General features: G+C 39.2%; 18 protein-coding genes across 30 annotated transcripts; 12 read left to right on the top strand and 6 right to left on the bottom strand.

Moving 5' to 3' along the window:
• The first annotated feature begins 8,887 nt into the window (after positions 1-8,887).
• Positions 8,888-26,331, top strand: LOC135587069 (mediator of RNA polymerase II transcription subunit 14-like). The gene is made up of 8 exons (XM_065186071.1): positions 8,888-9,356; positions 11,861-12,937; positions 15,531-15,628; positions 19,069-19,243; positions 20,797-21,763; positions 21,867-22,876; positions 23,505-24,571; positions 24,880-26,331. Exons 1-8 carry the CDS (start codon positions 9,138-9,140, stop codon positions 25,679-25,681), a joined length of 5,415 nt encoding a protein of 1,804 aa, XP_065042143.1. The 5' UTR covers positions 8,888-9,137; the 3' UTR covers positions 25,682-26,331.
• Positions 26,332-26,844: 513 nt separating this feature from the next.
• Positions 26,845-29,750, bottom strand: LOC135677630 (probable sulfate transporter 3.3). Its single transcript, XM_065189994.1, has 11 exons — positions 29,641-29,750; positions 29,395-29,566; positions 29,256-29,321; positions 28,952-29,065; positions 28,760-28,876; positions 28,566-28,692; positions 28,200-28,486; positions 27,933-28,123; positions 27,758-27,846; positions 27,287-27,363; positions 26,845-27,201 (listed from the first exon to the last, which is right to left on the bottom strand). Exons 1-11 carry the CDS (start codon positions 29,748-29,750, stop codon positions 27,055-27,057), a joined length of 1,497 nt encoding a protein of 498 aa, XP_065046066.1. The 3' UTR covers positions 26,845-27,054.
• An 8,584-nt stretch (positions 29,751-38,334) lies between these two features.
• Positions 38,335-42,078, top strand: LOC135675681 (transmembrane emp24 domain-containing protein p24delta4-like). Its single transcript, XM_065186070.1, has 4 exons — positions 38,335-38,599; positions 41,341-41,550; positions 41,653-41,729; positions 41,818-42,078. Exons 1-4 carry the CDS (start codon positions 38,381-38,383, stop codon positions 41,960-41,962), a joined length of 651 nt encoding a protein of 216 aa, XP_065042142.1. The 5' UTR covers positions 38,335-38,380; the 3' UTR covers positions 41,963-42,078.
• A 994-nt stretch (positions 42,079-43,072) lies between these two features.
• On the top strand, positions 43,073-44,120 carry LOC135675680 (ethylene-responsive transcription factor ERF109-like). The gene has a single exon (XM_065186069.1). The coding sequence runs from the start codon at positions 43,170-43,172 to the stop codon at positions 43,836-43,838; it is 669 nt and encodes a 222-aa protein (XP_065042141.1). The 5' UTR covers positions 43,073-43,169; the 3' UTR covers positions 43,839-44,120.
• A 1,608-nt stretch (positions 44,121-45,728) lies between these two features.
• Positions 45,729-50,518, bottom strand: LOC103986726 (uncharacterized). 2 transcript variants are annotated; one of them, XM_009404819.3, is made up of 5 exons: positions 50,359-50,518; positions 50,140-50,237; positions 49,073-49,172; positions 46,535-46,717; positions 45,729-46,042 (listed from the first exon to the last, which is right to left on the bottom strand). In XM_009404819.3, exons 1-5 carry the CDS (start codon positions 50,413-50,415, stop codon positions 45,920-45,922), a joined length of 561 nt encoding a protein of 186 aa, XP_009403094.1. In that variant the 5' UTR covers positions 50,416-50,518; the 3' UTR covers positions 45,729-45,919. The 2 variants fall into 2 exon arrangements, with proteins under 2 accessions (XP_009403094.1, XP_009403095.1); XM_009404820.3 differs by having other exon boundaries at positions 50,354-50,485.
• A 472-nt stretch (positions 50,519-50,990) lies between these two features.
• LOC135677629 (cell number regulator 1-like) lies at positions 50,991-52,313 on the bottom strand. The gene is made up of 4 exons (XM_065189993.1): positions 51,786-52,313; positions 51,623-51,694; positions 51,305-51,514; positions 50,991-51,217 (listed from the first exon to the last, which is right to left on the bottom strand). The coding sequence occupies exons 1-4, from the start codon at positions 51,961-51,963 to the stop codon at positions 51,129-51,131; spliced, it is 549 nt and encodes a 182-aa protein (XP_065046065.1). The 5' UTR covers positions 51,964-52,313; the 3' UTR covers positions 50,991-51,128.
• A 1,291-nt stretch (positions 52,314-53,604) lies between these two features.
• Positions 53,605-61,041, top strand: LOC108953012 (uncharacterized). Of its 3 annotated transcripts, XR_010513960.1 has the most exons (9): positions 53,605-54,085; positions 54,186-54,259; positions 54,349-54,487; positions 56,240-56,332; positions 56,404-56,526; positions 56,740-56,999; positions 59,410-59,677; positions 59,991-60,092; positions 60,273-61,039. XR_010513960.1 is itself a non-coding variant. In XM_065186066.1 (7 exons), exons 1-7 carry the CDS (start codon positions 53,908-53,910, stop codon positions 59,518-59,520), a joined length of 978 nt encoding a protein of 325 aa, XP_065042138.1. In that variant the 5' UTR covers positions 53,605-53,907; the 3' UTR covers positions 59,521-59,908. The 3 variants fall into 3 exon arrangements, 1 of the variants encoding a protein (XP_065042138.1); XR_010513959.1 differs by having other exon boundaries at positions 59,991-61,041; XM_065186066.1 differs by lacking the exons at positions 59,991-60,092; positions 60,273-61,039 and having other exon boundaries at positions 59,410-59,908.
• A 1,290-nt stretch (positions 61,042-62,331) lies between these two features.
• Positions 62,332-63,360, top strand: LOC135675678 (uncharacterized). Its single transcript, XM_065186067.1, has one exon. The coding sequence runs from the start codon at positions 62,332-62,334 to the stop codon at positions 63,232-63,234; it is 903 nt and encodes a 300-aa protein (XP_065042139.1). The 3' UTR covers positions 63,235-63,360.
• Positions 63,356-73,522, bottom strand: LOC135586219 (pentatricopeptide repeat-containing protein At1g52620-like). 7 transcript variants are annotated; one of them, XM_065186062.1, is made up of 8 exons: positions 70,643-73,522; positions 70,410-70,542; positions 68,148-68,300; positions 67,448-67,541; positions 67,050-67,270; positions 64,037-64,289; positions 63,576-63,643; positions 63,356-63,493 (listed from the first exon to the last, which is right to left on the bottom strand). In XM_065186062.1, the coding sequence occupies exon 1, from the start codon at positions 73,395-73,397 to the stop codon at positions 70,932-70,934; it is 2,466 nt and encodes an 821-aa protein (XP_065042134.1). In that variant the 5' UTR covers positions 73,398-73,522; the 3' UTR covers positions 63,356-63,493; positions 63,576-63,643; positions 64,037-64,289; positions 67,050-67,270; positions 67,448-67,541; positions 68,148-68,300; positions 70,410-70,542; positions 70,643-70,931. The 7 variants fall into 7 exon arrangements, with proteins under 7 accessions (XP_065042134.1, XP_065042132.1, XP_065042135.1 ...); XM_065186060.1 differs by lacking the exon at positions 64,037-64,289; XM_065186063.1 differs by lacking the exons at positions 63,356-63,493; positions 63,576-63,643 and having other exon boundaries at positions 63,704-64,289.
• LOC135675679 (peamaclein-like) lies at positions 66,444-67,110 on the top strand. Its single transcript, XM_065186068.1, has 2 exons — positions 66,444-66,599; positions 66,673-67,110. Exons 1-2 carry the CDS (start codon positions 66,518-66,520, stop codon positions 66,864-66,866), a joined length of 276 nt encoding a protein of 91 aa, XP_065042140.1. The 5' UTR covers positions 66,444-66,517; the 3' UTR covers positions 66,867-67,110.
• Positions 73,523-75,273: 1,751 nt separating the features above from the next.
• Positions 75,274-77,221, bottom strand: LOC103986719 (patatin-like protein 2). The gene is made up of 6 exons (XM_009404810.2): positions 76,906-77,221; positions 76,650-76,828; positions 76,371-76,560; positions 76,127-76,288; positions 75,730-76,032; positions 75,274-75,648 (listed from the first exon to the last, which is right to left on the bottom strand). Exons 1-6 carry the CDS (start codon positions 77,074-77,076, stop codon positions 75,412-75,414), a joined length of 1,242 nt encoding a protein of 413 aa, XP_009403085.2. The 5' UTR covers positions 77,077-77,221; the 3' UTR covers positions 75,274-75,411.
• Positions 77,222-81,869: 4,648 nt separating this feature from the next.
• LOC135675677 (universal stress protein PHOS34-like) lies at positions 81,870-85,667 on the top strand. Its single transcript, XM_065186058.1, has 4 exons — positions 81,870-82,203; positions 82,304-82,407; positions 82,517-82,635; positions 85,325-85,667. Exons 1-4 carry the CDS (start codon positions 81,981-81,983, stop codon positions 85,401-85,403), a joined length of 525 nt encoding a protein of 174 aa, XP_065042130.1. The 5' UTR covers positions 81,870-81,980; the 3' UTR covers positions 85,404-85,667.
• A 4,347-nt stretch (positions 85,668-90,014) lies between these two features.
• On the top strand, positions 90,015-93,000 carry LOC135675676 (cyclin-D4-1-like). Its single transcript, XM_065186057.1, has 6 exons — positions 90,015-90,564; positions 90,739-90,825; positions 90,954-91,052; positions 91,139-91,340; positions 91,424-91,545; positions 91,735-93,000. The coding sequence occupies exons 1-6, from the start codon at positions 90,274-90,276 to the stop codon at positions 91,933-91,935; spliced, it is 1,002 nt and encodes a 333-aa protein (XP_065042129.1). The 5' UTR covers positions 90,015-90,273; the 3' UTR covers positions 91,936-93,000.
• Positions 93,001-93,672: 672 nt separating this feature from the next.
• Positions 93,673-96,265, top strand: LOC135675675 (SNW/SKI-interacting protein A-like). The gene is made up of 2 exons (XM_065186056.1): positions 93,673-93,814; positions 94,242-96,265. The coding sequence occupies exon 2, from the start codon at positions 94,259-94,261 to the stop codon at positions 96,041-96,043; it is 1,785 nt and encodes a 594-aa protein (XP_065042128.1). The 5' UTR covers positions 93,673-93,814; positions 94,242-94,258; the 3' UTR covers positions 96,044-96,265.
• A 5,324-nt stretch (positions 96,266-101,589) lies between these two features.
• On the top strand, positions 101,590-106,139 carry LOC103986715 (GEM-like protein 1). The gene is made up of 4 exons (XM_009404805.3): positions 101,590-101,987; positions 102,060-102,161; positions 103,732-104,003; positions 105,617-106,139. Exons 1-4 carry the CDS (start codon positions 101,708-101,710, stop codon positions 105,803-105,805), a joined length of 843 nt encoding a protein of 280 aa, XP_009403080.2. The 5' UTR covers positions 101,590-101,707; the 3' UTR covers positions 105,806-106,139.
• Positions 106,140-107,273: 1,134 nt separating this feature from the next.
• On the bottom strand, positions 107,274-108,766 carry LOC135675674 (zinc-finger homeodomain protein 2-like). The gene has a single exon (XM_065186054.1). It carries the CDS (start codon positions 108,370-108,372, stop codon positions 107,542-107,544), a length of 831 nt encoding a protein of 276 aa, XP_065042126.1. The 5' UTR covers positions 108,373-108,766; the 3' UTR covers positions 107,274-107,541.
• A 3,734-nt stretch (positions 108,767-112,500) lies between these two features.
• On the top strand, positions 112,501-127,264 carry LOC103986714 (chaperone protein dnaJ 1, mitochondrial). 4 transcript variants are annotated; one of them, XM_065186053.1, is made up of 19 exons: positions 112,501-112,881; positions 112,964-113,075; positions 116,763-116,852; positions 116,958-117,049; positions 118,837-118,920; positions 119,011-119,049; positions 120,371-120,514; positions 120,589-120,630; positions 120,719-120,806; positions 121,841-121,905; positions 121,991-122,053; positions 122,135-122,207; positions 122,582-122,673; positions 123,585-123,656; positions 123,879-123,935; positions 124,293-124,341; positions 124,416-124,455; positions 125,779-125,868; positions 126,705-127,264. In XM_065186053.1, the coding sequence occupies exons 1-19, from the start codon at positions 112,819-112,821 to the stop codon at positions 126,730-126,732; spliced, it is 1,383 nt and encodes a 460-aa protein (XP_065042125.1). In that variant the 5' UTR covers positions 112,501-112,818; the 3' UTR covers positions 126,733-127,264. The 4 variants fall into 4 exon arrangements, with proteins under 4 accessions (XP_065042125.1, XP_065042123.1, XP_065042124.1 ...); XM_065186051.1 differs by having other exon boundaries at positions 112,502-112,881; positions 126,741-127,264; XM_065186052.1 differs by having other exon boundaries at positions 112,502-112,881; positions 124,416-124,485.
• A 6,187-nt stretch (positions 127,265-133,451) lies between these two features.
• On the top strand, positions 133,452-135,009 carry LOC103986713 (transcription factor bHLH94-like). The gene is made up of 3 exons (XM_009404803.3): positions 133,452-133,999; positions 134,272-134,661; positions 134,753-135,009. Exons 1-3 carry the CDS (start codon positions 133,580-133,582, stop codon positions 134,855-134,857), a joined length of 915 nt encoding a protein of 304 aa, XP_009403078.2. The 5' UTR covers positions 133,452-133,579; the 3' UTR covers positions 134,858-135,009.
• Positions 135,010-136,982: the final 1,973 nt, after the last annotated feature.

Raw genomic sequence — 136,982 nt, 5'->3', positions numbered from 1 at the left:
ATTTGTCAACGAATGCCATGATAGATGAAGTTTATTTAATTATCAACTAAAAAGCTTATGAAATTATTAGACATCAATAAGCATTTCAACATTTTCATGTTCTTAGGTTGTATCAATTACAACTTTCTATCATCTCATAACGACAATAAGACCTTCACATAGTAATGCTTGGAGATAGTGAAGTTGTAATGATACTATTTCCGGTGGGATGAACTTACACCAAATTGACACATGATTTCAATTGTTTTGGATGTCAACAATGGATCATTACAGTTGATAATTTGGTTTCCTAATTTGTTGATGTAGATATAAACCTAAGACAATTGTTGCTTCCCCTATTTTGTGTTGCACTGGATTGTTGGTTTATACATTATTTCTCTTATGAGGAATTGAAAGATAAGCTTCGATTAATACTTGAGGTTATTATGTATAATATTTTTTACGTTTAGGCTCGAGAGAATATCAATTTTTTTCTTGAGGTCGAGGGCTGCTGTGAAGTAAGAAAGTTGATCGAACCTAGACAAGGAACACGTGTCGTGGTTATCCTTTTTATGTTTTAAAATTCTATTTTAACGGAATCTTTAATGTTTTGATTTTGATTAATATTTTTTAATTTTTATTTTGATTACTATTTTTTATTTTGATTTTGATTAATATTTTTTATTTTAATTTTTATTAATATTTTTTATTTTAATTTTGACTAATATTTTTTTATTTTAATTTTGACTAATATTTTTTTTATTTTGATTTTGACTAATATTGTTTTTATTTTAATTTTAACTAATATTATTTTAATTTTTATTTTAACTAATATTATTTTCGTATGAAATATTAGAAAGAAGTAATTTGATTGGTATTTTAATCATCTTTTTATTCAAGGAGTCATCCCATCTTAATTGAAAAAAAAATATTTTTTCACGAACAAATCTAGTTTTATTTTCTTATTTTTCTTGGATTATTATTTTTTACTTTTTTTAATGTTTGATATGATGTAATCATCTTCAAGATATCCCTTTTAGTTTTGTTTTTGTAGATCTGACATAAGATTTGATTAACCCTTTTTTTATTGAAATTTTAAAATTCTATTTTAGCATAATCTTTGATGTTTTGATTTTGATTAATATTTCTTTATTTTGATTTTGACTAATATTTATATTTTGATTTTGACTAATATTTTTTTTTTAATTTTGACTAATATTAGTTTAATATTAAATATTAGAAAGCATTAATTTGATTGGTTTGATCCATGATTTAATCATTTTTTTCATTTAAGGGGTCATCCCATCTTAATTGAAAAAGAAAATATTTTTTAAGGAATAAATCTAGTTTTCTTTCCTTATTTTTCTTGGATTAATTTTTTTTGCTTTTTTTTAATGTTTGATCCGATGTAATCATCTTCAAGATATCCCTTTTAGTTTTGTTTTTGTATATCTAACACAAGATTTGATTAACCACTTTTTCTTGGTTGGAATTTTAAAATTCTATTTTAAAGAAATCTTTGATTTTTTATTTTTACTAATATTTTTTTTATTTTGATTTGAATAATATTTTTTTATTTTTATTTTGACTAATATTATTTTTATTTTTATTTTTACTAATTATTTTCATATTAAATATTAGAAAAAAAAAGTAATTTTATTAGTGTGATCCACTGTTTAATCTTATATGTATCAAAATGTAATACAAATTTTAGGAAGAATGAATGTTATAGATTTGATATGATAGTATAATTTTGATTCATTCCCATACAATCAAAAAAAAAATTTTGATAAGTCTTAGTGTTTTTATTCATTTTGATATTGGTATATATATTAGTCCAGTCCTTAATATCACTATTGTTTCTAAGGTAAAAATGAAGAATTCTATAATTCAAATATTTTCTATCTAGATTTTTATGGGTATCAATAAAATATTATTTGTTTGGTAATCATCAATATTCATATTTAGCAATACATAAAACGATTCAAGTTTTAATATTATGAGTCCTGACTATCCTCATAATTTATAAATTTATATGATAAAAGATTATATATAGTGTTTTTAAAATTTATCTATAGTTTTACTAGATTACTAGTTTATACGCTATTTCTTTTCTAAGGAATTCAAAGATAAACTTTGATTGATACTTGCGATTATTAGGAATAATACATTTTGTGTTGAGGCTTGAGTGAATATCAGTTTTTTTCTTAAAGTCAAGAGCTGTTGTAAAGGAAGTTGATCGAACCTAGATAAGGAACACATGTCGTGCTTATCTAATTCATGTTGCCAGAACGAGTGGCCATTATTGCTGAGACAACGAAAACTGTGCCAATATTGAATTATCTCGCCATTCATATGCAATCCAATACCAAGATAAAAAATATGATAAATGACTCACACTCTTATATCGCAAAGTAGCTTTACGATAGAGTAGTCTGTGTTAGAGCCGAACACATATTGATAAGTAGATGAGATTTCCCTAACTGTTGAGGAAATCTCTCTACTCTGTTGAGGGAAATCCTCTAACCCGTTGAGGAAACTTCTCCTTCTAACCTGTATATAAAGACGGAGGATATGTCAATAACATTCAACTTCTTCTTCTACAACTCATTTATCTCTTTATTTTAACATGGTATCAGAGCAGCTCCTCTTGGCGACAGCAGCATCGCCATGTGTTAGCCAAGCGGCCACAGTAGCACGCTGCCTCAAGCGGAGTCATTGAAGAAGCACCAAGACACGGATTCAGAGCCAGTGCTAACCGGTCTTGCTTTTCTTCGCCGGCCTTGCTCCCTCTCCTATTTGCTGCCTACAGCAGACACTCTCCGTCGCCGTCACGCAAGGAGGAAAACATTCTCTCCTCAATAGCAGTGAACGGCGAACAACGGTGTCTTCCTCGCTTCCCGGCCAGTAGCAGTCGCAACTGCTGCACCTTCCTCTTCCTTCTTCTTCGCCGGAAGGACAACGTGGTCCTTCAGCCCCACGTTGGGCAGCACCAGAGAAGACATCAGCCGCCTCCTGCACTTCTCCGGCCAGTAGCAGTCGCAACTGCTGCATCTTCCTCTATCGCAGCAGCCGCCTCCTGCACTTCTCCGGCCAGTAGCTGTCGCAACTGCTGCATCTTCCTCTACCGCAGCAGCTTTCGCTGCCGTTTCCCTCTACACAATGGCGCCTCCTCAACGGCGGTGTCTTCCTCCTCAATAGCGACGAACGGCGAACGACGGTGTCTTTCTCGCGTCTTCCTCCTTCGCTGTCGCAGCCACTTCCCGGCCAGCAACAGCCGCAACCGCTGCATCTTCCTTCCTCTATCGCAGCAGCTTTCATTGCCGATTTTCTCTATACACCTAATTGCTACAGATTTCTCTCACTGCAGTTTCCTTGAGTACTGCTGCAGATTTTTGCGGTCATTTTCCGACGAACCACAGTCTTGAGTACCGCTGCAGTTTTTGCAGCCATCTCCCGGCGAACTGCAGTCCCTACAATCTGCAGCAGCAAGCAGCAATCCACAGCAGCTGCCGGCAGCTTTTGGCACTGTTGTAGATTGCTCAATCTGCTACAGCAAGCAATCTATAGCAGCAGCCCCCTCCCTCATTCTCCACCTTGTGTGACCTGAGTATCACACAAGGTTCGCTGCCTTCTTCCAAAAAAAAAGAAAAAAAAAAAAGAAGGAAAGTGTCTTCGTCTACTTCCTCCCCTCCTGATCCGCACTATATCACTCCAGTTCAACACTTGCCTGTTTCCTCTGTTCCTACTCCACTCCACTCTTCTCCAATTGATGGGGCAATATGTTCCGAAACACAACCATCCTCTTTACCTCCTCGCCCAAGTGCCCCTGACGTGTCTCCACTTGACCCGGCTTGTGCCACTGATCCTCACCCAACATTACCTCCTAATCCTGTCATCTCCAATCATCCTATGACCACTCGCTCTAAGCATGGTATTTTTAAACCTCGTCATGTACTTAACCTACAAGTTGTCATGAATTCCTCATCCCCCAACATTGAACCCACCACCTTCACTCAAGCCCAAAAATCTCCGCATTGGCGTATTGCCATGAGCGAGGAATATAATGCCCTCCTCCATAATTCAACATGGGATCTAATTCCTTTTCATCCTTCACAAAACATCATCGGGTGTAAGTGGGTCTTTAGAATTAAGCGGAACCCAGATGGCTCAGTTGCTCGATATAAGGCATGCCTGGTCGCCAAAGGGTTCCATCAACGACCTGGAGTTGATTTCACTGAGACGTTTAGTCCTGTTGTTAAACCCACTACAATCCGGCTTATCTTGAGTCTGGCTACCACTAAAGGCTGGTAATTACGACAATTGGATGTTAATAATGCCTTTCTACAGGGATCTCTATCTGAAGATGTTTTTATGCAACAACCCCCCGGTTTTACTCATCCTCAGTATCCACAGCATGTTTGCAAACTTCGGAAAGCCATTTATGGACTTCGTCAGGCTCCGAGAGCTTGGTACACTCAACTTAGCTCATTTTTGACTTCTGTCGGCTTTCTTAACTCCAAATCTGACGCTTCGTTGTTTCTGCGACATCATCATGGAAACACAATGTATATTCTGGTATATGTGGATGATATTATTGTCACAGGCAACAATCCCGCCAGCATCCAAGCGTTCGTCAAACAGCTGGCAGCTCGATTCTCGCTTAAGGATCTCGGACCCTTGAGCTACTTTTTGGGCGTCGAAGCTACCTTCACATCTTCCGGTCTCCTTTTATCACAACGCAAGTACATTCAAGATTTGTTATTAAAGACAAACATGCAGGATGCAAATGCAGTTACAACCCCCATCTCTACTAGCGGTTCTCTCAAATTATCAGATGGAAGTCCTGCTACGGAACCCACTCAATACCGCCAAGTTGTTGGCTCTTTACAATACTTAGCTCTCACGCGTCCAGACATCTCATTTGCTGTGAACAAATTATCACAGTTTATGCAGCAACCATCTACTCTACACTGGTCTGCGGTCAAGAGACTTCTACGATATCTTAAAGGGACTCTAAATCATGGACTCTTTTTTCGTAAACACTCTCCACTTCGTCTTCATGCATTTGCCGATGCTGATTGGGCGGGCAACCTTGATGATAGAACATCCACATTGGAGTATATTATCTTCCTTGGTGCTCATCCAATCAGTTGGAGTTCTAAGAAGCAAAAGACAGTCGCCCGGTCTACAACTGAAGCTGAATACCGTGCCATTGCCGCTACCACTGCAGAACTCAATTGGATCACGAATCTTCTCCAGGAACTCAACATCGATTCCACTCCTACAATATATTGTGATAATATTGGAGCTACCTATCTGTGCGCTAATCCGGTATTCCACTCTCGCATGAAACATATTGCTATTGACTTCCACTTTGTACGTGATCAAGTTGTCCGCCGTCAACTCCGTGTTTCTCATGTTCATACAGCTGATCAATTGGCCGACTCACTTACGAAGCCTATAGCTCGTAAGCTGTTTGCATTACATCAGTCCAAGATTGGCCTCCTTGATAGGAGTACCATCTTGCGGGGGCATGATAAGTAGATGAGATTTCCCTAACTGTTGAGGAAATCTCTCTACTTTGTTGAGGGAAATCCTCTAACCCGTTGAGGAAACTTCTCCTTCTAACCTGTATATAAAGACGGAGGATATGTCAATAACATTCAACTTCTTCTTCTACAACTCATTTATCTCTTTATTTTAACACAATAACATTCAACTTCTTCTTCTACAACTCATTTATCTCTTTATTTTAACACATATGACTTCGGTTGTAGTTAGAAGCTGACGACATATTCTTGTCACAAGATGGAAACGTTCCATTGCTGAAAGCGGGCCAAAGGCCATGGATGGTAAAAAAATTTTCCGAATACCCTGTACTCATAAGATAGCAACGGTTGACGTTGTAATATGATCCCGACCACTAGATGTTTTAAATCAGAGCGATCAATATAAAGAAGAATAAGATAGAAAAAAATTAGACTTACATAAAGAACCAAGTGGAAATAATCATAATTGAACACAATAGTGGTGGAGGAAAATCAACAAGAAAGGAAGGACAAAAGGTGTCATACTTTGGTGAGTTAGGCTTTTGGGCACGTCGGAGAGCTTCTCCTTTTCTATATATAATCATCACAAGATCGCGTAAACATTACTGATAAGCATGCTTGAGGTAGGTTTAATTAATTATTTATAAAATAGATGCATAATTATTTATTTAGCTATGATTCATCAAAGATGAAACTCCTGCGGAAGCTACTCCATGAGAAGAGTAGCTTTGATAGTCATTGACAAACTCAATGGTTACTGGATATATACTTGACATGATATAATCGAATCAGCACACTTTCCATGCCTCTTGTTCTCCATCTGGGTGTGGCTGGTGCAGTGAAAGGTCTCCACATTGATATTATTACTCGAGACATGTGGGGAGTTTCCTACTTGTATGTAACATCAACGACTAATGCATTTATCAATGATGCCATGATAGATGAAGTTTAATTAATTATCAACTAAAAAGATAATGAAATTATTAGACATCAATAAGCATTTCAACATTTTCATGTTCTTAGGTTGTATCAATTACAACTTTCTATCATCTCATAACGACAATAAGACCTTCATATAGTAATGCTTGGAGATAGTGAAGTTGTAATGATATTATTTCTGGTGGGATGAACTTACACCAAATTGACACATGATTTCAATTGTTTTGGATGTCAACAATGGATCATTACAGTTGATAATTTGGTTTCCTAATTTGTTGATGTAGATATAAACCTAAGACAAATATTGCTTCCCCTATTTTGTGTTACACTGGATTGTTGTTTTATACATTATTTCTCTTATGAGGAATTGAAAGATAAACTTCGATTGATACTTGAGGTTATTATGAATAATATTTTTTACGTTTAGGCTCGAGAGAATATCAACTTTTTTCTTGAGGTCGAGGGCTGTTGTGAAGTAAGAAAGTTGATCGAACCTGGATAAGGAACATGTGTCGTGGTTATCCTATTTATGTTTTAAAATTCTATTTTAATGGAATCTTTAATGTTTTGATTTTGATTAATATTTTTTTAATTTGATTTTGACTAATATTTTTTATTTTAATTTTGATTAATATTATTTTAATATTAAATATTAGAAAAAAGTAATTTGATTGGTATGATATACCGTTTAATTATTTTTTTCATTCACGAATCATCCCATCTTAATTGAAAAAGAAGATGGGATGTATATATATATATATATATATATATATATATATATATATTATATCAATAAATATATGTATATATATACAAATATATATATATATATATACAAATATATATATATATATATATTTGTATATATATATATTTGTATATATATATATATATTCTTAAAAAAATATGGAACCAAGATATAGCTCTTTGTTCCTACTACTATTAGAGTTAGATGAACTCAATAATATTTTATTTATTTATTTAACTTTTGTTTTATTTAATGTATTGATAAAAGTAATATCATTCAACATGAAATGTTAAAAATTTTATTGACAAAACAACATAATTATACTTAAATTAAAGGATTTGATAACATGTGGCTAATATGATACACAACAATACAATCACGTTGGACGGTTTGGACAACCCGTCGTATTAGAGTAATTAATGTCTAATAATATATGAAACTACTCACATCAATTAAGGGTCACTGTAGAACTCTTTTAAGTACATTAGCTCATTGAGGGTTTCATGAAGCTACTGAACTCTACATTGCTATTCTCTAAACTTACTAGCTTAAAACATTCATGCACCCCTTAGTTTTGTACAAACTCATGCTAAATCCGCTTTTATCTCTTTCATCATACGTACAATAGACTTAAAATCAAACTATGATTTGCTTCACGACCCATGTATCAAATAACTAAAATATGCTCCAACAAATGCTTTTACTTACATATCAATGGAAAACAAATAATATAGCCTTTACAAATCTTTATTTTATGTATGAAACTATGTAAAATCTCAAATTAACTATGTAGTTGTTAAAATAAGTGAAAACCTATCACTTGATTAACCTTCCTATTTTTTCTTAAATCAAATATTATTATATTAGTATTGATATGAGTAATAATAGTCATATAATTATCATATCAATAGTTTATGTCAAGCTGTCGGATATTGTTATTCGAATCATCAACCATGTCAATATAGAATCTCTAACAACTTTCTCTTGATCACATACATGTTATGTTGAGCCAACTTTCTATATATTTTTATTAAATATATATATTTTTCATCTTAGACGATTGATCATGGGGCCTTAATGATAAATTTTAAATTAAGTAAAATCAAATTTTATAAATTTATTTTTACCATGCGACACATTCTTTTCTTTTATTTTAGAGATTTTATATTGAAAATAGATATTTTTGTATTCATTTCCAAATCGATAAATTACGCTGTTTCAGGGTGAAACGTACTCTACAAAATATCACCTCATGCCTGATCAGTCTTGTCAATCAGACAGAGTCAAAATATTTCACGCACCCAGCCTTTTCGGAGCCACGCTTGGCCGAACGTAAGAGACGTGGAGCCCATGAGAGAGATGGGGTGCGATGAGTCACTTCGTGCGACGTGTACTAAACAAGAAATATTTATCTGGAGACAAAATAAAAGAAATGATTTCCCCACCGGTTAATTTGAGACACGATGTCTGCCCTCGTTATCGTTGGAGGTTATACTGAGCTTCTTCCGGACCCACCGTTTTCCTCCAATTGCATAGCAGGTATTATTTTCGAGTAGATGATTCCATGTAAGAAAAATATTTTTATGATGAAGTTGCGGCCACATAGATCCCATGTGGACCAACCAACCCTTTCTCCATTCCTGTTTGTCGTAAGCCCAAACCCGCACGCTCCAAATAGCCTGCCTTTCTCTCTGTGCGGGTCGCGGATCCTCTCTCTCTCTCTCTCTCTCTCCGGTCTTTGCACACTGTATTTGGTCTCTTCCTCCGCCCTCGAACGCCAGAAAACATCAATTGGAGCTGCGAATTCGATCTCGCCTTCCTTCGCTTTGCACCCGCGGCGCCCGGATTCGAGCCGGGCCGTCGAAACCCTAGCGCGCCCCCCCTCCGCCCCCACACTTTGGGCGCCGGAGCGGAGGGCGATGGCGGCGGAACTGGGGCAGCAGACGGTGGAGTTCTCCGCCCTCGTGCGACGAGCCGCGGAGGATTCCTACCTCGCCCTCAAAGAGCTGGTGGAGCGGTCCCGGGCGCCGGAGGACCAGCGATCCGACTCCGAGAAGAAGATAGACCTCCTCAAGTTCATCGCCAAGACTCGGCAGCGGATGCTCCGCCTCCACGTGCTCGCCAAGTGGTGCCAACAGGTGATTCTCGTCGTCGTCTTTTTTTTTTTTTTGGCTTCTTTATTGCTAGCTGTGAACTGGTTTTTTGCCTAGGGTTTCTGAATGTGTTCCTTCTTGAGTGCCTCTAGGCTCCGGTAGATGGAAAGCCGCTTCATTTCTTAATCCATGGTACAGATTTATTCTAGTGTCTGGATTAGTAGTTTATCTGGGGATGATCCTGGAAACCTAGTTCCAAACTGGTAGTCAGTCTTGGTGAATTTGGCGTTTTGGATATGCTTTAGGTTACAATAAGTGCAGCTTATTTCAGTTTTCTGGAGTGTTTTTCCCCCCTCCCTTTTAATGCATTTTAGCAACAATATGAAATTTATTAGTTTGTGATGCAGTACAACACGCTCTGTGCTCTAACAAATTTTTTCTACTAACCCCAAATGCTAAAACACCATTAAATCCTTAGTCTATTTGTATGTATTAATAGTCAAAAAATAGCAGATTATGTTTTGATGCAATTTAAGATGTAGCTAAATCCTTGAAGGTGAATTGTAAAATTAGAGAAATTTATTGGAACCATTATTTTGAGAATTTTCTCTTTGGTGTTCTATATACTATTCTCAATCTTTGACATTTTTTATTTGAGACTGATTGTATCCTAAATTAGTAAGATGCTCTATAACTTTAGGAACCAAGTGAGTTGTTTTTATATGGTGCAGAAAATATTTATCATGATTCACAACATATTAAATCTTTGTTGTCTAGACATGTTAGGAGAAATATTCTATAAAGCACAGATTAAGGCTGTAAGTTGGGCAGTTTGGGTTTATTAGAGGTAAAACTTTATTGACCAAAGGTGAACACCCTCACCGCATGATGAACCCAATGTAATTTCTGAACTAGCATGATAAACATGTACCTAATTCGAGGTGGAATCAAATTGATTCTCAAGGTATTTATGTCAGAAAAAGAAGTAAGCCACTGCATTCAATTTGTAAATGTTGATTGACAAAGCATGTTGTGCTTTTAATTGTCATTATCTAAATGTACAACTTTCCAGAAAGGTTGCACACTTTTTATGTTTGAATGATTTTTTTTGGAGTCTTCACTAGTAACCTTATTATAAAATCCTTTGTGAAATTATGCTTCTTGATTTTTTGGAGTCTTTTTTATTCACTTTGTCACTTGTTTTACATCCAGCATTTTCTTTAAATTAAGCTCAGAATCTGACTTGAAGATGGTGGTCTGTGCATTTATTCATTTGTTTGATGATCAATGTCAAAGTAGTCTTGTAAACTTTTGAGATGCCTTATTATATAATTAAATTGTTGGCTCACGTTGTGTATCACATTAGATGACTGATTTGATCTTGAACTGACATAGTTTAGGCGAAGTTCACGTATGGCATTTATAACACCTTGCCAGAGAACTATAATCTTAAGCCTGGACAAACATTCAAGTGAAAGCATAAAGAGTCTTGAATTAGCAAAATGATTGTTCTGTAACAGTCATTACAACTCATGAGCTTTATGAATGCCATTTGTTTTGTCTGATACAAGATAGTGTTCCTAATTATAGTTTTGTCTGTGTCCTAGTTTCCATTCTCATATTACTGAAATGGCAACTTATGCACATGATTGTCGATATACTCAAATTGGGCTCCTTCATGGAGAGAACTTCAAAATTTTAATAACATGGAGATGGAGGGCTGGGAAAGAATTTACATAAAAGATTCTAATGTATTTGTCGATCTCATCTTTTTGCAATCTCCCAATTTGACTGTGTGACATAGCCTAATTTAGATATATCTTAACCTTGAAGATGATCTTCCAGGAAATCTTTAAGAATTTAGGTGAAGGGTAAAAGTATAATGGCTCTTCTCTTGGTAGAAGTTTTGGAGGACAATTAAGATATAGTTATCTAGTCTAGGACTCTAGTGCTGAAAACTTTATCATGCACATGTTTACAACTTTTAGTGGTCGATTCCGAGGTTGTCTTTTACATTGTCCGATTTGCTCAAATGGAGCCTACGATTGATGCACTAGTTGGCATGTGTTGACGTGTTGCTTTCCATAAAGGTTCCCATGCATGCTAGGCTGAGTCACACTCAAGCAACTCTTCACATGTGGAGGTTGGCTTAGGTTCTTTTTCATTGCAAAGGCTTCATGTGCTACAAAGGTTGTGACATGCTCTGCTGCTACAGACAACATCCTTCCATTGCACACACAAATGAACTTTTATTGGAGGCTTTTTTGCTACATGTTCTTTAGAAATACTTTTTGTCAAATTTAGTTGCCTGACTATGAGTACATACTAAACACTAAACACAACTTGCTCTGTTATTTACTTTGGTTTGGAGGGAAATATGATGAATAAGTTTTGTTGTTTAAATAGATTATTTGCATTGATATTCGAGTTTCAAAGTTTTACAAAAATTAGACTATTTTTGTCTCTTTGGAATTCTGGAATTTAAGCTCTTAAGCAGCCTATTGGTGGCCCATTCTTGTGATACATAACTTACATTTTGACTTGTGCAGGTACCATTGATTCAGTATTGCCAACAACTTGCAGCAACACTTTCCAGCCATGATACTTGTTTTACCCAAACAGCAGATTCATTATTTTACATACATGAAGGACTGCAGCATGCACGTGCTCCTATATTTGATGTTCCATCTGCTATTGAAATACTCCTCTCAGGAGGATATAAACGGCTGCCAAAATGTATAGAAGATTTGGTTATTCAGAGTACACTATCTGAGGATGAACAAAAGCCCACTTTAAAGAAGTTGGATACAATCCTCCGATCCAAACTTTTGGAGGTTGTACTTCCTAAAGAAATTAGTGAGGTAACTATTTCTGATGGTATTGCTGTTCTTCGTGTGGATGGGGAGTTTAAGGTTTTCCTTACCTTGGGTTACCGTGGTCATCTGTCATTGTGGAGGATACTTCACATAGAGTTGCTTGTTGGGGAGAAGAGTGGAACTATTAAACTTGAAGAGACACGAAGATATGCTCTTGGGGATGATCTCGAGCGCCGAATGGCTGCAACTGAAAATCCTTTTTTAATTTTATACACAGTTCTCCATGAACTGTGTGTTGCCCTTGTTATGGACACTGTACTAAGGCAAGTTCAGGTACTACGTCAATGTAGGTGGAAGGATGCAATACGCTTTGAGCTTATCTCTGATGGCACTGCAGCACAAGGAGCAAATACTAGTGCTTTGCAACTGGCCCAAGACGGTGAACTCGATTCAACTGGCCTAAAAACTCCTGGTTTGAAAATCATTTATTGGTTAGACGCTGACAAAAATGCCGGGGGATCTGATTTTAGTTCACGTCCATTTCTCAAACTTGAACCAGGGCAAGATACACAGATTAAGTGTCTACATAATTCCTTTGTATTAGACCCACTTACTGGCAAGGAAGCTATTTTTTCACTCGATCAAAGTTGCATTGATGTTGAGAAACTCCTGCTAAAAGCTATTGCATGCAATATACACACCCGTCTGCTTGAAATCCAGAGGGAGTTGAGTAAAAGTGTTAACATTTGTCGAGGTACAGGTGATGTTGTACTGAAGAATGATGGAAGTATGGTAGCAGATCTAAGAAAGGTTAGTAATGAATAAATTTATTCTTCATTTGTCATATGAGTTATCTGTTTCTAAGATACATGTGTAGATTTCATGATTGGGGTCTTTAGGATCAATAAATGTTTAAATGGTTCTAGTAAAAAGATTTTTAAGGTGCTGGCCTATATCACTGTTGATTACATGGTTTCATTCATATTGGCTAGATTTTCTTGGTTATACTTCTTCCATTTTGTTCATCTGTATTCAAATTCAATTACAAAGTCCCCACATGATTGACCCAAAACAATTAGCTGATCTATTTGTATTTCATTAATATTCATACAAACTCTAATTCCATAAAGAAATGCAATTAATATTTCTAAATACTCCCATAGCGTCACAAATCATGATGCAAGGAAATGTTCTTTGGCTTACAGAATATTGTAGAATGGATCCATAGGAGAAAATGGATTCTGAGGGTAAGGAAGTTAAGTTGAAGCGGGGAATGTTCATGCGGGTAGACTTTTGAGCTGCAGGCTGTGGCTAGATCTGGTCATCATGTATTTGCTTGGGAAAAATATTAGAAAAGCCTCCTTGGTGGTGTTCCAGGGGTTTTCAACATTAGATCAGTGCTAATGTAGACTTGAGTTGATCATGCTTATCTAAGGCATTTTGGTGGCGCGAGGTGGAAAGATGTTAATTCAAACTGTCCTGTTCTGTGAAGAGGTCTAACTATGTCTAGCGCCATTGAATTAATTTAATACAGTCATCTCATGCTCTTTGTTGTCCCATGCAAGGTTTGCAATACCGAACGATACCACCTGGTACGGGCGGTACATATCAGTCCATCAGCAGATCAGTACACAGACCGTCCGCTACCGAGCGGTATCGTTGATTGAGGTCGTTATTGTTGACGGTGACCGAGGGAGAAGAAAGAAGAGGGAGAAGAGGAAGAAAGAAATGAGAAAGAAAAAAGAACCTGCAGATCGGCGCCGCTCTCCTCCTCGTTTGTCGGTGACTTCTCATCCGCGCACGGGGGGAAGAGTATATATATATATATATATATATATATATATATATAAAGGCGACATCGCCGCATGGGGAGAAGGCAGATTTTTTTTTTCTTCGGGCGACGTCGCAATTTTTTTTTTTTCTGTGATGTCGCTCAAGAGGCGATGTGGCCCCGTGTGGGGAGAAGAGAGATATACTGAGCGGTTTACCTTATATATATATATATATATATATATATATATATATATATACCGAACGATATACCGAAATATGCCGCTCGGTACACAGTATCATATCGAGCAAATCTCGAAATTTGGTACGGTATGAAATTTCAATCCTTGGTCCCATGAACATAAAGGTTGGCTTTTTACTCATATTGTCAATTTTGAACTGGATGCCTGTGAGTTCTTTGATGTATCTAGCATGAATGACATCTTTTTTTTATCTTAATATGTGCATCCTGAATGATCCAGATTAGATGGTCTCTTTTGGTCATTAATTTTGATTTTCAGTGCTATAATGATCGTCTATCATAAATATCATTCTTTATTTGCTTGTGTATAAGCCTAGCTACTTTATCATGGATGTAACTTTTTGTTCAGAGTAGCATACTGTTAGCAACTAGCTTCATCAACTTGGACTCCTTTCAAGTCCTTCAATTCCCATGAGGAGGGTGTTGAAAATATTCATTGGTTTTGGTGGAAAAAAATAATTAGTTGATTGACTCAATGCCTTGACCATAAAATCACTTGTCAGTTTATATCTGCTCCTTTAAACTAGTTGATTAAGAATAAAACAAAGAAAGAGAAAAACTATTCTATATTGGATTCAGTGATAATCTTCTTTTTGTGTTGAAAGGCAAAATTAATTTAGTGATCTGAAGTAATTTTTAGTTTTTGTTCAAACCGATAAATGAAAAGTTATATGCCACTTATTGAAGCTTCTCTAATGGGATATTATGATTATCTTGCCTTCTGGCTAAGGTTTCTGATTAGATACAGGTTATTATGAAGAAGTCTGGTAGGTGTCCTTTTTGCCTTAAAGATCTCAGTGGTTTACATAGGATCCTGGTCAACTACCTCTGTTTGCATGTTTGTGATATTATAATTTATATAGTTTTGCTTCGTGTTTTCTGTCCAAATTTGTGAGAGATGGCTTAGTTTTATTTGTGACTTTTGAAGGCAGACTAGTCTCTAAACTTATGCATCTTCCAGGGGTTTTTCCATACAATAATTTTAATTGCTGACTTGACAGTTCCACTGGTGATCATATTTGCTTGTAAATGATGATTCAAGTTTTACCAAGCTATCTTTTTTATAAGCACAAAAGGCTAATTAAGCTGAAATCTCTGAGAAATTAGTCAGTGAATTGGAAGTATTATGTCATAAATTTCTTGGTAGTTGTCTTTTAACTAATATATAATATGCTAGATTGAGATTCCATAATAAGTATCTAGGTGATGTTTGTTTGATTTGATGAACCCTAGCATTTTTAAAAGTTGAGTCAAATGACGTTGAACATTCTTTCTTAGTTTCTTGTTTTTGACTTGATAGTTCTATACTTGTTCTTTCATGACAACATGAATATTCTAAGTAGCTTTTTAACTTTTCTAAGTATTTTGCAGAAGGATGAAAACTCTAGTATTGAGGATTATTTTGGGGATGAAGTACTAAAAGTGCGAGCTTGTGGGATGTCATTTATTACACTTGGAATAAATATCCGGTTAGTTAATCTTTTTAACTTGTGACATCAGTAAATGTTGCTTTATTTTTTGTGGTGTTTAGTTTTAGAGCATAGCTTCTTAGTGTCAACCACAACAAGAATCATGTGATGTTATAGGAAATTCGGTTTTCATGGTTTCAACCTTCTACAAAAGTAGATATGTTCTAGAATAACCAAATATGGTAAATGACTCCCTTAAATTCTTAGCATCATAATTGGTCCTAAATTTCTTCTGACAACGTGTTGGCTTCAATATTGTTGTATGTAAATTTCTTGGGACAGAAGATTGACATATTATGTATTGCATTTAGCTCACTTGTAAATCTAGCATTGTTCCTAATATAAAGCACAGTATGTAACAAGCAGGTAGGTAATTTCATAGTTTAAAGGAAGATCCCACAATTGAGGTGCTTTCTTGAGTGCACAATTTCACATCGGCATGCTTCTTGATAACTATGTTTAGTAAATTGTTTACAGATATCTAGGATCAGAGATCCTCATAGATTGATTTTGTTTTTATCAAGTAAAATATTTAATATATGAAGATTTAAAACAATCATTATGTACTTCAATAAAAGATTTATTAGTTGCATGGAGTGGGACATGCATGTAATAGGTTAACATGATATGATGCTTTACTATGGTGTCTTGTGCTAGTCCCCACATGCTGTTATCTTATAGTCCATGAACTGTCATGCAAGTTGCACAATTACTAAAAGTATCATATGTACAGGGAATCAATTGTGGTACATAAGTGCTCAAAATCATACTTTGCAACTTATATAACTATTATGGTATAATGAGGGTGCATTTGACCCTTCGACCCTGCATTTGGGAGAGCCTTATGCATTAGGCTTGTTCTTTTTTATGGTGCAGGTGCCCATGGTTCTTTTCCATAATCCATTACTTCAGTGTAAACAACTTCTTCGATGCTCAATAAAACGAAAGGGGACAGTGGCAATTCTATGTTAACTCTATGACATAGGCATGCCAAGAAAGTTCAGATGTATAGTATAAGAAGCAAGGTTGAAGCCAGTTGTTCTGTACTGGTCGATATTTAGGTTTGATGGCCAATGGTATGTGGACCAGATGGTTTCATCCTGTCCAATTTGATACCAAGTACTGCTCGGTACAGTAATCAGTACCGAACTGTACTACCACCTGGTACTGTTGTTTGCCTCTTTTTGTTTTAAACCCCATGATAGTTGTTTGCATCCTTCTCTCTCTCTCTCTCTCTCTCTCTCTCTCTTCTTTTCACTTGTTTCTTTTATGTGTATGGGTAGCTGTTTCTTTTTTATTTATGTTGACATCTCTTTGTTTTAACTCTTCTTCTTCCACTCCCCTCTCTCTCACTTTTTGTCTCTGTTTCCACGACTACTCCATCACCTCAGACCCCTTCTTATCTTTTCCTGCTCCTCTGCCTCCTCTCCCTCCTCCCAACCAGATGTTCTTATTATTGAGTTGAGTGTTGAACCTAGCAAAGACTTCATTACATCATGATGATTTGACCTTATGACTATGGTCAACAGCTGTTTCTTTCTATTTCATTTTTTCTCTCTGCCTCTTATGTGAACTTCCTTTCTTGATTTTTCTCCTGCTGTTGGCACAAGCCTTCTTTCTTTGGATTTAGAAATCTTCAGAGCACCTAATCTTTCTTTATTGCTTTGTAATGTTGTTCCTGTTGTTCAAACCTTCAATCAATTTTTTTCTTAATCTACATTAAGTATTTTAGTTTATCACTATATCTTTCATTTTCATTTTTTTCTCTACCTTATATTTTGACTTTTCTCCGCTGCTGACACAAGCCTTCTTTCTTCAAACTTTTAGGGGACGACTTCCTTTATTGCTTTGCACCTGTTGCCTTCATCTTTCACTCAAACCTTGATTCAATTTTCTCTTGCATCTAACATTAAGGGAGATTTAGGCCAAAATGATGCTTTGTTTTCAATTTAATTGCTTTCGACATGAAATCTTCAGCTTTTGAATATTGTACTGGTCAAGGTTCGTAATACCGTATCGTACCGGTATTTCGACCTGGGCTCGGTACTGGTACGGTACGGTATACCGAGCGGTACACCCAAGTGTACCGAGTACTGTAGCACTGCCACAGTACTACAGTAACTGCCACAGTATCTCGGACTGGTAACAGTCGGTCCGCGTACCAAAAACCTGTTGGACCGGTACGTACCGCCCATACCGGGTGGTACGGCTCGGTACGGCAGACCCTGACTACTGGTACAAGTGCATAGACGAAGGACTTATTAAAGGACTAAGCTGCTTAATTATTGTGGTCATGTCTCCCATGCTTTATGATGCCCCTTCCATAACTGACATTCATTTTTCCGGAATGCGAACATCAGTATGGCAAATGCTTTCCTCTTAATATTTTTCGCTTGGAGCTGAAGAGTTAATGCATTCAATTGAGTCATGTAAATCTTTCAACCTCAGTCAAAAGACCATTGATTTCTAAATTTTTTTGTGATAAATTCCTTCAGGAATTACCAAGTTGAGTTAGATAATTTTTTTCCTGGAATTAGCAAGTTTAGATAGAGCTTTGGCACTCTATTTCTGAAGTGGTACCAGGTAGGTTTGAGGAACTGGAAATCTGAAGACTAATTTTACATATATTAACTGAAAGTTTATGCTTGATCACATCCTTATGGGCATAATCTCTAACTGTCACAATATTAACCTTTCCAAATTTATCTCAGAATATTTTATGTTACACCTTTCCTTTTCAAGCCTCTTGACGAACCTTATCTTATTAGTTACAACTCCAAACTAGCATTTGTGATTTGACGTTTTTGCTTCTAAATTAAAAGCTGCCTTCAAAGCAGCACACTTTCTGTGAATTTATACTGGAGTGATATCATTATAATCTGTAGTAAGAATGTGGTTTCAGTCAATATCAACAATTCGGAAGTTATATCAAGGAAACAATATGCTGTATGAGATCTATTGGAAGCTATGAATATAATGACAGGAATATCATATCTTTAGTAAATATGCTTCCAAAAGTTATTATATGGTTAGGTGTTATTATATTTCAAATAGGATTTGTATTTTAAAGAGTTTTAGTGAATTTCAGCAGTAGTTTATCATGCTAAGGGGGTATTGAAATGGTGATCTATGCTATGATGAGGTTATGTCGACTCATCCTTTGTATATCTTTGGCTTGATCCATGATGGATTTGTGTCAGACATCTTGTTCTTTTTGTATCATGTCCCAGCAAAGATTAAATCTTGATTTGAACTCATGGTGTTTTTGAAATGTATATTCTTTAAGCTGTTGAATGATTTTTTACATTCAGCCAGAAATCATGTCTAATATTTTGGCCAAGCTTCTTCATTCTTCTGATTTAGATCTCTAGCAACTCTTACAGAATTCTGCAGTTTTCTTATGTATCCTCAATTGGTTAAATTATTTGTTCAAAGCACAGGAATGGACGATTCCTCCTTCATTCTTCCAAGAATATCCTTTTACCATCTACCCTAGTTGATTGTGAAGAGGCTTTAAACCAAGGAAGCTTTAGTGCGACGGAGGTATTTACAAGCTTAAGAAGCAAGAGTATTCTCAATATATTTGCATCAACTGGGAGATTTTTAGGCCTGGAGGTAAATTTTCCAGGGGTTTTCACATAAAATCATTTTCTTATTGCATTGACTGACAACATGGCTTATGTGATAGTTTGAGATTTTAAAGTTTGTTGGGATACTGGCGTGTCCACTTAGGGAAAGGAAATAAAAAAAAATGCAGTATAATCCAAGAGATCAATATTTGAAGTTCTAATTTAAAATTGAATGAACATCGCAGTCATCTCTGTGCTTGAAATCTGTGCTTCTTTCTCTTCATTAATTATTGTTGGGCTTGTCCTAGACCTAGTGGTTCATCTGCATAATCAAAACTAATTTATGTAAATATCTCCTACAGTGATGTCAGGAGACTTTTCAGGAATTATATTACTGCTATCTTTTAGATTGTCAGTATGCATAACCGTAAGGATTGACATGTTCTAGCCTGTTTGACAGTTTCACCTGTCAAGTTTCAGTCATCAGAAACATGTCTGGGGGAGAGCTGAAATAAGTTAGTGTGCATAGTGGATTGCAAAAGTTGGAGGGTGTACCTAGGTCTCATCTTATGCAATTTCCATTTATGGGATTACATTTATAATCATTTAGCAACTGATGTAGGAATAAATTTATAGTGTTGCCTCCTTTAAAACTATAACATTTCCTGATTTCTGAACTATAAGGATGATTCTGTGTTGTGGTTTTGGTTTTTATGTGCTATCCCTGATTTTACAGCAAATAGCTGTATATGGAATTTTGAGTTTTTTTTGGCTTTATGTCATTTTAGACAGAGGACATTTGGGTTTGAAGTAATTCAGCATCGTCACCTGGTCTCCAACATACTGGTTGGCTAGTTCAACCTTTTTTTGTTTGCCTGTTTGGTTACTTTAGAATATATATATTTTTCGAAGTATTTTGCATGAAATAAAGGACAAGCTCGGTAAAAGAAGGATAAATAGATGAAAGCTGGTACATGATTGCCTTGAGAAGAATGAAGACAAAATCTATTTCTTAGATGAGGATGTCTAGGATAATGCCCCATGTCCTACTCTTTCTAGATAAACATGTTCATATTTTCTTGAACCAAGTGAAACATATAGAATTTTTATATGTACTTGTGGAGTTTAGCTCTATAATTTCCTTCAACGAAGTTTGTGTTGGATGAGATCATAGCACTTCAGAGTCATGGACTAAACACTCGGACATTGAGTCTGGCTCATGGCAGCAAATATTGAGCTAAAGCACCTTAATGGATATTGACAAAGCAATCCAACCCGACTAACAAAGTTAAGGAGACATGCATACATGAAACAAGAACATCTGACTCTAACTTTTAGAAAACTCATCTGGAACCCTGTCCTTTCACTAGCAACTCCACAAGGGTAGATCCAGATCCTCTTTAAAGTCTATGTTACTGATTCTCTTTAGACTTGTAGGCATAGTATAGTCTGTTCTGTCAATATTTTTTGATTTTCATGAACTAACATTATGATTTCAGCAGCTGCACACACTTAGGTTGTTGGTTTGTTTATAGAGAGATGTTATTGACTTTTATGTCCAGTATTTTCTTCTAAATGATGTTTTTTTGTCATCTGCAGGTTTATGATCAGTCTTTGACTAGTCTGAAGATCCCCAATTCCATATTGCAAGTCTCTGATTTACTTGTAATGGGTTTTCCTCAGTGTGCAAATTGTTATTATTTACTGATGCAGGTCGACAAGAATTTTAAACTGGTGTTCAATTTGCTAGAATCACAATCTGACCAAGATGGAAAATCTAGTTCATTTGGTGATGCCAATCAAATCATACGTTTTAGTAGAATTGATATTGGTCAGATGAAAATAGTTGATGATGAATTGAATGTGAGCCTCTTTGATTGGGAGAAGCTACATTCTTTACCAAACATCGGCACTTTTAACCAGGTTGGAGAACATAATATTGGAGTAGATGCTGCTCTCCAGCGTCCTGGATTTTCACAATCAGCCTTCTCATCTGTTGTTGATGAAGTGTTTGAGTTTGGAAAAGGTCCTTTTCCCACGACAAACCATCTTGCCTCATCTTATAGGATGCCTCCTTTTTCTCATTTAGGTACTCCTTCTAGTGGTTATCAAGGATTAAATGCTGGAGTGAGCTCATCTAATTTTGAAGGGGAGTTACAACAATCTCAAGTTCATAAAGTTAAAAAGGTTTCTTCTAGTCTTACATGTTCATCTCTGTTTGATGAAGCAAACAACTTAAAAGGCTTAATTCAGAATAGTGCTACTGGTTCCCTTTCCTCTTCAAGCCCAGTGAGGATATCACCAATTCATAAATTGTCAACCTTGAGGTCTGATCAAGACGTTAGCTCTCTTAAGCCTCCATATTCGGCTGACGTTGGTCAACGCCCTCCTGTGGATGAACCTCCGAAAGAGTTTAATATGATTGAAGGGAGTGGGCTAGGTCAACTATTGCCTCCACTTCGGACATCTTGTTCACCAGTTTCTGCCCCTAGCATGACACCAAATATCATAGAAAGCTCATCATTGAATGTTCCTAGATCTAACTCAACGCCTTTGGCTAAACCATGTAAGACTTAATGCCTTATAAGTTCGAAGTTCTTTGATGATCATGATGTATTTGCTCTCTTTAGTTTTAAAGCCTTTTTTCATTGTTAATGCATTTTTTATAGGCCAAATACCAGAAATTGGAGCTCCCACCTTAGATGATAATGTTGCTCATAAGCATGTAAGAAAAGGAAGGAAGCAGTCTCTATTGGATTTTGTTAAATTGCTTCCTTCATTTCAAGGATCAGAAGCAAGTTTTCCACAGCATAAAAGGCGAAAAATATTAAAATTAGCTGACTCTAGTTCTGCAGCTTCTCCATCCCTTCCTTCAATAGTGTCATGCAGAACTGGTGGATGTACATATGGGGATCTTCTTGCTGAAGCAAATCATGGCATTACACCTTCAAATTTGTATGTTTCTGTCCTACTACATGTTGTCAGGCATTGTTCACTCTGTATTAAGCATGCTCGGCTAACCAGCCAAATGGATTCACAAGACATTTCTTATGTTGAAGAAATTGGTCTGCAAATTCCATCCTCAAACTTGTGGTTGAAGTTGCCATTTGCCAGGGATGATTCTTGGCAGCGTATTTGCTTGCGCCTTGGTAAACCTGGAACCATGTGCTGGGATGTAAAAATCAATGACCCTTATTTCAGGGAATTATGGGAACTTCATAAAGGAAGTACCACTACATTGTGGGGCTCTGGTGTACGTATTGCCAATACATCCGAGATTGATTCACACATCTGTTTTGACCCAGAAGGTGTTGTCTTGAGTTATAAGAGTGTTGAAGATGATAGTATTCAGAGGCTTGTATCAGATTTACGTAGGCTTTCAAATGCACGATTATTTGCTCATGGGATGCGAAAACTAATTGGTTTGGGCACTGATGATAGTAGTGATCATATAACAAACTTGGACTTGAAGGTACAAACTAAAGGTACCGGTGACTTGGTAGATAAGTTATCCGAACAGATGAGAAAAGCCTTTAAAATTGAAGCAGTTGGTTTGATGAGTTTGTGGTTTAGCTATGGCTCAATGCCCGTGATAGTTCATTTTGTTGTTGAATGGGAAGCTGATAAGGATTGTTGTACGATGCATGTTTCCCTTGATCAACTTTGGCCACATACAAAGGTACATCCTTTTTCCTCTAAAAAACATTACTACTGCATTTTTTTTTCTTTGATAACATCTCACTCCAGACTGGCACAAGAGTACGAATGTATTATAGGAGTTATTGAAGTATACAATACTGCTTCAATTTTCTTTAGGTTTATATTAAATTTGCAGGTTGAAAGTGGTTGATGGTACCACGATACATTAATGATTAAACGATTTCATTTCTGCATTTTTATTAACCTGAGATGACCTTTGTTACCGTAAAATTTAGATGCAGCCTTTTTCAGGTTCTTCCATTATATTACAGGCAATGAGCAGAATTCAAGTAAATAAACAATATCTTGAAAAGTGTCCAGCATCAGATGTGCTCCTTTTTCGTGGTCATGCAAAAATATTCTGTTTCATATTAAATCTGTTTGCTTTGTTGACAGTTTTTTTCACATAACCTATACTGATTTTGATGCATTGCTCATGTATCAGTCTGATCTTGATGCAGAATTTTTAGGCAGCCATGAGATAAATTTGGTTTGCAGTTGAACTTTTCCTTTACATGTTAATTAGATGATTGCATATCACACTTGTTATGGTTATATATTTGATGTTTGTTTTGAAAGTTTAATTTCATTTTAATTTATCTGTGCAGTTTTTGGAAGATTTCATTAATGGAGGTGAAGTTGCATCTTTCTTGGACTGTATCCGTCTTACTGCTGGTCCTTTACTTGCTCTTTGTGGCGCAATACGTCCTGCACGTATACCTGTTCCTGTTTCTGCTGGTCATTCTCTTGTACAAAAGCAGAACAATTTCATGTCATCTCACGGATTAATGGCAAATCCTTCTGCAACTGCAATCCAGGTTTCATCTAGTGCTACTGCAACTACTACACTTATGACCCAGCTTGGCAGTAACAGTCTTCAAGCCGCCGCAGTTTTATCAGCCACTGGAAGAGGTGGGCCAGGACTTGTTCCTAGCTCTTTATTACCTTTTGATGTCTCAGTCGTCCTGAGAGGTCCATACTGGATACGTATAATATATCGTAAGAAGTTTGCCGTGGATATGCGCTGCTTTGCTGGTGATCAAGTTTGGCTACAGCCTGCAACACCTCCTAAACGAGGACCTGCAGCTGGTGGATCGTTGCCATGTCCACAATTTCGGCCATTTATTATGGAGCATGTTGCTCAGGGCTTGAATGCTTTAGAGCCTAATTTTTCTGGTGCATCACATGCTGGTGTGCAGCTTGGTTCAAGCAATGCCAATGTGAATTCAGTCTCTCAACCGCTAGCACCTAATACCAACCGTGTGAATGCTGCATCTGGTACTGGAACATCAAGATCAAATTCTGTTCTTGGAAATCCGGTGGGTGGTACCATAGGTCGAGCTGGCAGTGCCATGCTAGCCTCTTCAGGGCTGGCTTCTGGGATCTCTGGGTTACCATTACGTATATCTCCAGGTACTTGTTTTCCAGTTCATGTGAAAGGAGAGCTTAACACAGCTTTTATTGGGCTTGGAGATGATGGAGGATATGGTGGTGGTTGGGTTCCCCTTGCAGCCCTCAAGAAGGTGTTACGTGGCATTCTCAAATATCTTGGTGTATTGTGGTTGTTTGCACAGTTGCCTGATCTTATAAAAGAAATTCTAGGAATTTTAAGGGATAATGAAGGGGGACTTCTGAATTTGGATCAGGAGCAACCTGCCTTGCGCTTTTTTGTCGGGTGAGAGATTTATTGCCCATGTATTTATATTGTATTTATATTGCAACCATTTGTGATGCTAAGGGATGAAACTTCTGTTTTATAATTATTCGTCTTTCACACTAGCTACATTGATTAGACTTTATAGTCAACTTCTATTCAAGTTTTCAAAGCCATTGCATAAGTTTTTGGGGCAACAAATACAACAAGAACAAGAAATCATACCATCATAGTTACGTTGATTTTTGTTTCGTCTTTTTCTACCTCAGTTGGGATTCCCTACAGTTGATATGACTGACTGAATGTATTTGCTTTGTTTTGTTCTGTAGAAGCTACGTGTTTGCTGTGAGCGTTCACAGAGTTCAACTTCTTCTGCAAGTTTTGAGTCTCAGACGGTTTCACCATCAGCAACAACAGCAGCAGCAGCAAAACCAAAGTGCCACTCAGGAAGAACTAGCCCCTGGAGAAATTAATGAGATATGTGACTACTTCAGCAGGCGTGTCGCATCTGAGCCCTATGATGCTTCTAGGGTTGCATCCTTTATTACACTTCTTACCCTACCCATTTCAGTCCTTCGAGAGTTTCTGAAGCTGATCTCTTGGAAGAAAGGATTGTCACTGGCACATGGTGGAGACATAGCAACTGCTCAAAGGTCCCGTATTGAATTATGCTTAGAGAATCACTCGGGCTCTGTTTTAGAGAACTCAGAGACCACGTCTTGTTCAAAAAGTAATATACATCATGATCGAGTCCATAATCTAGTAGATTTTGCTCTTACCTTTGTCCTTTACCCTGCCCATATCCCTCACATGAATGTTGCTGGTGGAGCTGCTTGGCTACCATACTGTGTGTCTGTAAGACTAAGATATTCATTTGGTGAGAATGCCCATGTTTCTTTTCTTGCAATGGAAGGAAGCCATGGAGGAAGAGCATGCTGGTCGCGACATGAAGACTGGGAGAAATGCAAGCAGAGGATGACCAGAGCAGCAGAATATGCCAATGGGAACTCGGCAGGTGATGCCAGTCAGGGGCGGTTGCGGTTGGTTGCTGATGCACTGCAGAGGACATTGCAAGTAGCACTACAGCAGCTGAGAGATTGCTCTCTTTCCTCAAGTTCCATTGGAACTTAACCACTTCCCTCCGGAAACTTCATCAATGGAAGTTTCTGCATTAGACCTGTGCATCATAGGCAGATTCAGTAGTGCCTCATCCAACGCTGACAATCAGGCATCCTGGATTCCTTTTATCCGGAACATGAACCAAGTGTTTGATGATGGTGGAGAAGTTTGAGGTGGAAGTGCTTCCTAGTTTGTCTGCATTGGACATGTAAATTTTGTGCGTGTATAGTTCATCTAGTGGAGTTAAAGTAAAGGAGACCTGATTTTTTGGTTCCATGATCAACCGGGCATGTGGAATGTGCACAAAGCGAGCAAGGATCTTTGGAAAATCCTCTGGGGTTTTGAATCTTATATAGCTTAACAAGGATGTAGCTGCATAACCTATGTTGGGAGTGTGTGTTAAACATTTCTAGATCCCTTTGTTAATCAGGGAAATCACCAGTATGTAACAAGTTATGTTGTCATTGACTTTTTCTTTAGCTCTGGTGTGCCATCAGTGGAATCAGAGGGTTTGTCAATGTGATAGGTTTGCTCATGTTTGTTAATGTTTTTTCTTATTTTCCTTGTTTTCAAAGATTCATTGTCTCCAGATCAAGTATTTGTAATTGAAGGTTTTGATTCAACAATTTTTGATAAAAATATATCAGATAGATACTTCACTATGTCCTATGAGGACTTCAATTTTTTTTTTCTCTTTTTACATTAATGATTGCAGTGAAAAGATGATGGTGGTAATGCATGGCTGGTGGTGAGAAATATTTTGGTGCATACATTTTGAGCTTACATCTAAATGGCTGTTGCATTCCTCCTTGATGAATGGAGAAAGTGAGATCACATTACTCCTTGTTTCATATATCTATATAGGACAATATACTGTTAGGTAAGAAATTATCTAAATGACCAACAAGACTATGAAATACAAAATAAGATGTTAAGACATAAATAGCAATAAGAAAAATAATAAGCAGGTGTTTGATTAATACAAAAGGAATAAAATACAGACATATATAATTACATTACACCCATCACAACTAACCAATGTAATCATTGTGCCAAATACTGCAGCAATCATCAAGTAGACTACTAATGGCTTATGACATGTTAGGGATAGACTTGCACTGCACTATCCAAAAACCTAATTTAGATACCAATTGCAAATTGGTGTTGTAGCAAAATGGCTTTATCTTATGGATGCTTGTAAAAAAGCAGAGCAGAGACTTTGTAACTGAAAACATCAAGGCCACCCACATAAAGAAATGACAAGTTCTATGAAATATTTGACTGATGCAATATGTCAACATCACAAATTCATCAGCTCAAAGAAGCTCAAATTGTAATGCTCTTGGATGCATAGTGTAGGATAAAACTTCATGCCCCAGTTTGTCTTAAGCAGACTCCTTGATGAATGGAGAAAGTGAGATCACTGCCTCCCCTATTGTCAGGTAAAGGGAACCCACTCCAAGAAACTCATGTATTTTATTTGCTCTTTGAAGTTTCTCCATGACTTCTCCCATTGGATTCACAAAGATAAGCTGTAATCAGATGATACTGGCTTCAGGAGTCAAGATTCAAGAATGTGATGCAGAACCAGCTCAAAATAGTTCCATTTGTGAGTACCTCAAGGCCATCTTTCTCTGTTGACTTCTTTAACTCATTTAGAAATGTGATTCCACTGGTATCCACTGTTGGCACAGCTGAAATTTATTCCTAATATGTTAATATAACATTGATAAATACTTTTTTTGTTTTAAGGCTACATTTTTCCAAGTATAAATAAAACACAGTTTTCTTTCTTTATCTCCAATACTTTGTGAATAAGATTATGATGCATAAAACACAACTTCATTACTTTGATTAAGATTATGATGCATAGAATAGAAGTTCTTTTGTTAATATTTTCTAGAGATGGAAATATGCAAATTAACACTGTAGCATTGGTAGGTGTTATGGATACATGCTACATTTACTTTTAACAAGACTAACTTTTTTCATATATATAAAATTACCTAATAAATTCATCAGCTTCACTAATTTGTGGTGGATGAAAAGAAGGTAGAGTAGATTTAGAATGTTGACATTGGATCATACCTGACAAATCTAGGATTAGAAACCGAAGACTAGCTTCTTTATCTTCCATGGTGGTTTCATTGGTTTCATTCTCTATCCACCTTGTTATCCTGCAAACAACAAGCAACTCACATTCGAGTTTAAGCCTAACTTTTATGTTCTTCGACACACAGAATTAGGAGTCACTGCAACATGCCTTTCGTTCAGATAAGTGGTGTTGGAGAAGTTAATGGGGGCTTCAATGGCAAGAATGAGGAACCCAGGGACTCCTTTAGCTTCCTTGTACTGATGCATGTCTCTGTAGATACTCGTCCCTGGAATGTTACCTACGGCAATCATCTTTGGTCTTGTGATCTGGAGAAGGATCCTAAATGTCGACAAACCAATCTACACTCACAACGATTCAAGAGAAATATCGGCAACAATGTTGGACGATGAGATGCAATTAACATGCCATTATTACCGCGATCGCAAGGCCCTGTTGCACCGAGACGAAGACGACGCCGAGGAACGAAGACAAGCAGACAAGGAAGTCGACCTTATCCAGCTTCCATATGTTGCATGCGGCGGCGACGTCGACCAGGCCGACGACTGCTGCGATTATGATGGCGGCGAGCACGACGTTTGGAGTGTAGGCGAACAGGGGCATGAGGAGGAGGAGCGTCACCATCACCGTCGTCGCCATCACCACGTTCGACATGGCCGTCTTGCACCCTGCGTTGTGGTTCACAGCCGAGCGGGAGAAGGCGCCTGAGATAGATCCATGTGTAGATCAGCCTCCTCTGGGTGATCTCGTATCGGACCGCATGCTAGTGGCGTGATCGATTACCCGTGGAGACGTAGCAGGAGGCGCAAGAACCCACGATGTTCATCAGTCCGATGGCCATCATCTCCTTGTTCCCGTCGACCTTGTAGCTCCTCAACGAAGCAAAGGTTCTTCCACTCGCGATTCCTTCCTGTGGCAGCACATGGATCAGCATGCTTGTTCCAGCATGTTCTTTCTTGATGGCTAGAAGAACTCACAGCGAGGGAGATGATCCCTGTAACGAGCCCAGTTTTCATGGTGGCGCTCAAGTGGGTACCGTCGAACAGTAATTTGTCCCACGATGGACGATTCAGGCCACATCTCAGCTTCCCGATCTGTACAGTAATGAAAGGAAGATTGGAAGCAGGGCTCACCAATGAGAGAGAAGGGACATGGGATATGGGACTGACAGTGCTGATTCCATGATTCTGAGCTTTGAGCAGGAAGACTACGAGTGTGGAGACGATGACGGAAGCCAGTGGAGCTCCAACTGAGATCCAGTACAGCTTTGGCCTTCTCATGCCCTGCATCAGATCATCCACTGCACGTTGGTTAAGGAGGTTGACTATATCTATATCTCCCGCTGTGATCATCATTACTTCATCCATGGATTTATGGCCATGGATGAGTGAGATTCAGCTGATAAGGTACGGAACATGTTGTACATGTACGTGTAGCCAAAAGCAAGCAGGACAAGATCTAGAGAGATCATACCACGTGTCTCGCCAGAAGCAGGAAGGCCAGGAAGCAGATCCCCATCGCTGCCGTTTGCCATGACCACTGCACCCAAACAAAGCAACATCTAAGGAGGAGGAGAAGGAGGGGGGGATGCTAATGGAAGCAAGAGATGGACCTCATTGGTGTTGTGGAAGACAGAGCTCATCACCGGAACCACGCCCATCTTCTTGGTGAAATGGACGATCCCCAGGAGGTTTCTGAGCTGCTGGAGAGAGACTATGATGGCAGATCCGGCCATGAACCCGACCAACGTAGCTTTGGACAGGAAGTCGATGATGAATCCCAACCTTACCGACACCACAGACATGAATCCAACATTCTCTGTTATGACCACAGAATTCGCCATGCAACGAACCCTGACCTTAATATCCCGAGAGACGCTTGGAAGAGGCCGGCGAAGAAGGTGGCGGTGAAGGCCAGCTGAAGGAAGAGGTAGGGGTCGGTGATGGGGTTCGCCACCTGCCGCAGCATCGACCCCATTACGAGCGACGCGATGGACACCGGCCCGACCGCGAGATCCCTCGAGCTCCCCAGCACTGAGTACACCAGCGGCGGCACGAAGCTCGTATCTACCACCACCGTCGCAACATGTAACATACATACATGCATGCATGCATGGCACAAAACCCCAACCCTACTGCTCGAGAGACTTACAGAGGCCGACTACAGGAGGCAGACTCGCGAGCTTGGCATAGCTGATTCCCTATAGAGCGCGCATCAACTCACGTCACCTCCTAACGCAGAAAGATCCATCAAGAACACAGCAAAAGAGAAGGAAAAGGTAGATGGTTGCCTGTGGGATGGCTAAGCTGGCGATGGTGAGCCCGGCGACGAGGTCGGACTTGAAGAGGGAGAAGCTGTAGCTTGGAGCCCAGTCAAGGACCGGAAAGAGGTACTGAACCGCGAGCACCCACTTCCTCTTGAGTGGCTGCCCTTTGAACCGGCGGAACGGGTCGTCGGGGAAGAAGGTCTCCTTCATCCTCACCTTCATCTTGTCCACCGTGCTCTGTGGTGGCGGCTCCGCCACCCTGTGCACCGCCTCCGACGTCTCCACCTGTCCCTCTCCTCTCCTCGTGCACTCCCCCTCCATGTCAATTTGCTCCGTCACAACCGGAAACAAGTCTTGGGACCTCTTCTCTTACGCTGTCCATTCGATCTCCTCTTGCATTTAAAAGCCTTGTTTCTCTATCTAACATCCGTAGAAAGAATGCTTGGGGACAAAAGGAGAAGGTGGTGGGGAGGAGGAAGGGAGAGATGCATGCGATGGGAGGAGATGCATGTAGAAGATCCATAGAATATGCTAAAAGGATGAGGAAATTCTTGTATGGATGTGTCAATGGTCGAGTCCTCTACTCATTCATTATCTAAGCATCTTCTTCTTATCTCTTCCCCATCTTATATCTACGATTTTAATTAACTTATCATGTTCTCATTACAACAATTCGACGGTGATATAAAGGACTCACTCAAGCTTCACTTTAACTCGTTCGTATTCGTTCACGTGGCTGCTGCAGATAGTTGGATGTAATGCATCGACAAGTGTGCCATGGAGTTTCTCTAACACAAGGATGAGGAAGCTGATGTTCAATTTTAAAGAATATCTTTGGAAGATTCTAAATTATTTTATTTTTATTTTTTTTTATATTTTAAATAAATTAATTAAATAATTTTTACAATTTTAATTTAAATTATTATTTTATACCTATAAATAGATGACATCTACATATGTAAAATCACTAAGTCTAAGCGTTGAAGATTATAGGATTGAAGTGAAAGAGTACTTCAAGATGTTATATATATATATATATATATATATATATATATATAATATTTAAAATTTTTGTCTTTATTTGGTTTCATCTTGGTTAATAGTACTTTGTTATTGTTATTTGATATAGTATTAGAGAAATAAGTATTTCAAAATCTAATAATCTTTTTTGATATATTAAACTTTTTAATCAGTCTAAGTATAAAATTTGAAAGATTTGTTTGGAGTCCTATTTCATATTGAAATTCGACATCCTGATGTGGTTGCTTGTAATGCAATAACAGCATCATATATTGTAGATGAAGATGTCATAAATAGATTGAGTATATGAAATGTAAAAACTAAATTTATATTAAAGAGATATATATTTTATTATCTCTTTTAACATATTATTGATTACAAATCAACATAAGAGACATGAATCACTCTCGATGCATTGCTTAACAAAAAGAATATAACTCTATTTAGAGAATAATTTGACAAATACTATCTACGTGATCTCTCATATTTTTAGCATTGTTGAAGATTAAAAATTTATGTTTAGAGATATCACTCTTAGATCCAAATAAATCTATTTCTGATGCACGAATAAAATGTTATATTATTTATGATCATCGAAAAGAATATTTTTTTATGATTAAAAAATCTTCTTATTTCTTATGAATCCGTAACTCATTAAATGGTGAGAGAATCTAATTCATCTACTTTAGGGGGAGATAAAGATATTTCTTTTATAAATAAGAAAAAAGTAATAATAAAGTTAAAGAGAAAGAAGGATGTGCTAATAGTAAGCCAAAGTCTTCTCTAAACAATAGGTCTACAAAGTGAAACGTAAGTCAGATAGAAGTATAGAAGTATAGATCATTAGAAGATAAGACTAAAACTCGTTGCACAAACGTTTTATTTAAAATATAGAGAAGATTATGAGAAAATATTTAGTCATGTGGGTGACATCTACGACTTGATGTGAAGAATGTCTTCCTATATAATAAAATCAACAAGGACATTCATACAACAACCATCGAGATGTACTTTTATTTTCAAACCAAATCTCTCACCAAAGAATCATTTGAAGATCTTCAAATCAAGCTGAGATTTATATCCAAAGTATATTGAAGGAAATTATTAAAATTTAAAGTATATATTTTTAAAGATTTTAAATTATTATCTTTTAAATAAGTTGATATACAATTGTAAAGAAAAAGGTCTCTTGATTTAAATTATTATTTTATATCTATAAATAGATTATATATATATATATATATATATATATATATATATATATATATATATATATATATATAATCATCCAAGTTTAAGTGTTCAAACCTATAGGGATCAATTTCAAGAGTAATTTAAAATCTTATATATATATATATATATATATATATATATATATATATAAATTAATATAACTTTTTTTTTTTACTTCCTACTATTCGAAAAACGATTATACTTGCAACTGATATTTTTCCTTTCTGAAAGCTGACGAAGTCAATCATGTGACCAAGAATTCCAGATGCTGGCCAACGTCCATATCAGATTAGATAAGAAGCACGTAAACATGTCATATGCTGGGAGAAGGAAGACGAAAGGAAGTGAGAGATAAGACAGATTCCGCTCTCTTTATACATTTCGTAGTGCAGTTTTGATCGAACGTCATGTCATGTTACATAGAACATGTAGACAGATCAAAGATCGAGCATACTGGAAGAGAGAGAGAGAGAGAGAGATGGGCAGTGCTCAGTGTGAAGATCTCTCGTTTGCTTTCCTGCAGCATAATATCTCGTTAGCTTCGTAGATTTGATTTATTATTGTTATTTTCTTCTTTTCACTTCTTTTCTAAAGGTTCCCTATGGATCATGTTTTGTATATTGCAGAAATCAAGCTGAGAACTCTTGTGATCTCACTCAAAAAATAATTTTGATGCAGAGTTATTTTCTACTTATTCTATGGAAACAATAGTTTATATTGTGTTTTTTCCAAAGGCATGGTATGTATTTTTCATATTATATGATGTTATTATTAGTGGCATAACCTTAAGTATTACATATGCTTTCAGATGATCATATCATATGTTTCAATTAAGCTCAATTGCAAGTGTGATTCTTCTGATGGAAACTGTCAATGGACTGCTATACATGCATCCATACAAAGATTAATTTAAATTCATTAGTGGAAATCAATGATGGGGCAATCATTTACAACGGGATGCATGAACATGTATATCAAATATGTGTATGTACACAAGTGCAGATACCATATACGGTATTTTTTATTATTACATACGATTAAGAGAGTCACTGTATATCAATCAAGTTATTATATCAACTATCATATCGATTATGACGATGGGTATCGGAGGTTTCCGAGGGCGAAGATCATATTATAAAAATTAATATCAGAGCGAACATAATATTAAATATGACAAAAAACTAAGTGATAATGGAATTAAATTGACTAAAGCCAATAATTTTTAATTTAATACCCAAATGAAAAGGAATATACCTATCATATCGTCGAAAATTAATCTATCCTTATCCACTTGGGTAGTATTATAGTTCAAGACTATACTACATAATTTACTATTTTCTATGTTAACTTATGGAATGTATGTACTAACCTCTCTAGTATTTTCTATGTTAATCCTTACATATCTTTCACACATATTAATTCATTTGAAGTGTTTGCCTTTGACCTTCTCGCCCTTTTGATTATACAATTTGATATTAATCCATTTTAAATACACAACTCGGATCTTCACATTTCCTGTTCAAATTTTCTTTCGGTGCATAATCTATCCTTGTGATTTCATTTAGAATTTTCTTTCCATAATTCTTGGATAAAATGTACAATCTTAGCTGCATTTTTTGATGATTTCACAATACCTACTTTGAAACAACATAACGAAGACTTGGACCCCTAATTTGGAGAGTTCAAAGAGTCATCCAACTCCATGTGATGAGTCCACGAGACCGACCATAACATTAGGTCTAAGTCAATCGAGCCTTATAAGAACAAAACACAGTATGTGTTGACCAAAAACATCATTTCTTATTTGTTTGTATTATCAATCAATGGCTAATTTTCTACGGATATCCCCCAAAGTCAAAAAGATGCATGACATAAGGAAACCTTAATAGCTCGAATGAATATGAACACAAGAACCAAGTTACTCACGACACATCCTTAACAGTTGTCACACATAATTGAGGCATAATTGGATGGTCAATGCAATAGACATGATTCGTTGACATGACCTAACATGAAGCTCAAAACATTCTTGTTGATCGTACATGAAATATTGATATTTATGTTTCAACGATGAAGTTAATCGTAAGAAGACTACAAAGGAAATGAGGAAGTTATGTCAATGGCTAAGGTTTGTGATGTGTATGGGGGTTTATTGTATGTGATTTTTTATCTTATATATGACATGATAATTTGGTATGAGAGTAATAAATCTTTCATATTGGGATCCATTATGCATTCCAAAACAAAAATGCAATTATTATATCACACATGATACATGATGTCATATGATTTATAGGATCAAACTGTGGTCATTGCTTTATAAATCCTAAAAATATTTTGATGTTGGGACTACTAATTATGAAACTTCAAATTGCATTAGAACAGGGAAACTAAGTTGATTAATCACTAGATTATACAAGCTAGTCCTGTAAACATGATTTTATATATGTTTAGGGTTTTGTCCAACATGTTAATACTGTATTTTCATTTCAAACTCAGTGGAGAAAACTGACTAAAACTTTTGAGCTGACAAATAGAAGCTTAAAAGTGTTTATCAACTAATATTTAGAATCATTTTCTTAATCTAAACACCTACAGTTCTTCACTATCAACACTTTGCTGGCCTTTTTATGTGCTTCTCAAATCCAAAACTCCAATCTGCAGAAACTTCTTTATAGTGACAGATCTAATTACAGAATATTCATGAACTATGCCAAACATGATGACAAAGCAAAGAACTTGAATCAAGTAGCATGACACTGACATGGTCATGACATGTCTAATCTTAAACCCAGACCTTGTTGCTACTTCTACTGGTACTTCCCCCATTCCTTTGATCCAAAGTTGCTCAAGTGTGGGTAGCCATGGCTGATGCCTCCACCGAAGATGCTGGAGGAATAGCTGGGAGAAGTTGCCAAGCCGTCCATGGTTGGTAGATGTGGAGATGAGTTCGCCAGGTAAGAGCTGAAGGAAGCTGATGGCACACGGTTAGGAATGTTGTCTACAATGGAAGATGAGGAATCTGCCAAGTTCATTGGCATATGATTTGCTGCTGTTGCTGCTGCTGTGGAAGCCAGTGCAGTTGCAGCAACAGGTAGGGGATGGTCGTGTGTTCCTTCGTAGGTGGTCACCAGTATCGACATGTCCTCCAGGCATCGCTGCACCTGCTCGATGGAAGATCATATAGTGTGATTGATTCACACCAATTCTGGAACTCCTTCGTGAAGAACAGTTCTGCTAACCTGCTTCCTGACCGGGCATCCTGGTGTGACCGTGCACCGATAGTAGGCTCTCGGACATGGATTCCCCTTGGCAACCTTTTGCCCATACTTTCTCCATTGGCATCCATCGTTCATCTGTAAGATCTCTCGGAGGAAGAGGATTAGCTCGGATCCATAAGATGAACTTGGGGTAGCATGTAAAAGAGGAGCTTACGGTAGGCCCTTGGCATCTTGCTCTCACTGAAACCCTAGTTCTTCTGGTGGTTGGATTGATGCTGTGACTCGTGATCATGGCCGCATCTTGGAGTGGTGCCGAGATTTTCGAACCCTTACCTTTCTCCGCCCTCGCATCCACTCCTTCATGTGGATCTGCATGTGTTTGCAGACTCAAAGACAAGCTCAACTCCGTAGCGTCGTCTGAGTCAATGCCTCGATCAGCCCCCACCATCTTCGGATCTTGAGAACTCTCTGCTCCAAGCGAAAGAGAAACCTAGAATTCACAGGAGAGTTGAACTATGGATATTGGAGGAATGTGAAGGGGAGGGAATGATTACTTTTAGCTGTTCCTGTTGCAGGATGTCTCTAAATCTCATCCGTAGCTCGTAATAGTTCTTCCGGCTGCGATCGACCACCTCTCGCAGCATCTTGTTCTCTTCCTTGACGCGATCCAACTCAGATTGTAACATGCACAGCTGCATCAACTCCAAAAGCAAAATCATAACACGTAACAGAAGGGAAGAACACAAAACAAGAGAGATAACCTCGTGTTTGATCATATCTACGGGCTTCTGGTTCTCCTCGCGATGGCTATCTTCCTCCTTGTCTTCTTCTTCTTCTTCCACCAGACGACCACCATCTTCACCCTCTTCTACTGCTCTTTCCTCATCTTCTGCTGCCTCCAGGGACAGATCTATCTGCATCATCCTCTCCTCCCTCTTCCTCTTCACTGACATGCTCTTCTTCTAATCGATGCCCTGACTCTATTCCTCCCTGTCTTTCGGTCTCTCTGATGCCACCAAGACAATGAAGTCAATGACCATAGCCTAATTTTCCATCTATCAAAACAAAACCAATGGGGAGTTATAGGAGACAAACATCGATCCATCCAGCTGCCAAAGACTCAAGTATCCTCAGTCAACGCCATGGAATTCTGAGGCTGCTGTCCTTGTCACCACCACAACATGAGTATTCCTAAGGATACATCACGCTTAGTTGCTTTAACTAACCACAACATGAGAACTTCTTATCGTTGCAATGTTTAATGGCTCCATTTCAAGTCAACCAAGACATGAATGCTCTGTTGCATGGTTAACATCAAGTTGGGGGTTTAACAATCACCCAAAACATATTCCTCTTCATTGACTTGGGTACTCCTCGTGGTCCGTGCAAGACCTATGACCTGTCTCTACGTGCATGGTTTGGGCTTTGTAATGGAAAGTATCAACTTGCTCAATACATATTGCAGATGTTACACACCCTAAACTGTGGTCAATGCCTTGCAAGCTTGAAGAACACATAGCTGATCTTTGTTTAGGAGGCATTGGAATGAAACTTATAGCAGAATATATAGCTTCCGAGATCAGCCTGGAAACTGTCAACAACAAGACCGCCAACCTCCATTCTCTTCCCACCATCAAACTCATGCAGAAGCATAGAATAAGAGTTGCCAAAGCAACCTCCAACATACATACATAAATGTATATGTAATAATTGGGAGCCTCTCCTTGGAGACATAAAACTATAATTAGGGATAACATTTAGAAGGCCAACAGTGTCTTTTATAGTAATATGAGTAGAACTTCACATATCTTTGTTTGATAGTTTCTTCTTTAAGTTGTTCTTCCTAGGGAATGTTTAGCCAATAAATTATGTTTCAGATCTTTCTTACAGGAGGATATCCAGTTGTGTACTCTTTCTTGGATTATGACCACCTAAAAGATTGAGGCGCAGAATGAGTCATTCTTGCTCAACATTTCTACTTAAACAAAATAATTAAATGGTTACAACTTGCAAGATGTCACTGTTGATTTATAGTTCTAAATTTTTGATGAGTGAGTTGGTGGCTTAAGTGTTAACTTGCAGAATTGAAATTCAAAATTTTAAGCTAAAATAAGTGAATCAGGTACACTACCATCAAATAAAGGTTTTATATATATTAGCGAAGAGAATATTGATTTATATACTATTTGAATCTTACATACATTTTATATGAAAAATAATCAGATCTTAAAATAAGATTCTATAAAATAAAATTAATTTATCAAATTTTATAAAATAATTTTTATTTATTATCTCCAAAGTTAGTAGTTAAATTAGACGTTAGGGGCGACACAATTAGATCTATGCCCGAAATGAAAGCGTGTTGATCCGACTTGTGATGTCAATAAGTCGAATTAGAGTTAAATTATCGAAGTAGTATTTAAGTATCGAGGTGAAGCTCTTAAGGGGTCAAAATAGAGCTCGACCAACTAAGATCTTTGAACTCTGGAAGTTTTGATATTGATCTCTTCGTTCAAGCATAATATAAGAGTTGGGATAAAAGAGGGAGAAAAAATTATACTAAGCAAAGGTTTCTTACCTATGAAAATAATTAGAGAAATATTTTTTAATTATCTGCATGCCAAGTTGAAGGGAAAAATAAAATTTTGCCCTAATCACATTTCTTATCCGAACAAATTCCTCTTTTTTGGGGGTTATTTTCTTTATTTTTTACCATTTTTATTTATTACAATATTTACGTAGTAATTCGAACACTGGTGTTTTGGTCCGACAGCACTTGAATGAGTCGTCATATAATAATACTCTGCTTTTAAGACAAGAAAGGGGAGAACCTGAGTTGGGGGAGAAGGGAGGTCGAGATGAGGCGGCGCAGCGCGGTGCTCCTGCGGCTCGCCGTGCTGCTGCCGCTGCTACTGCTGATGGTGGCGCCGGGGGCGGCCGGGGTGTGGCTGAACCTGCCGGCTTCCGGCACCAAGTGCGTCTCGGAGGAGATACAACCCAACGTGGTGGTGCTCGCCGACTACGCCGTCGTCCATGAGGGCCACGCCGAGGGTGGCCTCCCCACCATCGCCGCCAAGGTCCGCTCCTCTAATACTTCAGATCTATTGTTCTGTTTGGTTCTTGATTGAGAATAAGAGCTTGGGATTCGACTTGAAACTTAGGTTTCTATCGAGGTCGATCTTTTTGATCTGTTAGATTGGAGTTTCTTTCTCATCAATAAGGAATGATATATGAGATGATTGAGGTCTTATTAGAATACCAGAGTGAAGGAGATGGAAATGGCTTTTAGATCGCTCGAAACAGATCCAGAAGATTTGACTTTTGATCTCTTAAAGTTTGGATTTTGAGTTTCTAGGGTTTGGTTGAACTTGTTACAGTCGTGGAAACCGTGAGCATGTAAAGGGTGAAGGAGAATAGCTGGAGTATGCTGAGCCCTTCTTTGCATCAACTTTTGGGTTCAGCTCAGGAAAACTGGAATAAAACATCAAATTATGGCTGCAACCTGTAAATTGTTCGATAGCAAGGTTGGTGCACATGCTGGGTTCATTAAATGTTTCATTGAGGAAAATTTCATAGGCTAACATGTATGCCAAATTAGTAGAATTTAACTTATAATGAATCGTAAAGTATTTCTTGTCTACTTTTTGGCAAATTACATGTTTAATTTGCTTGAAGATATAAGAATGTGTGGTTAGGGTTCGAAGAAGATATATGCATTTGGTGCACCTGGGCATGGATGAAGCCGAGCACAGCCCAATGGACAAGGTTCCCAAAAATGAATATCTTAGGGCTGTTCATATATACAGAGAGTGACCTTTTCACTTTGCATTTAGAAAAAAAGGAGGGTTAGATATATATATGTAGCCTTTATCGTGCATACAGGGTGGGAGAACTAGATGAAGGCAGTCTTAAACACTCACAGCAACTGACTTTTTTGCTTGATTCAAACATTCATGCATCGCCCCTAGTTGATTAACCTATAATACTACTCGATGTTATCATCCATTACAGAAGTACTTTGGTGTTGTCACCTTCCAAGCTTAAGCACAAAAATATAACTCCATAAATGATATGTATAGTTTTAGAAAGTGGTTAGAGTTTAGTTAGGAATCTTTTCATAGATATCTTCCAACTATGGCAAAAGATTTTGTTTCCAACTACTTGAGTTGGCTACATGATCTTTCCCTTAGTTTATCTTTATCAAGGCCTACATGCTTATTATATCTACCTTTGTTTTTTGGATTGTACTCTCTCTCTCTCTCTCCCTCTCTCTCTCTCTCTCTTCCCCCTGAAATCTTGAAGTTTAATCTGCTTACCTTTCCTTATTTGTGGACTACAAGGTTTCTGTGGCATGTCTTAGGTCCATAGATGATGTTCCCTTCTCTCATCCACTAACCTTTTCGAACTAGCGACTAAAATGTTTTTGTGGCATATGTCCCAGCTCCACAGATTGTCTTCGCTTCGCTCATATGCAATTGGAGCTATCTCTAACGCACTGCATCTTATAACACTCCTATAATTCCATTCCTATTATGTGTTGCACACAGAATAATGAGTTTCTTCATTTGTTAAATAGATTGAACCTTAAGAAGTTTGCTAAGATATACTTCATTGAACCTAAGGTTCCTCTTTTTTGCATTATGAATAGCTAGCTTCATTCTATTACTGAGGCTATGCTAATGTGGTTAGACTCATTGGAGTCAATATGCTCACCTGCATGAAGATATTTTCTTTAGCCAGAAAATAATCTCCCTAGAGCACTTAATCTCCTTGTTGGTTGACAGTATATTTGTAGATATTATTGCCTTTTATCATTGTTGGCAAGCTGTAAATTTCAACTGAAGTTGAATATTGAACTTAGAGCAGTGTTATCTTCTGTTAGCAGTATCTTTACATTTGTTACCATTCTTTGTTTGCATTACGTATCCTTTTCTGTAATAATGATCCTTTAAAGATGCAGAAAAGTTACTTAAGAATACCTAAGTACCCAAAGGATAGATGCGATTGTGATTAGTTTAGTCACCATTCAAATATCTAGAGGGTATATATGGATCAGAATAATGGTCTTTTCTTTGGGGGGGCTGAAATATACCAATCTTAGTAGAACTATCCCATTTTCCCCTATGGTTATTTAATAGAAGTTGGTTGCAGCAAGGAATTATTCAACGTGTACCCAAGAAGTATCTTGCGTCATATTTGAGATGTAGCAGATATAGTCACTGCAAGCAGTCGAAGTATCCATACATCATTGCTATTCTCTTTTGATGAATATGCACTTATTCGGTGATCTATCTCACGGCATCCACCATCATGGCATGATAAGCTAACTTCACTGTCTGAGACTCAAAGCTCTGAATTGTAGATGAAATGGTTGTTTGAATGTTTGGAGCTATTAATTTTTTATGTGGAACCATGGGGCCCACATTAATTGTCATGGGGAGGGGATGACATGGGAATATGGGATGTTAAGAATTAGGAGGTAGGCTTCTGTCTTCTATTCAGATTCAAGCAACAAAGAAACACATTGAAAAGGATTCACATTCCAAGAATCCTTTGACTTCTGTCTTCTTCTCAGATTCAAGCAAAACTGAAACAATGGAAAAGGAGTTCATATCCAAGGACCAATATTATTCTCACATGATCCCACTTGCTGCTATTCCTTGTAGATCGGAGCTTATCAACCCTCCTTATTTTGTCCTTGATTAACACAACCAAGAAGTTGGGATCAAGGGAGGCCTCAGAAATTGTATATATTACTCGTAATACTGGTAGTCTGACGTATATTTGGACCGTTGTTCAGTGAGTTGCTCTTGTGCAGGTCACATCACCTTATGGAAATACGCTTCATCACAAAGAACATGTTACAGCAGGTCAGTTTGCGTTCACAACTACTGAGGCTGGCAACTACCTGGCTTGTTTCTGGATAGATAGCGGTGACAAAGGAGTAGACACGAGTGTTAGCCTTGACTGGAAGGTTGGAATTGCAGCAAAGGACTGGGATTCTGTTGCGAAAAAAGAAAAGATTGAGGTGAGCACTTGTAAATATAAATTACCTCGTCCACCTGATTCGATTATGTTCAATTCCAAGTCGAGATGCATTATCTCTGTGACAAAAATTTGCTAAATTTAGGGTGTCGAGCTAGAGCTGACAAAATTAGAAGCAGCTGTGCAGGCAATCCATGATAATTTGCTTTATCTCAAGTCCAGGTACTTAAAAAAGCTGTGGTTCCATGCAAACTATGGATTGCAATCTGCTCAGATAATTTGTGATTTTTTTCCTTTTTCTTTCTTTCAGGGAAGCTGAGATGAGGGAGGTGAGTGAGCGGACCAACTCAAGGGTTGCATGGTATAGTATCATGTCCCTTGGGGTTTGCATTGTAGTCTCCATCTTGCAGTTGTGGCACCTGAAGAGTTACTTCCAGAAAAAGAAACTTATCTAGGTTATGTTTGTGTACTCTTACTCTGCAATTCTTATCAAGATATGGATGGACTTCAAACAATGCTGTCTAATATGGATTACAACTTAGTTTTGCAGCAAGTGACAACATTTCGAGTAGTTCTTCTTTTTCCGACAGTATGAAATGTTAACATGAGGTTGTCTACATGGAAAATGTGGCATCCAACATCTGGATTGAACTTAAGCTTCTTGCAATTTTATTACTCAGATTTGCAGGTTAGAACACAACATCTAATTTTGGATTTTACATGAATATATATAGGGAATCAGATCGACTGATATCGGTGCTCGCTTTTGAGACTGGATCGGATCCATGAATGATTCTGGCCTGATTCCATTTGGTCGGTCAATCCGCCCTTTCCAAAGCTGAGCTGGCAATAATAGATTTGCGGCTTTGACTCGTAGCCGACGACGAATCGGGTCGCGTCTAGTGGCGTATTCACACAGGCGGCGACTTTTGTCCTCGGAAAAGCGTGGAAACCGCAGGATTCTCGCGTGGCTGCCATGTCAACCGTAGTATACCAGTCAAAGTCCATGTCAGCCGTTATTAATTGGTCAATCTCGTACCCATCGATCAAAAATCGCACAATTAGTGATAATTAAACTATAATTTAATGATAATTAATTTATCTAAATCTATAATGTAAACATGTCATCGTGGCATTCAATTGTGCTGCTTTTGTGTTCTTAGAGTAAGTAGTACATGTCCCAAGGAAAGGTATCGAATCCGAAACCCAATCTGGAATTTTGGGGCTTATTTAGATATGTACGAGTCCGAAATCCGTAGATAACGGGTATAGATTTGATATCAAAACCAAGTCCGACCCGAAACCGTGTCATCCTTGCTGTGTCTGACCGAGTCCAACCGTGAAGCCTCCCGAGTTCCGACTCGGTCGTGGCTTTTTCCCGCATCCTAATGACGTCATCCATCCATTTTTCTGACGCTAGCGCCTGCGTCTCCGTCGCGTCCTCCACGTGGTGAAAGCCGCCAAACAAACGCTTTACCCACGTGCACACCTGCCACCGTATCGACCCCGCGTGATCCTCAGCTGGCGCGACCCCACGTTCCACAGATCCTTTATATATCGCCCACATCGCGACTACCCAAGCCTCGTCTTCCTGCAACTCCTCAACAACTACATATTACACTCCCATAGCAGCTGCACCCCGATCTCCATCAACGCACTACGATGGTCGCAAACCTGCGGAGTCGTAATGAACGTAAGCCGTCCTTCCTTTCATCCTATTGCCCCGTCTCCCGCGAGCAGGAGCATTACACGATGGTCGCCGCATTGCTCCGCGTCGTTGGCGGCAACCCACCCGAGCTCCCGCAGGCAGCCGCCTGTGGGATCTGCGGCATCGGCGGATGCCTGGGCTGCGACTCCTTCGTCTTCGCTGCGGATGGAGATGCGGGTCCGCCGGCTCCGGTGGTGTCGGAGGGCAGCGGCGAAGGCAGGAGGAAGGTGATGAGGAGGAAGAGGAGGGGGGAGAAGAAGGAGAACAAGTACCGGGGCGTGCGGCAGCGACCGTGGGGAAAGTGGGCGGCGGAGATCCGGGACCCGAGGCGGGCGGTGCGTAAGTGGCTGGGGACGTTCGACACGGCGGAGGCGGCGGCGCGGGCCTACGATGCGGCCGCCATCGAGTTCCGCGGGCCGCGGGCGAAGCTCAATTTCCCGATCCAGGAGGAGCAACCTCTGGTGACTACCCAACCCGTCTCGCTGTCTTCCACGATTCACCTACAGGAACAGCAGTTTGGAATGCAATGGGAAGAGGACGAAACGGACCAACATTTGGGGCAGGAGTTGATGGATTTGTGGGCCGAGCTACAGGATGATGCGGAGCTCAGCTTTGGTTTTTAGTTATGAGCTGTGCAAATATATTGTTCTGTCGTTCGAAGCAATTTCTTGTCTTTTCGTTACATGTAATAGAATCGTGGGATTGTTTTAGGCAGGGCGGATAAGGGGATGGCGGGTGAGTTTCATTCGCGTTGAGTCTGACTCGGAGTTTGGCCGCGTCAGTGAGCGGCGCCAAGCGTCACTAATATATGGATGGTGATGACGAGGGCTAATTAGATACTATTGTAGTTAGTATCTATACTTTCTATTGACATTATATGAAAGTGAAATATTTAGTTTTATTTATTTTAATGATATTAATTTTATTGATGAAAATATGAAAATAGAAAGTAAAAATATTATTTTAATATTCGATGATAGACGATATCGATGGTGAAGGATGGTAGCATCGCTAGTGTCGAGGTAGTTGTATGGTCACCTCTAACGACGATAAGGTTCGATCTTATCGTGACGCCACTTGCCTTTACGAGGAGCATACCGCAGACCTAATCGCCACCTACCCCCGCACGCGCTTTGTATCTGCGTCGATGCTAATGCAGTTACTAAGCGATAACTATGTTGGCATCAACAAATATGGTGGTGGTCGTCGTGGAATCTATGGTGAAGATGGTAGTTGCCTCGCTGCTGACCCATTGGGTGGATTCCAACCTCGACCCAATATTATGGTTGTTAGAGCTCTTGTTGCTCCCCTCGTTGCCACGTTAGTTTCGGCACCACCACTTACCAAGTTGCCCTTTTATCGCTTTGCATCTACATTGGTGTTAATGTAATTATCGAGCAGTGAAAGAACCTCTTGGTATTTGCATCAATGTCGATGCAGATATAGAGTAGTGCCACTCGACAACAGCGTCAACACAAATGTAAAGCAATATCGCTCTGCATCTGTGTCGGTGTTGCATCTGTGTTGATGTCGACGCAAATGCAGAGCGTTGAGAGAGTTGCTCAACGAGAGGTGATGTCGGAACTAACGCAGCTGTGGGGGAGCAATAAGAGCTCCAACAACCTCATGTACGAGTCGAGGCTGGGATCCACCTAAGGGGTTAGCGATGAGGCGATCACCATCTTCACTGTAGACGTCATAGCGACCACCACCATTTGCATCAACATCAACGCAGTTGCCACTATAACAACTTTGATGCAAATGCAGAGCAATGTGGGGCAAGTGTCAATGAGGTCAACAACGCACTCCTCATGAAGGTATGTGGTATTACGATGAGAGTAGATCTTATCATTATCAAACGTGGTTAGACAACTATATTGGTAGTGATGCTAGCGATGTCGTCTATCACCAAACGTTAAAATTATTTTTTTAATATTTATTTTTATATTTCGATCGATAAAACTAATATCGTTAGGATAAATGAACTTAGATATTTTATTTTTATAATTATAAAGATATCAATATAATTTTTAAGATATAAGACTCATACGTTCTAAATAACAATTAGTTGGTACACATATCTTAGAGATCCACTCGGATGGAGTGGATGGATGATCGACTCCATGAGACCCACCAGCTGGCAACGGAAAATTGCTTCGCTATTTACAAGAGTACCACCTCACTATGAAACCCGCCGGGGCCGAACATATACTGGCAGCAGCAAAGAAGGATGAGAAAACCTCTTCGTTTCTACACAGCTGTATAGGTATGATTCGATCTCTCACGGAATTAATACGCCAGACACATATTACATCTTATATACGCCTATCACATTTACAACCATACAACACATACAACACGTGATATATATATATATATATATTACACACACAGAGTACGTGACTATATTACGTTCCATTCGGTTCGGATACTTTATTTGACGACCTCATTCGCACATCCCTAAAATAGCATTTCTATTGGAGAGGCAATAAACAGATCAAAAGCCTGCAAAATATGTCAACCGTTCATCTTTCCAAATGGACGGTTAATTTTTCGGATGGAGGAAACTTAAAATAAGTCAAAGAGACTAAGCAATATGTTGGTATATAGAGTAACATGGCTCTTTCAGTAAAGCAAGATAATCTCACGAGAGCAAAACAAAACAGAAGGTCTTTACTCGAATCATTGCCGTAGCATATCCATTTTACTCGTCATCTTTATAAGGGTACTCCTCAGGCACTTGTTTCAAAAGTTTCACCCTGAGCTCATATGCATCGTCCCCATGCAGCATATCCCGAACCCAAGTGACTTCAGTCTTCATCGACACCTGAAACAAGCAAAAACTCATTTTTACCATATAGCAAATTGTTTGCAGTTGATAGCTGATGGCGGAATACTACTTAGGAGTCAAAGATACTTTATGCCAAATGCAAAATCAGTTTTATGCGTGCAGCCCTGTGAAAGAATTTCGAGGATCATGTTAATGAGGAAGTTGCATGTGGGTCATGATCATATAATATCTAATTAAAAGAAGTTTAAAACAAGAGAAGTAAATAAGAAGGAACAGGATGATAAAACTCATCTTAGCACATAGCAAAATTACTTGTGGCCAATACTTGATGGTGGAAAACTATTTATGTAGCATGATGTATCTAGTAGAAAGATATTTTGTGGGGATGCAAAATCAGTTTTGTGTACGTCCCTACGAAAGAATATCTAGGATCATGCTAATAAGGAAGTTTCCTGTGGGTCACGATCAAGTAATATCCAATTAAAAGGAGTTGCAACAAGAGAAGTGAATAAGAAACGGACAACCAACCATCTCCAGTGCTCCTCGTAAAACTCCACTCAAGATATTGCAGTAATGAAGACCTTGGCAAGTATCCGGAAGCTCAACAAAGTCTACCAAGGGATTATCCTCCAGAACAAGGCTGAAACTTGTTCCTTCAGCATCCCAACTGGTAACTGATGCAGTGATCCCTAAGAACATTTTGAAACCAACCTGGTTCAGGAAAATTTAAAATCTAAATCAGATAACTCATGAAATGTTGCAGATCATATTAGTAAAGGTGGATATGCTGGAAAAGGAACAAACAACTAAACAAAGAAGTGACTATGCAACGTGGCAAAATATAACCTCTCAAAAAATGTGCTCACAAAGCAAGCTGACCCGATAAAAAAAAAAAGTGGGGCCAACAGGAGCACAGTTAAAGAAGTTTTTGTAAGAAACAAGAAAAAGGATTTGATAACTCTCGAATCAAAGAATGATATTACTTCTATCAGAAATAAAGGTGGAGAAGAATCCATGTAGCCGACTCAAGTACTCGGAAACAATGAATTGTTGACAATAGTTTTGCTTGTGGCAAAAGATGAACTTTACACAAACAAAAATGCACCTTAGGACTGCAAAAATGCAAATACTTACAAATAACTAAGTAAATCTTTTAACATAGTCATTATGTTTTATCTGCATATGTGTGTTGACCACATTGGGACTCAAGCTCAGTCACTCTAGGTTGCTTGTTAGGTAAGCCAAGTTATTATTTATTAACTATTTAGTAAAATAGCACCGAGTACAATGGATGGCATACAGTTTCATCTAAAGTTGATTACTAACAAGTACTCTCATTCTTGATGTAACTAATAGCTCAATGACATTTCTTCATGAAACAAAATAAGTTCATTTCTTTTGGAACCCAGTGCCATATTCATTACATACATATGGAACCCAACAAAAGATAAACTAAAAACAAATTTCAGCAATATATCTGAAGAAACAAACATATGTTTTCACAATGCCCCTAAAAGAGGTATTTATGATAGATTAGAGGTTTTTGAGAGAGATGCTACATATAAGCACTTTAAGTAGCTAATAAATTCTTTTACGAGAGTATGTACGAATCTTTACCCAACATCTGATGGTTTTTCTTTATGTATGATTGCAAATCGTAGTGCTCTCTCAACTTGGTTTTAGATTCAATTACATGTAACAGAAATGATCAATCAGTGATGGGGAAGTATGTGATCAAAATGGTCAAAATCATTTCAAAAATTTTCCTGGTTTGTTTGAGATCTCTCCTCCAATTGGGTGGTATGGATCTTTCACAAATGCTCCTGAAAACCAGTTAGCTGTCGTTGGCGTTGTTCCCTCCAAGTGGAAGTTTGTTACCTTTTTAGATACACTGTCATAAGTCCAAGGGCAACTTTATTTTACCATTTTTAATTATCCCATTTGAGCTTAATTCAAGTCTATTTAACCATGATTTGACAAGATGTGTACTAACAGAGCCAACTGTGTGGACATATTTGCTAATTTTCAATTTTCATGGTTTAGAGGGACATAGTAACCTATAACTCATTTCTTATGTGTTTCTCTACGGTTTCAGTGATTGTGTCAAGTTGGGTGTCGAAAAAGGTGTCACTAAACATTATTTTGTTCCAAATCCAAGAAATTGTTAGGCAAATTATCAAACCTTCAACAAAACAAAATCTAAGAAATTGTTGATTTTCTTCATCTGCAACAATAAGAGAAGTTGTAATAACATCCTATAGACCAATAAGAACTACATTTTCAGCTAAAGGGACAAGAAGTAAATGCAGATTCATGAAAGGCCCTATAAGCATAACTTTCACACAAGAGAAACAAGATACCCATGCTTGGCTATGCATACAGACCAACATCTATTACTCACTCCTGTTTATATATGTTAACATGTACATACGGATTATATACACATTCATGGGCTTATGTGGATGCTTACATGCATGGACAGATTACTACTTTTTAGTATGAAATCATCACAACAGGTCATCTAATCCAAATAATTTTTGGAATAGTTAGACAGATATCGGATATTTCAAAAGGGTACTGACTTGAAGACAGAAAATTGATATAAAAATCCATTGACAGTGCTGGGAAAGATGAAAATACAGAAGGAGAAAGGAAGTAAGTAAATATCCTTTGAGAATGTTAACAGTGTGTGCCTTGGACTGATCTTTTAATAACTTGACAACTTAGGTCATGTAAGCATTTAATGTACATCTAAAATGACTTTGTGCAAGAATGATTTACCCTTGTCAAAAGAATTGGTGATAAATATATTCTGAAAAAGCCAGGGGTGGCAAAACTCTAGAGTGGAATTGTGGAAAGACTGATATATTACTTCAGCAATCAACTGTGGTTGCATCAAGTTGAAGCTCGGGTACATTAGATATTGAATATCTATTGATCATTAACAAAAAAAATCAGAATTTTAAGAGCTGACATAATCTGCATCATTGATTGATCTATGGGTTATAGCTGTCATTTAAATATTGAAGCATGTACAAAAAGTAAGAATAAAACTAAAAGAAGCACCTTTGCAATTACATCAGCTGTCTCCTTGAAGTCAACACATCTAGATACATTGGACTTGGCTAGGAATTCATCAATCAACCGGACTCCAATGTTGTATCCCCTGCACAACATGCAATAATTTGAGACATGAGAAATGCATCAAATACAATATTAACAAATAGGAGGTTAAGATAAATATGACTTGATTCCAATAAAGAAAAATCTAAAGAGGATTTAGTTTAGAACCAGAACTAGCATAAATTCATTTGGGAGTCAGAGAATATCAGGCTGGACAATCACTGACAGATTATAGATCATATCTGTTAAGCAAATCAGTTGGTCTACCTACTAATGGGGCAGTATGACGCAAGAACGGTTGTGTACATGAGCTATCTTCTAAAAAAGAAACAAATTACACGACAAAGTTTGGTCTTAGTACACAGCAAATTTTGGTTCTCTCTACCTCTTCTAATAGGTTAATTCCTTGTACCTCATAGGCTCAAACATAATTTCCCAAATTCTATTCAATTTTTCCCCTCCTCGTCTTTGGTATCTTAATTAGATGCTCTTTTCGGGTCATAACTTGTGTTTGTGTAACATATTAAATTTTAGTTTTGCTACAAATGATCATAGATCATCAAGATCGATGACCTCTAAGCGACTATTGCAGCTTCCAATTAAAATTATTTCATACCACTTATATGCCCTAAAGCTATTGGTTTCAGATAAGGCCACTGCATTAACAGAAGAGGGAGAAGAATAACGATTGAAGAGAGATGACGATGGTGGAGGACAGTAGAGAGACGAACGAAGAAGAGGGAGGAACCGACAGAAAAATTGACCCACCAAACTACACTGCACGTTAATGCAGCGAACAAGAATCAACAACCGACGCACGAGACATCGATTCTTGAGTCGAGCTTTCCACCTACCAACAAATACCTATAACAACCAAAGGTAGATCTTGTGATCGAAGATTAAAGTTCACAAGATCGCCAAGTTCATTCGCAGATTTCCCTCATGAAGACGGAAGGCAAAGCAAACAAGATCAAGACGAGGGTGGAAGGAAGGGGAAGACATTCTCATACATCTGATCGAGCTGCTTGTTGACCTCATCGACCTCCTCCAGATCCGTGAGGAGCTGCCGCACCATCGCCCCGTACGTCAGGGTGAACAGCTCCGCATTCTGCCAAGATCATCGTCGACACCACATCAACGGAACAGGCACAGAAGAATTAGGGCAACAATAATCGCCGGTTAGGGTTTTCAATTTGACCGCAATTTCTTGAGGGTTGAATCGACCTTACCACGCGATCGACGCTGGCAAAGACTGCGTCCCCGGTCTTGGGTGCGAGAGGAGCCATTCTCCTCCTCTTCCTCCTCCTCCTTGCTCTCGCTTGTGGATTTCGACTCACGCAACAATGGGCTTAGCCATCGGAGCAGAGTAATAGTAGTACAAAAGAGGGCTCGAGCGGGTTTGGACTCGAAGTCTCTTGTACTGAAGGATCCTCTCCAAAGGTACTTAGAAATAGTCACTCCGCTCCCGCATCTCAATCGTTCGTTAAGTCACACAAGCAACAGGAGCGGTGATGATTCGTCCGTCGTGGTCCGATCAAGAAATGTTCCCCTTAGTCCAATCCACGTCGGGTCGGGTTTAAGCATTGGGGGAAATCGGATCGAATTCGAACAATTTCGGATCGGATTAGTTACTATTTTTATGTATCGTTCACACATGCCAACCATGTCGATTGACGATCTCTATTTTTTGCTATGTTGTGATAAGTGACATACAAACCACATTCAATCCCCAATAATTCATATTACGTATAGAGTGCAGCATCATCCTTTACATGTTCGATAACCCTATCTGCGTTAGGAAATAATTATGTGTGTATATTTCATCTGATGTTATATTATGCTACTACGTCGATTGATTTATATTGTTGTATGATCAGAGAAGAACATCCATCACCATATTCGCCAATGTTCCGTGTCCTTATTGCTTCGTGAACCTCATACATATCATAAGAAAAAGAGATACATGGCAATAAACTCAAAACGTTGACGAAGTTTGCATTCATCTTCTCATGCCACCAATTGCAGGAGCTCCCATGACAGGAGCAAGCATGACTCCACGCCTCTGCCTCTCCATGTTCCCTCTCCATCCTTCACACACAGCACACAAACACACGAGTTAGTCGATCGACGATGCTGCAGAGAAGACTGCGGTGCGAAGGGGCAGGCAATACTCACCGATACCCATGTCGAAGCCCCTGTTCCTGAGCTCGCGGTACTCCTGGCACAGAGCACAGGGCTCACAGCAGCAATGGATGAGGCAGTCGGGAACAGGACCCTCCTCCAGGTCGTGTTGTCCTCTCATTCTGGAACGGTAGAAGCAGGAGTACAAGCACGCCATGCCGGTGAGGCAGAGCAGCCCGTACACCGCCCCACTCGCTACACAAGCTGTGCACGCAGAGAGCAGAGCAGCATCAACGTTTTCATTCTCTCTCGTTTCTTCTTCGTTTAGAGGCTCAAATTAGAGGGAGTAGTGTAGAAAGAATGAGATCTTACAGCAAGTGCCTTCATCAACAATATCAGCTATCTGTCCGAAAGTGATGCAAGGGCATAAGCATGTGACCAGACCTGGAGAAGACACAGAAGAAAGAGACCGCAGTGAGGAACTCGAAAGATGGAACCCGAAGCAAACAGATACAAGATGGATATGTATTCTTACAGTTTCCTGGATCATCCATGCAGTGGCAGAGACCGGTCGACCATGGAGTGATGCTGCCGCGGGCTCGCCCGGGCATGGCTGCAGGGGTGTAAGGGGAGCTGTGGCTTTCCGGTGGCACCGGCACGGGGATCGTCATGCCATATTTGTCATGGAGATGAGGGGAGTGCGAGGGATACATCTCGTAGCTCGATCTTGGAGAGGCTGAGAGAGCTGGGAACAGCTTCTAAGTACTCTTGCACCCAGAAGCAAGCACATGGGCGCTCTGACGGAAGCGCTCAAACCCCATTACCTTATTGGTTTCCGGTACCCATCACCTATTCTGTGCACTTCTTTCCAAGCTTTCATTGACGGTAAACATTTATTCTGGAATCAGAATACAAACAGCTCATCACTGGCCAACCTCTACATGAAACTTCCTGTGGAAGTTCGACCCAGTTTGAAATGGCTTTCCTGTTCTTCTTTTTTCGATCTCGGAGATCTAAATCCCTTTGAATAAGGAGGTACAGCTTGGTGTGGAAGAAGGTGCGCTTTGGAAACAGCTCTGACTGAGCTCTTCATATTATACAAAGGAACAACAACTAAGCAGTAGTTGGTGTTGCTTCATGGAAGTTTTGGTGTTGCTTCTATATTTCTTTAGAAACAAGACTCGAATAGATTACTGCAACTAAGGAAGGCGTCATCTGCTCGTAAAAGTAAAGAGAGAGTTGGTGTTTAAGCTAAAACGTGGCTGTCGATGTGACGATGACACTGCAATTACTCTTTAGGAAATTGATTCATGAAGCAACCCCAAGTGGGAACAAAAGAAATGATAACATATCCAGCATATGTGAAATAAAATATGATGAAGCCGTAGAAACATTGTGATAATTATATAGATCGAATTATTGTTATTTCACATTATTTCCTTTGGATTGTTTAGATCGATAAAAACAAAAATCATCCAAGAAAGAGAGTGCTTCCATCTACAGAGAAGGGCCCCACATGTGGGGCTGGCAGTGCCTCCAACTACGAGGCAGGTAGGTTAAGCGGAGTAATGAGAGACAGTCGTAAAGGTTCTTTTGCCATGTGACTGCAGGCAGTGAAAGGGCCCACATGGCCTAACACGTGAGGTCATCTCGGCTCCAATTACGAGGCAAGTAATAGTTTGGGTACGGCTTTAGAACGCGCATTTGAATGATCCACTTTCGGCGCCCGACTCGTGTCTCATGGAACGCAAAAGCTTTCACTACTTAGTTAAGACATGTTCGTAACTTGTGCCGCGTCGCATACGTCAACGAACACGGACCCTCTCCTGAACGGCCACACACCTTTTCATACCCATCAAATACACGCTCTCCCGACACCGCCTAGTTTCACCGCGATTGGGCTTGGGATTGAGATCACGGGGCCCAGGTAGCTGCGGGTCCCGCCGATCGTCGAACCCTGGGGTGAGTATACGGCTCACATGGGCGATGATTTCCTGTACATCTTCTACAGAGAACACCTCTCCTATGGAGAGACGAGGAAGAAAACACTCCCTGTTCCACTTGCTCTTGTTCTTCCCCGTATAAATAGTGAACCCTGTGTTCGACCGTACATATGACCACGCAGATACCTTCGCTTTTATTTATTACATTATCCCACCTCGTCAGGAAGAATAAGATCTAATTCCGAAACACTTTCTTGGTTGCTTATTCCAAAAAACACTTTCTTTTTGTTTATTTTATTTTATTACCTGCCTATTTAATTCCGAAACACTTTCTTTTTTGCTTATTCTAAAAAAAAAACACTTTCTTTTTGTTTATTTTATCTTATACCCGCCTAATTAATTCGGCTCTGGCTATCGTCGCAGCTTTTCTTATTTGGGGTTCCATTCACCGTTCTCGCTTTTTCTCTTCGCACCACTGGAAGCAAGGCGCGATCCCGTCACTGGACGGCGAGATTCTTCGGCGGGGACGGATTAGTACCCACTTCGGTCCCGCCCCCATTGCAGCTTCACCGATCGCCAATCTCCATCTCCCTCTCTTTGCGTGAACACTAAGCAAGAACCGAATCGCCTGACCCCCGAAGCCTGTCGAAGAGGGGGGAGCGACGATGTCATGAGGGCGGCGACGGCGGAAGCGGAGGAGGCGAAGGTGGAGGGATGGCCAGGGCCGCGGTGGAGTGGGGGAGGGGCGGCAGCAAACGCTTTTGCTCCTTCAAGCGGATTACCGTCATGGTTTGCTGCGTCAACATCGTCGCGGCGCTCCTCGTGCTTCGATCGTTCTACAGCTCTTTCTTCTTTGCTTCTTCCTCTAGGGTCATCAGTGATCCGTTCTCTGGTGCATAGATGGACCCTTTCTCGTTTAGATTCTAAATTCTGACCTATTTTTGGGGGTTCCTTTCGTTTTATTGCGGATTTTTGTTTTCTGGAATTTCTAGTGGATCAGACCAAGAGAATAGAAGAGTCGATTCAGATTCGAAGAGAAGCGGAGCCTGTGGAGCTCGTTAAAGCGGTAAGCTCGTAAGTTCAAGTTGTCTTCTATATGTTTTGGATTACGGCTTTGATGGATGAAACGTCTCTGTTCTTTCTGGATAAGAATAGGTGAGAAAACTGACGAAGGAGTTCTCCAGAGAAGCGAAGAGGGGATTGAAGTTGCCACGATCGCTGAAGCAAAAGCTGGTCTATGAGATTCTGCATAGCTTGCAAAGTGTTAATAATACCAACGTGACAGAACAACGAGGTGGTCGTCCTTTTGTTTGTTAAATGTTGTTGATCAACTCTTGATTGATGATTGTTGATTAATTCACTTGTTCACTGGAACAGAGAGCTTGCTTGATCGTTCTGTCAGCTATGAAAAGAAAAAAATGAAAAGTAAATAAAGAGCTTAAAAAAACTGATTGTTTTTGCATCTGAAATTATCCTAAGTTTCTGACAGAATTTTGTTTCAGTCCTCAGTTTGATTAGGGTTTGACATCACATGGTAAGGTGCCACATCACAGTTCTTAATCTAGTAACATCATTGGACCTTACCGAAGGGACAGTTGTTCCCTTTTCCATTCTATTTATGCAGAGGATGCTGGAATGAAGGTTTTGTTTTGTGAAGGCATTGATGACTTAATCAAAAGTACCTTATCTAATTGGCTGCTTTATTTGCTTGCAAATGCAACACTTGTCTTGTTGAATATATGCATTCCGATATACCTCTAGGAATCTATTTCTTTTTCTAAATGTTTTCTTACAAGATTTCTATTTTGTTTAGAATAGCTAATTGTTTCCATTGTATATTGTGGTAATGGTGATTCCAGGATTTGGTTCCATTATTCTCTATTTGTTCACTTGTGGATACTCAGGACATGCACACTGTATTTGAAAGTTTAGACTTTAAACTACAACTATAATAACAAGTTGTAGATTGCAACTAATTGGGATTTGATTATATGAATCATTTTATCCCTTTGAGCTTGCTGATGGATACATTGCTGCTCAAAATGAGGGGCCATAAAATTTGTTTCTAATTGTTATAGTATAATCTTCTTGTGTCTTCATTTACCTTTCCTAGCACCACTAACTATTGTTAACTCATGTAGATGCCTGAACTGATTTTCCCTTTCACCACCAGTAATTGCACGTCATGTGTTTTTGTTATAAGTTTTCCTTGTGACTCTATACCTCGATGTTAACATCCTTATCTTGGTAACATATTGCTTTTTTGAGTATGTTGTTTCTTTACTGTCTAGCATTGTCACATAATATATAGCTGGACATATATCCGTGTTTTATGATTTTTCTTTTGATCTTAAAGGTTACAAAATTTACACAATGCCCGGATGGCCCTTTCGATGTGCATTAGGTGTTTAAGATACATCTCCTTTATTTTCCCCTTTCCTTGAATAATAAACCCAAGATCCCTAACCCGTTTGTAAATGAATACAAGATGTGTTATTTGAATGTAAATTACATGTTTGCCCTTAGAAGACTACCAGAATTAAATGTGATATTGCTCGTGTAGAAACACACAGTGATATGGGTCTAAAAATTTGAATTTTGTGAGAGATTTTCTTGTCTGTGTAGCATAGTAATGCAGATCTAGTCATATTTGATTAGAATCAAATATGCACTTGTTTTCCTTCATTGTGCTCTCACTGGCATCTCCTCATTCAACTAATCATTGGGGAATTGTGGCTGTGCTACACTTAATCTGATTGTTTGCTTCTTCTAAATATTCTTAATTTCTTCCTACATGAGACATGAACTTTTCTTGTACATGAGACATAAAGGAAACATATTCGACCATATTACCTGAGAATGGAAGAATGTCAAAGATTATCCTAAATGTTAGTTTCTTGTACTGCCTAGGTTAGACTAGCTTGTTGAAGAACTATGCATGACCACTAGTGATATATCCGAATATACAATTTAGCTCAGAGACTTTTAAATAATGCTAGTCTATGTTTCACACATGATTTTAGTTTAACACAGACACTATAAGCAGATGCAGCAGAATTATGGCGTGTTGAGAAACTTGAAGAGGTTAAACGGGCAACACGTACAAAATCAAATTCAAGTATCCCTTATCAAGAAGCAAGTATGTTGTCTCTTTTGGATGCCAATGCACTTCATATAATTGTTTCTAAATTATATAATTGCTGTTTGTAGAGATGTTGAAACGAGCATTGGAGTCTAAATGGCCAATATTAATGGAAGAGATTGGACTCTGGACGCCAGCTGATGTTGTCAACAGTGAACACAATGATAAACCTGAAAATGAGCAGGATCCTGGTAATATTGATTGCTTTCTAAAATCATTTGTAATTTGTTTCCCTTTGCAGTTATCTTCAGCTTTGTTGGCCATCTGCTTGTGCTATTCTGTAGTAAATTCTGCAAAATTTGATGAGCTGATAGTAGTCATACACTGCTTTCAAGTTTTGCTGTATAGACTATTGTTTCATATTGCATTTAAGTGCATCTAATTTGAGATGCTCCTTCCTGCAGAAGAGATTATCCCTGGTCGACCACTGCCTCCGGAATGCCATGCTGAGCCTCATACTGATTACGATGGGACTGCTGTTAGATGGGGTCTTACCCACCATAAAGAAAGTGCTGCTGATTGTTGTCAGGCTTGCTTAGACCAGGCCAATCGTGCAAAGCCAGGGCAAATGAAGTGCAACATATGGGTTTACTGTCCATCAGAGTATGGGTGCTATTCACCTGATATATACGAACACAAACATCAAGAGTGCTGGCTAAAGCAGGTAAAGCATGATTAGTTTCTACTGTATTAGCCACTGTAATTTGTTGAAGAACTTCATATTTTTCCTCCTCCACTAAAATGTAAACTTGTCTCACTTCTTGCTGTTTTGAGTTAGTTCGACAGTTGAATCCGAAGAGGAATCATTTCTTAAGGATATAAGATAAAATAAATACCAAAGTTATGCCATGGTATACACCAGATAGGAATGTAGTTCAACATTACAAAGCTTTTTAAGGTTTGGGAAATAAAAAAAATGGGAATTTTGTCTATATCTGAGATGTAAGATGTCATTGGCTATTTACTATTGCATGCTTATTGGATTTTTTTTACGCAACTTTTGTTAAACAACCCATGCCTATTGTTCATTGATGATTAGTGTTTTTCCATGCTTTAGACCCCCTAATGTCATGGAGAGTTTATGCACCTGTATAACCTGTAAATTCATATTAGAATGTTATATATGCAGTACGTTACTGATGGTCATTTACTTATTACGCTTACACTGGACGTCACATGAAACATGATTGAGCAATGTCAAGTAGTATTCATTGAATGTCCTTGCTACTCTAGTTACTTCCATAAAATAACTATGTTTAACCATGTATTCAAATGCTTAGTCCAAGTATATTGTAATAAGCCAATTGCTTACTCTCTGCCATTTTAATCATTCTTATCCTCTTGATGTGAGAGTATTGTCATAATCCCCTCCAGTCAAAGATTAATATCTTTGTCAAGATTTGATATCTAAGAATCTACATTGGTTTTCTACTTCTAACCAACCAATAAATTTCCATGACATGTGACTAACTAGTTTCTATCACAATCTCCTTCAGATCTGCACTCCTTGCACCATCCAGAGTTCTCTGTCACTTTTTTAGGTCCCAAATGTAGGCAATACATGAGGGGTTCTTAATGTTTTAATACCATATTTGTCAAGTTCTTGTGGGATGGGTAATGACTTGTACACTATACACATTATCACTGATATCCCTCACAAGACTAGTCAATGGTATCACAAAAATTTTCTTTCAACTTTTTTTCTCTCAGTAGAATATACATACTATTACTAATTTGCATATTATCTTTGTGGAGATAAGTCTTCTATCATATGGTTTTGTAAAAACCTCAAGACCATAATCTTCTTTACTTCTTTTTTTCTTTAGTATACAGTAAATGTGCAACTGAGTAAATTAATACTCGAGCCACTTTTTATTCTAGTTTTCATCTTTTAACCAGACTTCTCATACGTTTTACATCAAATCTTTCGTTTTGCTTTGGAAGACCTGTCTTTTCACTAATATTGGACTCTTCACAACAACTTAAGCTGAACCAACCATACTGTCAAGGATGATTTTTTTTTTTTCCAAAAGAAAAAGGATAGAGAATGGATACACTCTGTGCTCTGAATATCAGCATGCAAGAAATAAGAGAAGGATTGAGGTCAATCTCTTTTCCAAACACAAAACAAACGATTGGTTCTAGCCTGGTAAAAATTAGGTGTCATAGTTTGTAGTACAGGTCACCGCAGGTAAGAATAACCTACAATTTGATTGAAGATTTGAGATTCTTCTTATTTAGTTGACCTATTTTTTATTAATGTACATGGTGCATTTTCCAAACCGAAGCAGTCTTATATAATTCTATTTGAAACCAAATGTAGGAAAAAACTGAACTCAATGTCAACCATATTTCACTGGTTTGTTTCTGTTTTAAATATTGTTAACTATTATGTTATAGTTGAGAACTTCAACTTTGTTTCATATTTTCAAATATTGGACAGTTAGAAAACATGTGCAAAAGCTAGCATCATGGAGATTAGGATGTTGAAATTGATATCATTGAACAATGTTTAAATTTGTCAAGTACTTTAATATGGTCGAACAATATCAATAAAAAATGGAAGGGTTGAGTCAAGTCAGGAGTGAGGTTCATCTATTCTATCATATGTGCATAAGATTCATAAGAATAAAGGGTATCGTGATATATTTATGAGAATAAAATATATTTTTCTATGAGCTCTATATATATAGGCTCCTGCAGTACACGTTCTAGGGAGAGACTGGTGTCTGTATTCTCTTAGTGTGAATCCAGTGGCTGTTATTCCATAACTCGAACTCTGATCCAAGACTCCCACTTTTCACTTTCTTTAAATTGTCATTTTAATTTGGTTTAGGATAATATATTTGAACTAAGAACCAAACTGAACTTGAAGTTGTTTGGGTCCTAATTTTCTGAACTTAATCAAACCAATCGATCTGGATAAGACCAAATCAAATATCTGAGTTTGTCTGGCTTTTTCATTTAACATGCCTATTTATGATGCATGTTTTGCGAAAGATCCTTCAGCTGACATTTGTACCTTCCTTTTACTTTTCCCCTAATGAGCAAGCTACTTATTTTGTCAAATGCAGGCTGAAGAACCTCGGGTGAACTTTAAAGGCAAGTATTCAGAGTCATACAGGACCGTTCATTCCAATGCCCCTGTCGTTGTGCCATGGATTTCAGGTGTTGTGGGTGCATAAACATTACGTTCTCCTAAATGCTGCAGCAGAACTTCCAGAAAAGGGTTCAGAGCCACATCACATGATAAACAGACTGCCTGCCTCCATCCATTTACAATGGCATTAAAATTATCTGGCTGTTGTTTCATCCTGTTGCCGGCGATTTTTCAATATGACAGTAAGGTTTTCTTTCATGCATTCTTTATGCCCTTGTAAATTGTCAGAGGCATCAAATTCCTTTCCAAGTTTAGGTTGCAAAACATTTGGATTCACTGTTGCCGTCATACATCGGTTGATTAACATTAGAAATTGGCATGTGACGATGACAAGTTTAAATGCTTAGACGTATCCTTTGCTCATTATTTGTATATTGACAACTTGGCATGGGTTAAACTTGATTTATGTTGCATCTTCCTGCTTGATAGGCTCCATAAATATAGTTATGTTGCCCTTGTCAATGTGCTGATTCACTCCTTATTGAGGAGCTGTAGGTCTTCTGATATGTGAATCTTATTTAGAATTCTAGACCCGGGCTTGGTCTAGCTGTATTCCCCACCTAAACCGGCTCATGTTCCTTCCTTCCTTCCTTCAAGGTATGTCATATTTGAGTTATATCAATGTTAATTTCTCTTGTAAGATGTGTTATCCAACGATATTATGTGCTTTCATGAGGATTTAATTCCATTGTAGTAATGGATTATTATCGTTGTTAGTTAGAATCTGTTAATAAAATCATGTACTGTGTGCTCTCTCGCTCTCACTCTCACTCTCAGTTTGACAAGGGCCGAAGGCATGAAACGACGCCACGCCCTCGTTTTCCGATGGGTACGGGCAACGGCTTCTCCCCTTTCCTCTACCTGAGCAAGGGTGGCCTGCGTCAAACGCCTGCCTCTTCGGCGTCACCTCCAAGGACGTCGTCATCGACCTCGCCACCTGCCTCGTCGTCCCGAGCTTTGCTGGGACGTACATGAAAAAGGAGGAGGAGAAGCAGAAGCTGCCCATCCTCATTCATCTACATGCATGGCGGCGGCTTCGTCATCGGCTCGCCCTTCTCCTCGACCCACCACGACTTTGTCCACTCCCTCGTGGCCCGCGCCGGCGTGCTTGCCGTGACGTTGGACTACCGCCTCGCGCCCGAGCACCCGCTCCCCGCAGACGACGACGACTCCATGGCGGCCCTCAGATGGGTGGCCGCGCACGCCGGCCGGCGCGGACGGCATAGTCAGCGGCGCGAGCGTCGAGGGGCTGGTGTTCATCCACCCGTACTTCTGGGGCAAGGACGCAGTGGGCGGGGACGCGACGGAGCCATGGCTTAGGGAGAAGCTTGAGAGCTCGTGGGGGTTCACAAGCTGGTGGCCGATGGGGTTCGCGGAGGAGCCGCGAGTGATCCTCCATCAAAATCTTGGTATCATTCTTTTATCAAAATTCAATTTTATAACCTCAGTTTTACTATTTATAATTTTTTGTTTATTTTTTTTTAAATATTCTTAAGATACCTCACAATGTAAATATTTTTAACTTTATTTAATTTCAACATATTCTTCCAATTCATTCCATACAATTTTTTTTTTCTTCTCTGAATCGTAAATAACGATGGAAAAAAAAAGGTAAATAACCAAATGAGACTATCAAACAAGGTCTGTCGTACCGAAGCGTATCGTCCGTATTGGGCGGTACGTATCGATCCGATAGGTTATCGGTATGTGGATACTGTTACAATTGAAAAAGTATAAAATTATTCGGTATACTAGGGTGTATCGTTCGGTACGCCTTGATGTACCGTTCGGTACATCGGTATTGTACCGTACCAAGCTTGGATCGAAAGTCGATGTGGTACGGTACAACGAACCTTCTATCAAAAATAAAAAAGAATGAGATGAGAAATAATTTTTTATATTTATTATATCGACATCATCTTCTAAATTAATTTACATAAGATATAATATCTTGAGCCAATTAAAGAGTTATGAGAAATAAAGATATTATTGATAATTAAGGGGTTATATTTAGTAAAATTATTATTATTATTTTATGATTGTGTTAAGTAAAGGATTGTATAAGAAAAAAAAACAATATTTTATTTTCACTTGATTTCTCCACACATCTTCTAATTACGATGTCTTTCAATAGAACTTCTTTGGTGGGTAGACTCCTTGGCCCTCGCCAACCTTACTTGACAAAGCATTCTTTGATAATGTTGTTGATATCATTTTCTTGGTATAATATTCTTCAATAATGTTTTTGATATCATTTTCAATCCAATATCAGCCACCAATTCTCCCTCCTCCATTGGACCATTCCCTCGCATGCAACTTGTATTCTAAAACGACAAGCATCCTTCATTTTTTTTAGTGTTCTTTGACCATTCTTGTCCCACCAAGCCTCATCATTTTCCACTATATATATATATATATATATATATATATATATATATATAATATGGGTGAGATTTTTATCCATGAATAAATAAAAAGACAGAGATTCAAACAAAAGAAAAAAATGTGTGTTTTGGATGCTTGGGAAAATATGGGTGGGAAGACCTTAAAAAATGGACAAAAGACACAAAATGTCAATGTCAATTAATGGTGTCTAAATCATACCTGTGTGCGTAATAAAAGGCGGCTGTATTCTAAATCTACTATTAGATTCTTGCTTTGGTCTTCCCTCTTTGGTCGGTCAAAGGATCACACTCTCCCTCCTTTTCCTCTCACCTTCTCCACAACCATCTCCATTTAAGACTTCCATCGCACTGTTTCATATGTTCTCATAGGAGGAAGGAAGGAGGAGGAGAGAGAGAGAGAGAGAGAGAGAGAGAGAGAGAGAGGGAGAGCGATGGAGGTGGTGGCGCCGGTGAGAGACTTGCACTTCGCCAGCACATACACCAGCCCCTCCGTGAGCGCACCGTCGAGCCCGAAGCGCGTCGGCCACCACTTCGACTTCTTCCACCACTACACCAGCGCACCCACCAGTCCGTCGCGCGCCTCCGCCATCTACTCCCACTTCAACGCCATGGATCCTCTCCCTCCCCCGCCCTCGGCTGGCGGCGTCCCCTTCGGCTGGGAGGAGACGCCCGGCACGCCCAAGTCCCGCGGCAGCCCCGCCAAGGATGAGAAGGGCGACGTGTTCGACTTCGCCTTCGACTTCGGTGACAAAGAAGGCCTACCGATGCTCACCACCGCCGACGAGCTCTTCGAAGAAGGGAAGATTCGGCCACTTAAGCCACCTCCTCGCCTGCAGTATCCAGCCGCGGGTGACAGAAGCAGCGTGGCCTCCTCGCCGAGGCCGAGGGGGTTGTGGTCTCCCCGCCATCGCGGCAGGAGCGCCGGGGGAGAAGAGTTCGACCCCTTCACCGCGGCGATGGTGGAAGCGACGAAGGATAGACGGAGGGAGAGGACACCAACGCCTCCCCCTGTTTCTTCTTCCACAAGCCCCACCCTGAAGAGCGGCGGCGGTGGAAGCAAGAAGTGGCGGCTGAGGGACTTGCTTCTGTTCCGGAGCGCGTCAGAAGGACGCGCCACCGGCAACCGGAGCAAGGACCCTCTCCGCAAGTACACCTTGCTGTCATCAACATCGAGCAAGAAAGTAGTCGCCGAGGACGCCAAGCACTCAAGCTTCAGATCGACCGAGACACCCCTGCCGTATCGGCAGGGCCTCTTCGGCTGCCTGCGCTTCAACCCGGCTGTGCTCAGCATTTCCAAAGGATTCGGTAGCCACTCGTTCGGCCGCCGCCGGTGACGGCGACGAGAACCACTCTGGTTATTGTTGTCATTGTCGTCTTGCATTCAATCTGTATGCTTTGTGGTCAAGTTCTTTTCCTTTTTGCTTCATTCTGTAATGAAAGAATAGCCATGTTTGACATCATCTCTGGCTTCCATGCTTTATATTTGGCTGTTGTTTTCCCTGTCAGCTCTCACTGATCATAAGAGCCGAAGAAGGTGAAGCCTTCTGTGTGTCTGTTGCACTGTGTGCTACTGTAAAGTCTCAGTGAACATTCCTGTACATCATCAGTAAATTTCCATTGTCACAAGAACTCTGCCACAATTTGCTTCATAGTCTTGTAATAAAGTGGAACAGACCTCATAGTTTGCATGAAGAGATTGCCAAACCAAAGAGACAGCAAGGTGGCACAGTGGAACTTATGAAGCTGCAATTGGACAGCAAAAGTTAGACTGATGTTTTTATAGCCGCCAACAATGGTTATTGTAGAAACTTATGAAATATCATCTTTATATATCGACATCTTAAACCCTAAAAACGTTAAATTGATATAACAAACTTAAAAAATATTTCTCTTCATCTATCTCTTTGATTGAAGATATCAGTTAGCTTAGCTGAAAAAGACTTCAACAGGGACTGATGCATTGGCATGTAGTGTTCACAACTCTAACAATGTAATGGGACTGTACTATTGGGGATATGTTATGATGTTGATGCCAAAAGACTAGGGAAGTGAAGGACCACAGTGTTGTTTAGTAGTCTTGGTGTGGGCCATTTTGGTCTAAAGTTTGACTTAGAAAGTTGACTCTGTGACCCTTACCCTAGGAAAATGAGGCTTATTAGCTTTCTCAGGCTTCATGATCATAATGAACTCTGCATCAAGGATCATCCTTCTATTAGGAGCTTTGACTGCTGCTACTACTACTTTTATCTACTGACTCCATGTAGCAGTGAGGTTGATGATGGTTTAATGGTTAAGTATCAGGAAGAGACATCTGAAAGAAAAGCTCTAGTTCTTTGTAACACAATGGATCCCATCACTGTCTTGATTCCTTTATCTTCATCACAATCACCTGAGAATATGCATGAAAAATCTACTTAACTCTTGCATTTGAGGTGTCAGACACATAGCTCAAGGAAAAAATTAAGCTTAAATGGTTCACAAGGAATAAGAAAGAGAAAATAAACACTTGATGTTGTCCACAGTCTACTTTGTTGACCATTTTCTACAGTGGGTGGACATGTCAAAGCTTCATATTAGTGGGTGGTTAGGCATGATGGAAGACACTAAAGAACAAGAAGATTGATTTAAGAAGGAAGATTGAAGTAGATAAGTGTGCCCAAGTGAGTCTTTGAGGAAGAGAAAACAATTGAGACTCTCAGCTGATCTCTTTGACAGCCTTCTCCAGAGTCAGAGAAAACAGTTGGATCCACAACTGGTCAACTCAAAACAAAGACAAATAATTGCAGAGGAGGACACAGCAACAACATCATTCCAACTTTGAACAGAGTCAAGAAAGTGAGACGAATCTATAGCACACTTCATGAATGGCAAGAGAGCATATGGATTGATTGCTTGGTATGACTGACAGAAAAATATCAAGGATGCTTGTGATAAATTAATGAAAACCTTTAACTCATTGCTAAGAAGAGCATAGTCAAGCAACTAATGTTCTAAAAACTAGCAGGAATTGTTGGTAGATTCATGGAAGCACTTTAAGGGTTTTTTATGTCTTCTTATGGGCTTCAGACTAACAACTTGTTGCTATTCTAATCGATGAAGCAGAACATATTTGCTCATTGAATGAGACTCGAGTTATCACGATCCAACCTGATTGGTTCAAAATGTTTAAACTGAAATTAACAATAGTACATCCATCATATCCTTATAAGTCAATCTTAGATTTGATATACTTTCGACATGGGATTAAACCAGCATGTTATATGAGCAACTCAGTTATATCAATCACATTGAGATGAAAAACTTTAACTCATGCGTAATAAAGCAATTAAAGTTCTAAAAACTATGAGGAATTGTTGGTGGATTCACAGAAGTACTACAGGTTTTTTTTTATTTCTTCTTATGGGCTTCACACTAACAAAGTTGTTGCCATTATAATCAGTGAAACACAAAATACTCATTGAATGGGACTTGGGCTGTCACGATATGACATGACAAGATAATTTATCTGCTAATTTTGTTTAGCATGAACCATTGACTTAAAATACTTCAACTGAAAGTTAATATTAATCATCAAACCCTTATAGCCAAATTAATATTTTAATCTGTGCATCAAGAATAAAGAAAATGTTATGCAACTTGATTAATGCTAAAAAGAGAGAAGGAATGTTCATCTCCGGAAGGGGAAAAAAAAATCCTCATTTACTTCTATTTTATTATTCTAAAACCAGCAAAATAAACAACAGAATTCATATAAACCCTCATTTGATGCCCGTCCTAAAAAGAGCACAAGACCAAACACTATTCCTGGGTTTGCTATGTCACAAGAGTACTCAACCAGGTCGGCCGTGCGGCCCACCTCCCGAGGCCACCGCAACCTCTAACCGAGAGAGAGAGAGTGAGGGTAAGGTAAGTTCCAGCGGGGTAACGAAAGTTATTTTTCCAGCCGGAAACGGATCGGGTCGAGTTGGATCCGTCACCGACACATCTTGACATCTGACCCGACCCATTCACAAGCCGTACTTCGATCCCAAAGCCACTTGACGAGGACATCAGCCACTCGCAAAAGGCGTGGGAGTTTACAATAGGAGAGAGAGAGAGAGAAGCAACAAGGCATCATGGAGATTCCACCTCGAGGTGCAAAGACACTGAATACGGATCGACGACACAGCCATGCAAGGTAACGTGACCCCACTCACAGCTGGAAAACCCCGAAGTGGTCCATTTAACGTCCACATCCTTTGACGCAATATTGAGGTGCCGTGAGCACAAAGCCTGCGTCTGATCCTAACCATCAATCCGTAGATCTCGATCCAGATGGATACGATCAACGGATAGGATCTCCCGGTGGGTCTGCCACCTTTGCCAAGGTAATATGATGCATCAACATGACTGCGTAGGCCCACGTGACAAGGAGGATGAACGCTACAGGACAACCTCATCATACATGGATGGCATGATGAAGGCCGTACAAGTGCAAGCATGCGGCCATCGACTGGAATCCAGCTCACAGCTCCTGGAGCTCTCACCAACCATCTCCCACCCCATCACTACTTTGCTATAAATATCAACACACACACCCAACACTCACTCATCACTCGGACTGAGTAGTGTGTCACGATGAAGCTCCTACATCCCTCGTTAGTAATTCTACTCATCCTCTTCACCTCCTCCTGTGCCCAACTCGCCATGGCAAGGTCAGGTAAACACTCAGAACTTGGCAAAATACATGCCTGCAATGACGTGTTAGCAGTAATATCTTCGGTTGGTTTCAGCGTTCTGTGACTCCAAGTGCAAGGTGAGGTGCTCCAAGGCTAGCTTACAGGACCGGTGCTTGAAGTTTTGTGGCTTGTGCTGTGAGACGTGCCGATGTGTGCCATCCGGCACCTACGGGAACAAGGATGAGTGCCCTTGTTATAGGGACAAGTACACAGGGGTTGGCAAGAGGAGGAGGCCCAAGTGCCCCTAAGAGAGAAAGAGCGAGTGAGAGAGAGCTCTGTGCTTTCTTGCTTCTTCCATGCGTGTATATGTGGTTATATGGAGTGATGGTGTGTCTGCATCAGTTGATATATATTACCAGTGCCGAAAATAAATCCTGCTCTCTAGCATGTTTAATGTAGAGAGAGAGAGAGAGAGAGATAGAGTTATTTACCTGTTCACTATGAATATAATGTCTTGCATATGTTGAGGCATTGCTTTTGTTTTCAGAATCACCTTCTGGCATCTCTTGTGCAGTGCAACTCACCAACATTGTTTTTGCTACTTTGGTTGGTTGTCTGAATCCCTGCAGCATCACTTATCATTGAATGGCTGAACGGGTTCCACTGTCATATGCTAGTCTTTTAAACAAGTGGGTCTACTGAGCAGAAGCTACTGCATGCATGCATGTCTGGGTCAGCTTCATTATTGCTTAGATCGTACTCACAGGTGGCAGTTTATGTTCATCAGTACAGAAATCCCGCACAGATTAAAGGGAAAATAAAATAAATATAAAAGATGAGGAGGAGATTGTTTAAATTGATATTTTGTTAATCACAAAAGAAATGTTACCTTTTTTTTTATACTTCATGAGAAGGGAGGGTTCTCTTGCATCGCCACTGGGATCATAGGAACTTGAGGGGGTTTAGAGTCTTCAACATCAAATCTGAGACTCCACACACCATGTCAATAAATCTAAGCTCAAACCAAACAAGTAATCAAATTATCATGGCCTTATCGATGTTATAGATAGATGCAAATCAATCAACATCATCATCTATTTGTTGGTACTATAAGAGAAAATAAAGCTACGCTACAAGAATTCCAAGATGCCAGTTAGTGCAGACAGAGAAGGTGGAGATGACATTGCTTACGTGGTTGAGAGCAAGATCAGCAGTGGACATCAAGATAGACAGATGTGGCAGATCCGGATTTGGGAGGAGGAATGACAAAAGGTGTTCTACTTGAGAGAGAGAATTTGGGAAAGAGGTGAGAATTCAACTGATCAGAGTTATCATAGTGACTTTAGACTTAGCCATGGTTTTCACCCTGTTTGACACAGGATTAGCAGAGTCGTGAGAAATCATTGTTGTAGAAGCCATTGGCATGGGTCATCATAAAATTATGAATATTAAAGCATAAAAAATGGCTATAGCTATTACTTGAGCAAAGTCACATCTATTGCACGAAACAGAACATGCATCCATGATTGAAGATACAAAATTCAACTAAATACAAATATAAAGATACGTTGCTAATGTCTAGGAAGTACCTTTCAGAATGCTTGTAGGCCTCCAATATAATCAACTAGAGCATCGAGTAATTCCACTTCTTTAGAAAAATCGCAGGCTCACCTTGTCGGCTCAATCCAACACAACACACTTGCAACTTGGACATGGCTTGGAGAGAATGTAATAGAATGTTTCTGTAATACAGTGTGCCAGAATTATCAATGCCAAAAGACTTGCATTTTTTTTCCTTTCCTTTGTATCTTTGTAAATTATCAAGTTACACATGCTATTTCGTATCAACTGCTAGATAAAAGCATAACTATTGTGTACTGATGTACCGATCAAACTTTCCTGTAGTCATCAGCAACTCTTGGTGATTTAACTGAGACTTAGGATGTTAGAACCCTCTTTCAATCAACATAAATGAATTTGAAGTTCTACAGTTTGGTAAATGACTTGAATGAAGCTGACGTGTGATTATCCCAAGAATCCGTTTAATAGTCAGGAGGGGAGCTTCAGAGTATACAGGTCATGAGTTGCAACTATTAGACTGTGTGATCAAGGAAACAACAGCTCTTTGGTCATGGGTTCCTGAATCAAACATATACACCAAATAAAAAGAAAAAGAAAATGAGAAAACCATAGGTTTAACAAGTGTTTCATTCAATGGGAATACCTCAGACCCCTAACTCACTTATCTTCTACTTGCAAGATAATGCTAAACACCTACAGTAACAAGCAATTTAAAATGTGTTCCTCTTATTATTTGGCCACTTCAGACTACTTTTGTAACCCAGGTTCGGAAGAACCATATGGGTCTTGCCCCAGCAAGAGTACCAAAAAGGTTCTTTTTGAGGATTTGTAATATCCATAAAACATCTCATAAACCATGCATGAATAACTGGGTAATCACACAAAATGTCCAGTGTCCTAGACAGTCTCTGAACCATAGTGAAGGAACCATTTCTGAGTTATAGTTCATTTGGAGAAGGGAAAAGGTGGAAGGAGAGGTAAAAAAGTGGTATAGTTTACAGGAAAAAAGTGCTCCAGTCATCACCTAATCTTTGTCAGATTGAACTCAGCTCCAAATGACAAGGAATGAAGAATGAACCCCTAATGGAACCTCAAGCAATCTTGTTACTGATACTCTGATTGTGGTTCAAAAGCAAATGGCAGTAAGCTTACTTTTGTCTTTGATGCTTCTAGAAGAAACTGTCAGCGGTAATTATTGATAAAGCAGACATGATTTTGCTCATCCAATCTATGGTGAAACAGAAGAGGAAGGATTGTTGTGAATATTATAGCACTCAGAATAATTGGGATATAGATAAATATTACTGAAGGGAAGATGTTGGTTGGAAATGTAAAGTGTAGCAATATATGGTCATAAACAGGGTCTCCCTCACACAATTGTCAGCAGAAATTGTTAATGAAGCAGCAGTATTTTGATTTTTCCTATCCATTTTATGGCGAAATGGGCGACAGAAAGGGACTCATCTGAAGATCACAACAATCCGTACAATTGGGATATAGTAAAAGATTGAATGAATGATGTTAGTTGGCAACGTCAGGTATAGCAATATATGGTCTTAACTCTTAAGCAGGGACTGTTTTTCCCTCTTTTCACTGAAGTACTATAAATCACCTAAGCAACAAAAGCAAATAACAATAATAATAGAAGTAATAGTATGTGAGATTCTTAAGAAGCAACACCTGAGTACAGCAGTAACTTAACTTCCTAGTATGTGTTTGTTGCCAAACAGGCCCTAAATTCCAAACAATGAATCTGTAGGAGTGAGTTCCACAACTAACTTTTTCCGTCAATAGCAGTGAAATTTTTTTTGTACCTTCCTATGCTCAGATATATGACATATGGAAACAATACTCTGATCAGGGAGTTAATGTAATTTATTTACAGTCGAAAGAAAATTTTGAGCACTCAAAGTAGATAATTGTATTTGACTTTCATACTGTTGATTAATGTTACCACAAAGTCATCTTCCTTGAAACTCTCAATGCACACTAACACAATATAAAGCACATAGAGTTCCAAATTAAGATTCTCATACTAGATATACCAGACTGGATTCTTAATATACACACACACACACACACACAAGAAGATGAACTGGTAGCCACCACTATTCAAAAACGGACTATGCAAACATTTTCCACCTAAAAGCTGAATGCCAACTGACTGAAAGAATAAAAAGCTAAGTGAATTCACATGATAAATAGCATCTTTGTGTAACAGCAGACTCCAATATAGTGACAACAATGTTGACAATAAATAAGTTCTTTACCATGATATGAACTTCCACCAAATTCCACTAAGGAACCTAGTGCTATCCAGATTCCGGCCATTCACATGCAGCTTCTTTTTCTTTGGATCAGCAAACTGATATTTCTCTCTTCTATACAAGGCAGAAATCCAACCTGAAAATCAGAAATTAGCCATAGAATATCAACATAAGCTTGGCACCGAAAGTAACATGTCAACGCAGATGTATTATGCACTGAAGCAAAACTATGTTACCTCATCTCCAACTGGTTGACTAGTGACCTTGGTAAGTAGTGTAAAGCCATGGTAGTCTTTTTTTTCTACTTTGAGATGATTTTCAATAACGATTACCCTTTTTCGTTCACATTCTTTTCATCATTTGAAATATACCTCGAAACTCTTAATGGCAAAAGGTTCACAGTGACCACCCTATTTGACCAAGGTCAAGGATACCTTCTGCACAATGTCCAATAAGTCTTTAATTGGCAACAACTCCACTTCAATTATCACCTCATAAGCACTGGTAGATCTCAGTAGTAACTACTCACTGATATGAAAGAGCCACACGGTGGCCCAATTCAGGTGATTGTGCCCTGTCTTCAAGTAATGTCTCCAAGATCAAGGAGGCTTCAGATCTTTCTCCTTGATACAAGTACTCGTCTACAAGTCTTGCATACTTAAGAGCCACCTCAAATTCGTTCTGCTGAAAATGACAAGAAAGAGTGCTCTTCAAATCTTCTAGCTTCCCTTCTGCACAGGCCCCATGGAGAAGGAAAACAACTGTGATATGATCAGGCAAACAACCTTTTTCAATCATTTTATCTCTCAGCTCCAATGCACTTTTAAGCATTCGATGTTTGCAAAGGCAAAATATGATAGCATTATATGCTGCAGTCTTGTGATCCCAACCTTCAAGAACCATAATTTTGTAGATATTTAAAGTTGCATACTCGTGTCGATGTTGAAGATCATTGCTATTAATTATCTCGCAATTGGAAATACTATCTGTTAGCCCTTTAATTAAGTAACGGTATGTGAAGTCATTAGGTAGGCACTTATATTGCAGCATTTCTTCAAAGTATATAATAGCTCTAGCCATTCTATGATTTTTACAACAGCCTCCTATAAGAATGCTATATGTAACAACATTAGGGGTGATCTCATTACGCTGCATATATTTGAAAAGGACCTCTGCTGTATCTGTGTCTCCGATCTGACAATATCCATTGATTAGAGCAGAATACGTGACAACGTTGGGCTTGCATCTATGCTTCATCATATCAATGAATACTCTCATAGCCCCATCTAAGTCACCTTGTCTCGCATAACCATTAATAACTGTTGTGTATGTGAATTCATCAGGGGGGTAACCATCCTTGCTCATTCTACTGATGCATAAAATTGCATCATGAATCATACCAAATTTGCAGTAACCTTTGATCATGGCATTATAACCAACAATCCCACGTTTAATGCCTTTCTGATCCATGAATTCAAAAACCTTCTTTGCCTCATTGAGATCCTCATTTCTGATAAATCCATCAACAAGCGTGGCATAAACAAATTCATCCAGGATGACATTTTGATCAAGCATCTCAGCAACTAGCTTCTTTGCAGAGGGAAGCATCCCTTTCTTGCAAAGGCCACTGATTAGGACATTATATATTGCTGCATCTGGGAGCACTCCCTTCTCCATCATTTTCTTTCTAATTTCTAAGGCATCATTTACCTCGCCCAAGACAACAAGCCCATGAATCAGAGCTCCATAAGTTACCAAGTCAGGACTATGACCTCTCTCTATCATCTCGACAAGCAAATTTGATGCAGTAACAACATCTCTTATTTGGCAATATCCATGTATGACGGGCGTGTAGCTAAATTTATTTGGACTCAACCGCCTGCTAATAGCCTCCCTCAGTAGCTGCTGAGCTCCTGGCACTTTCCCATCTCGACAAAAACCAGCTATCAAAATGTTATATGTAATGATATCAGGTTCACAACCACTTCCAATCATTTGCCTCAGCGCCGCTTTTGCTTCAACAATAGAACCATGCTTACACCGAGAATCAATCACATCATTGTAAATTTGCACATTTGGTTGCAATCCACGGGCTTTCATTTCCGAAATCAACCTATTTATCCCAGCAATGTTCCCTTTCATGCATAATCCATGAATAACAATGCCATATGACACTACTGTGGGCAAGAATCCTCTCAACTTCATCTCTTCAAATAGTGCATATCCTCTCCTGATGTCGCCTTTCCTGCAATATCCATCAACAAGCATGTTGTAGAATACAACATTCGGAATGCACCCTGCGCCCCATCTATCCTCAATCAACCTCTTGGCCTCATCCATCCTCCCTTCCGAGCACAAACCCCTCACCACTATACCAGTGCTGTAGTTATCAGCCCCGCCCTCTCTTTCAACCATTTCGTCGTACACTTTACGAGCCAATTCATAATGCCGCTGTCTCACGAGCAACTCCAACAAACTGTTGCAACCAGAAACATCAGGAAAACATCCGTCTTGATCCCTCGTACTCGCGTAGACATCCAAAGCCTTCTCCTCTGCGCCGGAATCGGCATAAGCGACGAGGAGAGAGCTGGAGGCTTCGCGGGTCGGTGTGCGCCCGTCGCTCCTCATCGCGTCGAGCACGAGACCGGCCTCGGGAAGGCGACCGGGCCAGGCAAGGAGGCGCAGGAGCTCCGAGTAAGAGAGGGAGTCTGGGGGGTCGGCCCAGCTGGGGCGGCGGCGGCGAGCCCAGTCGAAGAAGTCGAGGGCGGCGTCGGGGTCGCGGATGCGAGCAATGATCGGGGCCATGTATTCCTCCTCGGCGTGGCTGGACAACATCTCTTCGAGGGTTTGCTCCCATCGGGGGTCGGCCTTGCGGGTGAGCAGAACCCGGACGACGGAGTCGGCGAGCTTGCGGACCCAAGGGTGGGGGAAACAGCGTCCCGAGGGGGTTCGGGGCGGCTTCTTGAGGTGGGTGAGGAGTAGTTTGCACATGAACGAAGAGGTAAGAGGGCAACGCGCGGCAGCGAGGGAGAGCAACCTGCGACCTCGCGCGAGAACGAAGAATGAGCGAATGGCCGCTTCCGTGCGCAGCCCGCTCTAGCACGAGTTTGAACACGAAGTCTAGGGCAATCGGCCCGTTTAATAGCAGGCCATAGGAGCCAATCCTTTACGACCCGGTCCATTATAATCCTCTCGTCAATGGGCCGGACGAAGACCGGTTCGCTCGAGTGGGCTGCTGGCGACCGCTTCTGGACCAGCTGTGGTTCAGTCAACGGATAGACACATACACTCCAAGCCATGAGAGATTGAAGGCTGCTTAAATTTAAATTACAGAAAAATAAGAGATATCAACTGTAGTAGTATACATTATTATTATTATTATTATTACTACTCTATGATAAGCTTGCTGTCCTTTGGAATCCCGATGGCGACAGCTTCGTCCTACTCCAATCAAGACAGAAGACCACAACCACCGACGCCTTCAGCTGCCCATGTGGAGGACACAACGCACTGTGAGTAGCAGAAGAGTCTGTCGACCTGCAGTCCCACCATTGCCCTGGTTGACAGATCAACACAGTGATCGAATTCAATGGCGAAGACACATGCAGAGTTTAATGTTCTTTGGACATGCATAGGTTCCTCTCCGTGTGAAGAGCCACATGAGCTCATGTGTGTATGCTTTTAGCAGTAGCTGGTGAACGAAGGAACCTGCATAGCATGAGGGCTGTTTTCAGGATCACTGTTGCGTAGTGTAATTGGGACTCTTTGAATGCATTTATTCTTTTCTGAATGAAACTGATGAACAAAAGCTTCTTCTTTTTTGTACTTTTTATCTTTTATTTGTTCTGAATCAAATAATCTTAGCCAAACAATTGGGCATTTCTACCTTCTTGAGGTGTCTTTCTTCGTCGTCGTTGAGGGGTATCTCTCATTTGCTGTATCTTATACTGCAGATGAGGTAGGAAACACTGGCATTTAGCGATAGCGGATACTCTCTTTCTCAACATTTGGGGCTATCATTTACGCTGCCAGATACCAATCCAAATCAATGTGAGGCAACCCACAACACGCTTCACGTAGCCATCAATCTCATTCAATGGCTCATCGATTGACTTCAGCCGTGAGCTTATCCATTCGACACTCTTGCGCTTTGAGCAGAAAACAAAGAGCCTCGCCTTCCTCGTGCATGGGAAGAAATAGTATTATAAGCTCTCTCTCTCTCTCTCTCTTCTCGTTATGTTCTCTCTGATTGCAACGCAACAATCATAATGGTTTCTATCATTCTAATCTTTATTGGCTGTAGTGACAGAACCTTGATGTGGTCATGCATCATGAATTAATATAAGAAAACAAAGGCTGGTACATATCAGGGAATATAGAAAATTTTGCATAGGGAGATCAAATCTCATATGTCGACAGAAGAACCTAAATAATTAAGCCAAGGGTATATAGTATTTATTATAAGCATGTCAACATCAAGTGGTCACTGATTCTTCTCCATTATTGCTGGACTGGCCCTCCTCTGTTGATTTGAGAGACTTTTCCTTGATTTTTTGTGTAATGTTTGATCACAGGCAAACTTTAATTGGGATAAAACTTTGATGTTTACACAAAAATATATAATCATCTTTAATTATCATCACTAAATTGAATTGAATCTGTATGTCTTACCCTTTGCAGGAATGGCTTCGACATCTTATGATGTTATTTCTGCATGAGATGGTTGGTGAACAATTTGCTAATCTTAGAGTGCTTCCAGTTCTATGGAATTCCATTGTATCAATGACAATGGTGGTTGAATATTTTCTTGTAGATTTAGAGTGAGGATTTTGTCTCAGAACTTGCAAGTGATCGATCCATGGAGGTATTAAAGACCAAAAGAGAAGCTTTTATTGAGGAGAGGGTACAACAGAAGCCCGTTTAGACTCATAATAACACACTCGAACAGTAGAGATAGAGATCGATGTAGAGAAAGAGAGACGGAAGTATTCCAGCCATTATTCGCTCAGTTTAAGGCCATTACGCCTTTCCGACGGTGCCTTTCCTCGGAGAGTATCTTAGCCAAGCGAGTGAGTGCTTCGGCGTTGGTTCCTTCTCCCTTGACCTCCTCGAAGTCTCCTGTCTCAAGGTTGACCCTGGAGACTGGTTTCTTCAGAAGACTTTCACCGATCTTCACCAGCTCGAGCAGGTTCTCCTTTGTCGAGACATCAACAGATGATGCTTGGCCCATCAAGGTCTCATCCTGCAATCCGGTTGGATCAGTCCTTCGATCATCCAAGAACTTAGAACAAGATGGATCTGAGGAACCTCAGCATGACTTTACCTGTATGCGCAGATAATTCTGCTCACAGTGCAGTGACTGGAAAACAGAGGACATGTGGACGTCGACTATGTCGGCGCTAGCATGGCTGAAGCTATCGATCAGAGGGGTGGAACCACCATGGTACAGCCACTGAAGAATGCCCCACTTGGACGCGAGATGTGCACTAAACTTCTTCTCCACCTTGGCGGCGCCGGTGCCGATGGAGATGATTATGAAGTTGTGGTAGTCGATCGGCTTGTAGGAGTGGAAGTCCTGGTTCATCAGGAACATCTCCTTCTTGATCTGGCTCATCGCCACCAAGGTCTGGATCGCAAGAAACGGTGGCAAGTCAGTCACCGGCAAGCAGATCAAGCGAAAGAAGGAAGCGATCGGAAGCTACTCATAGATTCTTGCTTACTGGATTGTTCGCTGCAACACCTCCATCGATGAGATTGTAGCTACGAGTGTTTCCATTGGAATCTTGGGTCTCGAAGTAGTGCGCCGGAAGGAAGGTCGGCGCCGCCGATGTACTGATGCAAATGTCAGCTACATGCGCGTCCTTCAGAGGCTCCAATCTCGCCTGAGAGTAACAAGGCATGAATATGACCAGATCTACAGACATCAGATCTCCATTGTTGAAGATTAAGACTACTCAGAGGCACCTCAAAGGATGAAAAGATGATGGGCTGGAGAAGCTTGATGTCAAAGGCTGGGATTATGACGTTCGTTAAGGTCTGACTGAGCTTGATGTCTTTGAGCAGGTCCTTGACTTTGGAGTGCAGGAACTTGCCGTCGTATTTAGGCCCCATAATTGCACCTGCCAACTTCCTTACCGAGCTGAGAAATCCAGATCTGCAAGGAGATAGAGAGTTTGATATGTTAGCAGAGGTAGAATCGGAACTGTGCGTCAGAACAAGGGCACGCATGAGCCGTGGACCGACCCTTGAGGAAAGATCTTCGGGCAATTCTGGAGGTAGAAGTCAATGATGTCCTTGGCTGAGAAGAGCGGGCGCTGCTTCTCATCAGGAGCGGTGATCATGGCCGTGAGCAGTCCTCCTGTGCTCGTCCCTGTAACCACGTCGAAGTAATCTGCCACCCTGGCATCCGGTCCGTCGAGTTCCTGCACTCACAGAACAGTTCGTCGTTGACCACACTTGACTGGTTCATCCCTAAGGCTACGATGGATTGGTTTCCCACCTGAAGCTTCGTCTCGAGAAAGTTGATGATGGTTCCCGGGATGATGCCTCTCACTCCTCCTCCATCTATGCTCAGCACCGTGATCAGCTTCCCCTTGCAGGGCGGCGGCCTGTGCACGTGATGCGCGTTGTGCCTGTGATGATGGCGGTCGCTTGTTTGGGTCTCGGCCATTGGTGTTTGGATCTGAAAGCTGTGGGAGAAGAAAGAGGAGCGGGCAAGCAGGGAGCTGAGAACAAAGAACCGGATCGAAGAAAGGCTGTGTTTGTTACCCTACACATTCATCAGTTCTCTCGCATGGGTGTCATTAAATAGAGGAGGAGGAGGAGGAGGAGGAGGAGGAGGAAGAAGAAAAGAAGAAGAAGAAGAAGACTGGCAACCCAACAGTAATGAATGCATGCATGCAAAACAGCAAAAACACGTGCGTCAGCCGCAAAATAATGTAGCTGTTCAGTTCTTTACACAAAAGAATCCAAAAGTAAAGATGATAAGTTTGGGTCGGATGAATCGAAGAGGAGAAGAAAATAATGTAGCTGTCCAAGGACAATACCATTTCCTCTCCATTTCCTTTTGCATGTGGAAAACGCATGTGATTTGACTTTGTTAATGTTCTTTATCAAACTCTCTAATATATATCTCTGTATATATATAGCCTCGTTTCCTGCGTGCATGTAAACTGACTTTGTTAATGCTTCATATCAATCTCTCTCTCTCTCTCTCTCTCTCTCTCTCTCTCTCTCTCTCTCTCTCTCTCTCTATATATATATATATATATATATATATATATATATATATATAGTGAAAAATATGTACCATTTATCGAGAAAAGGCAGTAAGAAGATGAGCATGGAGGTGACATTTGCAACGAATGTGGTGTAAGTGCTGAATTGACTTCATGCCTCGTTGCTCTCAGACAAAGGCAGTGGTGATATGACAAAATGACCAAACTCAAATCCCATCCCATTACTCGCCCAAATATCTATCTGTCATACACTCTCAGTGAGAGAACGATACATTATCGCATGAACTCGAATTATGTGATCAAAAGTTGGTGTGGGGCCCATTTAGGTGATGAGTGATAGGGGTCCGCAAATGCAGAAGGTTGTGTTGGAATTGACTTCCCCTACTGCTGTATATGCTTCGAGTTAATCGAATTCAAGAATGGATGTCTTTAGATGACAATATATATAGTTGTTTTTTTTTTCTTTTCTGATATCCTCTGTTGATTTAGCTGATTATAATTATAATTAAATATATAAGAAAAGATTTTTATGTTTATTAGGATCGAACTAATCAGTGTTGAGCTTTAATTCATATATTGAATTGTATTTTCAAAAAATATATTAACTAAATAATATATAGATTATTTTTTGAGGGTTTTTCCCTCATTTCCCCACAATTTTCTTTCTCGTATGCACATAATTTTTTTTCTTTCTATTTTCTTCTCTTCTCCGTCTCGTCGCATTAGTTCTATCTACATCAAAACCATATTATTAGGCCTAATTCTCCCTTAACTATTGTGAATGTATTCTCTTTTGTGTTTCATTCCGAGCGCTTTAGGTTATGCTCTTCTTCTTCTTCTTTCGTATTCTATCATCATATAATAGATAATAATTATTTGATATAAAAATTAAGGAAGAAAAATTAAGCTTGGAATCTTATCCACTTTACTTAGACCAATAATAATTATATATATATATTTATTTATTGATGTAGATGATCTTAAATAGTTAAAGATCTCATCTTATAACAGATGATATATGATAACTAGAAAGGAATAAGCTACAAGGACATGTGATCTCACAAATCTTACTCCTAAGAGGGTATTTATTCTTGCAAAGCAGAAAAATATTATTATAGCAGATATATATCTGCTATAATAGCTAACAGCTGAAGCATGAGTTCTACATGTTCATATAAGGACAAGGTCTTCATTGCTGGTTGGTAATGGCCACTATCTATCTGTGAAATATACAGCCCATTATTGCAACACCAGTGATGTACTCTCATTTTTGTTGACATCAAAGGCAGGCAAATGCACATGCCCCATTTGTACCACCATGAAATGGGATAAGTTCTTATAGGTGTTTGGTTATCATCCAACACCATTATCTTTGTGACAGCAACCATAGAAACATAAATAAAATATTATGATTCCCTTTTTAAATACATTCAATCATTGTTTCATTTCTAAATTAGAGCGTTAAAATTAAGTTCTAATATGATGCACATGAAGTTCAACCCAATAATAATTTTAAAATCTTAACCTTATCTCTAATGTTACGAGAGTAATTTTTTTTACTCGCATCATTCATCATAATCAATATTAGGTTAGATTAGATATCATCTATAGTAATACGATCCGATGAAATAACTAGCTTATTCATATTATCATATCATCATAGACAAATCTGAGATATAAAATGAGACATATATTTGTGTTTTTTTTTTTCCACCCTTTGAAGAAAGAGAACCAGTCTGATCCTTTCCATGCCAATTGAGTGTCAGGAATTTAGTGGTCAGACTTATGCATCAAAAAGCATATTTCCTGAGGTAAAATACTGTCAAATGATTGAGATTTGTTGGTTTGGTTCACAATCAATCATTCAATGGTTGATGCATGACAGATTAAAGATGACAAAATATTCTTTTCATCCTTGATGCCTTATAATTTCCAATTTGAAAAAGACAACTTGCTTATGATCATGTTCATAGTGAATTGAAAATTTCATTAGGAATTTCAGAATTTTATATGGTACTATAAGCTAAAACATAGACAATCTCTGAAATATCTGTGAAGGAATAAGCTTCTGAATCATGTTGTATCTCCACAAAGAAAAAAAGAAGCAAAATTTATGACAAACTATATTAAAATTGATGACACTGAGCAAGACAAAAAACAATACAAAATAGTGTTTTGAATTAATCAATCATCAAGACTACCTTGCCAAGATTTCTCTTAGCAACAAACTACACTTCCAATTAGAACAAACAAGTTCATGTGGTTTTTGTTTTTTTTTTTTTGTTGTTTTTAGCTCAACCACATCACATTTCTGAAAGGACAATTGACATGATCAAAGTGAGTTGGTGTGGTGGGTACGCTGGCATGATCCTGAAGACTAAGGCCCTCTTGAGGATTGCAACTCAATGAGTGGGTTTTCTGTGATACAATTTTCTTTGTTGTGGGTCTTCTGATGATGTTGTTTGAATATATTCGAAACAATTCTAAAGCTTAGTAAGATCAGAAGGAGGACATGTAAATTTCATCATGCCCCAACTGATTCAAAGATTACAAAGAAAATTTCATGATATCTGATCATTATTTTTTATCGAGTATGTCACAATAATTATCAAAGATTATAAAAAAATTATTAGGCAATATACATCAGCATATAAAAGACATATTTTTTTTGTATTATTTGGAAAAGCGAATAACGACATCTTTCGCTTTCAAATTAAAATATAACAAGAGACATAACACACAAATCAATTTTATCAAATCAAATTAATGATAAGAACGAATCAATTTTATCAAATCAAATTAATGATCAAATTTTGATATTATTAGAATCATAATCTAATTTAAGCATATTAAAAAGAAAAGTCTAATGTCCCAAACTACTACCGATATAATATTTAGAAAAGATCGACTTATATAATTCTATTTTTATATTCTTAGTGACAAAAAAATAAAGAGAAAGTTATAGTAAACTTACCCTCTACATTTAAGCAGATCAAATAAATATAATATAGTCAACTTGTTGAATCTTGAACCATTTTGATCATCTAAAGAAAGCTTATTTAGATTCATCCTAGTGGAAGCAAATTCCAAAACCCAAATACAATTTTCCAACCTCCCTACCCAAATCCTAATGGATCTAAACTCTAAGGGTTCAAGCCCAAATCCAATGTCAAATAAACACAGGTCCAACCCAAATGTATTAATAATCAATGCCTATTTGTATGTGGCACATTCACCTTATCTTAAAAATATGATATCAACAACACATTTGTATTAAGAATTAGTTTCTAGTGTGTAAACTGAAAGTTCATGTGATTAAACTCGATTTTGTAAAATATTCGTTCCTTGAAAATCAATCTCAGAAAGTGTTTATTATTTAATTTATTTTTTAATATTTTTTTAGACATATTATTTTAATGACTTGGTGTAAGCCCTTATAAATAATAATATCCTATCGTACTCTTTTGGATACTTAAAAAAAAAAAACTCATGTTTTCGGGTATTTTTCAATATATATTCTTTATTTTATTTTTTTCTCCAATTGTACCCTTAATTTAAAAAAAAATCCAAATTACTCTTTAAAAATTTTATCGCTTGTTACGGTATTTTTTTAATCTATTATAGTATTTTTACTACTACAATAAAAATACTATAAAATATATTTAAAAATATCATAAATAATCTAGATAGATTTCTAGCCTTAGCCAAATTAATTAGAAGTGTAAAAATATAATATTATAATAATCTATAAATGATGATAATCAAAATTACATGATATGATATCACTTATAGTACTTTTCAATAATATTTATAGTATTTTTAATACATAAAATTATTATAAATGCTATTGAAAAACAACGAGCTAAATGAAAATATGTAACAGCTGAAAATAGATTTAAAAAAAGAATTTTTTTTAAATAAAGGATATTTTAAATATTTTCACATTAGAGAGTATTATTTGAAAAAAAATGATACTTTTGGAAAATACTCAAAATATGAGTATTTACAAACTAAATCGCCTTATTATTTTCAGATCCATAATGGATGTTTTATATATTTTATATTTTATTTTTTTTCATTTAAAAATTTCAAACTATTAGTTGATTTTAATGATAATTATTTATTAATCTTAATTTTATGTGTGAAGAATTTTAGAAGGAAGTTATAAACCTTGATCATATGGTGGCATGGGTTCTTCGGATCAAGTGTCTGCACGCATCTTGAGGTGGAATGGACGTCCAGAACAATTCGAATTATTAATGCCTTAAAAGAAGATACAATGTGATCGCCGTCACGGCTCTTCTCTCTTCTCTCCATCCGCTCTTTCGCGTCGGAGATGGCGACCGGCAACCTCGGCTGCGTGGTGGTGGCGGTCGACGGCAGCGAGGAGAGTATGAATGGCCTCCGCTGGGCCATCGATAACCTCCTCCTCCGTCCCGCCGGCGAGGGCGCCGACGGAGCCGCGGAGGAGGCCGGTGCGCTCGTCGTCCTCCACGTCCAGTCTCCGCCCTCCATCGCCGCCGGCCTGAACCCCGGATCCGTCCCCTTCGGCGGCCCCGGTCTGTTGCCAAAGCCTGACTCCTCCTCATCCTCTTCGATCCCGAACCTTCCACTCGTGTCCTCCGATTCTTGTTCTCTGATTGGAGTTTCCATCTTCAGATTACATCGAGGTGCCAGCCTTCACGGCGGCGATCGAGGCGCACCAGAGACGGATCACGGAGGCGATCATGACGCACGCCCTCCAGATTTGCGCTGGGAAAGATGTGAGATCGCTTTGTTTTTACTGTCCCGCATGATCTTGTTTGCTGCTTAGGGCAGTTTTCTCGAGGATTGCCGTCAATTTGATTGGAAAATGCTGCTGCAAATATGAAGGTAAATGTCAAGACGCAAGTGGTGGTGGGTGATCCGAAGGAACTGATATGTGAGGTGGCCACCAACTTGCACGCGGATCTACTTGTGATGGGTTCCCGTGCTTTTGGGCCCATCAAGAGGTAATTCTCTCTTTACATTTTGTTTCCCCCTTCAGTATGGGAATGACTTTGTTTGGTACTGTAAAACTTGCAGATCTTAAGTTGCTTTATTATATTATTCCTTTCCAGCTTTACAAACTTTGATCTCTGCATAAAAAAAAAGAACAAAAGTCAAGAGCTTGACTTTTTTCAGCATTAAACTTCAGTTAAAGCATGATTACTGCAAGAAGAGGAAACAGATAAACCATATAGTAAATTATTGTATGACCATCAAACATCGGTATCAGTTCTGGTCAAACAGCAGAGAGTTCTTAAATGACTGAAAAAAGTAACATGCCAGTGAACCGAACAACAGGACATCTGAAACTTTTAAAGGGAAATTGAAGTCGATGGTCCCAACATTTGTTGCAAGATGATGTTCTGAATTTGATGTTACAATTATTTGTCTGTTACATATTGTCTAATTGTGGATGATATCAGTTTGTAGCATCTCTAGAGAGTTTCTTTGCCTTGGTAGGTTACTTAGTTCTGCCCAGAAAAGTGGTTATATCTCTTAACTCATGCTGGGAATAGTTCACAAAGTTTTTAATTGGGATAAGCTTTGGAATTCTTCTTTTGGCACCATACACAGTTTGAGTCGATTATAAGAGGGTCTGGTTGTATTTTTATCAACCAACATCAATAAATATGCGGGTTGCGGTTGTTGTGGTCCCATGTTGCAATGGATTCACATAAAATGAATGATCATATTGGATTCGAGCTTCCTTAGCATCTGGACTTGGGAAATGGTTTCGGAAATATTTGCTCGTGTTTCATAAGCTGTCTTCTTGCTTTAGTTTCTTTAAGGCCAAGAGAAGTCTTATGGAAACCTAAAGGGTTTGTTTTTTTCGAGGTGGTGGAAGAAGAAAACTGTTAGAAAACATTTCTTGTCCCTCTTGGAAAGGAGTTTCATATTCTTGATACATACAACTTTAAAAGAAGTTTGATACATATAACTGTGTTAGGATGTTGTGAAGGCTCTATATATGTATTTGTAGATTCTTAAAGCTATTTGATATTCTTGTTGAAATTAACTGAAACAGAAATCTGAGGAAACATCCATGAGATTATTGAAAGATGTTCTTGGAGGCAAGGATGCTCTCGAAGGTGGCGCACAAAAAAAATTATATTACTAACACTGTTTTTTTACAGACAAATTTTGAGGTATAATTTCAATATGTTGAGGATGTCCTCCAATATTCTGAAATCTCTAGGTTAACTTAGTTTCCTTTTTTTTTATAAATAAATAGAAGATAAATAATGGTCGATATGGAATATGCTTGTTGCAAACTATATACCATATATGAGTCTCAACCAAGATCTAGAGCTAGGCCTGTCAGACACGTCTATGAACTCTGGTATGAGGGGTGGTGTGTTGGATTACTGTAATTTTTTTGAGTTCCTTTATTATTGCTTCATGGTTGGGTGATATACCAGTTCCAGTGTCCTACATGTAAACATAGGTGCTAGTAGTTCTAGCGAAGGATAACGGTCTTCCTTCTGTTGTAGTGGTCTCTCCACAATAATTTGTCGTTCCAGCATCGTGAAGTTTCTGCCAAATCTGAATCTTGTTTTAACTTCTTTTTATACATAGGCACAAGTAACAAAGGCAGTTTAATCTAGTGGGAGTTCTAAGGTCTCAAGGATGATGATCTGGAAAGTGACAGTTATTTTGTTGCGTTTCTACGTTGATTTCTGCATCCTAAAGTTTCTAATAGTCTGACTTACCAACAAATTTGAGGTCTTGCAATTTTTCAACTGTTAATCAAATGGTCAAATGCTGATGTGGTACTGAGACTTGAACTGGGGGTCTTGAGATTAAAGGGTAAACTTAGTACATGAGGCTCCAACTAATGCAGAATGTGGGTCTGCAGAGGGTCAATGTACATATTCCTACTTTAATTTTAGAGAGACTATTTCCAAAATTTGTCTCCTGATCTCAGTTGCAAGGGATCACCTCGTCTCATCATCGTACCAAGTCTCACCCTCAAACTGGAAATCTTGAGATTGTTGAACCAAATGGATCAAATTAATTAACTGATAGTGATCCAGACTGGAATGGTTATTATAAATTAGCTGCAACAGTTTTGAGATAAGAGATATAAAGGGTTGCGGCTTCGCTGCCGCTTCTTACTATATCTCATCAACAAGGAGGTCAGGGAAGAGGAAGGGATGTAAGAGAATTTGGAGTCAAGGCCAGACGAGGAAAGTATTTTGGCTATTATCAGTTTTCTTATTCCCTTTTGCCACTGTTGGCACAAGGCATCACCTTGTTCACACTGCAGTTCACAGTTGCATGCCATTGGCGCATACTATGCTAAACCCTGTGTGCTACCAGTGCTTAAAATCGTGATAATACAATAAATTAATAATATTGATGAATAAAACCCAAATCAAGTTCCACTTGTAAGTTATCATTTAAAGATATAGTTTTTCTTAGCAATTCGAATACACGTAGACCATGTTCTTTTGTTTGTTTGTTTGTTTGCTTCAAATTAGCATGCGGTGATTCTTATTGTGCAATTCTTTTGTATGGGGAACGGTACATGATGTCTATCTTCAGTGGATGCATATTTGCCAATGTGATTATATTGCCATGAGCTACAACTAAAAATTAGTTTATCTCTTTTGAGTCTGACTTGCATCAATTTATCATAACCTTTTATTGCAGGATGTTCTTGGGAAGTGTAAGCAACTACTGCATCAACCATGCAAACTGCCCAGTTGTTGTAATAAAAGGTTCATCCTGAAGTGAATATATTTCCCTGTGTGTGCTTGTTTGTTGTATCTTATTCCATTTGATGGTTCCTTTGTTTGCTTCCATGGTACTAAAATTTGTGGGTCTCTTTCTGAAAGACTGGAATTTGTCTCCCTTCAGTGTGTTTCACAGGATTGTGTTGTTGTTATGGGACGAAATTTCTGTTTGGTATTCTAAGGATCTTCATGTAAAGGGCGTATTTGATGAACATTTGTGTATCATTTGCTATTAATTATACTAGAAGTTATTTAGTTCAGTGTCTTTCCTTTGATTCATTTTGTTGGAATTCAGCATTATGTGGTTGCATGTGTGTAAAAGAGTGAGCTGCTTAGCCAAATGTCAAACATGACCCCATTTGTTTTGCTCTTCATCATACAAGTTGTAGTTAAACAGACATCATTTTAGAACACCATGATACAATCAACTTGCCAACCCCTATGCAATTAAGTGTTTAGAAAACATGGGTCAAATGCTTGTAACAAGTGACTAGAGGATACCTCCACAATCAACCACCTTAGAACTGCAACAACTAATAACTGAAGGAAATGATACAAATGCTAAATAAGAAGGGGCGAGAAGATTGTAAGCATGATAGTTTCCATATGATTCACGATACAAATTCTCATAACTGTTGACATGGGAATGTCCTCAGGGCATTTTGTTTCTTGCAAAAAGCTCTTATTGGTTTTCTTGCTCAATCAAGGTCTAGAATTGGTCCTGTGATTACCCATATATACCTCATTTTTTGTGAAATTGTATGTCGTAGTGATCAAAGCCATAGCCTACATACAATATGAAATTATTCACCCAATTAGAAACAATCAATCTCCAGCTTGTCAATTTTTTTAGTACATTCCCAGAAACTACACTTGGACTGCACTCCTTGATCCCACATGACTGGAAATATAAAATTTCTGCCTCTCATGGAAGTTTGGGCATCTGCAATGCCATGAACTGAGTAGCTTTGACTTCCAGTGTGCTGATGCAGAAAGCTGCATACAGCTACTGAAGAGAAAGCATGAAAGCAACCTCTAAAAAGTCCTTGATATGTGCTGCAACTAAACTACTCCTTTACCCTGCTCCTGAGCACCATAAAAGCACATGAGCACCAAGGATTCCTCTGCAGGAGCTCCTATGGTCCTATTATTTAAACACTTTGTTAGCCTCCATTTTGACCACCCAGTTACTTCTGCCTCATTGGAGCTCTGGGTGATGTATGCTATTCCACTGAGGCTAGGATAATCTAAATAAGTAGATTGATGGGGGACAATTCAACATATATGGTGCAAAATAAGTTTGCTTTACAAGTCATCACATTGATGAAATGAGCTTGTGCTTTAGGAAGAGTTTTAGTATCTTATTATCTGCTACATCTTTCTGTAAAATAACATGTTAGGGCCTTAATTGTGCTTTAAATAAGTATTTGATGCTGTGGATACAAAAGGAGATAATAGGTGAATGGAAATCTGTCCTTGACTTGCAATTTTGAGTCTGTCAACAGTTCAGAGCCATACTAAGTTATTTTAATGAATTCAGGTCTATTTTGATGAAAATGATAAGATGAGAAATGAGAATCATTATGTGGTTATGACTTTTCCACATTTGTGTTCATTAATTCATAAATTTAAAACCAGCATCAGATATCTAATTTAAAAGGTTTACTACCTCATGCATAGGATCTCTACTCAAAAGTAGAAGAGCCCCACCTTATGCAGCTTTTGTGAGGTCTCTCACTTGTTTACCTTTTGATAATGTACTCAACAGACCAGTTACTTATAAAGTAGTGTATACGGTATGTAGATAAGATAAGGAGGGATTATTTAGTTCAGTAGGATGATTGCCAGCTGATGGGCTAATATATGCAGATGATTAAGAAGGAAGAAAAAGTTTGTTCATGTGAGATCAGCCTGATTCTGATTTGCTATTGGTGTTCTGCAATGACATGTCAAATATGGGTTCACCTCTGTCATTTCTTTTTTCATTCATTTTTTTTTTGGAAGGATTGAGCAATAGGGGAATTATTGATGACAAAGTAGGATGCATTGAAGAGTAGCACATTGTACTGGGGACCTAAAAGCTTTTGTAAAGAATTTTCCAGGTGCATTATATGTTTAGACTATTTCTATTAGGATAGTGATCTAACCTATGCTCTTCAAATGCCATAGCATGCCTTCTCTGTACTTGCACAAATGTTGCACCTGTACATTTCAGGCCATTACTTAATAGGTTTCAGGTATTGACAAGGTAAGGAGAGCCCCAAGGGGTGGGTCACTGCTGAACAAGCACTCTCAAATCAAGTTGGTATGTTTGCTAAGTGACGTTGACCTGGAGATATACATAATAAAGTCTTTTCCATGTAATAAATTCTTTTTTTCCATGTATTAGATTCTCATAATTAAGAGATTTTCATGAGAGATCTAAATGTTCACAGTGCCAGTTGCAGATGAACATACAAATGGATACCAAAATCTTTCTATCAGAAGTTGCTCAGCAGATCAACCTTAAAATGGGGAACAACTTGTTTTGCATGACTTGGATGACAGTCTAAGAATCAGTAGTATGGACAACTTGCAACTCCATATGCCATTTGATCTGTTTATATAAACTTTACTAGCCAATGGAGATGTATATTGCATCTCGAGAAGGTAAATATTTGATTAGAGACACTTTGAAGGTTGTATAATTGATCAGCAACTAAACATGAAACCTGACATGAAGCACTTGAGAGTAAATTAAAATATCTGTTTCTGACTTCAAATTTAGAAGATTACTTCTTTTTTTTATCTTTGATTTAGGAAGTACAAGATGGCATGGGAAACTCGAATCTGGTTCTTAGTTATAGAAGCAAAACACATGAGCTGTTAATTGATGGCTCAATTAAGTTTGTATCTGCAGGTTGCCAGTCTCCTGCCAAGCAGCTTCCTAAAGTGTCCTTGCCACTGATTGCTTTCACTTCCTGTTCATGGGTTGTTCAAAGAAAACAAATTCCTTCAATCTTGTCTTGTTGTTAGAAGTTGCACTGCACTTGTTCAAACATGTCCCAAGCTCTTATCAATTGTCATAAAATCTCTAAAGATCTTATAGCAATATCTTTCTTCTGTGGGGTATCAGATATGTAGATTTCAGCATTTTTATTTATAGTGAAACAATATTTTTCTCCTCTGCAATTTCCTTATAGTTGCTCATTTTTCAGATTATAATCTAGAGTAAGTCTTCTTATTGATGCATTAGAAAGCTTGTATGTGGTTAAATAACATTCCTCTTGGTCAATGAGAAAAATATCTCAAGTTGATCTAAGGCCAGGACTGCAGCCGAAAGAAAGGATGGATTGCTCACAGTATGGTTAAAGCTTCTTCATCTGACCCAGCATGGAAAGAGTCATGGAAACAGAGAGAGATTTAGTAGGGAATGTGAGAAACAAAGGAGCATCTCAAAGTGGTGAAGCAGAGAAGCTCATTTCTTTGGAACTCTAAAAAAGTAGTGCTTGCAAGCATCTTAGTAAAGCTTTGAGTACCTTCCATGTTGTTTCTGCATGACATCCGAATAGTAAAGTCCACAAGTTCCAAAAGAGAAGATCAGCTGATGCACTGTTTTAACTTCTGCCATATTCCTTTTGGTGATGTGGTTCCTCAATTGCCTACATTCATTTTCTCTAGCCACACCTTTTCACTCTCACGGCATATATGTTAGGATTTCATCTTATAAATTCTCTCTGAAAGAAATGATAATTATGTGCTAGTCTTTGTGCAGGACAACCACCACTCTAATCAATATCAATATTTGATATATCAAGCTGAAGTTTGGAGTCAGTTGATCAATATATAGTAGATTCTGTCATGGTACAAAGTGTCCTTAACCTTTTGTTGTTGTAATGAAACAGAACACAGACAGTATGGATTTGTAGTTTATGAAGTTATCTCTGATATTATTATATTAATTTATTTTGGAATTAAATTTCCATTGTCAGGTGGGAGAAAAGGCCAGAGGAAACAAAGGACTGTGAGAATTCTGAGGGATCTTGAAATGGGAGCACTGTCATGGAGTGTGGTAGAAGCTGTAAGGTATCAGAGAGAGAGAGAGAGAGAGAGAGAGAGAGAGAGAGAGGGATTCTTCTATAATTTGTTACTTGTTTATGCTGCACATTTTTGTGGAACTTACTTAACAATGCTTTCAACTTTTGGATTCATGCCATTTCTAAGTTCTTTATATTAATCTTATAAGTGCCATTTTAGCAATTGCCATTTGGTAAGTGGAGCTTTACTTTTTGTTCCTACTACTTAGGTAAACTAATTCACACAGAATGGCATTTTATAGAGAGAATATATAGAAAAAATAACAATTCATCTAACATAAATTTAGTATATACTAATTTCATAGGAGTGCATCTCCAAGCTTTTACAGTCCCATGAAACCTCCTCCTTAATCCTTGTCTTCAGAGATTTTGTTAGACCATATCATGCCAATCCAGTCACCAAGCAATCAATTATCACATCATCATTGTAATTAGGTGCTCATCATCATCGTCGTCGTCTTCGTCACCTTAAAACCCACCACAAATCCCACACCCTCAAAGGAGCTTTTAATTATTTCCGCCTATCTTTCCCTTTCAGATTCTCTTCCTCCCGTTACAAAATCTTCGCCTTGTTCTCTATACAACAGTGAGCCTTCCTCCTCTTCCTCTCCTCTTTCTCTGATCTCGCACTGGAATTGTATCAACATAAAACTCACTTTCGGTATGAGGAGTCATCTTTGAAGGAGGAGAGGAGGCGAGGAAGAACAGGGACCCTTTCTATAGAATAAAGCTCTCACAGTTCCCTTATCTGCATCTCTTTCTCCTCTCTCTCTCTCTCTCTTAGTGAGCAATGAGTCCAAGCTATGACTGTGCTTCCTCCGGCCTCCTCTGCGCCGAGGACAACGACAGCATTCTGGGCTTCGGTGATGAGGAGCAGCAGCGTGGGGATAGGCCTAGTCGTGTTTCTGAACCAGAAAGGTGTGATTTTTATGTGGATTTCCCCCTGCAGTCCGATGACTGCTTGAGTTTGTTGGTCGAGAGAGAACAGAAGCATCTGCCGAGGGAGGACTATGGCGAGAGGCTGCGTTCGGGGGATTTAGACCTGTCCTTCAGGCGGGACGCCATTGATTGGATGTGGCAGGCGGGTTTTTCATATTATTTTTCCTTTTGTTGTTCTTAGTCTCTTTTGCTGGATTTGCTGAATAGTATCTTTTGAGTTTATGTTGATTTTCTCGAAACGTGTCGATAGTTATAAGACTTCTTCTTCTTCTTCTTCTTCTGTGTTTGAGATTAACATTTGTGGTTCACTGAACAGGTTCATGCCCATTACAATTTTGGACCATTAACTGCCTATGTATCTGTCAATTACTTGGATCGGTTCCTCGCTGCCTATGAGCTTCCAGTAAGAACATACACTGCTCATATTCGTTTCTGTCGATCATAATCTTCATTACAAGCTCATTCCTGTAATGTCATGTCGACCTAACATAATTCACTGATTCAAATCTTTACTATCATCTATAATTGTAGCAAGGCAAGGCTTGGATGACGCAGCTACTGGCTGTGGCCTGTCTCTCTTTGGCGGCCAAGATGGAGGAAACTGATGTTCCTCTGTCCATGGATTTACAGGTGAGCAGACATCAAGAATGCGCAGTTATCTGACATGATCTTCACAAATATTTCTATTGAGATTCTCTCTGAATTGTTTTGGATAGGTTGGTGAGGCAAAGTATGTCTTTGAAGCTAAGACTATTCAGAGGATGGAGCTTCTGGTGCTGAGCACCCTCAGATGGAAGATGCAAGCTGTGACTCCTTTCTCTTACATAGATTTCTTCCTTCACAAGTTCGGTGATGGCAATTCACCAACCAAGCTATCGGTCTCTCGATCTGCAGAACTCATCTCGAGCACGGTTAAAGGTAGATTTCTCCATGAAAGCAATAATTTCATGCATATCAGGACAATCGAGTTGTGTGACTAAGAATGATGCAATTGGATGCAGATACTGATTTCCTAGCATTCAGACCGTCTGTAATTGCTGCAGCCATTGCATTGTTGGTTTTGAGAGAAACCCAAATGGTGGATGTTGAAAAGAAGTTGTCTTGTTGCACTCATGTAATGAAGGTAAAAATGGTTCTGGCACTGCTAGTTCTTCATTGTATCAATTTTTTTCTGCATGATTACCACCAATTGGTAATCATCTCCAAGTTGAAGAAGACTATTGCCAAGTGTGTGCTTCACTTGAGATTTACCTTTGAGGTGGTTTTCATGATTTGATGGTTTTTCATTTTGTCATAACTTTGGTGGTTGCAGGACGATGTCTTAGGATGTCATGAAGTGCTTCAAAACAAAGTTTTAATTAGGCAGCAGTCAATTGAAGATGTCAGCTCATCAGTGTCCTCTGTGCCACAAAGCCCACTAGGGGTGTTGGATGTTGCTTGCCTGAGCTACAAGAGTGATGATGCAAGTCTTCAGACCTCTCCAGCTTGCAAGAAGAGGAAAGTAAGCAGATGACATTGCCATGAAGGAGTTCTTGTGTGTGCTCCTTTCTCCCAGTGAGGTTTAGGCTTTCTCTCAAGCAACCATTTTGGTTTGGTCAAGGAGGATTTTTTGTGTGTTGTGGAGTTCTTCCAAAAAACCAAAAAATGACCTGAGAAAAAGGAATAAATACAAGCAAGCAATCAGTTGCTCTTGCAATAGATGTGATGGAGCAGCCACCATCTTCTAAATCATGAAAATTCTAAGAGAGAAACGAGGGGAGATGGACAATCTCTTTGGAGAAAGATGCTGCTGGAGAGAATAAAGTGCAGAAACCAGGAAACAAGCTCCTTTAAGGATCAAAAGTGACCACCCAGACAAAAGGAAAAGAAGAAGAAAAAGAATAGAAAGTTAGAGAAAAGGTGAAGTGAATTTTCTCAAAAAAAGGTTCAATACCTACTCACAAAATTGTTTGTTGTGTCTGTAATGTCTGCCATCATACTACCATATCACTGACTGGTGTATGCTTAGATCCTGGAATTAGCCTACTCCATGGCATAAAAGAAGAGCTTCTGTCAGTAGAAATCTTGGGAAGACAACATATAAAACCCCCAAAAGAACACAAGAATCCAGTCCTTTTGAGATGGGTGTGGGGGGGTGTGGGTGGACCTTATTTAAGACCATTGCTGTGTTTCCAAAAGGATAAAGGAAGAATTATTCTCTGCAGTCTTGTTTGCCTCCTCTTGTCTCTCCCTTTGTGAAGAAACCTTTTCCTAGTGCTGATCAAGTACACCCAGAGATCCAATCTATCAATGGCCAACCAAACATCAAATTGTGCATATGGTGTTGCAAGCCATTTTGGATTTGATATGTGCATACATGTGGATTGGTTTTCTCTAATCCAAGTTCATATTAAAATAAAGGATGAGCACTCAGTGGAGATCCACTTCACCTCAAGGGTTATGTTCCTATATGTGCACTTACATGAGAGGCATGGAAGCTCATACAGTATGTTATGTTCACTGTCAATCTCTTTATTTGTGTCCATGTATGTTGAATACATTACAAGCAATACAAATTAGCCTCTCTTCTTTGGCAGAAGCCTAATTTATGCATAATTCACCATATCTTAATAAACTTCTTTTATTAGTTATTTATAGCAGTATCTGAAAAACTTTAAAATGTAAAAGAATAAATTAATTCATTTTTATTTCTATTTTACTCCTTTATTCTCTTGTAACATCACCATTTCTCATCAATGTTGCCATTGCCTCACCTCATTCTCTTCATTGCTTATCTCCATCACTTCCTCTATACAACACTCTCAACTTAATAATCCCTCCATCATCCCACCAAAATATAACACAACTAGAAGGAAGATTTTTATTTTTATTTTTTTTGCTTGCACTAAAAAAAAATACTATTAGAATATACATTGGACATAAATTATTTTTATATTAAGATCTTTACGCTAGTTGACATATTCAATTAATATTATCTTTTCATATACATCCGATAAAATTGGAAGGATATTTAATTAAGTTAATACCTTTAATACTTAATTAATTAATTATAAAATAATATATGATTTATTATATCCAGATGAAATACAATTATTAACTAAAAAAATACAATTATTTTAACCTATCAAACAGTGTTGTTCTCATGATAATTGCTTACTATCTCTATAGGACTGAAGACCTGACTAATTTGGGCCGGCCCAAATGTGAACCGAACCGGCCCGAACCGATTGTGTTCACTTCCTCTATAGAAGGAGGAAGTCGTGTTTCCGATCAGTTCGAATCGCCAACCCTAAGCCCCCAAAATCCTCTCCGCCTCTTCTTCTCCTCCATCTTGTCGTGGGATTCGTCGCGCTCGGACTTGATCTGATCTCAAGTTCTTTGTACAAACTACGGTTCGTTACTTCTCGTCTTTCTTCTGTCATACCTTTTCTACGTTGTTTTTGTTCATCTGATCGGGTCTTCTCCGCGGGTTCTTCGACTTTCTTTTGGGTGAAAGCTGGTCTTTCTATCGTTGTTTTTGTGGTTTATTTGATTTCGATTGTTTTCGTTGATGGATTTGAAGGAAAAAGGTTTTTCTTTTGTGTCATATTATCCTAAGCTTAGGGTTTCTGATTTGCTTTTTAAACATCTTTCGATTGGAAAAGATCGTTCGTTAGTCTGACCTAAGGTTGAGTTACGTTGTTGATGATTGTGGTGTAGATTTGCACAACGGAGTCATAAAGAAGGGCGTCTTTTGTTGATTGTCCTTCTTATTGGAATTAGGGTTTCTATGTAACTCTTGGAAATTGATCGATTTTGTTGTCTGTTGAGTCATACCAGGTGATTGATCTTCTGTCATGGCGACCCTGAAGGACCTTCTGCCGCCGTCAAAGTCGAGCACCACTTCGCACTACGACCACTCAAACGACCCGTGGTTCAAGGAGCGGTACAGCGCCTCCTCAGAATCCACCAGATCTGTAGCAATTAAACCGAATCCAGTCCCGCCGTATGGTAAGCGCTCGGGGTTCGTTCCCAGGAAGCCTGAGGACTTTGGTGATGGCGGTGCCTTCCCTGAGATACACGTTGCCCAGTATCCCCTTGGCATGGGGAGGAAGGATCAGAAGCCTGGTTCCAAGATCCTCGCCCTCACTGTTGATTCCCAGGGGAAAGTTGCCTTTGATGCAGTCGTGAAGCAGAATGAGAATGCTTCAAAAATTGTCTACTCCCAGCACAAGGACCTTGTCCCAAAGGTGGGTTTGGAAGATGAGATTGAGAGTGAGGAGGAAAAGGAGATTGAGGAGAGCACCCAGCGGACAAAGGAAGCTCTGGAGAAGATTGTTAATGTAAGATTGAGTGCTGCCCAGCCAAAGAATGTCCCTACGCAATCCACAGAGTCGAAGTTCATCAAGTACAAGCCCTCACAGCAGTCTGCAGCCTTCAATTCTGGTGCAAAAGAGAGGATCATTCGGATGGTTGAGATGCCTGTCGATCCACTTGAACCGCCAAAGTTCAAGCACAAGAGGGTCCCAAAGGCATCAGGGTCGCCACCGGTGCCGGTGATGCACTCCCCACCACGACCCGTCACAGTGAAGGACCAACAGGACTGGAAGATCCCTCCTTGCATCTCAAATTGGAAAAATCCAAAAGGTTATACGATTCCTTTGGACAAGCGGCTGGCTGCGGATGGTAGGGGTCTTCAAGATGTGCAAATTAATGACAACTTCGCTAAGCTTTCTGAGGCTTTGTATGTGGCTGAGCAGAAGGCAAGAGAAGCTGTTGATATGAGATCAAAGGTGCAGAAGGAGCTCATGCTTAAGGAAAAAGCAAGAAAGGAGCAGGAGCTACGTGCATTGGCTCAAAAGGCACGTTCTGAGAGGACTGGCATTGCTCCGGCCCCTGCTGCTCCTCTGCCTTCCGATAAGACCATGATCGATGATGCAGAACTAGGAGAGCCACAAGAACAGAGGAAGGAAACAAGAGATGAACGAGAAGAGCGGCTGCAGCGTGATAAGATCCGTGAAGAGCGGAGACGTGAGAGGGAGAGGGAGAGAAGGCTGGAAAATAAGGATGCTGCCATGGGGAAAAAGAGTAAGACAACTAGGGACAGGGACCGGGATATTAGTGAGAAGGTTGCTCTTGGTATGGCAAATGTTGGCGCTGGGCGTGCTGGGGAAGTTATGTATGACCAGAGGCTCTTTAATCAGGACAAGGGTATGGACTCTGGGTTTGTGACTGATGATCAATACAACATATATGATAAGGGCCTGTTCACGGCACAGCCCACGCTTTCCACGCTCTACAGGCCCAAGAAAGATACTGACGCAGATATGTATGGAGGTGCAGATGAACAGCTGGAGAAGGTTCTGAAAACTGATAGGTTCAAACCCGATAAGGCGTTTACTGGTGCTTCTGACAGGCCATCTGGTAGTAAGAGAGAGAGGCCAGTGGAGTTTGATAAGCAGGAAGAGAATGATCCTTTCGGTCTGGATCAGTTCTTGACTGAGGTGAAGAAGGGTAAAAAGCCCCTTGATAAAATTGGTGGTGGAGGAACCATGAAGGCGAGTGCTGGGTCTTCAATGAGAGATGACTATGAGGGAGGAGGATCTGGAAGGTCCCGCATTGCCTTTGAAAGAGGACGTTGACGGATGTGTTGGTTCTCCTATGTTATTAGGTCAGCGTACCATCAAATGTTGGATCCTTAATGTTGTAGAACCTGGTATGAAGCTAAGCTTCAACTGCTTAAGCATGTGGTTGTATTTGGAACTTTATCGTCTCTTATCTTGCATTCTGAGATATGAACCTTCTGTAAAAGCTAATATCAGAATTATAAGTTCAGACATATAAGAGTGAAATATTTCTGCAAAGTTGGGAAGAGTGCTTCCTTTTTTAGCGTATGATAAAGAGTTTAGCTTCTTTTATTTTGTTTGATGTTTTTGTTTTTTACCCGCTAGGGGAGTTCATATGTTGAGGCAACTTCTCTTATACCTTATTTTTAGGGTCTTTGAATTGTCTGTTATGGTTGAGTAGTTTCTTTATTCTTCCATTTTGTGCTTCTGAAGTCATTCTTTTCAAAATTTGTGATTTGTTGCCATTTTGAAATTCTGATTGTTATCATCATTTCAAGCTTCTTTCTCATCTTCCCATCACCGTGTCCATCTCACTAGTGGTTGACATGTCATTTGATTTAATTGCAGCAGTTGGCCATTGACTTATCATCTCACTAGTGGTTGACATATGTCATTTGATTTAATTGCTGCAGTTGGCCATGTTAAGTCAATGTATCAAGCCTTTTATGAAAGGCTGCAGCTTACTTATTTCATAATGCTTTTCTTATCTAAAATTTATATTTTGTGCACTCTGATGATATGGAAAGTGCAAATGGTAATTTTAATTCTCTGTTGTAGCATAACTTTTTGATAGTATGTTTGTGTACAGATCACACTTATCCTGTGAAGCAACTATATTAATCTTGGAGATATTCAACAATCTTGTGCTCTTGATTTTTAGATGGATAGTGATGCTTTGCTGGAGACTTTCTGCAATGGTGTAAGTAACTCCATTGGGTAAACAAGTGGTCCAGTATTGAGGATTCTGGATTATCATTGAACATATGCCAGTTATTTTGTGCTATTGTAATTGTTGCTTAAGAACCCTAGTAAGCTACGGGGTTGTTTTCACAACGTTAATAGGAAAGTCTCTGCAACTGAACTGTTTTTAGTGTCTGAAAGTAAGTTTATCTCTGACTAAAATTTTTTTATAGAGTTTAAAATGATATTATGTTGAGATGATACAATATCTTTAGATGATTTTTACCAAGGTTCGTTGTACCATGACATGCCACTCAGTACAGCCAGTATATATTGGTCTGATAAGGGACTGGTCATGAGCGATACATCGATATGTTCTTATATATCATGTGTCAGAATACTCAGTATGACTCGGTACATTTAGATATATACCATACCGACAATTGGCCGATATGGACCGACAAGATGAACTATGAACCTTACCTAATGTTCTAAATTATATATATATATATTCTTTCCTAAATTAAATTAGGAAAGTCTCTGCAACTGAACTGTTTTTAGTGAAGTTTATCTCTGATTAAAGTTTTTGTATAGAGTTTAAAATGAGATTATGTTGAGATGATACATATCCTCACCAAGGTTCGTTGTACCATGACAAACCACTCAGTTTGGCCAGTATGTACTGGTATGATAAGGGATTGGTTAAATCGGTACGAGTGATACATCGGTATGTTCTGATGTATCATGTGTCAGTATACTTGGTATAACTCGATACAGTTTGGTATGAACCATTCCGACAATTGATCAATACGGACCGACAAGACAAACTATGATCCTTACCTAAAGTTCTAAATTACTACTCTTCAATCATTTTATCTTTTTATTTATCTTTTCTGCTTTCCATTAAATATATATATGCTGCAATCTTCTTGCGCCACCAATACTGAGATTAATCATCCAACATCAATGTTGGAAAAGTTTGAGATTAGTTATCAGACAGATATTTCAGTGGTTATCAATATTTTATGGGATTGCTGAAGAATGGTGATACAAAATTTAGCAGTTGACACCCTCAGAGTTTTCATTTGGTGGCTTACACCAGGAATGTTGCCCATCACATGAAAATATTTACTGAGTAAGTGTGGCTGGTGTTGTCCCCTAAATTTGCAGTTGGATGAAATGAATGGAAAGTCTACTCGAAGACCAGTTTGGGAATTGGCTTGCCAAGAGATAGCATATATTGGAATAAATGTATATATGAGATTAGCATTCCTTGTAAGGTGTGTTCCGTAATTTGCTACTTATTCTTGCTGACTGGTGGACTATGTTCTTTTGTATTTGATTATGCTTTTTGTGGTGACCAGGACTAAGATGTTTCACTTGACATTATGATCTGTTTCTTTCGTTTGATTGTTTCAGATATTTAATTCTTTGGTTACTGATGTTTTACTGCCTTTTGCTATTCAACTTCTACAACTATACAGCCTTCTGAATTTTCTTTTATGTCCAGTTCTGCAACCTTTAGCTATTTCCTTGACTGAAAGTAGATGCATCTACATGATTCCTTGATAAGCCCTCAAGATGGGGCAAAGAGTTTGTGATGGCTAGACTTGTATTATTGAAGTGATAACTAATGAATTATTACTACTACATCATGATGGTTCTTTCTTCAACTGTCCAGTGCATTATTTCTTGTTTTGATACTCCAGGTACTCATACATGTGATAATGCCAGCTAGTTGTACCTTCAAGAAATCCTTGATCTATTGTACAATAGTGCAACACCAACAAACCATGGATAGGAGTTAGTATATTATGGCTTTGCGGCATATGGTATATTAATAAAAGTTTCATGGTACTATGAAGGTTGAACTTGCCATAATTTTGTTTGAAGTTTGTTTAAATTCAGTATGAGATGATAATATGACATGCTATTACTGAATGCAAACGCAGTAGTCCGACTTGAAAGAATGACCAGAAAGCACAATGGTCTGAGGGGATTTATTGGTTCACTTTGTTGATTGTTGATCAAGAAAATTAGGAATGATCTGTTAGGCCAAAGACACACAGCAGTGGCAAGAATATATGTGTCATGTGTTGGATATCATTTTGCAATGCTTGACAGATTTGTTTAAGGTAGTGGCTCTGCCTGCTTGAAGCTAGATAAACTGACTACTCCCTCCTGCAAGCAGCTCTGTTGGCTGCCTGCTGCCCATGTGTAACCTTTGGAAAGGCTGCAGAGATTTGGGTTTAAGGGGTTAACCAGTAAGAAAAGTATCTAATTCCTTTCTCTTTCTCCTTTATCCTTTTCTCCTTGTCTATGTTTCTCACTCTCTTCTTAGCTCTTGTCAAGTTTTCTCACTCTCATCATCCTGTTTTATATTAAAGTATTTTTTAGATTGTTTGCTTTTTTGAAAGGTCTAAGGAAATCATATTTAGTTCCTTGATGATATGAATGTGGTCTGACTGCACTTTGGGCAGTTTTATTTACTCTGCCCCTGCAGACAAACAGCTGAGGTAGAAATATAAGTTGGTGCAGGCACCAGCTGAGGATTACATTCATCATCTCTGTTCATGTCCTGAAATGAAACCAGCTTGTAGATCTTCACCTGATTCCTATTCATGAACAAGAGACATTGCAAAATTGTTCCATGGGGGTGTAGTTTTATTCCTTTCATTATTGTTTGGAAATGGGGATCATGGTTCCTTCATTTCAATTTATATGCTTCTCTGGAGATGCAAAATGGAGTTCTTGGCTTGTCTAAGCTTGTAGACAATGAACTAGTTGGAGACTTATATGCTTTAAGAGTCACTTATGTATATCCATATCACACAAATAGAGAGATGTGAAGGATCCCTTTTTATTTTCCAAATTAAATATCTAACAGTTATCTCTTTTTTCACATAGGATAAATGATGAATCTCAAAAAACTGTTATCAATAATCATAGATCTTGAGCCTCGAAAGTGGATCAGATATGTCACCATGTGTAATGTAAGCATAAGAAAAATATACCTATAAATTGAGGGGAAAAAAAATAAAATGCATCATAAAGTTATGGGCTAATTATATATTATCACTGTAGTTAATTGTGTTTAATATATGTACCTTAAAAAGTTATATTGACATCTCTATAGTTACGAAAATGAAATATCTATATCTATTTACCTTAACAATGTTATTTTTACCGATATAAACATAAAAATAAAAGATAAAAAAATAATTTTAATATTCGATGACAGACGATAATGTCAACATAGTTGCTTGGCTGCCTCTGACAATGAAAAGGTCCGCTCTTACCACGATGCTACCCGCCTTTGTGAGGAGTGTGTCATCGACCTCATCATTGTTCGTCGTACACCGCTTTGCATCTGCACCGACATGACAATTGCATCGGCGTTGACGCAAATGGTAGTGGTCGCCACGGTGTTAACGGCGAAGATGGTGGTCACCTTATCGCTAACCCATTAGGCGGATCTCATGGTTGCCTCTGATGACAATAAGGTCCGCTCTTACCGCGATGCCACCCACCTCTATGAGGAGTGTGCCATCGACCTCATCGTCCTTCGCCCTACATCGCTTTGCATATATACTGACGCAATAATTGCGTCAGTGTTGACACAAATGGTGGTGTTCACCACGGTGTTAACGGTGAAGATGGTCTCCTTGCAGCTAACCCGTTAGGCAGATCCCACCCTTGACCCCTCCACCTTTGCATTTGTGTCGGTGTTAATGCAGTTGTCGAGCAACAAAAGTGTTACTTGGCGAGAGGTGGTGTCGAAACTGATGCGATAGCAATGGGAGTGGCAGGAGCTTCAATGACCCCAACTTTGTGTCGAGGTTGGGATTCTCCCAATGGGTTAGCAACACCACTCGCCTCCGTGAGGAGCGTGTTGCCGACCTCATCGCCACCCACCTCATGTTGCTTTGCATCTACGCTGACACTGATGGTGGTGGTCATCGCAACATCTACATCAAAGATGGTGGTTATCTCATCATTGACCCATTGAGTAAATCCTAACCTTGACTCCTCCTCCTTTGCGTCGACGTTGATGTAGTTATTGAGTGACGAAAAGGCCACTCGACATCTGTATCAACACCGAGCGAAATACTGAGCGATCCTTTTATCGCATAGCAATTGCGTTAATGTTGATATAGATGCAAACGGGGAGGGGTCGAGGCAACTACCATCTTCACCATAGATGTCATGGCAACCACCACTATCTGCATTGATGTTGATGCAGTCATTGCTCGTCAACTATGTTAGCATCGACGTAGATGCAGAGTGATGTAGGCGACGATAAGGCTAGCGGCAAACTCCTTATGGAGGTGGGTGACGTCGTGATAAAAGTGGACCTTATCGTTGTTGGAAGCTGTCAGACAACTACATCGATATCGATGCCAACGACTCCACTCACCACCGACGTCGTCTGCTACAAAACGTGAAATTATTATTTTATTATTTATTTTCATATTTTTATCAGTAAAACTGATGTTATTATAATAAATGAACCTATATGTTTTACTTTTTCATAATTATGAATACTATTTTAAAAAAAAAAAAGTAGAGACCGAAACGCAGTTTACATATAATTACATGAACCGTTGCACTCTTTATATCGGCCGAGATCTCAGATCTCGCTGTATATATAACTTCTCCTTCTCCCGGACGTTTCGGCGCTGCTACCTTCCTTGAAACAAACGCATCCGATCTATAGCGAAGATTTAAACGTCGGCCCTCCGATCTCGGGAGAGGCGGAAGAATTGCGATCCTTGAGGGATGGATCCGGCCGTCGAACATGCCGGCAAGGCGGTGTCCAACGGCGAACGCTCCCCCGAAGCTGCCCCGCACACCAATCTCCGAGCCGAGGACCCCGCTCCCCCTCCGCCGCCGCGGCCGCCTCTACTGAACCCCGACGTCCCTCGGCCCCATCAGCAACCCACCGAGTCCCAGACGCCTCATCTGGCCAGGGAGGCGCCTCCCGCGGCTTCCGCAACGCCGCCGGCGTCGAACACTTATGCGGTTCCCCCTCCCGCTGCGAACTCGTCTTCCTCCCGAAGTACCAAAATTTCCCCTTTGTCTTATTAATTAACTGGAGTTTTGATTGATTGAGGGGGTTGTGGATGATCAGGTACGATGGAGACAGTGAAGAATGTGCTTAAGATATGGGGGAGCAAGGTCGGTGAGACAGCGAAGAAAGCTGAGGACTTGACTAGAAACGCATGGCAGCACCGTAAGTAACAATATCGTAGATTAACTGATACTGAGTAGACAATGGAATTCTTGAATGCGTGGATATGAGTTAGCATTCATAGTTAACCAAGTTATCAAACATGCATTTGCACCCGAAATTTTGGTTAGTCATAAAGATATGACTTTCTCAGGCGATCTTGATAGTTGCAACGAAATAATCTCTTTGCAGTTGTTAATAACAGGCTATTATGTTTATTAATTAGATCCTATCAAGGATATATCCGTCTAAAACATCCCCTAAAACTGTGCAATTAATTCATTGCTTCTTTGTGTAATACTATCGAATATCAATTGCAGGAGTAATGGTAGGATGGTGTGTTAGCTTGTGAGAACGTTGATTTTCCAGATTGACTTTAATCTAGTCTGGTTACATATTTATCTAAATCATAGTCATTGGATGAAATATAAAAACAAATTCATAAATGGAAAGAAAATTTAGATCTGTGAGCTATATTTATAAATCATTGCTTTGCAGGCTATACACAGAGTATCACAGCCAGATTCATGCTATTTTAAATTATATTTCAATTATGGTTTACATTGTTTGAGAAAAATAAGGGGATGGCAGTATAAAACTTGTGTTGATAAATGAATAAATAAGTTAAGACTGGATCTTGATGGTGAAATTAGCTATTAGAAGGGGTTGTGGAATAAATTGACTAAGATATTGTAATGACTGATGACGTAGTAGTTAAGACTAACAAAGTCATTTAAGTCTTAAAGAAAAGGATGGTCCCCTGCAAATGCCGACTTTCCCTGACTTGAATTTCTCATTGCTTAGATCAGAAAGAAGCAACCTTATCATATCACTAGGTCCCAACATTTAAAGTCATACAAATCTTCTCCCTTTTTTTTTTAAATTCATGTACTATGCCTACATCTTATGTACATAATAACTAGAATGTTATTAATTGTTGTTGTAAGATGATATAAGTTGGCAAGATATCTTCAACAATTTAATTGCAGTCATTCTTTGTGAATTTTAATTTTGAGATCATACTGGAAGGTTTTTAGAATTGTGCTATTTTGGATAGCTAGCGAAACCATGGAGGAGGATGACCATGGCTAATGTCACTGACTACCAACTGTTACTTCCATCATGTTTAACAATATGATGTAAGGACAGTAATGGTGCAGACATATATGTCTTGACTAATAATAACAATGTGGATTTGGATTTCCTAGGACTCTGTATGCTGTACGCTTCCAGTGATATAGTTTTTCTATTGCCATATATATCTTGACACAGAGATAATACATGTTCCATGTTTTAAGGTGATGTAAGAAAATGAAGTTGCACCCAAAACTCTGGACAGACTGACGAGTTCATGTATGCTATGTAGAATTTATTTGTAAAGAGCTATAATTGAAGTGGCAAAAAAACTCTTGCTTAATCTGGTAACTTATATTTGTCAAAATTACCTGAAAGTTGTTTTTGTTCCTTGACTTCAACTCAATATTTTATTTTCTGCAAACATTAATTTTTATTCTTATTTTTTCGAAGCTTGGTTTCATGCTCTATCAATATCTTGCTCTCTTATTCTATACAGTGAACACTGGACCTAGTTTTGTTGAAGCTACCATGGGAAGAATTGCTCAAGGAACCAAAGTGATTGCAGAAGGTGGTTATGATAAGATATTTCAACAAACTTTTGACACACTTTCTGAAGAGCAACTTAGGAAATACCATGCATGCTATCTATCAACATCTGCTGGTCCTGTTATGGGAGTTCTCTATCTTTCCACCACAAAACTTGCATTCTGCAGTGACAATCCTCTTCCCTATAAAATTGGAGATCAAACTGAATGGAGTTATTATAAGGTATGTATCACTTAGCATGTACAATTTGGGTTCTTCTTTTACTGGGATCGACCAAGTATCAGACATAGTGTTGTTAACTGTGATTTAAAAAATATATTGGTACATGACTATGTGTATCAATGTACAGATGGTGATGCAAAGAAACAAATTCATCACTGTCTATACATTGACATCCAATCATTCATATGTATAGGAAGCTAGATTTCTTATAGGGAGCTAGGTTTCTTAACAAAGGAATGGTACTAATACTATAGAATTTTCCTATATCCAACTTCTGAATGCTTTTTCAGTTTGAACTGATTTCCTTCATGCACTTCATTTCTAGAAAAGATACATAACTTACCATTAACCATATGAGGAATAGTAATTTGTTGTAATATGGAGAAAGTTTCTAGGGCTCATTTGATTCAAAATTCTTGGGTGTGTCTATTACCTAGAAAAATGTTGTGCCCCAATAAGAGGTCAAAGACTCACAAGAGAATTATCTACTAGGATTAAGACTAGTTATCACTACTTTAGTTATGCAAAAATACAAAGCAATAGTGAAAGCATGAATGTTAGAGGCTTATATCCATGTCTATTTACAGGGCTACTAGTGCCCAAATCTTCTTCCTAACAAAAATTCTAAATTGGTAATATAAGTCTCCAATTGTTATATAATAAAGACATGAAGCTACCATATGAATTTTGTGCTGTGATACCTCTATGGTACCAGACTACATAACCGTGCCACATTTTTTATTACAGTGAGACACCAGTCTCTTTCCTCTCCTGTTTGTATGAGAACCCTTTCCCATTAAGTCGAAAAAAGGGTGACATAGTTTTAACCAATTTTGATGGCAGTCCTTCAAACATGGTAAATTGATATCCTCTTCTCCTTTTGCCATTCGGGGCTCCTTTCTTAGATCTCCTCCTATCCTCAGTCTCCATCATTTATTGTCTGACTCATCCAGATCCTGTAAGCACACATCATGGAAAGCCTTGTCATCAATCAAGGCCCAACATTGGGCCAACGAATCTAGTAAAAAGAGCTGAGCCGTTGTAGCAGCCCAAATTATGGCACCCGATTTAGGATCAAACATGGCTGATTTCTGAGCAAATGATCTTTGTCATTCTTGATTGAGTCTTGTCAGGATATAAACTTTATTTCAGAGATCTGCCTGGAACAAACAAGATTAATTTCTTATTGTAACATTTAAATTTGTAAGTTAAATTGCACTTGATAATGAACTTTTATGGACTTCCTCACCTAGTAGAAAAGAATTTGCAGACATGAGCTACACTCTGAAAGCAAGAACGAGAGCATACTAATTGCTCACTTAAATGAAAATTCCCATGCCCATCTATTTTTTGATGTGATGTTGTGAAGTTCAATTTTTGGAATTTGTTTCAACTATTCTTCATTTCTACCATATAACTTTATCACCGAGCCATTTCTCTGTTTATCATGTTGATTGATTCTTCTTCCTGACTCTTAAACCTTTAAAATGATGGTATTCTCCAGTGTTAAAGCTTTTTAATTCACTCTTCTTGTCACACATTGAAACGGCTGTCTTTGTTTTAAGCAAACGATGATCCATAACTTACATATGTTTTTGTTGGATTATGAGCAGGTAGTTGTTCCTTTGAATCAGCTCAGAGCAGTTAACCCTTCAGTAAACAGAATGAAGTCTGCAGAAAAATATATTCAAGTTGTTTCCACAGACAACCATGAATTTTGGTTTATGGGATTCTTAAACTACGATAGTGCTGTAAAGATTCTACAGGAAGCTTTGCGTGATGTAGAGGTGGCACGACCATAACAATAATGGCTATGATGTCCAGGTTTCAATCAAATGCTCTAGCAAGGGAACACCAGGGAACACCAGGAATCCCCGTGGGATTCTGTTGTGACCATTGGTGTATCCATGATCTGGATCAGCATATTTTCCTCATCTATTGGATCTCTTGAGACAATTGATTAAAGTTCATATAGTTTAAAACGGTTAAGTAGTTTTTCAAATGCCTTCTAAATTCTCGTCTACTACTGTCCAACATGCTTCTAAAATAGATTGAAATTTTCATGTAATCCCGATGTTTAATTATTATTGAGAATGGGTCTTGATACAATGGTAAGATTATTTCTTTGCAACCTAAGAGATCAGAGTTGAAAATAGTCTCTTTAAATATTTAAAAATAAAATTACGTATATTGATGCTCCTCAGACTCTATATTAGTAGAAGCCTCGTGTATGAGGTATATCCTCTATGTTTAATTATTATGCTGTTTCTATTTATCGAGTACAGCTTTGATGAAGTTGTATGAGTTTTGCCATCAACAATTTATTTAGCAATTGTCATTGCATTATCAGATATAATAGCCTGTGGATTGCCTCTCTTGTCTGCAAGGTCAGTCAGTGTTTGTTTAGTCATTGAGACATCTACTTTTAGTATCACCATTGTTTATTATCCAGACAGATAAAAGCATCGATGAATGACATCTGTAACTTGGTTCACTATTTGTGCTTTAAACGAACCATTAACTCATCTGTATTTGGACGCAGGTCTTACCATCTGAAGCTTTCTCGAAGTGGGTGCTGATAAGAAAGTCGTGTTCAACGCTTCGCTCAGAAATCCAAAGAGCTGCACTCATCCTTGTCTCCTCTCATTCATAACTGGCAGAAACTTATCGGTAAGTATATTTCTGCCACCAATAATTCGTTTATAACATGACAATTCTTCCCTATATCTAATGGGCCAGATTGTGATACATACAGCAGTGGCTTAATTAATAATATTCGCAATAAACGATGATCGAGATTCACGCCTTCGTGCTTTAAGATTCGGAGACACAAAGATCCGATGTATAAGATTGGTGTCAGTAAGCTTTTACTTTTGGGTGCAATGATACTCTGCTCTTATTATTATTATATGATATATGTGATTTTGGACTTTAATTGCGACAGATCTATAGATGACAAAAAAGCAAACGTCCATCACAGGGAAGAAGCCATGCACGGCCCATCACAGCCTCCGTCGTACTCTCCGAATCTCCCCAATATCGCACCCATCCTCCTCTGTCTCCTTTGGTCCTTCGAGACTTGGATGGCATTGTTAGAGAGAGAGAGAGAGAGAGAGAGAGAGAGAGAGGAAATAATCTTATTCGTTCCACACGATAACACTTGGACTGCAGCAGCTCGTGACATCCTCAACTCCTAATGTTTAATCTTTTAATAGAAGATACATCTACTGCGTTGCATGGCGGACACGTTTCACTGGTTCGTGAAGCGACTCTCTGGTCGTTCTTAACAGGTGATTACCGAGATTACAAGAAAAGCTCGAAAGAACAGAAACAAAAGAAACAGGAAACCAGCAGCAGTGAGGAGTTTGAATCCGAAAGTTGCTTGTTTATTTCTAATTCTTCTATGTTGTCACCTCCACTCTTCCAAGCGTTTCATTTGGGAGCCAACAGTGAAATGGGAAGACAATTGTTAGAGGGCTACAAGAGGAGACGAAGACGATGGAACAAACTTCCCCTGACTCGATCCTCTTGCGTCTCTTTAATGTTTCTTACCGAGGGTGTGCTTGTTGTTGTGCATCCACACCTTGAGGACGTGCCGCTTGACGCACGTCTCCTCGCAGAACTTCTGCACCGCCGCCTCGTCGTGCCTCTGAATCCGCCACCCCAGCCATTCTGCGAAAGCCAGCATCTTCTCCTTCTGCTCCTGCGTGAACTTGGTCCGGAACCTCTTCCTCGCCACCACGCCTCCTCGTCTTCCGACTCCGCCGCCGACGCCCACCATCGGGTTCGGCGTCTCCTCCTGCTCGTCCCTGCTGTGCTCTCCGCCTCCCCGCGCCGACGGCAGCGCCAGCGGTGCCGGCCTGTGCTGCTGCGGCGACGCGAGTGCCGCGGCAGTGGAGTGGTGGGGGTGGAAGTACCCTCCCGGCGCGCGGTTGTAGGGCGAGAACTTGGGGTGGTACCCGATGGCCTCCGTCGTGCCTCCGCCACCACCAGCTCCTCCTCCCTCCTCCTCCCTCCGGTGGAAGTTCCGGTGGCAGCCGCATGCAGCGCAACGGAGCGCGTCGAGTGTCCCCTCCTCCCCCGCCGCCATAAACTCCCCGCACCCGTCCACCGCGTGCCCTCCGATTCCCACGGCGTGGTTCTTCAGGCACTCCCGGTACTTCCCTCGCCCGCCTCTGCCACCGTACGTCTTGCGGTGCCCCGACCCTCTCACCGCCATCCCGGCCGTCGCCGACGCCGATTCCCCTCCTCCGCCCATCTTAGCTCCTCCTCCTCGCCCTAGATCAGAATTCCCCGTGACGGTGTGGTCACTCGATCGCACCGGCAAGGCCATCTCCTCTATTCCTTCATCGTGTTCGTCGAAATCCATATCCCTGTATCTCCCTCTCTCGCTCTTACTATCGTTCTCTTCAGCTCAGGCTCAAAACTGGCAGAGGGTAAGAGAAAAGAGCGTGGACACCATCGACCCTAAACATGGCCACTTTGTGATGACACACACACACAGTCCCTCTCTCTCTCTCTCCCCGACAAGCCCGATGAATTCTCGCCGGAGATTGTACCAGCTTCCGGTGCGTGAGGGGAGTCCACGGTTGCCAATTAAGCCCTCCATAAATACCTCCGCCACCACTACTTAAGCCCAGCCATCCTCGCTCTTCCCGGTGACGTCCTCCGTATTATTTTACTGTTTCGCTCCCACCTCGCTTGAACTGCACATGCGTCATGTCGACATGAAATGACGCCCATTATCAAAATTACCATCACAAACACTGCTAAGTAAACCAACATTATATATATATATATATATATATATATATATATATATATATATATATATATATATGCTCTACAGCTCATGTTATCGTCATTGTTTTGACAGCCCACAATAGAGAGAATATAAGGTTTCAATCCTTCGATCCAAGAGACCAGTTTACTTGTGCGACAAGGTTGCCCTGCATGCCCATTACTGTTTGTTCCCTGCTACAGTGGATTAGGGTTTTGATGACCACCGCAGAGAAATCATCAGCTTCATGACAGTTGCTGTCATGTTGACCAGACGTGCTTTGGTTGACTTGTTTGTGCGGTTGACCTGCCAAATAATTAATTGGAACACCAGATAATATTATATCATTTGATAATTTTGGATATCACTTTCATTGATAATTTTAATTTTTATTATTTCGTGAAGCTAATATAGTCTTTATTTTGGATATAACATTTTAGAAAAATGATCAAAAAAAATTTTAATTTATCATTTATATTGACGGAGAAAGTGAATACCATAATAAACTTCTAGTATAAAATATTTAGCATAACTCCAATACATGATCCTTGCATCTGTGTAAAGTATTTCTTTGAACATAATATTTTTTGATATTATGAGTATCAAACTCAAAAGTCTTTGTATCATGTTATGTTTCATTTTCAAAATCTTACTTCTTTAACGATATAAACCACTATAACAATCATCCATTAACTACATCATTAGCTAGGTCATTAACTAGGTTTAAGAGTATATCTCAAACTCCTTTAAATGCATTTATCTTCATATCAACTAATAGTTCTCCTCTCTTATTACTTCAGTTTAGTAATATCTCATTTCTTTTGCAACCTCTTTATCTATCTCTCCACTAACTTACTTTGTAATGCTAAGCAACACTCTTTGACATCACAAATGATGTCTTTATCCTCTTCTCGACTTAAGTGATACCGAATTGCATTAATATGATCATGTACATATCACTAATTTTTCACCAATTCTTATACCTTTAATATAATCAAATAATATATCCAAGCCTGAATATCACATGATAATACATTCCAAATATAACAACTTCAAACTATGTCAAATCTTTGATATTCATATTACCACAAACCCTATTGTATCCACAAGTATCATCCAAACTTAAAGATCTTTGCAAAGCTATAAATGTGAGCAATACGATGCAATACTCTACGATATCACATTGACCTTTATATCATCACATATCATATAAAATATCATTAGATATAAGTAAATTTTTTAATCAAACAAAATTCAAATAAACCCATTGATAGATACGGCCAAATACAGCGAATACATGCATGCACGTACAAACAAAGCACACCATATACAGTCTACACATCAACGTGATGCAGTATACTCCTCATCAAACACGCATCCACCCTCATGAAAGGTGTCAAAGGTTGACGAGGAGATAAACTTATAGGATCAACTACCTGTTATCTTTTATTATTGACATCACATTACATCACTATTGTAATGTTGATTGAGAACAAACTAGATGTATATATTGAGAGTAGCTGATGATGTAGTTGGTCGGCATGGGAGAAGACTGGTTAATGCGTTAATGGGTGCAATGGAGGGGAGAATGAGGCGTGGGAAGAGGTGGGTTCATGTCATGTGAGCTGAGCCAGGCCAGCACCGACGCCATGCTCCTGTCGGCCATGGCTGGGAACTCCCGCAGAGTGGCCATGCATGAGAGAGAGAGAGACAAGAACATATAATTCAAGAGAAAGAATGGGTTAACCATGCAAATGGGGAACACGACTGTAGTGCTTCAGCGTTGCAGAGATGCACTGTAGCAGCAGCAGCAGCTTGACAAATCCCGTTTTGGTTATTGTTATTGTTTAGAGAGAGAGAGAGAGAGAGAGAGGATGATGGATGTGGACAAGACGATAAAAGGTTGCCTGACTTCCATTTCCATTCCTCGCAGGCTTGTCCCATATTTTGTGCCTCGCTTTCGCCCATCCCTAAACTCCTCTCTTAAGAGGCTCTCGTGTATTTCTCAGTCTTCCAGACTATCTATATATATATATGCATCTCCGGCCACCATTCAACGTGAACTACTGTTGCATTATATTGGAACAATGAGGTGAATTCTGCACATTTTTCCATATTATACATATGTTAAAAGCATGGGCATAGTTAGAGGAACATGGAAATGCTAGCTATCTGATATCTGTGGACCATGTACACATATGTACAGTAGTTGAAGGGGCATTTAGTCTGTTGCATGTGTTGTAAATGAGAGAGAGAGAGAGAGAGAGAGAGGAATGATAAGATATGGGAGGTCTCTTCAGCTTTTGTCACCCAACACAGTTCATTGCCTTTCTTCACCTACGAGCCGAGAGGTCTCTTCAGCTCACGTCTCCCAACACAGCTCATGCCATATCATTGCCTTTCTTCCTCATCTTATTTCCTTCCTCTTTCACCATCACCACGATGTTTCATTTCTCCACACACCCACCCGTACAAGACGTCTGTCCTCCATTAGTCCCGACGCCTCCATAAGAAACACAGAGAATTCAGAGAGCATGGACGACAAAAGTGGATCACTCGCAGCTCTGTTGGAAGGAAGAATGGACTATGTCCACTTCATTGCTAGAGAAAGTGAGGGCTGTGTTTTCTTTGGTCTCATGATTAGTCACTTCCAAGTTTGGCTTGGCATGTCTTCCCTCCCTTTTTCCCATCCCACCAACAGATCCGATCACAGAACACTGCTGCAGATAGGATAAAGAACACAATGAATTGCAGACATGACGAGCTTTGGCACTCGATGATGCCATTTGATAGCTGGCGATAACCCCAAGCTGTTTCGGAAATGGTCGTTTCTTTGAGGCCACACCAACAACGCACAACAAGACAACCACAATAATCCATGATTAGGACAGTACGTGGTAGAAGCTCCAAGGAACGCTTGCCATGCTGCTGAATCTCCATAGCTCTTAACCTTTTTACTGTATCTCATGTGAGTGCAAACCGTACTGCCAGCCATGGCAGTAGCTCGCGAGCTCGATCTTCGCAGAGCTGCGTCGGGGCATGCATGCACGCAACAGGATCGAGTACAGGGCTGGATCTACTGCACTGGGTTTATGAGAACCTTAACACTCGACACGTCCTGCAGCAGTTCGACCCCCGGGGAGGGAGTGGTGGACTGGAGACGAGAGCTCGCTACTGCTGTCTGAGAGTACCGTCTTCTTCTTTGGGACTGCTGTGAGCTGGGGATGGATGATGGATGTAGGGAATCACGTGCCAACGGGGGCCTCGTATTGCATGGTCGCACGTGTGACTGTTGCATGACCTCTACCATCGAATGGTGTTGGCTGTTTTGCACAGGAGCACTGTCCTTTGTGGATTCAATGACAGTGATATATATGGAGGATCTTTAAATCTAGAGGAATATATTGATATTATATTAAGATTTATTGATGATAAAAATTAAGGGTAAAGGTAAGAAAAAAATAGAGCAGACATAAATGATATTTTTCCTGATCGATTGATTTTTTAGAAGAATAAGTTTGGTCAAAATTGGTCAAACATTCGTATTATCCATGCTGAAATCGACATCCATTGCAAATTGGGCTGATCCTAAATAGGGCCCAATCCGACTATTCTGAACCGGACCGGTCTAGCCGCTAAAGTGTCTCGAGTGTTTCGGCCCGGCCCGATTTAATGAATCAGACCGGCATAGCTGCAGTACTAATCTTGAGCGGAGAGGTCTACAAGGCGTCGAGTCGAGGTTGTTGGATTCTGTCACCATATCGTCGTTGATCTCCAACCCACAACAGCAGCTGCCCTCCGCCGCTACCGCCGACGCTTTCCCTCCTCCCTCACCTTCCTCTCTTCTACCCTTCGTTTCTCCTTTTCGAAGGCTGATTGATATTGGGGTTTACCGTAGAAGGAGGCAGAGCCGCAGAGTGTTACGGCGGAGATGGGGTTTTATGAAGGTCTAGGGTTCCATTTCCTCATCTGCTGAGTTCTGCTACCCATTGTTCCGTTACGGTGGTGATCGAGATCCGGGCCTGAGAACCACGGATGGGTAGACTCTGGCTGGGTATACCGAAAAGATCGTTACCGTCCCTTTTCCTATCGAGAAAGGTTGGCATCGGTATGAATTTGATCTTCTTGCGGGTTAACGTGTGCTTTTGGTTTTTTACAGTTCTTTCTTGATTTGTTGCAGGCTTTTGGCCGTCCTTGGTCCTCGCCGATCATGAGTTCACCATTGGGTCTTGTCCAAGGGAGGAAGGAGGCTTTCTCACCATTTATGAGAGCAATTTCTCACCTGTCAACAAGTAATTGATTCTGTTTAATTCTTATGTGCACTGTGATTGCAGAAGAAATGATCTCAAAGCTGAACGAATGAGATACTTAATGTAGTAAAATGATACATTTTTATATGTTCTCGGTGATATACTTATATTGAAGTATACAGATCTACATTCAAAAATGCTGGAGGAGTTGTACTTCCGTGGAAAATGATGATCTGTAGCTGTACTATATATTTCTTATAAATTATATATATATATATATATATATTAGAAAAGCTCTTTATGTATTATATATAATATATTTATTTTAAAAATATTTTATATTGAAGTTGTAGACCAACTACTAGATCCGCTGGTCTAACCAGTGAACTAGTGACCTGAGGCTTCATCAGATCGATGTGTGCTCCAGCTTTGATAATATGCTTAGCTGATACTAATTGGCTGGACTTGGCCAATCTAATGGGAATTAGTGAGGAGGGGATGGGGGTGGTGAGGGTGAGGGAGATGACTCGTTGAGTGGTTGAGTGATAGTTGTAGGAGGAGAGAAAGTATAAGAAGACTATTAAAGTCATGAGGGAGAGAAGGCATAGAGAGCTTTTGTGTAAAACTGTGATTTTGAAGCATAGGATGAAATGATACTACTATCACATTTGCCAACCACTATTTTTGTTGCATCTTCAACCTATCATTGCGAGATAAGAGGAGAGTTTCAAGGACAAGGGAAGGCAAGGAAAAAGAGTAGCTTTTAGCCTCTTTAAGGAAGAGTAATATCATGGCAAAGGAGATACGTTGTAATTTGATATCAATCCTGAATTCCTCAAGCATCCTTCTTAGAGAAGTCCTTTTCATAACTTTGCATTACCATTTGCAACTGTCTCCTGCCCATATGTGAGAAGGACTAAAAAATTGGTAACAAAAGCATGATACTTAGAGCCGAGGGGTTGACTGATGTGCCAGCACTACTACTTGATTGAGTGCGAGCACGTAGGTGTGTCTTCAGAAAGAACTTCACCACTGCAAACTGGTGCCCACCATTATAGTGATCAGAGAAGCATTGATCCCCAGTGTGGGCCACCGTTTTTTTTTTTAAGTTGTAGGTGGGTCAGTTTTAAACTATTTTTGGATTTCATTTACACATTATTATTTTACTACAATAATATATAATCATAGTTATTTCCTTGATTTTTCATCTTTTTATATTTTTTCCATATTTATAATTTAGTCATTATTTCAAATAGATAAAATATATTTTTACAAACACCTTTGATATTTTTGTATGTTTTATTTTTATTTTTAGAATTTTAAGTTTATGTTCTCAATAGCTCCCAATGTCACTAGTCCAGTCTTGCTAACATCATGGATTCCAATTGTATCATTCTTGTCAGATCCTGATCACATGAATCTTGCTATGAGCCATTTCAAAAATGATAACTCAGATTTGTTCAATTAGAACTGGCTAAGCAGTTGTGCAAGTATCAGGTTGTATTAATGAAATATCAGTTTAGATGACTCTTGCATTTGGTTAAAGGTTGAAGTTGCTTAGTGTGAAGGGCATTCAGTTTCTACCAAAGAGCTACAAGGTCCTATTTTGGCAAGATGGATAGAGATAGTGAGAAGATACTATTTGGAAGGTTTTTGTGATTGGTATTATAATACAAGTACAAATAGTAGAGTTATTATTTCTTTTAGTAGGATATAGAAGATTGTTCGTTTTATGTTGCAACCTGCCTTTTTCTTTGGTATGATTCTAGCAGAAAGAATCAATACAATCTTTGAAGCACTTCAAATGCATGACACAACTTATGGTGGTTACTCTTAAATTCAAGGTTTGTCTTACTGGTCCAAATCGACGTGCCGACCAGTATGTGCCACCTCGTACTAGTGTGTTGAGTGTCGGCACAGCGGGGCATGCCAATGGCACAAAAAAAAAGCCAAAAATTGCTTCGAAATTACCAAAAAATAAAAATTTTGGTCATGCCGACGACACATAAAAAAGGCCAAAAATTCCTCTAAAATTACCTAAAAAATAGAAGAAACTTAAATTAGGATTTTTAAGTTGGAAGTAAATGTAAATTTAGTATAATATCAGCAAAAATATTCTAAATTAGGAAAGAACTATGGAACATATTTTTTTTGGGCTTTGAAGAGCAGCTTTGCGGCACGTTCTGGATCGTCCTTTCATTGATATTGAATTATCTAGAAAGAAATGATTTGAATTGTTAGATTTCGAGTTAAACTTTATGATTTAAGTAAATGAAGTAATAAATGGATCGATCGATGGATATATCTAGTTTTACCACCAAGAAGAGTGACGGGACTCCTTGGGTAGTGGATCGGGATCCTTGATCTTATGTATCTGTATATCAATATGATAATGATATGTTTTCAGGATCCAATCCTGAAATTGATCCCACGACGTAGTATACCGATACACCATATGTCATTGGTGCATCAACATAGTGATGATTGTAATCTGATCATCGTAAACCACACTTGTCCTAGGCGGCTCCTGTGGTAAGTATGATTGTGACATGTGTTAGTGCAGAGGTTGGAGAATGCCAGATTTTTTACATTCGCCATTGATTTGTTACTACGTATCATAAGATTGATCATCATACCGCTGCTTGGAAAATAATATCCAACTATTACCATATTGCTTTTGATCGTAAGATTTTTCATAATACAATTATCCTCCCAAACTTGGTTTAATCCACATATCATAGCTTTGCTAAGTTTAAGAGAATGCAAATGTGAGAATAAGAGAGATGTGAGTGAGAAAGAAATTGAGAGAGTAGAAAAGCTTGAGAAAGTGAAAGGAGAGTGAATGATGGGGTATAAAGGGTTTAAAAACCCTTAGATTTGATTCAAATGGTCAAATTGATCGTTTGAATTCAACAAATCCTGGCCCTTCATCGATAACGGTCGAAATCCAACCGTGACCATACTGGTCGAAATCCGACCATTACCATACCAATTGGCAACGGTCGTATTTTTACTGTTACCAATGAAGGGTTGGGATTTGTTGAATTCAAACAATCCATTTGATTGTTCCACCCGGTACAGACCGCGTATCACCTGATACAGGGTCCCCTGTTATGGACTGCCCAAGACAGGGTGGTCCACATATTGGTCCCCTGTTGGACCGGCATGTACTGCCCTTATATTAACTTTCTAATTCACCATTTGCCTTCAAATATAATATGTAGGTAATTCTAGATGTGATTGTGACAAAATAACAAAAAGCTCTCATTGAAACTGTAATGAACCACCTTTTGTAATTTGTTCTTGGTCCATTCTTGTGATACAAGGAAAGAAGCGTATCAATTTAGGGTTTTTTAATTCTGTTGAAGGATTAGGTTATTGGTCTTGGCATATGTAAAACGCTCCTTTTCAATCACCAATGTTTTTTGTAAAATCATTATGTTTTATGGATGTTCTTTAAAGCCTGTTACTATAAATCTCTCATGGTTTCTTTTGCTTTTTTATTTTAGTATTCAGTGATGAATGAAAAATTTTAAGGCTAAAGTAACTTTTTTTTCTTATATTGTTGGTTCCACCTTGCAAATCTTCCATAGTTTTTCATCTTAACTAGTAGAGAGTCTAGAGACTGTGCCTTCGTCTGTGATTTGTAATCAGTGGTATATCTGAATTTTTTGTTCTTCATAGGTCCATTTAATATCCGTGCATGTGTCTAACACCTCTTCTTTTTAGGATATGAAACCAATGGTGGTATTGTTGAAGGAACCCATGACTTTATGAGATTGAGGACATTTTTGTTAAGCCGATTCTTTCATGCAACAGGTAATTGATTAATGCAGATGTTGCAGTTTCCAATCTTAAAGAGGTACTTCACTCTTGGCTGTTGAAATGCTCACAATTTTTTTGTGTGTGTGTGTGTGTGTGAAGGACCTTGTTATGCTATTGAACGGGACTATTATGAAATTCTTGGTATCCCACAAGATGCTTCATTAGATGATATCAAGAAAGCTTTTCATGCGGTTGGTATCTTGCTATCAGTTGGTCTACATTGACTATTGGGCACTTGTTTTTAAGTTCTTTTGCAGAAATATATGTGAACTGTTTGAAATTGTGGCTAGCACATGCTATGTTAGGCGGTTAAGAAAACTGTCACTGTAATACGGTTGTTCAGATTTCAAGTGGAAGCAAGTTGCTAACAGTGAAAATTGGCCTACCCATGGATGATGCTGAAAAGATTTTTAACTGCATGTACAGTAGACTTGCATCACAGGGTAGAATCCCTGTTTGTATGTGAAAAAGCAAGCCAGTGGGAGAAATACATCTTTGTTGTTAGCCTAGACAATCTACTTCTCTTTCGGGCCTTCTAGACCTTTACAATAGCTTTTCTTCCCTCTCTGGCTGCGGCCATTTTGAAGAGCAAGAGAGACCTGATAATGCTCACTCTAGTATAATAGAGGATCATATCTCTTCTAATTAAGTAAAGGAGGCAAGTTGTTGGTTCATATGAACATATTGAATAGATAGTTACCATTTTTTATTGGAGTGAATCTTTCCATAAAAGAATTTTGTAGCTTCCTCTACCGGCTGCCTACCTGAGTCAACCTTCTAGAAAATGATTTTGCCAAAATTCTAAGAGAAGACAAATTAGGCTTTGGAACAGCTTTTGTGGATAAATGAAAACATTTTGCAAAGTAGGATTCCTATCTTCTTGTGTGGCTTGAACATGCAGCATATGTAGCTGCATATGCAGCTACATACATCTTCGATGATGCTAGTGTGTTCCACATAAGAAAGAAAATGCGATTGTATACATGGTTTATGTTACCTCCTTATTGCTATTAGTTATATTATTATATTATTTTAATACTATAAGACATTATTGATGATAGTATAACTTTAATAAAGTACATCTTAATATAATTCTGTATAATTTCACTTATATCAAGATGTATAAAATTATTCCAGAAGTTTCTGACTTAGTCAAGGCATTTGCTTGTCCATTTATCTATCTGAATCCTTTTTTCCTCATGATGTGTTCAATTGTATTTTTCAGAAAATTCATTTAATAACATATGCCCTCATACTTAAATGTCACATATGAACTAGCAGAAGGTTTTTCATTGCATACTGCCTCCTAAAATACAAGGTACTAGTCATGCAGGGTATACAACTGCTTTTCAACACTTTAGCTTTTACAGTTCTGAACTTTCCTTCTTCAAACAATGAATCTCTGGCATAAAATTGAAGGAAAATTCAAGAAGCAGCAGTAGAGCAGTTGATAAGAGATTTTTTTATCAAGCCTGTGTTAATGCATATATCTGATTTTTTCCTTTCTTGTTAAATTTGATGCTCTAATCTGTTCCTTATTAATTGTGTTTTATATTTTCTCCCTCTTCACACTTCTTTTACCTTTAACAAGTGTTTATCCAATCTGACAAGAAGGCCTTTTGACTCTCTAGACCATCACTTCAGAGTCCTATATGACAATTTAGGTGCCACATTCTATGCTTGTGTTGGTTTTCTGTTGGTATTGTCACATACTGTTATGGCATTTGCATTGCAGTACCATGTACTGACATGATTTGTATTACCCATAATTTAATGTACATTATTGGCATGATGTTGTAGCATAATCCACTACGTTTCTTTCTGTAAATAATAAAATATGAGTTAAGAAGCTTAATTATATTGCTTGTTCTGGAGTTTCTGCACAATTTTTAGCTATTCATCTGTATTTTCTTTGCAGCTGTTTTTAATTTATTCTTAAGGATTTTTTGTTGTATGTTCTTTCTGTTTAATTGTTAAGCTGGCTAAGAAGTACCACCCAGATGCCAACAAAAACAATCCTATATCAAAGAGAAAGTTCCAAGAGATAAGAGATGCATATGAGGTAAGGTATTCAGAAAGTTAGTTTGGACTTTTAGATTGTGTTTGATTTGGATGTACTTTGTATTTTACTCACTTGGACTTGTTATTGCAGACTTTGCGAGATCCCAAAAAGAGAGCAAAATATGACAAGGTAACCCTTGTTTGTTAGATATATTACTAATACTCCTCTATGTTATATTTTTAATTACCCTGCAACTTATTATGGTGCCTTGTTTCTGATGTTGTCTAAAGTAGTGTTACGAGAAAAGTTTGTGACTCACCCATATATTTGGGTTCCATGCTGGTTGGTATAATATGGTACGGGTACCATGCTGACTTGTACAAATCAATCAAATTGCCAAGGCTGTGTTGTGATGTAGTGTGACATCTTGTTCTATTACCAGATTGGCATAGTATGATATTGTACCTTGGCATGTCTCAACATGGTCAGCATGGAAATGCTTGATCAGGAGTATCCATGTACCTTGGCATCAAAATGCATGATATTGTACCTTGGCATCTCTTTTCGTTTTGTTATCTTTATGCATCTCTATTTGGTACATGGCACTATTCAGATTTTATATGTCTAACTTTTGCTACATAACAAGTTGATAAAAGCTATCAGTTTATTGATTAAGGATTATAGTGATGTGTGCGAAGCATCTTCATGTGACATATGCTAGTACAACATGAACAACATTTTTCTGTACCATTCATCATGCCTTGCTGGCACATGGTTGCGACATTACAAGATATCATGGCTCAATATGCACGGCCAAATTATTGGCAGAGATTCAAATACGATATATTCATCCTCTCTGTGTGGTGATATTAATGTGTTAGTACTATACCAATTTTAATCCTTGATACGAACTAGAAATAGCTCGGCATAGAGTAAATGCTCATATGATGATGATCTAAGATGTACATTAGGACTCACGTAACAAAAAAAATTAATTATCTGTGATAAAAATATATCTTTTTTTCTGCTGATCCATTAAGGTACAGATTGAAGTGTACATGTAAAGCTAATCATAGTGTTAACCAAAATTGTTAGGAATAACCTTGGTCCCTTCCCAAGCTTCTTAGACTAGCTAAATGTCTTTAAAACAAAAGAAGACCTTTAGCACTAAGGCGATGACCAGGCTCAGTCAGGCACATGGCTGGTTATCTGGCCTAAGACCCTGAAAAGTGTTGGATGCTTTAGCGGTGGGGGATATCAAACTGCTGTGAGATCTATGTGACTATGTCAATTACGTGCGCCATATATTGTCACCCATTTGGTTACCTTTATGGTATTGTCTTGGTATCGTAGTTGCCCATCAGATGTCATAATATCCTGCTGACATGATCCATGTCTGTCAGAATGTAGTAGACTTTTCATCCTTACTCTATTCCTAATGTCTTGCTCCTATTAATGGATTAAGCATATCACTTTATGTACTTATCGTTACTCATTATGTCGATTGAAGAAATCCTTCCAAGGGTCAGAGAAAGTAGGCTATGCTGCAGATGACACGGAAGGGTTCCATGAAGCCTATCATGATCCTTTCTCAGAATTCCACAAAACCAATCATGGTCCTTTCTCTAATTCATTCTTTAAAATATTTACTGAGGTAAGTAAGATGTTTTTTACCTTATTCCACTAATTTTCTATAGGTAAGTGCTATGCTTATTCTTCTTGCTTCAGGTCTTTGAACATGAGAGAGAAACATATGCAGCTGACACACAGGTTTAGTCTTGCTTGGACCTTTGCTACTCAGCTGTTTCTTGATCTGCATCCACATTTGCTTTATGAACTTACATCTATTGACACACAGGTGGAGCTAAATCTATCATTTTCTGAAGCAGCTAAAGGTTGTATTAAGCAGGTGTCCTTTACCTCACAAGTTCTCTGCAGCTCTTGCCGTGAGTAGATACTCTAGATATGGGCTTTTAACACTAATTCCTTCTCTAATTTCTTATGAACCCTCTACTCAATGGGTATGTTGAATATGTTATTAGATTCATTCATTTTGTAGAATATATTCTTGAAATCCTTACAAACTTCCTCTTTGTTCTTAAATTGTACACATGCTGTCTTTAATTTTCTATATTTAGAGTATGTCAACAAGTCAATATTAGTTTAATTATGTATATTTGAGTCTTTTTTTATCATAACTAATTGCTGATAATCCATTTGTGGATTCTTATGGAGTAGCTTCTCATGGCTCGAATCTTAAACCAGATTCATGCTTTGAGTATCATAGGAACTGTTTGTTTGTTGAGACTTACATATGCATGTCAAGTTTTGCTCAATAATTTAGCTTGATCCATGAATTAACATCTACACACAGAAGTTTGTAATTTTCTGGAAGTGAACACTAGATGATATCTTTATAAAGATGTAGTTTCTTCAAGATTAATGTAGCAAAAGCTTTTTATTAGGTTGGGAAGAGAGATTGTGACTTTGCAATGACCACTGGTAAGTATGGATCACTGAACGATCAATCTATCATTTGTTGTCTGATCCCATGTTCTACCTTTGATTTGCTCCTAAGGTCAATTTGCCAGTGCATCTGACTTCTTAGTGTAATATTCTACATCTCCTTGTTTCTTAATTTGCTATGGTATTTTAAATATCTTATTTTGCTGTACACAAAACTTTATTATTCACAAAGTTCATCTTCTGGGATAAGAACATTGGAGAAGGCTGCATGTAGTCATAGGCATGGGTGTAGTTGAAATAAGTGTGTGAGAGGATTTCACAATTGGTTGAAAAGATGATTTTTTTATAAGCACATTGGTTGAGTAATGAACTAGGAAGTTACAAATATGATTTTTTTTTTAATTTGGCCTAATCAACTGGTATGCTCACTTTTGTGTTAAAAAAAGGAACAGTTTTGTTGTTTATATTTTTTGTTTGTACATTGTATGATAACTTGTGGCTTGAAATGATGCAGATGGAAGGGGCCATCCTGTTAATGCAAAGCCTTCAAGATGTCCTACTTGTAATGGTGTTGGAACAGTGAGTTTCTTTTGTATTTAGAAGTGTAGAGTAACTATCAATACTTGAAAATGTGACTTTTTGTAATTCTTGTGTCTTGATCTAGGTCACAGTGTTTCCTTTTACATCTACTTGTAGCTCTTGCAGAGGGTTGGGGAAGATAATCAAGGTTGATAATAGTTCTGAAAAGAAAATTCTGATGTCACTTTATTAAGTTCTACATACATAATCACCAATTATATCCTTGCAGGATCATTGCTCAGCATGCAGAGGGTTGGGGGTGGTTGATGGTGTGAAGAATGTTAATGTAACCATTCCAGCAGGTTATGCTATTTTCTTTTTCTATCTGAAATTGCACCAAAGAGTGAATTATCTCCAAGTATTTGTCCCCTCTTTCATATTCAATCCTGTTTAAGACTTGGCCCCTCATCTTCCTTCCTGCTTTGTGGATATAATGATGATATAATGCTACGACCATTCTGATTGAAACTTAAGATTTTTGGTCCCTTTTTCACCATATTATCAGTTGCCCTTTGCTTATTTTCTTCCATTATTATTAATTTGTTATTTGTTCAATATTTGCCCATTAGTTCTAATCATAATTTTTTTCCCTGCTTAACTATAGTTAACATTACATTACTGCTCCATGTGCTTGATTTTTTGTTTTTTTACTGATTCTTCATTTTGCTTGACATAGGAGTTGATTCTGGTGATACAATTAGTGTGCCAAATGCTGGAAATCAAGGTGGAAATGGTGTCCATCCCGGAAATCTGTACATTAAGTTGCAGGTTTTCTCTTTTTTTTCCTGTTATCTTTCTTTTATTGGCATATATCTCCTTGCTTGAGACTTATGGAACTTCAAAGTCTACTCCCTTGCATGCTTCCATTGTTTTTTAGTTGGTGACTGACTTGCAATTTTTATTTTTCAGAGCTTTCTAATTACTTTAGAGAATCTAATAAAAGTCACAAAGTAGTTCCATACGGAGTGATAAAGCTTATTAAGTGAAACTGTTGTTGTGTATTTTTATTGAACACTTCTGTTGATTTATAAGATCCACTTGATTTTATTTTAAGTAAATTTAAATTGAAAGTACTGATTTATTGGAAGTGTTTCAAAATTTTAAGGCATACTTTGTACCTTGCAAGAATAGTGAATTTATTTTTTGCAAGGGTACTCTTTGTTGTTGGACTTATGGATTTTAATAGCGTCGTCTAAGATTTAAACTCTTATTAGGACTTAGACAACTTCAAACTATGGAGCTTTCTGGTTATCTATTTTCTGTTGTCTAAAATAGAGGAATTGTTTTGTATATTCTTTTGCTATGAATTCACATCATTTGTTTTTAAAGAGAAAATTATTGCTCCTAGTACTATTGTTATGTTTTAGTTGTTTTTAGTGATTTTATTGTCGGTTATTTCACTAAACTTGGTTTGGAGTGTGGTGCTATGCCAGCAAAAATAGTGATCAATGATTCTCATTACTTCTGCTTAAACTGATTGTCTTCATTGAATTTGTAGCCTTTTACAACCTTTCGATTTCTTTTACTTTGTCATTCTCTTTTTGTACATGTATTTACTTTAATGGACCAATAATTTGTATTATTGTATTACATGATTTATCATCATATTTGTGGCATTTATTCTTGTGAATGTGCTGTTTTCCTTTTAATTCTTATTCATCTTTATTTTGATGATTTAGGTAGACAAGGACCCTGTCTTCCTACGAGATGGTTCTGATGTATATGTTGACACCCACATAAGCTTCACTCAGGCAATGATAGTCATCTGACTTTTCTCCAGTTCTCCTAAAAATTTGTTTATTTACAAAACAGGACATTCACTTTTTTTACTAACTGTTACTGGTGAACTCTATATCACATTGGAAAGCAGTACATTCAGTTTCTTTTTGTTGTTTTGTATGTTTTCGTACTATATGCTTCTACTGAAACTTTTGACATAATCAAGTAATTTGTAAATTATTCTTCTTGAACAGGCTATTCTTGGTGGTAATGTTGAAGTTCCCACCTTGTCTGGGAAGACAAAAGTGAAGGTAGGAGTTCCGACTTTGCATCTAAAGTGTATTCATGATTCACCTTGTTCTTTCTTTGTTCTGTGAAGATCTCTGTGAGTACACCATCTCATACTCCTCCATGGTCCTGCTTCCCTGGATTTATATCTTTTAGGCTTAATGGTCCTTTGATAGGACACAATTTTTCTTTGGTCAGTAGATCATGTGAATTTTCCTACTGGAAACACAATTGTTCAAATGCCTCTTGCAGATAATTTTTCCCACTTCGATGTCTCAACAAATAACACACTTGTTAGTCTTTAGTATTCTGATTGACAAGAAGCATGACATTGATATGAACAACTTCAGGTAACTTGATTTTGTTTACATTTTGTCCAGATACCAAAAGGAGTCCAACCTGGGCAACTGTTAATTCTGAGGGGTAGAGGTACAAAACATAATGCCTTTTGTGCTACTGTGCTGTGCTTGCCATAGGTGCTAATTATATGGTGAAAATATCAGGTTTACCGAAGCAAATTGGCCTAGTTGATCATGGTGACCAGTATGTGCGATTCCGTGTGCATTTTCCTTCGTAAGCTCTTTTTCACAGAATAATTGTTGAATTGTGCTTATGGTGACAACACTTGATGCATTAATTGATTCATTGGAGCCCTGTCAGTCAACTGACTTCTATAGTTGTGAAAAAATTTTTTAAGAAACTGACAACTCATTGTCTTATTATGTACCATATCCATGAAATTCTACATGTAAATCGGCATTGTCACAAATAGAATTGAGTTCATCTGGATATAACCGCACAAACTAGAGAATAATGACTGATAAGTGGCACCATCATAATGCAGCACCAAGTTGTCCCTGTCTCATATATTGATACATAACAAATCTTATTGTATGAAATATAGATATTATATAAATAGTGCATCACGCTTGAAAATATCATCGTGTTTAAGACTGTCCTTAAATTTTGGTTTCCATGGAAATTTTGTTGAAAATATGGAAAATTTTTCATAATAAAATCTATCCACAAAAATTTATTTATTTACCTATGCGTCTGGTCGGTGAGGTTTTTCTTTAGTCTCACCATATGTTTGAGTAACCACAATATGCTAGTTGACATAGCTTGATTTGGCTGTTTTTGGTATAACAGATGGTTGATTTTGTCTTATATTATTAAGAGGTAAAAAAATTGAGGGTGTGCCACAGCAAATGGAAGTTTCTGTCTCCTAGTATCAGCTCAATGATAGGATTAGTTTCTTTTCCAGAAGTGCAATGCTTGTTTATCTACAACCAACTTTATGCTAAATTATTTTTCTTCTGGCATGGCATCTTTGTTTGGATATTCTCTTAAATTTTACATATCAAATTGACGAATTGAGTACTTAATTTGTGCTGAAATTTGACTGATGCACTTCATTTCAACAGCTCCCTAATGCACAACGGAACTATGCTTGTTCCATTGCTTGTTCTCTTGCGCATATATAATAGGAACTGAATCATTTCTTTCTTACTAATGCGCATATAAGATAGGAATTTAGATCTCACAAACATTAATTTCATCTATTGCAGTCGACTTGCATTAGCAAACAAAACAGTAAGCATTAGCGAGCAGCTCACTGATACACTTAGTCTTGTTTGCTTGTTTCATCTCTTACTGATGCGCATATAAGATAGGAATTGAAGAATTGAATCAGATGACAGACACATCTTGTGCAAAATTCAGTTGTTTATATTGTTTTTTCTTTGATTTCGAAATATTGTTTCCATGATAATTGTTTTACTAGACTTTCAAAAGGATGGTAGTAGCATATTGAACTAGCATCTGCTGTGAATTTGTTATTATTATATTTTTGGGATTCTTCATTAGGTCAGTAAATGACCGGCAGCGGGAATTGTTAGAAGAATTTGCTAAGGAGGAAGCAAACCAGGAAAGTTATGGATTTGCTGATGGAAACTGGTATGTCTGTAACATCTTTACCTTCACAAGCTAGAACCAAAAATTATGACTATAATAAATACTTGTCCTGGAGTTCTGAAATAGTTTTCACTATTTTACTCATACATATCAGATGCAATGGTCAGTTAGCTAATTGCTAGAACTTTAATCTTCTTTATTTCTTGTTGTTTTGTGGTCTCTATTTTCTCCGATGGCCATTTTTATCTTGAACATAATTATTTTTTATCAAAGTATTTGTGATTGATCTGATCAAAATAACCTGTGCATGAGACACGCTGTTCTTGTCTTGCTTTTGTAACCTGTTTGTCTTTACTTTTGACTATACGCTTAAAAACAATATTCTTTTAGGTTAGCATATTTGGCTTACATATATATACCATTTAAGTACTTTATAGAATGCCATGTATGACAGGAAACAATCTGAATTTTATGGGTCGAACAGAGTAGGATACATCACCTGATGATGTTCATAAGTCTTAGATTGGATACAATCAAAAGTTCTCACGTCCTCTCCATGCCTTGAAAAACACAAGTTCTAAGATAGGTTACACGATAAAAATAGACAGTAGCTTGCTGTAAGTGAATACAATACTGATTTTAGGATACCTGATTTGGTCTGACTTTACTAGTGGTGCCCAAATTGATAGTACGTTCTTTTGTTTGCTCATCTTCTGTTTTACAAGGATATGAAGACTGATCGTCAAACTGCAAGTTTGTGTCATTACAAAGATTTCTCTCTGTAGCGTTGGTCTTGATTGATTCCTGAAGTTCACAATTTCACGTTAACATGCAATGGTTTATCTGAGTGTAATTGAGATTTTGGACATGAATAACAGGCTTTACCAGCAGCTCTCTACTGGTTGAACTTACAGGTGGCAGCGAATCATCGATCAACTGACTCATCTTAGATTCATCGATCATCTGATCAGTCCTAGGTTCATGCTGGGTATCGGCTTTCTGTTGTTGCTTAATTTGCTGGTGAGCAAAAGCTTGAGCTAAGGGGCGACTTGTGCATGACAGACCACAAGATACTGTATCCATTTAGGAGAGAGATCCTTATGTGGATAAGTCATGAGATGAAGTTTAAGCATGACAAATTTTAGCTTTATGGACCGACCGAGCCATGGCTGCAATCATCATTTGAAGTCTGGAACTCCTTGAGAGAAGGCTTCTCTTTCTGGGATCCAAGTGCCTGATTGATATCAGAACCTCTGCTTCTCGTAACCGTTCATAATTTGTTTGTCATCATCTTTTAGTCGGTCATAGCAAGGTGGTTTTTTTTTTCCCTCAATTACTCTGTCCATGTTGGGGAAGAAAATTGTAGAGTTACACACATGAGAATTCAATCTAATCATGAGGCTGTTTGGAATAAAAGGAACGTGAGATATGCAATTCATCGTCTGCTATTTAATCATGGCTTCTTTTGTTATTGAGATCCATCCAATCTCATTGTGATTGGCTTTTGAATCATTCATATTCATATATGCCCTTTTGTGAAGTGTTGTCGAGGCCATCTTTTGAATCATTCATATCTACTGTTCATTAAAACAAAAACCCCAGCTTATTCTTTATTTAAAACATTTAACAGCAATTCTGTGAGTATACGTTACTATGACTTCCTGCCCACTGGTATGCGATGTTATTGCCATCCGATGGACGATGCGGCCCATTTAAGTAAGCCCTTTGTATCCATCCATCCACACAAGGTAGGCATGGGATGGGATGGGATGGGAGTGATCGTCGTCTTCGGTCTGTCCACATTGTTGTGAAATGGATATGGAAAGATAATGATCATTGTTCTTCTCTCGTCTTTTTTGTTTTGAACCTGAATTGAGTTGTACAAGTGGTATATTTTTTGCGGATTCTAAGAGCTAATTAATTACATTCTTGTATTTTAAAAATCTATATTGGGATCCTAATAGTATGAAATTAAAATAATTTTATCTTATTTTTTTCTAAGATAAGAAACTCCGCTCTCCTAGCCAGAACAGAACGAGAACGATGTGGCCGTCGACGATGTTCATCGAACACACGTCCTCGTCCCTCGTCACCATCACAAGAACACATGTTCCCTCCCATTGGTGTTGAGTTCACAAACACCATCATATTGGCCATATGCAAATAGGCCTCCTTTGTTTACTTTCTCGCAACCACCATCATCCTGTTGCTGTGAGGGCACAGATGTTACTTTCGTTCCCTTAAAGTCCGTCTCGCAACCACCATCATCCTGTTGCTGTGAGGGCACAGACGTTACTTTCGTTCCCTTAAGTCCGTCTTTCGTTCTCCTCAAGTCCGTCGATTGTTGATAAAACTATTGCGGTGAGAAAGATGATGATTGGCCATGGAGGGCTCTTAGGAATTTGATTTCAGCGACATTAATCGCTGGCCGAAGGCAAGGGCGAAGCTTTGCTTTTCTCAGCAACGTTGATCACCAACAAATCCAATTCATTCTCAATGCAGTCGAAGCTTATCTGATCGTTGTCGTTTGTTGTTGTTGGTGGTGGTGGAGGAGTTACTACTGGGAACAACAACTGAGTCGAAGTTGACGATGAGGTTGGAAACTTTACTGTCCCCGGATTTCTTAGCGGTCCTATGCAGCCGAACTTGGTGGCGGTTCTGGATAGGTACTTAGTAAAGCAGCGGATGAGAGCAGGAGTAGTGTGACTATGATAAGCAATCTGATGATAGATTATGAGATATTAGGACAGGCTACAACAAAAGTAGTCGAAGAAAGACGACGAGGAAGGGGGCCAGAGAGTGAATCAGAGTGTCGGGGTTGTAGAGGGCTCTCGAAGGAGGCAACGGAGGAACAAGCCATCTTGTTTCCAAGGATGAGCAGCACCGTGGAGAGAGGACCGAAGCTATCGGCCTGCTCCAGAATCCAGTCACCGCGACTGATCGCAAGATTATGGTTTTTGGACAGTCTTAAAACGATTTAATTATTTATGAGGCCGTTCATCCCGAGGACGTCACGCGGTAAGCCAACCGAAAGCTCAGCTTCGAGAGTCGCGTCAAAATCCAGTCACCGTAGTTGCAATAAGATGGCGGTCTTTGGATTGTTTCGTAATGATTTAATATCGTCTAGATCATTACGCGATGCGGTAAGCGCACCGAGAATTCTACTTACCGATTTCTCATTTTTGATGCGACTTCTTCATCCTTGGATGCGTCGGGCGATAAGATCACCGGAAGACATCAAATCCTCCATCCCTTCACTGAAAGACCAATAAATAATGACGGCGGCGCCTTTTACCGCCTCCGGTCTCGTTCCCCCTCACCGTCCTAGTCTAACCACCCCCGTATGCCCTCCAACACTTCATATAGAGATGGAGCGATCAAACGAAGGAAGCTAGCTAGAGTCGTCTGTGTACAGAGAACTGAAGACGAGGGAGTGTGGTGGCCTAACCTAACCCAACCCAACCCAACCCAAGGCTTCGCTGTAAAGATGCCTGGCAAAAGGTCAGAATGTGATGGGACAAAACCATTAGGTACGAAGCAAAGGGAATATTACTATACAGTCTTCCATGCTTCCACTTCTGTTCTTTGTGACCTTCCTCTTTATTGGAAGCCTATAGATTCTTTGAATTCATTTCTGGGATTTCATTGTACGTCGCTCGCCATCTCTTTGATAGCATCATCTGCGATTAAAATATGTGCTGCTGCCTCGCCTCAACCCCTAGTGACGATTTATGGATTTGGGCTGCGAATGCTAATGGTTTGCCTACACTCGAATCTGCTTATGGAAGTTGCACAAAGGATTGTGCTAGGCTGCCTATGACAACAAGATTGGCAGCCATGGGCACCCTTGCTGCCTATGTGATGAGGATTCTGACTCCCTCGGCCGGTATGGTATGCCTTCTTCAGCTGCTCTATTTGAATATCCAGTTTCAACACAGAGGGGATCGCAATGCTGACCGGAATCATTTGTTTCTGAGAGTTACTATTGCTAATAGCTCATGGTGCTTATGGCAAGCCAGAACTGAAGCTAAGTTCAACAAAGCCATGCATGTATTAGGTAGGTAATTGAACATTGATGGATCTTTTAGTCCACAACAAAGCCAAGTGGTGTTGGATGATATTGCATTGTTGCCGGTGGCAGGAATGCGTTGGAGCCTGTGAAGCATTGGCCATGAAGGAATGAATCTAGTGGATTGCGTCGTGCTATTCTAGAAACCAAAACGACTCCTCTAATCTGGAGGAGGGTATTAACATGACATCCACTTTTGATGCTGTAAGGGTGTAGCATGATTATACGGAATGCAAGCAGGACCGTCGACTGGATATCCAATCATACCAGAATTATCCGGTCCACTTGTATATGGAATTTCCATTTTCCGGATGACCCTTTTGATGCTACTGGTAACCATTTCATTTGTAGGTAATTAGATCTTCTTCTCCGGGGAGAAAAAAGTGGCAAACTGGTGAAACAAGGAAATAAGACTGAACATTCTTTGTGTCGATTAGGTCTTCAGCTGTTGTTCCTCTTCACACCTGATTTGTGCATGAGCAGACACCATCGATGCTGACTTGTGCTGGATTCATAGCTGACCTCCTCCATAGTTAGTTAAAAGAAGGTGAGTTCTTGTTTCTCATGCGCCTGAGGTGTAGGTCTGCCTGTCCTCGACATATGGGCTTGTGTGCAACTTCAACTGTTGCTTTCTGGGGTGGCTGATAGTTAAGCTCGGTGAGTGAGCTGATGAGATGCTCTTAACGAGCAATGGTGGGGTTTTATAGGCTGTGGTGACTTGAGATATGCATGTGGTGTGTCTTGTGCTGGGGACTTGTGCTTGTACTTGTATAGTGTTTCCGTAAACTCTCATTTGCCAACATATCTGCACCAACAGTTTCTTATAGTTCTCCTGTGTCCATGTGATTGGTTTGCACTGCAATCATCTTTTTAGGGTTCTTCTTTCGGGGTGAAAGTTTTCTGCGAGAGTTGGGAGGGGGTTTGTTGTGTTGGTTGCAGGTAGATTATTCGGTAGCTTTGTTGTGGATTTACCTTCGATTTCCACAACGTAATCTGATTATTTTAATATGATACGATGATTCAGATGCAGACAACTGGAGGGACAGCGGCTGATATCGTAGAAGATTCAGATGTTTGCCAAGATGGAGTCCCGAAAGGCTTCTCGAGCCTCATAATATCTGTTTCTTCTTCTTCTTCTCTTGTTGTCTTTGGATTCTTGTAAGATCCGAACATGAAACGCTTAGCAATCAAGATAAGGACGGGCTGATGCTGGCGATGGAAGGATGAATCACGTAACCACAGACAGCATTAATGGGATCATACTGGGTCCGATCTCAAAGCACTATCTATCCCTCATCATCATCACCTCACACCGTACCGCTTCACAGGTTGGACAAGCGAAACGCACACGGATTGGCCAAAGGAGAGGGAGAAGGAATCCAATCATGCCTGCGCATGCAACAGCAACATTGTTCATTACTTTTGGCTTTAAAGGATCAGCTAATGACCCCTCAGGGATACGTGCAGTACTACTTTTGCAACTGTTTGTTTTCTTGTTTTTGTTCTGAAGAAGTGATTCCAAAGCTTGTTGTTAATTATGGAGTCAGACGAGGCTCATGTTTTGGGCCTATGGCTTTATTATTATTGTTGTATCTTGAGATCATACCATTCTCGTTCTCTCTCTTCAGTCTCTGTCTCTCTGTATACATGGAAAGAAACCACAGCAAAGTCCATGTTAACTCTGAATTCTTCTCTGACATATATAATCTTTCAACACTGAAGGTTCTTAGCTGAACACTGTAGGGGGAACAATGGATCGGGATGAATCATTGTGGTTTTGCCGGAGATCGACTGTGCATGGCTCAGTGGAGTACGGCAGCTTCTACACTTGGCTCCGTGGTCATCATACATTGTTTACCGAAGGCTTCTTTAACAGCTTGTTCTCAGAGATCTGCTTCCATGTAGCTGATGGTTTCTTCCACTTCCCTTCCACGTTTCTCAAGCCTCATCCCGACGCTGATCTAAAGGTTGGAGAGATTGCATAAAGTATCCTATGGATTGTTGTAATTACATTTCTTATGAGAGAGAAAGAAACAGAGAGAGAGAGCATAGTCCAAAACGAGACCGAACGAATCTTCCACGTCAAATCGGTACGTCGGCATGTCGTTCGGACGCTCTCGTGACCTTCCCATGCAAATATTTGGATAAATGCCCAATAAAATCCCCAGACTTCTCGAAACTGTATATATTATATATGTATATATGACATGATTTGAGAGGTGGAATATAATGTTTTGTGAGCTGCCGTATGAAATGAAACACTATATGTTGGCTCAAAGACGGAGTTGGTGCAAGCAAAAAGAGGCATGGAGATGGATCGAAGCTACACTGCATCGGGGGATTGGGGAAACAGCGAAATGGCAATGAATTCTTCGATGAAATCCAATTGCAATGATCCATCTAGCTCGGGCGACACAACCTCTGAACAAGTCCACCTAATTCTCGTACGTTCTTCCGGGATCATATTGCATTCATGTCTTGCTAAGGCTTGATCATTAGTAGTACTTGGTTTTTGGCACGGGTGATGTGATCCCAAAGCAATGTTATAATTTCCCCTTCGCTTGTGTCCAAATGATTTGCTCTCCATCCATCTTCTTCATCATGTGAAGGATAATAAGGTGGAGATGGGTCATGAGAAACCCCCCACGTCGAGTCCCATTCATGGGACGCACCCTTCACTATACCATGCCACAAATCCTTCATCTGCAGTTACTTGCTGCATCCACCAGCGTTTATGGTCAGGTAATATGCAGCTTCATGGTTGCAATCTTATCTGATACTTCAAGATATTACTGGAATTTGAATGTGATTATAGAATTCATAACACTTGTACTTGCTGATGAACTTACGAATTATTCTATTTTGTAGATAGCACTCTTCCCAGCTTTAATCAATGCGAGTTCCCCCACCATGCCATCAGTAACAGGTCTATCTCGAGAAGAAGCTGTTGATTCGTCCTTGTCAGCTGGTGCAACCCAAGAAATGTGTCCTTCTCTGCGATCAACGTTGCAGTGTTCTATCAAGGTGAGTAATCATTAAGTTGTGGGTTCTGACGAGCTCATGAAGCTGTTCCCTTCTGCCACAGAACGAGCACGAACGGTTTAACCTACAAAACTTAAAGATTTACGGGGGAGATGAGAGAGAGAGAGAGAGGAGAAAGGTGTTGGGCCTTTAAGGCTGATGATTGCAGAGGAGTTGGAGGAGAAGATCACATGGCGTTTCTCCAGAAAGCATATAAAAAGAACAAGGCAAAGACATGGGTCCTTTAATAAGCGATGCGGCTGTCACCGGTGTTGCAAGGCAATGGAGAGCTTCTGACTCCAATGGCTGCTGCCACTTCTTTTCTGTCAGTCGTCCCTGAGCCGTTCGACTCTAGAGTTTTGGGCCTTGGAATCATCAGAGGTTAATTATAGCTCATCATGCGCCTCCTCTACATCTTAACAAAAGCTAACACACACCACGTTACTCGTGTCCCTTCCCTCCGTTGGACTTATACGGAAATGTTGCGTTGCTTTTGTCACCATTGATGCCTTTATAGCACCCACCAAGTTGTATGTAGCTTTTTCTCTCACCGCCACGGAGGAGGAGGAGAAAGAAGAGCTCGGTCTCAGTATGTTTGCGCCCATCTAAGCTTTCCTTGGTGTTAGCGTCCGAAGAGAGAGAGAGAGAGAGAAAGAGAGGCATATGGCACTGGAAGCTGTGGCGCTCCCACAGGACCTCTTCGGTTGCGCCGTGAACGAGTTGTACAACATGGGAGGAGCAGCGTGGTGCTACGCCTTCGGTGATGAGGGGGAGGAGAAGGGTGTGGCGTTAGATTGTAAGATAAGTGGTGGTGGAGGAGGTGGCATGCATGGGAATTTGGACGTCTCTTCGGGTGCAAGCTCGTCGCTGCTGGAGACAGCTGCCAAGGACGGCGCCTTGGTCATCGGCCGAGAGGCAACGGCAGGGGGGAGGAAGAGGCGGCGCACCAAGGTTTTCAAGAACCAGGAGGAGGTGGAGAACCAAAGGATGACCCACATCGCCGTGGAGCGGAACCGGCGGAAGCAGATGAACGAGTACCTGGCTGTGCTCCAATCACTCATGCCGGCCTCCTACGTTCAAAGGGTCTGTCTTCCTCACCCTCCTCCTCCTCCTCTTCTCTAACCTTCCTCTGGCATTGCATTTGCACTGATTTAAGCTGCCTTTGTGTGTGTTTGTGTGTGCCACTTTTCTCATCTCCCTTCGGTTGATGCCTTCTTTATGGCGTATAGTTTTCAGAGCCAGTAACAGTATTTGCATTCATATCTGGTCATCGTTTAGGGTCCTTTGGTTCCCAAAGACAGAGGATCTAATCGTGATACAGCAACCTAGCGAGGTGTTAATGTCTGCATGAACAGGGTGATCAAGCATCGATCATCGGAGGGGCGATAAACTTCGTCAAAGAGCTCGAACAACTGGTCCAATCCCTCGAGGCTCGAAAGCGAGTCGCGAAACGCATGGACGCGGCTCCGTTCGCCGACTTCTTCACCTTCCCCCAGTATTCGACCACCGGTTCGCGCAGCGCAAACAATGACTGCGCGGACGAGGGGGCGACAGAGAACCGGCCGGCTGTGGCTGACATAGAGGTGACCATGGTGGAGAGCCACGCCAACCTCAAGGTCCTCTCCAGGCGGCGGCCGAAGCAGCTGCTGAAGATGGTGCTGGGGCTGCAGAACCTCCGGCTGACCACCCTCCACCTCAACGTGACCTCCATTGCCGAGATGGCCTTCTACTCTTTCAGCCTGAAGGTATGGCAGCCATGCAAACGCTCCTCTTCTGTCTTCCTTGGTTGCAACCGACAATGTCGACCTGTTCTTTTTCTTCATCCGATTGGCGTAGGTGGAAGACGATTGCCAACTGACATCGGTGGATGAAATTGCAACTGCGGTCCATCAGATGGTTGGGACGATTCAGGAGGATGCTGATCGCGACAGCAATCTGTGATTGTAATCTAACCACAATAAGTAGATCCAGCAATCCACTACTGTTCTTATATGCAGCTTTGAGATCTTGTTGTAGTGTCTCAATCCTTGAAGAGTATTCAAGCATAGCTTTAATATATGAGCTCACATGCATGCATGTAGCCAATTCAAAGAGAGCCCTTCTCGTCAGGAGGTTCTACAAACAGTGTAAGTGCTCGAGTTACATACGTAGAGAGCTGTTTCCTTGTGTCGATGGAAATGGGAGAAGTGGAGAACAGGGGAAAGATTAGGAGATGGGAGATGTTGGATTCCAAGGGATTTGATGTGGACTTAATAAAATGAGACCCTTCAAAAAGAACTGAGAAGGAAAGAGAACAGAAGTTTCAAATCGAGAAAGCGACCTTGAAGTGTCGTCTTGGTTCCCATGTCATGTCATTGTTTGAGAGAGAGAGAGAGCGAGAGAGAGAGAGAGAGAGAAAGCATTGGGAAGTGGATAGATACTGTAGGGGTTGGGGATGAATGATTAAAAGATGAAAAGACCTAGTGACTACTTACTGCCATGTGGTGCTGCAAAGGCAGGAAGAGCCCCCCCATGAGGATTTGCTGATGGTACCATTTCACTAGGGAAGAAGGAAGAGAACAAAAGAGTGACTGCATCCTACTACTTCATGTGACAAGAGGGCCATTCTCGACGCAGTAACAAAGTCCCTTCACTGCGAGATGAGGATGACAAGATTCATGTCACCAGCACCAGATGCCCTGTGGAGGAGGGAAAGCAACGTACATCTGACCCACCCCATACCCCCACATCAATGGAGCCTCTTCTGCTGGTACACATTTATGTTTGTTCATCCCAGTATGGGGCCAAAATCTTCGGTCCCCCCTTCTAAACACTCACTATAGAATCAAATTGCTTGACCAAAAAAAGCTAAGAAACTGCTCAATCCATGACTCTAATGCTAATCTGTTCATGATAAGTTAAAAACAGCCTAATCTATCGAAAGAAAGGATATTAAAGTGCTAATACCTATGTCCACTGAGAATCCAATACTTAAGCATCATACCTTTTTTATTATCCAAGAGGATAGAGATTATACATTTGGTGAACAGTTGGATTTCCAACTGTAGAAAGAAGAAAATAGGTTCTGTTCTACAGTATATATATATATATATATATAACTTTCTTGGAATTTTAACCATCCTTTTCTCATTCATAAATGTTAGTGCAAAGTATGAAAAGATAACTGCATATTCTGGTAAGATCCACAAAAAACAATTCATGATGATTTTTGTTGCGTGCAAGAGACTCTGAATTCTTGAACACTCAAGCTCTTCTAGATTCCAAGCTAATCAAATGTTCCTGGAGTTAAGGTTCTAATAATTTCAAAGGAATCAACAAAAGGTCTGTCTTATCATAGAAAGAAGCCAAAAAGTGATACATCACATTCACATATATACATATATCCAAGACCACACCAATTCCCAAACTAGAAGATCATAGCATGGCAAAAACTACAAAGGTTGAGTATGTTCTTACTGACTGAGAAGTTTTGGTGACACGAATTGAGTAGATGATGAAGGGCTAGAAGTAGAAAATGCACATCATTTTGAGAGTATAAACATGAACTCAGCAGCATGTAGGAAACAGGAAGTACATATAACCTTGTAAAAGTTCTTAATCCTACGACCTGTTGTACATCATGCTAAAAGGAATCTACTTGTCAAAACACTCGGTTTGCAAGACTGTGCGGGTGGGTGGTGAACTGAGACAAGGAAGGAGACGAAGGGCCACTGTGGAAAATGAATCTGAAAAGAGAAGGGTGTGCATTTGTCATATTTGTTCTTGCATTGTTGCTGTCGCAAAAAGCACATCCAACAGCACATGCATGCTTCGTATAGAGCTCATGGTCCCCTTCGGTAGAAGACAGAGACGTATGAGTATGTACATGGCACCTTATAATACCAGATGGAAGCTTCATGGTGATGGAAGAGCCAGGGCAGGAAACCAACAAGGCCTAATGGTAATGACCAGCTTGAGCGACCTGCAAATAATGGCCGTATAAAACATGTGAAAGATGGAGACAAAAGAGCAATATGGTCCATCACTGGATTGACTTCTTCGGGCGATGTCTGTGCTCACTTCAGTT

The sequence above is a fragment of the Musa acuminata genome, chromosome BXJ1-6 (genome assembly GCF_036884655.1).
Source record: "Musa acuminata AAA Group cultivar baxijiao chromosome BXJ1-6, Cavendish_Baxijiao_AAA, whole genome shotgun sequence".
Classification (NCBI taxonomy): domain Eukaryota; kingdom Viridiplantae; phylum Streptophyta; class Magnoliopsida; order Zingiberales; family Musaceae; genus Musa; species Musa acuminata.
This window is presented reverse-complemented; position numbering and strand designations above follow the sequence as displayed.

Excerpts from the sequence above, each read along its gene's own strand:
- LOC135587069 (XM_065186071.1), top strand. The coding sequence starts at position 9,138 with ATGGCGGCGGAACTGGGGCAGCAGACGGTGGAGTTCTCCGCCCTCGTG. Across the intron at positions 15,629-19,068 it reads ACACTTGGAATAAATATCCG|GAATGGACGATTCCTCCTTC; the intron begins GTTAGTTAATCT and ends TTCAAAGCACAG. Across the intron at positions 19,244-20,796 it reads GGAGATTTTTAGGCCTGGAG|GTTTATGATCAGTCTTTGAC; the intron begins GTAAATTTTCCA and ends TGTCATCTGCAG.
- LOC135677630 (XM_065189994.1), bottom strand. The coding sequence starts at position 29,750 with ATGCTGCGGCAGGTGGCGAACCCCATCACCGACCCCTACCTCTTCCTT. Across the intron at positions 28,124-28,199 it reads AACAGGGCCTTGCGATCGCG|ATTGGTTTGTCGACATTTAG; the intron begins GTAATAATGGCA and ends TTGTGAGTGTAG. Across the intron at positions 27,202-27,286 it reads CAGAGAAAGATGGCCTTGAG|CTTATCTTTGTGAATCCAAT; the intron begins GTACTCACAAAT and ends ATCTGATTACAG.
- LOC135675681 (XM_065186070.1), top strand. The coding sequence starts at position 38,381 with ATGAGGCGGCGCAGCGCGGTGCTCCTGCGGCTCGCCGTGCTGCTGCCG. Across the intron at positions 38,600-41,340 it reads TCCCCACCATCGCCGCCAAG|GTCACATCACCTTATGGAAA; the intron begins GTCCGCTCCTCT and ends GCTCTTGTGCAG. Across the intron at positions 41,551-41,652 it reads CGAAAAAAGAAAAGATTGAG|GGTGTCGAGCTAGAGCTGAC; the intron begins GTGAGCACTTGT and ends TGCTAAATTTAG.
- LOC135675680 (XM_065186069.1), top strand. The coding sequence starts at position 43,170 with ATGGTCGCAAACCTGCGGAGTCGTAATGAACGTAAGCCGTCCTTCCTT.
- LOC103986726 (XM_009404819.3), bottom strand. The coding sequence starts at position 50,415 with ATGGCTCCTCTCGCACCCAAGACCGGGGACGCAGTCTTTGCCAGCGTC. Across the intron at positions 49,173-50,139 it reads AACAAGCAGCTCGATCAGAT|GGGATACAACATTGGAGTCC; the intron begins GTATGAGAATGT and ends CATGTTGTGCAG. Across the intron at positions 46,043-46,534 it reads TACGAGGAGCACTGGAGATG|GTGTCGATGAAGACTGAAGT; the intron begins GTTGGTTGTCCG and ends TGCTTGTTTCAG.
- LOC135677629 (XM_065189993.1), bottom strand. The coding sequence starts at position 51,963 with ATGTATCCCTCGCACTCCCCTCATCTCCATGACAAATATGGCATGACG. Across the intron at positions 51,515-51,622 it reads TGTTGATGAAGGCACTTGCT|CTTGTGTAGCGAGTGGGGCG; the intron begins GTAAGATCTCAT and ends CTGCGTGCACAG. Across the intron at positions 51,218-51,304 it reads GGGCTTCGACATGGGTATCG|GATGGAGAGGGAACATGGAG; the intron begins GTGAGTATTGCC and ends CTGTGTGTGAAG.
- LOC108953012 (XM_065186066.1), top strand. The coding sequence starts at position 53,908 with ATGGCCAGGGCCGCGGTGGAGTGGGGGAGGGGCGGCAGCAAACGCTTT. Across the intron at positions 54,260-54,348 it reads CTGTGGAGCTCGTTAAAGCG|GTGAGAAAACTGACGAAGGA; the intron begins GTAAGCTCGTAA and ends GGATAAGAATAG. Across the intron at positions 57,000-59,409 it reads AAGAGTGCTGGCTAAAGCAG|GCTGAAGAACCTCGGGTGAA; the intron begins GTAAAGCATGAT and ends TGTCAAATGCAG.
- LOC135675678 (XM_065186067.1), top strand. The coding sequence starts at position 62,332 with ATGGAGGTGGTGGCGCCGGTGAGAGACTTGCACTTCGCCAGCACATAC.
- LOC135675679 (XM_065186068.1), top strand. The coding sequence starts at position 66,518 with ATGAAGCTCCTACATCCCTCGTTAGTAATTCTACTCATCCTCTTCACC. Across the intron at positions 66,600-66,672 it reads ACTCGCCATGGCAAGGTCAG|CGTTCTGTGACTCCAAGTGC; the intron begins GTAAACACTCAG and ends GGTTGGTTTCAG.
- LOC135586219 (XM_065186062.1), bottom strand. The coding sequence starts at position 73,397 with ATGTGCAAACTACTCCTCACCCACCTCAAGAAGCCGCCCCGAACCCCC.
- LOC103986719 (XM_009404810.2), bottom strand. The coding sequence starts at position 77,076 with ATGGCCGAGACCCAAACAAGCGACCGCCATCATCACAGGCACAACGCG. Across the intron at positions 76,561-76,649 it reads CCGAAGATCTTTCCTCAAGG|ATCTGGATTTCTCAGCTCGG; the intron begins GTCGGTCCACGG and ends ATCTCCTTGCAG. Across the intron at positions 76,289-76,370 it reads TCATCTTTTCATCCTTTGAG|GCGAGATTGGAGCCTCTGAA; the intron begins GTGCCTCTGAGT and ends TGTTACTCTCAG.
- LOC135675677 (XM_065186058.1), top strand. The coding sequence starts at position 81,981 with ATGGCGACCGGCAACCTCGGCTGCGTGGTGGTGGCGGTCGACGGCAGC. Across the intron at positions 82,408-82,516 it reads AGATTTGCGCTGGGAAAGAT|GTAAATGTCAAGACGCAAGT; the intron begins GTGAGATCGCTT and ends GCAAATATGAAG. Across the intron at positions 82,636-85,324 it reads GCTTTTGGGCCCATCAAGAG|GATGTTCTTGGGAAGTGTAA; the intron begins GTAATTCTCTCT and ends CTTTTATTGCAG.
- LOC135675676 (XM_065186057.1), top strand. The coding sequence starts at position 90,274 with ATGAGTCCAAGCTATGACTGTGCTTCCTCCGGCCTCCTCTGCGCCGAG. Across the intron at positions 91,341-91,423 it reads CATCTCGAGCACGGTTAAAG|ATACTGATTTCCTAGCATTC; the intron begins GTAGATTTCTCC and ends AATTGGATGCAG. Across the intron at positions 91,546-91,734 it reads GTTGCACTCATGTAATGAAG|GACGATGTCTTAGGATGTCA; the intron begins GTAAAAATGGTT and ends TGGTGGTTGCAG.
- LOC135675675 (XM_065186056.1), top strand. The coding sequence starts at position 94,259 with ATGGCGACCCTGAAGGACCTTCTGCCGCCGTCAAAGTCGAGCACCACT.
- LOC103986715 (XM_009404805.3), top strand. The coding sequence starts at position 101,708 with ATGGATCCGGCCGTCGAACATGCCGGCAAGGCGGTGTCCAACGGCGAA. Across the intron at positions 101,988-102,059 it reads GAACTCGTCTTCCTCCCGAA|GTACGATGGAGACAGTGAAG; the intron begins GTACCAAAATTT and ends GTGGATGATCAG. Across the intron at positions 102,162-103,731 it reads TAGAAACGCATGGCAGCACC|TGAACACTGGACCTAGTTTT; the intron begins GTAAGTAACAAT and ends TATTCTATACAG.
- LOC135675674 (XM_065186054.1), bottom strand. The coding sequence starts at position 108,372 with ATGGATTTCGACGAACACGATGAAGGAATAGAGGAGATGGCCTTGCCG.
- LOC103986714 (XM_009404804.3), top strand. The coding sequence starts at position 112,819 with ATGGGTAGACTCTGGCTGGGTATACCGAAAAGATCGTTACCGTCCCTT. Across the intron at positions 118,921-119,010 it reads AGATAAGAGATGCATATGAG|ACTTTGCGAGATCCCAAAAA; the intron begins GTAAGGTATTCA and ends TTGTTATTGCAG. Across the intron at positions 124,486-125,778 it reads TTCCGTGTGCATTTTCCTTC|GTCAGTAAATGACCGGCAGC; the intron begins GTAAGCTCTTTT and ends ATTCTTCATTAG.
- LOC103986713 (XM_009404803.3), top strand. The coding sequence starts at position 133,580 with ATGGCACTGGAAGCTGTGGCGCTCCCACAGGACCTCTTCGGTTGCGCC. Across the intron at positions 134,000-134,271 it reads CGGCCTCCTACGTTCAAAGG|GGTGATCAAGCATCGATCAT; the intron begins GTCTGTCTTCCT and ends CTGCATGAACAG. Across the intron at positions 134,662-134,752 it reads TCTACTCTTTCAGCCTGAAG|GTGGAAGACGATTGCCAACT; the intron begins GTATGGCAGCCA and ends CGATTGGCGTAG.